Source organism: Meles meles, chromosome 18, assembly GCF_922984935.1.
Source record: "Meles meles chromosome 18, mMelMel3.1 paternal haplotype, whole genome shotgun sequence".
Classification (NCBI taxonomy): domain Eukaryota; kingdom Metazoa; phylum Chordata; class Mammalia; order Carnivora; family Mustelidae; genus Meles; species Meles meles.
In genome coordinates this window covers 45,572,032-45,704,317 of record NC_060083.1, presented here as the reverse complement: position 1 = coordinate 45,704,317, position 132,286 = coordinate 45,572,032, and the positions used below count along the sequence as shown (strand labels likewise).

The 132,286-nt window shown below is 52.5% G+C and overlaps 5 protein-coding genes across 15 annotated transcripts; 2 read left to right on the top strand and 3 right to left on the bottom strand.

Annotated features, from left to right (window-relative positions):
* Nucleotides 1–5,218: 5,218 nt before the first annotated feature.
* ASB16 (ankyrin repeat and SOCS box containing 16) lies at nucleotides 5,219–13,922 on the bottom strand. The gene is made up of 5 exons (XM_045986670.1): nucleotides 13,545–13,922; nucleotides 11,479–11,746; nucleotides 8,100–8,592; nucleotides 7,607–7,720; nucleotides 5,219–7,143 (listed from the first exon to the last, which is right to left on the bottom strand). Exons 1-5 carry the CDS (start codon nucleotides 13,843–13,845, stop codon nucleotides 6,958–6,960), a joined length of 1,362 nt encoding a protein of 453 aa, XP_045842626.1. The 5' UTR covers nucleotides 13,846–13,922; the 3' UTR covers nucleotides 5,219–6,957.
* A 4,205-nt stretch (nucleotides 13,923–18,127) lies between these two features.
* HROB (homologous recombination factor with OB-fold) lies at nucleotides 18,128–33,550 on the bottom strand. Of its 2 annotated transcripts, XM_045986669.1 has the most exons (10): nucleotides 33,303–33,550; nucleotides 32,089–32,139; nucleotides 27,026–28,162; nucleotides 25,795–25,878; nucleotides 24,585–24,725; nucleotides 23,677–23,785; nucleotides 23,404–23,489; nucleotides 22,987–23,112; nucleotides 20,936–21,053; nucleotides 18,528–18,755 (listed from the first exon to the last, which is right to left on the bottom strand). In XM_045986669.1, exons 1-10 carry the CDS (start codon nucleotides 33,303–33,305, stop codon nucleotides 18,664–18,666), a joined length of 1,947 nt encoding a protein of 648 aa, XP_045842625.1. In that variant the 5' UTR covers nucleotides 33,306–33,550; the 3' UTR covers nucleotides 18,528–18,663. The 2 variants fall into 2 exon arrangements, with proteins under 2 accessions (XP_045842624.1, XP_045842625.1); XM_045986668.1 differs by lacking the exon at nucleotides 20,936–21,053 and having other exon boundaries at nucleotides 18,128–18,755.
* Nucleotides 33,551–51,179: 17,629 nt separating this feature from the next.
* HDAC5 (histone deacetylase 5) lies at nucleotides 51,180–88,421 on the top strand. 9 transcript variants are annotated; one of them, XM_045984400.1, is made up of 28 exons: nucleotides 51,180–51,339; nucleotides 56,782–56,991; nucleotides 62,763–62,922; nucleotides 64,147–64,218; nucleotides 75,608–75,867; nucleotides 75,973–76,117; nucleotides 76,201–76,315; nucleotides 76,601–76,731; nucleotides 76,866–77,012; nucleotides 77,094–77,221; nucleotides 77,536–77,667; nucleotides 77,887–78,109; nucleotides 80,123–80,334; nucleotides 80,601–80,897; nucleotides 81,601–81,766; nucleotides 82,372–82,505; nucleotides 83,212–83,332; nucleotides 83,754–83,803; nucleotides 83,971–84,078; nucleotides 84,484–84,539; nucleotides 84,684–84,771; nucleotides 85,939–86,058; nucleotides 86,314–86,411; nucleotides 86,588–86,706; nucleotides 87,412–87,545; nucleotides 87,829–87,913; nucleotides 88,038–88,203; nucleotides 88,300–88,421. In XM_045984400.1, the coding sequence occupies exons 4-28, from the start codon at nucleotides 64,152–64,154 to the stop codon at nucleotides 88,337–88,339; spliced, it is 3,342 nt and encodes a 1,113-aa protein (XP_045840356.1). In that variant the 5' UTR covers nucleotides 51,180–51,339; nucleotides 56,782–56,991; nucleotides 62,763–62,922; nucleotides 64,147–64,151; the 3' UTR covers nucleotides 88,340–88,421. The 9 variants fall into 9 exon arrangements, with proteins under 9 accessions (XP_045840356.1, XP_045840353.1, XP_045840352.1 ...); XM_045984397.1 differs by lacking the exon at nucleotides 62,763–62,922; XM_045984396.1 differs by lacking the exon at nucleotides 62,763–62,922 and having other exon boundaries at nucleotides 64,144–64,218.
* Nucleotides 88,422–90,379: 1,958 nt separating this feature from the next.
* G6PC3 (glucose-6-phosphatase catalytic subunit 3) lies at nucleotides 90,380–94,818 on the bottom strand. Of its 2 annotated transcripts, XM_045984406.1 has the most exons (6): nucleotides 94,363–94,812; nucleotides 92,429–92,535; nucleotides 91,913–92,003; nucleotides 91,611–91,729; nucleotides 91,281–91,422; nucleotides 90,380–91,047 (listed from the first exon to the last, which is right to left on the bottom strand). In XM_045984406.1, the coding sequence occupies exons 1-6, from the start codon at nucleotides 94,578–94,580 to the stop codon at nucleotides 90,684–90,686; spliced, it is 1,041 nt and encodes a 346-aa protein (XP_045840362.1). In that variant the 5' UTR covers nucleotides 94,581–94,812; the 3' UTR covers nucleotides 90,380–90,683. The 2 variants fall into 2 exon arrangements, with proteins under 2 accessions (XP_045840362.1, XP_045840363.1); XM_045984407.1 differs by lacking the exon at nucleotides 91,611–91,729 and having other exon boundaries at nucleotides 90,885–91,047; nucleotides 94,363–94,818.
* A 2,462-nt stretch (nucleotides 94,819–97,280) lies between these two features.
* Nucleotides 97,281–118,932, top strand: LSM12 (LSM12 homolog). Its single transcript, XM_045986482.1, has 5 exons — nucleotides 97,281–97,474; nucleotides 99,289–99,422; nucleotides 115,681–115,790; nucleotides 117,181–117,307; nucleotides 118,103–118,932. The coding sequence occupies exons 1-5, from the start codon at nucleotides 97,351–97,353 to the stop codon at nucleotides 118,193–118,195; spliced, it is 588 nt and encodes a 195-aa protein (XP_045842438.1). The 5' UTR covers nucleotides 97,281–97,350; the 3' UTR covers nucleotides 118,196–118,932.
* The last annotated feature ends 13,354 nt before the right edge of the window (nucleotides 118,933–132,286 follow it).

Genomic DNA, 132,286 nt, shown 5'->3' with positions numbered 1-132,286 from the left:
TTGGCTCCAGGTATTGTGGGACCTTGGTTAAAAAAGGCCAGAAAGCCTTTCAAAGAAGGCACGAATTCAGCGCAGGCTTAAGGCACAAGAAAAGGAGCCCAGAAGAAAACAGGAGAAAAAGATTCAGCTCCTCAGAACTTAGATTTTTGCACTTAAAATTCTTTAGGGGGCCCTGGCTAGTAGCACAGACGGATTGTGAGTTCGAGCCCCAAGCTGGTCCTAGGGATTACTTAAAAATTTGGGGGGAACCTGTGTGGCTCAGTCTGTTAAGCGTCAGACTTTTTTTTTTTTTTTTTAAGATTTTATTTAGTTATTTGACAGACAGGGATCACAAGTAGGCAGAGAGAGAGAGAGAGAGGAGGATGCAGGCTCCTGGCTAAGCAGAGACCCTGATTCGGGGCTCCATCCCAGGACCCTGGGATCATGACCTGAGCCACCCAGGAGCCCCAAGCATCAGACTCTTGATTTCAGCTCAGGTCCTGATCTCAGGGTCATGAGATTGAGGTCCCCCTTCCCAGGGGCTCCATGCTTAGCAAGGAGTCCGCTTGGTACTCTCCCTCTCCTTCTGCCTCTACCCCCTTCACGCTCTCCCCTCCTCTCACTAAAATACGTCAACAAATCTTTTTTTTTTTTTTTAATATTTTATTTATTTGACAGAGAAATCACAACTAGGCAGAGAAGCAGGCAGAGAGAGAGGAGGAAGCAGGCTCCCTGCTAAGCAGAGAGCCCGATGCGGGGCTCGATCCCAGGACCCTGGGATCATGACCTGAGCCGAAGGCAGAGGCTTTAACCCACTGAGCCACCCAGGCGCCCCCGTCAACAAATCTTTAAAAACATTCAAAAGACATGTCAGGATTTTTGTCGTTTTCTGGTGAACTTTTGGTTGAAGTATAAAAATGGCAGAGGGGGCAAACAGACAAGTGAAGAGTTCAGTAGTTTTCACCAACTGCACTGATTGGAACTGCACTCAGTGGAACCAGCACTGAGATAAAGAAATAGAAAATGACCCCAAAGTCCCCCTTCATGTCCTCTTCCAGCCACTACCTTACAATGAGTAATAACTTTTGTTACCATGGATTAGTTTCCTCTGTTTTCATACCTTGTATAAATGGAAATCAAGCTGTCTGGATTCTTATTCTTTTTTCCAAGCCTTATTGTGAAATACACATAAATTTACTGTTTTAACCCTTTTTTTTTAAGGTTTTATTTATTTGACAGAGAGAGACACACAGTGAGAGAGCGAACACAATCAGGGGGAGTGGGAGAGGGACAGCAGGCTTCCCGCCAAGCAGGGAGCCAGATGCAGGGCTCAATCCCAGGACCCCCAGATCATGACCTGAGCCAAAGCATGTTTTTATTTTGAAGAATGCAAGAGGGGTAGGGCATCACAGTACAGTTAAACAGAATTCTGAAGAATGAATAAGGTTACCAAGCAAAGTTCCAGACAGAGTAGCAAGTTCAAGGGCTCTCAATAAATGCTTGAGGGAATGAATAAGCCAATGAGCTGAACCTCCATTAATGCTTTTGAGAGTTCATTATATGCCAGGTACTATGCTAAGTACTTCATATACCTTATCTTATGGAGCCCTGACAAGTAGCTCTTATTATACCCATTTTATAGGTTTGGAAACTGAGGCTCACATAATATCCAAATTATGCCATTAGTGCCATAGCTAAAGTCATCTAGTGCTCGAGCTCACTCCTTTTTTTTTATAAAGATTTTTATTTATTTATTTAACACAGGGGGGGATTACAAGTAGGCAGAGAGGCAGGCGGGGGGTGGGGGGCAAGCAGGCTCCCCGCCAAGCAGAGAGCCCGACGTGGGGCTTGATCCCAGGACTCTGAGATCATGACCTGAGCCGAAGGCAGAGGCTTAACCACTGAGCCACTCAGGCACCCTTCGAGCTCACTCTTTCATTCTCTCTCTATATATATACGATCTTATTGCCAATATTTAGCCCCCTCCTTTTTTCACTCAACTATATATCATAAAACTTTTCCTGGGTCATTGAATATTTTTATAGCATCATAGCATAGCTTTAAATAGCTGCTCAACAGCCCATTTTCCATATTGTTCCCTAACTTTTTAGCTAATTATCTCATTTGCTTTTTTTAAAATATTTTATTTATTTATTTGACACAGAGAGAGAGAGAGATCACAAGTAGAGCAGCAGACAGAGAGAGAGGGGGAAGCAGGTTCCCTGCGGAGCAGAGAGCCCGATGCGGGGCTCCATCCCAGGACCCTGAGACCATGACCTGAGCCGAAGGCAGCGGCTTAACCCACTGAGCCACCCAGGCGCCCCCCCCTTTTTTTTTCCCAAAGATTTTATTTATTTACTTGACAGAAAGAGATCACAAGTAGGTAGAGAGGCAGGCAGAGAGAGAGAGGGAAGCAGGCCCCCTGCTGAGCAGAGAGCCCGATGCGGGACACGATCCCAGGACCCTGAGATCATGACCTGAGCCAAAGGCAGAGGCTTAACCCACTGAGCCACCCAGGCGCCCCTAATTATCTCATTTGCATGGACATTTAGATGGTTCTCAGTACTTTGCTTTTAAACAATGTTTTCATAAACCTCTTTACGCATCTTTGATGACAGATTTTTGTCCACATCCATGATGTTTTTCCCTAGGATAAATTCCTGAAGATGGGATCGCTGGATCAAAGGGTGTTCACATTGTCCGGGTTTTGATACACCTGGTGCACCTATTTCCATTTCCACGGCAGTGTGAGTCATGCCTACTACTGTTTCTCTTCCCCCAAAACAGGATGGAAGTGAGAGAGAGCAGGGAATAAATGGGTGGAGGTTCTGAGAGACGCGACAACACTGAAGACGTTTATAAGACGTTATAAGGAGGAAAGAGTGGAGGAAAGGGAGGGAAGTGAAATCTGAGAAGGGAATCAATGACTGACCAGTGACCTCTGAAGCCCAGGAGGGCAGAGCCCATGGCCAGGCCTGCCCTGTTCAGGGGCCAGCACATCTGGCTTTTTCACGGCTCCAGGTACCAGGTATCCGTTTGGGGTTTGGTACCTATAGTCTGTGTTTCCCAAGCTGCATGGACTGACTTCTGCCAGAACACTTAGCAAACAGCGTTGTGGTGTTTGTTTTGCTTTGTTTTTAAAGATTTATTTATTTAAAGGGGCATGGGGAGGGGCAGAGGGGGAGAGACTCCAAAGCAGACTCCCCACTGAGTGCAGAGTCCGACGTGGAGCTTGATTTTATGATGGGAGAGCACGACCTGAGCCAAAACCCAGCCGGACCCCTGACTGAGCCACCCAGGTGCCCCATAACAGTGTATTTTAATGGATCTGAGCACCTTGGACATCTTTCATGATAGAGTTCTTGAGATGTTTGCTTTTCTTACACTATGGAATTTAGGCGTTTTTACACTTTTGTGTGCAGTTAAGATGGCTATTGAATGTGAATAGATCTGTGAGTCCTGGAATGCCGCCTTAGGCAAGCCAGTGTGTATAATAAATCTGTTTTACTAAAACTGCTCTTTCCCTAGCCACTCTCTGTCATTCATGCCATGTTTGCCAATCTCACAGACAAAAGCGTGTCTGTTCCTTTGATTTCATTCATTGGGTCACTAGTGAGGTTTTCAGTTTTTCATGTTTCATCAGCCACTTTGTAAATTAATTGTTGGGTCTTTTGTGTTTTCTTCCTTTAAAAAAATTTTACCCAGGCTGCTCCTAGGAGTACCTTCCTATTTAGACTCCTATTGTATCTGTCTGAGGGTGGTGATTAAACTTACTTCAGGGGGGCGCCTGGGTGGCTCAGTCATTGAGCGTCTGCCCTCCGGTCAGGTCATGATCCCAGGGTCCTGGGATCGAGCCCTGCATTGGGCTCCCTGTTCAGGAGGAAGCCACTTGTCCCTCTCCCACTCCCCCTGCTTGTGTTCCCTCTCTCACTGTGCTTTCTATCAAATAAATAAGTAAAATCTTAAAAAAATAAATAAATAAGCAGTGCCTGGGTGGCTCAGTGGGTTAAGCCTCTGCCTTCAGCTCAGGTCATGATCTCAGGGTGCTGGGATCAAGCCCCGCATCGGGCTCCAGGGAGCCTGCTTCTCCCTTTCCCACTGCCTGCCGCCCCCCTTGCTTGTGCTCTCTCTCTCTGTCAAATAAATAAAGAAAATCTTTTTAAAAAAATAGTGGGATTGAAATTTTTTAAAAAATTTCAAACCCAGACCATAAAATGCCCCACTAGCACCGTCTTCTTCCCTCCCCGGAGGAGCATTCTTGGGCACCTGCCTCTGGACCTTTTTCTCTTCCATCTACAATCACGGGGTTTGGCTTTGTTGGCTGTACATGTCGTTTCCCGACCTGTTTCCTCTCTTTAACAGCAGTCTTGGCGATCTCTTCAAGGCCATGCCTATGACAGTCACTTGGCATCCCTCCCTGGTTCCTTCCCGCAGCGGGGACTACCCTTTGTAAGGGCTGCATTGTATTCCAGAGGAAGGATTTGTGTACCACTCCCACATGTCGCGTTGTTGCTGGCAGTGCTGGGGGGAATGTTCCATGCATACCAGCCTTTTCAGTAATGGGGAGTGGTGTTTAAGCGCCAGGGTGCTGCTAGATTGCCTACCAAAAAAAGCAATTTCCTTTCCCACCAACAGGATGAGCAAGAATTTACATCTTTAGATCTTCATGGGCGCTCCCTGTTATTGACCTTCACCATTTCCCTCTATCTAGTGGGGGAGCAATATCTTCTGATTGCTTTAATTTGCATTTCCCTCCTGGCTGGTGAGGTCTATTCGTTGATTGGACAAAGAGCGGAGTGTCCAGTCTCTGCAAAGCCCTGCACAGCCACCAGCTCACCAGGGGCGAATAAAACAGATGCCGTTCCCGTCCTCCCAGGTGAAGGAAATGAAATCTTTTAGTTGCAGATTTCTTCCCCTAGTATTTTGTCTTTCACTTGTGTTCACGATTTGGTGCTTTTATAATCAAATTTAAATTGTTTCTGCATCCAGATCCTTTAATCTTTTCTTTTATGCTTTCACCCAGGAAAATCTCCTACCCCAAATAATACTCATAATCTCATGTTCAGGGTTTTTTTTTTTTTTAAGATTTTTATTTATTTTTTTGATGGACAGAGATCACAACTAGGCAGAGAGGCAGGCAGAGAGAGAGGAGGAAGCAGGCTCCCTGCTGCGCAGAGAGCCAGATGCGGGGCTGGATCCCAGGACCCTGAGATCATGACCTGAGCCAAAGGCAGCGGCTTTAACCCACGGAGCCACCCAGGCGCCCCTCTCAGTTTTTTTTCAAGTGGGTCTTTTGTCATAGTTGTAAATACAACAGAAAAGGCTGAGCTCGCTGGGGTCTGCCTCCTGGCAGGAGGCTCAGCATCTTCTTCCCCCCCACCATCCCCACAACCTTAGAGCCAGGCTGCCAGCCTAGGCCCAGGACCACAGAGCATTTCTTTCTCTTCCGTCCAGCCTTTTGGCTCCGCGAAATGAAAGCCAACATTTCTTCAAGAAAGGAGAGTTTGCTGCTCTACATAAGCAGGTACAAAATTGTCTTTGCGTTGGAGAAAGGGAAGGAATCTCCGCAGGAACAACTCTCCACAGAGGCGAGGAGGCTGGTGACAGCTGCGGGAGGCGGACCCCGGGACTCCTGTCCCGTCTCTACTGCGTGACTCCAAATGGTAATGGCAGTGGACAGCCCAGGATCCCTGAGCCAAAGGATCCTCCTGTGGTGGGTGCTACAGGCTTGGGGTCTGGCAAGGGCCTTCTGTTGTTTTTATACCCCTTTTCCTATCACGAGAGCAACAGTTGCTCCGTGGTGGGGCGATAAACATGGAGTGAGGGGCACCTCAGGCACGGGTGACCTAACACATCCACGCTTGGGTTCTGGGCACACATTGTTTATTTGCATTCACAAACACTAGCTTGGCTTCAAAGATTCCTCTTAAAGATGAAGGATGGTACTTTTGACTCTGGATATGAGAGAGTGAAGGGACAGCTAGTGGCTTGTCTGTCACAGGCCCTTAGAGACCACACGTGTAGTGATCATTGTTTAAGACATCGTGCATCCCTGGTGGGGAGGGTGGAAACTCGACCATAAAAGGGTCCCAGGGATCATGCATTTCTTCCTTCCTCAACAACCATTTGCTGAAATGCCTTTTCAAGGGATACAGTTCCAGTCCCAGCCAAGCTGAGGCAGGCACAGGCCCTGAATTAAGTAAGTGGCAGTCCAAGGAAGGCTCTGAGGAGAGGGTGCTATTGGGCTGAGTCAAATCAGCTTTGACCCAGACCAAAAAATGCAGGAAGGATGTGTACCAGGCAGAGGGAACAGCACATGCAGAATGCCTAGAGGCCAATCAGCGCAGGTCATAGCCAGCAATCCGTGAGGCTCCTGGTTGGGTGAGGCTGGATTACAGGAACCTCAGAGGGGGAAGGGCGATCCGAAGGCCAGAGAGCTTGGCGGTGGCAGGGGAGGAAGATGGGTCTCCCTTACTGAATTTAGATTTTAGCCTGACCGTGGTGAGGAGCCACCGAAGGGCACGATCAGAATTGTGATTCCCAAAAGAAACTCCCGCATCCTTGCGCCGCGTGGGTTTCAAGACCAAGCAGGGAGGGCCTCCCCTCAAGCAACAAAGGCAGTTTGGGCTGAGGCAGTGAGGGCACAGCAGAGGAGCTCACTCTTTAGGAGGCCAAACAGGTACACGGGTGGGGGGCAATAAGGATCACCCCCAACTGGCTTGGGCTGGAGGGGCCATCCGCTTAAGCAAAAGAGACAGAGGCGGATGAAGGCTGAGTCTGCAGACCGTCCCGTTGGAAGCTGAAGCTCAGGTCGGGCGGGAGGTCAGCAAGTAGCTCTAGAAGCCAGTGAATGGGGGAGCTGGCCGGGGAGGGCACGGGGCATGTAGACAAGAGAGCCAGGGGTTGGTCCTCCGGGGTTGTAGGGAGACGACGGATGGAGGGGGCAGTATGAGCTCCGGGAGCACCCTGGACTGGGGCTCACTGGATACGCCCCTCAATACGCAGCAGCAGGTAGTCCCTGAGGACAGGGGGCAGGGGGAGGCGGGCGGCGGCTTCTCGGCAGCGGCTGCCCAGCTGAGCACGCACAGCCAGCCGGGCCAGGTGCTGCAGCCGCCTCGGCTGGTTCACCATGCTCAGGGCTGAGGTGTAGAAGGCTTCATGCTCCTAAGCCAGGAGTGGAACATGATCAGATGGCCCAGCACCCTTGACCCTGCCCTTCCATCTGGGGATGACCTAGCACCCGGGGGGGGGGGGGGCTGGGGAATTTGCAATACCCACGGGGGGGGTTTGGTGCCTCTTGAAAGACTTGGGTTCAGAGCCCAGAAGCCCTGCAGGGATCATGGAAGATGGGACCACTCTGTAGGGTGGGGGCTCGGCCATGTCTGCACCCACCACTCCACAGATGCTGGCACAGTGCCCTCTGAGTCAGAGCTACCTGACTGATGCCCACGTTGGGTGAGAGAGGCTGGGGAGATGTGTGGGATTAGAGCTTGTTCTGAGCTGCTTGGTGGGGGGGTGCACAGGAGACCCTCGGAAGCCCATCCTGGAGGGATGAGGCCTAGGGCTCATCCTTCCTCTCTATCTCCCCAGTGCCCCGGAAGGAGCTGTGCCCATCGGGGGGACATACCTGCCACAGCTCTGGGAGGACTGCATCCATCCAGGTATCACAGGAGGGGACACAAGGGTAGGCATTGAGCAGGACTTCCAGGGCCCGAGGGAAGTTGGCACAGTGTTTCAGCATCTAGGAATCAAAAGAGGGTCTTAGGGTCACCATGGCTCTCCCAGCCTAGGGCAGAACCAAGGTGAGCCTAAGCCAAAGCCTCACTCACATGCAAATTTGGGAGGCTAAGGTCGGAGTCTCTCTTCAGGCTTTCCCCTGCCTCAGTTTACCCCACCTTCTGGGGGCTGCAACCTCTTGGCCCCCGCCAGTTTCCTTGGGAGCTGTTCTTCCACACGCTCCCCAGTAGTCCTCAGCGGTCCTTCTCAAGGTGAGGACAGACCTTTGCCTACAGGACCTGGCTCTCAGTCTCTTGCCACCCCCTTCCCTAGTGGTAGGGGAATTCCAGTCACAGGCTCCTCACTCAACTGGGGCCTCCTTTCACAGGCTCTCCCCCACGCACCTCCGGACGCACAGGCTGGGCCCCGTAGTCCAACAGCGCAGCGAAGAGGACCTCGGGCTCCCAGTTGGGGGCGTCCTGGACGGCCTGCAGGGCGCAGTCCATGGGCGTGTGGCCCGCTGCGTTGGGCACTCCAGCGCAGGCGCCGTTGCGCAGCAGCAGCTCGGCCAAGGCCCCGCAGCCATTGGCACAGGCGTTGTGCAGCGGCGTGTGGCGCTTGCGGCCAGCAGCGCGGGGATCAGCTCCGGCCGCTAGGAGCCGGTGCGCCGCCACATGGTGCTGCCGGCCGCTGCCCGGGCCCTCGGCCCCTGCGCACGCGGCGTTCAGGGCCGTCTCGCCCTGGCTGGTGCGCAGGTGCACGTTGGCTCCGTGCTCCAGGTAGAGAGCCACGTGCTCCTCCAGGCCACGAGCTGCTGCCACGTGCAGGGGGGTCACGTCGCTGTCCTGCGCTGCCACGTTCACCGTCGCTCCTGCCTCCAGCAGCAGCTTGGCGCACCTGGGGACAAGGCACAAGACCCAGAGACAAATCCTGAGGGACCAAGACCTGGTCTGCTGTCATCCCCTTCCCCCATCCTTCCCACCCTGCATGCCCACAAGGCGAGCCTTGGTGTCCACCTCAGACTCACGGAAGCCCCATGACCGACAGCAGAGCTGCGTGGTCCACAATGTCACCAGGAGCATCTTCTGTCTTCAAATGGAAAACTCAGCCGAGGAAGGCGGCGGTACAGCCAAGGACACACAGCAGGGTAGAGGCTGTGCCAGAATGCTACTCACTGCCTCAGATGGTCCCTCCCAGAATCTGTTTATTTCCTCGGTAAATTCCAATCATGGACTAATCTTTAGTTCCAAAACCTGACTCCTGGAGCGGATTGGGACCCCAAGACCTGGTTCTGAATCACGTGCCAGTGGTCTCCTAACATTTTGATAGCATAAAAAGTTTTGAAAACCCACTACGGTGTCCACTATGAATGTTACACATAGAAAATTAAAGGGATGGGGCGCTTCGGAGGCTCAGTGGGTTGAGCCTCTGCCTTCGGCTCAGGTCGTGATCCCGGGATTCTGGGATCGACCCTCACATCAGGCTCTCTGCTCAGCGGGGAGCCTGCTTCCCCCTCTCTTTCTCTGCCTGCTTCTCTGCTTACTTGTGATCTCTCTCTCTCTGTCAAATAAATAAATAATCGGGGGAAAAAAAGAAAAGAAAATTAAAGAAAAGAAAAAGGGTATGAGCTGGATAGAAAAAGGAATAGAAGTCCTAATATTTTCTTCCTGCCGCCAAACTTGAAGAGCGCCCTTCCAGACCAGTGACACCCACTCAAGCAAAGGAAGGCATTTGGGGATCGACCTGTTCCACTTTCCCTTTTCCCCACCAGATTTTAGGGAGCATATGTTTCATGGTTTCCCAGTTCCTGGAAAAACTATAGGCCAGAGCATGGGGTGCCTGGGTGGCTCAGTTGTTAAGCGTCTGCCTTTGGCTCAGGTCATGATCCCAGGGTCCTGGGGTCAAGCCCCACATCAGGCTCCCTGCTTAGCAGGAAGCCTGCTTCTCCCCCTCCCACTCTCCCTGCTTGTGTTCCCTATCTCGCTGTGTCTCTCTGTCAAATAATAAATAAAATCTTTTTAAAAAATGATGCCATTAGGGCGCCTGGATGGCTCAGTGGGTTAAAGCCTCTGCCTTCGGTTCAGGTCATGATCCCAGGGTCCTGGGATCGAGTCCCGCATTGCGCTCTCTGCTCAGCAGGGAGCCTGCTCTTCTCTCTCTCTCTCTGCCTGCCTCTCTGCCTGCTTGTGATCTCTGTCTGTCAAATAAATAAATAAAATCTTAAAAAAAAATGATGCCATTAAAATAACAGTAATTTATAATTAAAAAGCCAGAATGGCAGCCACTGGAAACCCAGGAGCAGACACAGCAACCCTAATGAAACCCTGATGAGCCAGGGTCCCTCCCCCTCAAATGGCCCGAATTCAGTAGGTACTTGGCTCAGGGGGCAAAAACGCAGGAGCCGCCAGCCATCTATAAAACTGCTGAATTTATTTCCTCAGTCAGTTCTAGTCATGGGCTAGGTTTTGTTTCTAAATACTACATGTAAATAACACTGAAAATCTCATTCAGTAGGGTTTCGGTAAGTTTCACTTAGAAGGATAAAGTCTGTTGGAAAGCACACTGTGCACTCATAAGAATTCAAGAAAGGGGGCGCCTGGGTGTCTCAGTTGGTTGAGCGACTGCCTTGGGCTCAGGTCATGATCCTGGAGTCCCGGGATCAGTCCCCCACCGCATCAGGCTCCCTGCTCAGCAGGGAGTCTGCTTCCCCCTTTGACCCTCCCCCTCTCATGCCTGTGCTCTCTTTCTCTCTTTCTCTCTCTCAAATAAATCTTTAAAAAAAGTTCTTCAGGGGCGCCTGAGTGGCTCAGTGGGTTAATCCTCTGCCTTTGGCTCAGGTCCTGATCCCAGGGTCCTGGGATCGAGCCCCACATCAGGCTCTCAGCTCAGCAGGGAGCTGAGAGAGCTCTGCTCTCTCTCTGCCTGCCTTCTTGTGATCTCTTTCTCTCTGTGTCAAATAAAGAAATAATCTTTATTTAAAAATAAAAGTTTTTCAAGAAAGGGCTGGAAAATTGAAATCACTTCTGGGTCCATCACTGATCTGGATCTGGCTAGGGAGAAGTCCCCAGCATGGGGGCTGTGGGTTGTCCACCATGGCCAGCCCTGGCTGTGGACCTCATTTGTGAAAGTACAAATACCATCATGTAGGAGGTCAAAAAGCCCGTTTTGGGGTTTTTTTTTAAGTATAGTTGACACTCAGTGTTACATTAGTTTCAAGTGTATAACTTAGTGACTTGACACGTTTATACATTATGCTCTGTTCCCAAGTGTAACTACCATCTGTCCTGTTACAGTGCTATTACAGTATCACTGACTTATGCTGAGCCTTTTATTCCAAACCCTTACTCATTCCATAATCGGAAACCTGTATCTCCCACTCCCTCTCACCCATTTTGCCCAACCTTCCACGCCCCCTCTCCAAAAAACCTGTTGATCTTAAAAATGTGGGAGGAGGGAATTTGGGGGGGAGGCCTTGCACTAAGGTTGGGAAACATCTTTCTTGATGTTCATCTTAAAATAGGTAGGAATTCGGCTACAGAGGACTCAAAGGGGATAGGGGACTATAGTTGGAACAGGGTTTTCCAAAAAGGCAACAAGGCTTCTGCCTCCTGGGCTTAGCACATGTGAACTTGGACAAGTCCCTAAACCTTTCTGAGCCTCAGTTTTCTCACTGAGATCTGTCTCCCAGACTGTTGTGAGGATGTGGGTATGTGCGTGCACACGCGCACACACACACACACACACACACACACACACACACACACCCCTCCCCCAGGTACCTACTGCAAGGACTCAGGCACTGTACAGAGGTGCAAGGGGGTCGTGCCCTCCTCGGACAACACATTGGCCTTGGCACCGAAGGTCAGCAGCAGCTGCACACAGTCAGACTGGGCCCGGGCGCAGGCCTCATGCAAGGCTGCCCGCCCCCCAACCCGGGCATCCAGCTCGGCTCCCTGCCGGATCAGGTGGCGGGCACAGTCAGTGTAGCCTCGGCTGGCAGCGATGGTGAGGGGCGCTGTCTGCTTTGTCTTGGGGGTCAGCACCCAGAACCCTGGGGAGAGCAGGCAGGGTTGGGGAGAGGTGCGTGAGACTCACAGGGCAGGCCCTGACCGTGGCCGTCCCTCTGTACCCTTGACCCAGCATGTATCCTGCCCCAGGCTGTAGCTATCGAGAGGGGCTCATTCAAGCCCTCAACTGGAAGTGTGTATTGGAACCGCCTTTCAGAATGGTTTGTCAATCTGTAACAAAACATAGTGCGAGTGTCATAGAAAAAAAAAGGTAATTGTTCTTTAAAATCACAAGGGCAACGGAAGAAGAGTTAATCCTGTTAAGGAAATCTCTGGATCTTTGAGCTCCTGATGGATTCCTTGGTTCCAGGTGGTTCACTAGGGTGTTCCGGCTGTGGGGTTGGGGGTGGGTCTGAGCTATACATAGAAGGGCCTGGAGCTGAGCTTGGGAGTGACCAAGGAGCCTAGTCTGGAGTTCTAGGGTATTCCTGGGGCAGATGGGGGAGAGAAGGGTGGAAGTGGGGGAGGAGTAGAGGGGCAGAATAAGAGATGGGGGCGGGGAAAGAAGAGTGGGCTGAGAGGCTCATCTTGGGACCCCAAATCTACCCAGTCTATTTGGGAGCTAGTTATATAAATCATGGGACCCTCATACAATATGAATTATGCAACTATTTAAAATATTATGTGGGGACAGGGGTCCCTGGGTGGCTCAGTCAGTTAGATTTCCTACTCTGGATTTTGTCGGGTCACGATCTTGGGGTCCTGAGATGAGTCCCACAGTGGGCCCCACACTCAGTGAGGAGTCTTCTGGAGAGTTTCTCTCTCCTCCCCTCTCACCCTCTCCACCACCTGGGCAATCTCTTTCAAATTAAAAAAAACTATATATTCTGTGGGGAGGCCTGGCTGGCTCTGTTGGTGGAGCATGTGCCCCTTGATCTCAGAAATTACTTAAAGATAAAATCTTACAGGGGCGCCTGGGTGGCTCAGTGGGTTAAAGCCTCTGCCTTTTGCTCAGGTCATGATTCTGGGGTCCTGGGATGGAGCCCCGCATCGGGCTCTCTGCTCAGCGGGGACCCTTCTTCTCTCTCTCTCTCTGCCTGCCTCTCTGCCTACTTGTGATCTCTGTCAAATAAATAAATAAATAAAATCTTTAAAAAATAAAATAAAAAATAAAAAAATTTTAAAAATCTTACTTATTTTTCAAAATTTTTTAAATTTTAAGTAGGAGAGCCTGGGTGGCTCAGTGGGTTGGACCTCTGCCTTCGGCTCAGGTCATGATATCAGGGTCCTGGGATCAAGCCCCGCATCAGGCTCTCTGCTCAGCAGGGAGCCTGCTTCCCCCTCTCTCTGTGTCTGCCTCTCTGCCTGCTTGTGATCTCTGTCAAATAAATAAAATCTTTAAAAAAATATTTCTTTAAGTAGGCTCCACACCCACTGAGGGCTTGAACTTTCCACCCTGAGATTAAGAGTCTCATGCTTTCCCAACTGTGCCAGCCAGGTGCCCCTTAAAAATAAAATCTTTAAATTATGTATATATGTAATTATATATATTTATATATATATATAAATGATAATATACATATATATACATCCACACATATTCAGAGAAAAGATTGCATTAGAATATAACTGTGTTCCTATGTAATTCACATGGCAATATAATTTTAATCCTGAAAAGACATACAAACCACTAACTCTGCCTCATCTCTGCTTAGGAGAGAGCTAAGTGAAAAGCAAAGGTCTAGTCTGTGTTCTGGAAGGAGGATGGGGCCAAGCCTTTCCCCGTCGCTGTCCCCTCCCTCTTCTCCTCCGTCCTCTTCGGCCCCGCTGGGTGCTCCCTACCCTGTTCAGCTGACCAGGCCAGCTGGTTGCTCACAGTCTCCACAATCATGTTGGCAGCGTCTTCCTCTTGGAACAGGGCTTGGACCTGTCGTAGGTCACCGGAGAACAGAGCGTTGTGCACGGCTGGGTCTCGGCAGCAGCGGCGCGGCCTGGTGAGTCGGGCCCGGACACTGGGCGGACACCTTTGGCTCCGGCACTGCTGGGCCGCAGCCCGCCGCCGGTCCTCCCACTCCAGCCACTCCCGCTGCAGGCGGAGAGCCCGCAGCGTGGACGAGGTGAAGGGGAAGGTCTCCTCGGCCATTGGGGAGGGGCCTGGGGGGTCTGGGCGGTGGCAGCTGGGCACAGCCGGGTTCCCCTCAGCCCGACTACCACCCTCGTTCAGAGGAGCCGCCCTGCCCCTCACTCGTGACCGGGCCAGAGGAGCAGCTGAGGCTATAAATAGGTCCTTCCCTGGGCTGGTAAACACCACTTGCCCAGAGTCATGATCCTGGTGAGAGAAGGTACTGGGCCAACCCCCAGCCCAGGGCCAGGGCCAAGCCCTGCCCCTGTTGATACCCTCTGGCGGGGGCAGCAGGAGCCCCAGGATCAGCATCATCCCAAATTTCTGGAGTGAGCGTCTTGGGTTGGCAAGGTCCCAGGGGAGTGAAACAGCCCATCTGGGAGATGGTCAGGACAGGGAGGGGGAGCCCGAGGCCCCAGCCTCTCAGATGTGGGCTGGAGGGCAGACCCCAGCCTGGGAAGTAAGGGCCGGTGGAGATGAGTCCAAACAGCCTTCCAGGGCCTGCAGTGGTCCCGGTAACTGCGCGCATGTGCACGGGGTTTACGATAATGACATCACGTTCACATCCATCTTTACTCCGGGGGCCACAATTCCTGGCTCACGGAGGTAAAAAAAACTTGGTTTTGGGGCGCCTGGGTGGCTCAGTGGATTAAGCCGCTGCCTTCGGCTCAGGTCATGATCTCAGGGTTCTGGGATCGAGTCCCGCATCGGGCTCTCTGCTCTGCGGGGAGCCTGCTTCCTCCTCTCTCTCTGCCTGCCTCTCTGCCTACTTGTGATCTCTCTCTGTCAAATAAATAAATAAAATCTTAAAAAAAAAAAAAAAAACAAAAAAAAAAAACAAACTTGGTTTTGACAATGAATTATGCAATCGGGCTAAGGATCACAGTGGAACACCTCTGAAATGGGTGCTTTATGTCAATTTTATCCATGAGGAACTGAAGGCTTAACAGGGTAAAATTTCTCGCTCAGGGTCACAGTTGGTGAGCGGTGGAGGACTAGGACTAGGGCTAGGACCCCACCTGGCCAGACGGCATAGATGGGGCACTTCGGCTCCTGCTGCTGTGGCCACCTGAGGATGGACAGTGATGGGAGCCTCTCCCCACACTCCGAGCACAACAGCACGATCTCTAGAAACCACCCGCCACATATCTTGTGTCCCTCCAGTCCCCAGCTCCTAAAACAGCTCACCTGCCTGCCTGAGGAAGGCCAAGGGGTTAACCCAGGCAACTCTGGGGACTCTGACCAAAGAAACCTTCAAGCCACAAATCCATTCACCCTCAGGAGAAAGCAGCTTTGCTTCCAGAAGCCTCTAGGGGGAGGAATGAGGCCATGAAATAGCGCTCGCTGATGCTCTATCAAGAGTCTGGGAAGGGAAGGAGAGGGGAGGGCGGAAAGGGTGCTAGCCCCAATCTCCCCTCGGAAGCTCTCCTAACCCACCCCCACTTCACCCAGTGTGCTGGCGGGGAGCCCCTCAGCCCCGCGGGGTCGCCCTGATCCGGGGCGCCCTGGCCTGTCTCCCCAGAGGACTCTCCCGGCTCCCCTGCCCACCGCACTTCCTCCCCTCCCTGGCTCTGTAGCCACCCCTGCTCAGAGACCTCGAACTTCTTCCTCTCCCAGTCCCGCACGCAAAACAACCTCCAGCTCCCATTCTCATGCGGTCAGTCACCCTCTCACTGCCCCTCACCGGGACCAGCCCAGCCTCCTGGTGTTCCTCTTTGGCCACAGCCTCTCTGCTCTGCCGCCCAGGGAGAAGGATCTGTCTAAAATGGTTCATTTCCTAGTTTGAAAACTTCTGCGGGCTTGCAACCTCAGCCCTCTCCAGGCAAGCCCAGTGTCTGGGCTCAGAGCCTCATGGGGGCCCCTCGGCCTTCCAGGCCATTCCCTGATCCCTGCTCCAGGAGGACCGTACGCGGACTTCGTCAAGGGCCTGTGCCAACCTGCTGTGGACGGAAGTCTGCCATGCTGGATGGGGGTTCCAGAGCAGGACCTGAATTTATTCAGCTGGGTCTCTGCAACCCAGCCCAGGTCTGGCGCACAGTAGGTCTCAATGCAGGGTTCGGGAGAGCTTGGCTCGTTGCAGACTGGTTGGCCCCTTATGTGCAGGGCATTGACTGAGGCCCCTTGTTCCCGGCCAGAGCACTCATCTGCCTGCCCTAGTGGATTTCGGCACTGCCCTTACCCTGCTCTTCACCCACTCCAGGCCCAGCTTCTTGGCGGTGTTCCAGGGTGGGGGGTTCCCAGATCCCAGAGGGAGGAATGAGATCATGCCCCGCGAGGTCTTGGAGATCCTCAGAGAAAGGCGCCTCTATAAAGGCTGCTGTGATTAACCCTGCTGGAACCCATTCGCTGTTTTAATTGCCCCGCCAACGGCCTGGCTGAGCACCCACAGCTGGGTTCCCAGGGCTGGGAGCTGACAGGGCCGGGTGGGGCCAAGAGGGGCCAAGGTGGGGTAGGCGTCCCCTTCCTTCTGAGGCATACAGTAGCCATGACGTGCGGGGTGCAAGGCTGTGTTGACCTCCTCGGCCTCTCCGCAGCCTTCTTGTCTGTGTCATACAAGCCTGAGGCTACTCTGACTGTAGCCCAGTCCAGAGATGTCCTGTGTTCTCTTGTCCTTAGCTTCCTGAGGGCAGAAAAAGGTGGCTTTGACTCCAACCCACACACGAAACCACAGGGAGCCCAGTTCAGTGCTAGGGAATTGGATCCCCACCCAGCCTTCTGGGAGCTGAGCCTGTAGGGTGATGAAGCACCCAGAAGCCAGAACCCTGGTCGGGACCGTGAGCCCTAGAGATCAGGGCTCAAGGCAGTTGAGTGGGGCACGGTAGTGTGGGCCAGGGGTATGGAGTGATTTAGGTGCGGGAAGGCTATACAGTACAGGTGGCCTCTGGCCCAGGTCTGAGTGGCATCGGGAGAGCTGGGGGATTAGCACTGGGCAGGAGAGCTAGAAGTGCACGATCTGTTCAGGTAGGAAGGCTGCTGATGAATTAGCCCCTTCTTGCTCCTGGGCTTGGAACACAAAAGCCTTCTAGAACAGGGCCCCATTGCAACCAGCAGCCAGCTGAACATGGAATTCTTCCAGCACTCGCTCACTTCAGCTTTGAGACTGGGATCCGGGGGATCAGCCTTTCTTTGGCAGAGTAGTACGAAGTAGTACGGAGCCCACAGGAGGCCTCAGACTTGCAGCCCCTTAGGGAAGGCAGGGGCTGAGGCAGGGGAGGCCGGCGGTCAGACTAGGGTCTTTAACCCACACTCCCTCCACCACGGGCTGGGGGATGAGTGCTTTCTTCCGTTCATCCCAGAAAGGAAAACAAGGTTGGCGACTTGGTGTAATTAGGCCTTTTACACTGCACAGGTGCCCCTCGTCCAGCTCCGGTCTGAAAGGTGGCAGAGCAAAGCTACGGTGACAAGGAGTTGCTGGGCCACACAGGAAAGCAGCATTGGATTATAACCCGGCGCATAAAACAATACCATGGGTCCAGACGGATAGGAATGTAGGACTAAGAAATGCGGGAGAATTCCAAATAATCTGTACAGATTATTAGTTAATAATAGAATTTATCTATAATCTGTCCTTAGAGAGGGTGGGACATAACTCCTTGTTCCTTAAGTGTGGGCTGCACCCAGTGACTTCCTTCCAAAGAGGACAGTATGAAGAGGGAGAAGCAGCAAGTGCACGGTGGAGAAATCTGGCAAACGATACTTCAGCCAGGTCATCAAGGTCAATATCCATCCTTGATGTGTGATGAGAATATGCCTTCCTCTGTGGCCTTCCTCGGCAAAACACATAATCCCAGTGTCATCTTTCTTCAAGGAGACCAATTCCAACAGAGGGCATCCGAGACTGTGCCTGACCGTCGTCCCCGTACTCTCCGCAGCTGTCAGAGCCAGGAGAAACCGGGAAAGCCTGAGGAGCTGCCAGAGCCAGGAGGAGCCTAAAGAGGCCTGGAGAGTAAATGGAACGTGGGATCCTGGAGCAGAAAAAGGACAACGGGGGAGCCGCGTACATCTGAATGAGGCATGAAGGTCGGTTCAGAGTAGTGTCCCAACAGCGGCTGGTGGGTTGTAAGCCGTGTGCATCCTAGTGTAAGAGGCTAATGATAGAGGACACTGCGTGTGGGGTATATAGGAACTCCCCAGCTTATTTTTGCAATAATTCTGTCAATCTAAAACTGTCTTAAAGGAAAGTTTATGAAAAGAGAGTGAGAGAGGGAAGGAAAACGAGCAGCTTGGCTCTGTCCCGGCCAGGCACCGCCTTAGGCCGGGTGCGACAGGGAGCAGCGGGGGTGGAAAGGAGGGGGGAGGCGAGTGAAGCAGGCAGCCGCTTTATTTCCGAACAAGACGCCACAGCCCTGTCCCACCCCCGCACCTGGGAACCCTGAGCACAGGTGAGCAGGGCAGCTGCAGGCCTGGAGAGACAAAGTGGAGGGAGCTCTGAGTGTGTTCCTCCTCTAACCAGAGGGATGGGTCGCCACGACTGTGGTGTGACTCCTCAGCTGTCCAGGGAATAGGGAGTAAAGGGATCAGGGTCCTCGAAAGTCAAGGTGAAGCAGGAGGGGGACACACCTTCCCTGCTGGCAGGAGAAGGAACGGTGGCATCCAAGGGCTTGGAAGACAGTAGAGCAGAAGCGCCATCCTGGGGCTGGGTTCTAGAATGCTAAAGGAAGACCCAAAGTGACAGCAGTGCAGAGTCTGGGGGACGAGGGTGTTCCTGGGAAGGCGTCCAGGATGGGGGCAACCACAGTCCTGAGCTTTGTTGGCTGTCCCATCATGCTGGGCTTGCTCTCTCCCGGGACCCAGTCAGACACAAGCAGAGGCTCGCCTGGGCGCCAAGAGGCTGCCTGCTCATGGCGGGGATGCTGCCTTGGGGCAGTCCCCACTGCTGGTCCCACAGAAAAAGTCCTCAGGGAGCTCACTGAGGAGTCCATCCAGGTCATCTGCAGGGGGACACGGAGAGGGTAGACGGACTTAGTGACGACGTTAGGGTTCCACGGGACTCGGGTCCCAAGCTCCTGCCTGCCTCTCAGGGGGGCCTGGACCCGGCTGCACAGTTGGGGAGGTCCCTCCCCCTGGGCAGTGGTGACTGGGCCTGAGGCTGGCCTGACTCCTGGCTTCCCTCTGCTTCCCACACACGCACACATCACAAGAGACAAGGACAAAACGCCTGGGCCTTTCTGTCAAGAAAGACGCTCCCCTTGGCCTTGGGGATGGCCCTCTTTCCATCCAGAAGCACAGTTTTTGACCAGAGAGGCTTCAGAGGTCTGCCAGTGCAACCCGCTCATCAGATGGAGGAAGGCAAAAGGCCAGAAAAAGCCATGAGATGCATTCAGAATCATGGCATTCAGGAATCCCGTTTCTCACCTGAAGAGCGTGAGACATGGGCCCCTTCCCCTGTGGGCCTTCCTGGGCGTGCGGAATGAAAGCAACTGTCCCTGACTGCAGTTCGCAGCTGTGAGCTTGGGTCTGAGAACTCGGAAGCCGCCGATCTCAGTCATCCCTGCAGGAACTATCCCGGTTAACAGCAGCTACTGCTCACTGAGCCAACGCTCCTGTACTCATCCCTTTCCGAACTCACAATGCCCTTCGGAGGGCGTGGTTCCTCTTTACCATCCCCGCTTTGTCTGAGAGAATGGAGTTTAAAGAGGTCAGGGCAACTGGTGGTGAGTGTCCTCAAGCTCCGTCTGAGGCCAGAGGCACACGGCTTCCAACCAGGCAGCTCCGGTGTGATGGACGGGCCCAGGCAGCCCACGGGGTCAGAACTGGACACCACCCCTGCAGAGGCTAGCTTCCGGCCTGGCACGGAGCTCCTGACAACCACGCTGGAAGAAGTCCACTTGCCGGCATTCAAAATTTAATTAAGGTGCCTGGCACTATACTTGGGGAAGTGAGACGGGAACTTGATTTGTAACAACAAAAGGTGATGGGACAACTTGATTGTGACAACAAAAGGTGATGGGACGCCTGGGGGGGCTGGGTCGGTTGGGCGGCCGACTCTTGATCCTCACTCCGGTCATGATCTTGGGGTCCTGGGGTTGAGCCACGCATTTGGCCCCACGCTCAGTGGGGACTCTGCTTGCGATTCTCTCTCTTCCACTCCCTTTGCTCCTCCCCCACCTCAAATGAATAAATACATCTTAAAAAATAAGAATAAAAAAAGGTGTCCCTTACTCATTACACTATGACTGTTCAGGGAAACTCGATGTTAAATGAAGGGCAATGAGCAGACTCTGGGCCTGGGAAACTGGGAATCAGGGTAAGAACTAGGGTTGGTGTCTCCCAGCCCAGTCCAGCCACGGCTTGCCAAGCAGGCAGTGGCAAGTCTGTCCCTACAATGGCGATGTGATACCAGCCACAATATTCTAAGATGACTCTCCTCACTTATTCCATGAGCTCCAGTAATCTCCTGATGATGGTTTGGCTTGTCAGCCAGCTTACTTATAAGGAACGAGTGCAACATCTCAAGGAAGATTCTAGCATAAGGGGTAGATAACCTTTTCGTAGACTATAAGTAAATTGGCTTATGTGGTTTATCCATTGGTCCAATGTGAATTTGATTAATGTGAGAGGCTTACCCATAATCCCATGAATTTTGGGGCTGGACAGGGTTGAATTTATGGAATCAAAAAGCTAAGGCTCAGACTTGGACCATGCACGCTCTGCCTGGGTGATGCTCCCTCCCAAGGAACAAGCTGGTCTTACCCTGACAGATCTGTGTTTGGGCTTCTCAGGTCTGTATCTTGGTGCCACCCTAACCCCATCCTGCCTGCAGGATCTCTGAACTTAGTCAGAATGGGGAAATCAGCCCCCAGAAGACTGGAGGTGTCACACAGGGGTGGTGCCCGTCTATCCCCTCCTTGTGGGTAACCACATGGCCTGGAAAAGGGGAGACCCGTGGATCCCACTGTATTTGCTTTATGTAGCCCCAATCACACTGCTATAGTTAGTTTGTGGCCTACAGCCTTGCCAAAAGATACCACATCTGATTTCTGGAAGATTCTGTAAGACCCAAAGATTCACAGAAGGAGGGAAAAGATGCAGCCGGATTCTCCTGGCTGTGCTATCCAAGAGGAAACAGAAGGAGAACTGCTTTTGCTCCTGGGTGGGCTGACTGCCTTACCTGCTTCTGGGAGCTCTTCCTCGGGGGATGCCCCTGCCCCTGTGTTCGGTGCTGTTCTGAAGCCTTTTCCAGACTTTGCAGTCTCATGATGGGGGCTGCCAGGGAAGCTTCCTGGGTTCTGGGGACAGAGGGCCTGGTTACTAATGTCCGTGCCCCCGACATCCCTCTGGACAGTTCCAGGCCACCCAGACAACCTCAAAAGAATAGGTAGGGATTCAGGAAAGACACAACAGAGGAGTATGGAAGGGGCCAGTCACCCAGGGGAGGGAGCTGAAATACCAAACACCCCAAAGAGCAGGTAATTAAAGACACAAAAAACTTTTTTGGGTGATTTTCTTTCCCAATTCTGTAGGTATCTGGTGTTTTAGGAAATCTGTACATATAGGAAACAGAGTGAAGAGGCCGTTCAGAAATATGTTGAGGATTTAGCCTGGGGTTAAAAACGAGCTTTTAGGGCGTGCCTGGGTGGCTCAGTCATTTAAGTGTCTGCCTTTGGCTTGGGTCATGGTCCCAGGGTCCTGGGATGGAGCCCCGCATTGGGCTTCTTGCTCAGCAGGGAGCCTGCTTTCCCTTTCCCATTCGCCCTGCTGTGTTCCTGCCCTCACTGTCCCTCTGTCAAATAAACAAGTAAAATCTTAAAAAAAAAAAAAAAAAGACGAGCTTTTAGGGATTGGGAGATTGAGCCCCATGTCACGCTCATGCACTGGGTGTGGAACCTGCTTAAGAGTCTCTCTTTCTCTCTTTCCCTCACTAAACTAAAACAACAACAACAACAAACAGCAAAAAAACCTTTTAAGAATCTGCACACTAGCTAATATACAGGCAAGTAACGGAAATTAGTAATTAAGCTGTTTTTTTAAAGAATATAAGCTTTTTATTATTTTTAAAATTTAATTAATTAATTAATTTTTATTTGACAGAGAGAGATCACAAGTAGGCAGAGAAGTAGGCAGAGAGAGAGGGGAAAGCAGGCTCCCCGCTGAGCAGAGAGCCTGATGCAGGGATGCGGGGGCTCACGCTAAGATCATGACCTGAGCGGAAGGCAGAGGCTTAACCCACTGTGAACCACCCAGGCGCCCCAGTAATTAAGCTATTGACCATCATTCGCTGTAGGGAATGAGAAAGGAGAAGAGTAAATTTTGTTTTGCTTTATTCTGTACCATTTCAATTTTTGTCAATGTGTATGGATAACTTAACATTTAAAAGAAAAAGAAGGATGAGGTTTGGGAGTGCGGTGATTTTGAGAAAATGTGGAAGGTTAAGGGGAAAGATGAGGGAAATGGGAAGTAGCCCCACCCAGTGAAAGGTGTAACTTGAGTAGAAGTCATCAAGTCTAAAGCATTCGCTTTTTAGATGAAGCAACAGCAGGGGTGGGGACAGGACCTGTGCAAGGTCAAGTTACAAATTACCAACAGAGTGGAGACAGGAGGTCTCCCCACCCCCAGGCCAGGCCCAACAACCCAGGACCCCAGGAAGGGGGGAGGTGGCCGCAGAGAGGACACCACGCCAGCTCTGCACTCTTAACCTGGAGTGGAGCTGCCTGGAACCCCAGTCTCCCTTAGTTCCCAAAGGGGGGTGTCCCCTCCTGAGTTCTGTGCAGGTGCCCCCCCCCCCCCCCAGTGGAGGTGGAGGCCAGGAGGGCAGATGCAGAGCAAGGGCTGGCTCACATGACAGGCCATACGCAGCTCCCTGTTCTCTGCCTGGCTGCCGGAAGCAGATCTGACCCTGAGTTGCTTACTGAGGGCCACACCACCCCCCACCAGGGAAACCCACAGCCTCCTTAGTTCTCAGGTGACTCCATCCTCCCCGGTGCTCAAGCCTGCCATCAGATCACCAAGTAGCCAGCTGCTCTAGGTCCTGTTACTGCGCCGTCTGGCAGGCGGGGGCACTGGGAACAGGAGGATGTGGCCCCGTCTCCAGAGGCATCTCTTCACCTCCGGGCAACTGCCCCCTTCACGTCTCTGCTCCCCAGGGTGAAGGAGCGCAAGGTACCAGAAGATCCAGTCAGAGAGAGGCCCCTGTCAGTCCCCATTCCATCCTGCTCCTCTTACCTTGGGGAAGGGCTGAGACGGCTTGAGGAAGTTCCCATCCCCGGAATCTGGGCTGTAAACATGGACCAGGTTGTTGGGCGTCACATTGAGGTAGTGATTCCGGAGCGAAGGAGAGAACACTCCAACCTGGAGCCGGGGACGGGGGAAGGTCAGTGTCCTCATGGAGCCCTAGACACTGTCAGATGCCACCCGGTCCCCGCCTGCATCTCTCTCGCTGGCCTCGGCACCGGGGTCACACAGATGGCTTCGCCCCAGCCCTGGGACCAGAGCAGAACCATGTACCACACCCTCTGCCCCTCACAGCACCACCCCTCATCCCCACCCACCTCCGAAGGATGGGAGCCAGGCCAACCCCTCAGGGACCTTCTCCAAGGCGGGAGGGTTGGAGAGCAGGTCCCCGTTTGGGGCGCCCCTCACCTGCTTTAGCAGCAGCACCGAGCCAGGTTTCAGCTCACTCTGGCGGGTCTCGAGGAGCAGCCTGTGCACTGTGCCCCGCATCTCTCCTGCAAATACCACGTGGCCCATCAGGCTGGCTCAAGGGCAGCAGAGGGACTGCTTTGGGCCCTGGCTGGGAAGTGGGCCGCTCACTGCCTCAATTTTCCCGTCTGCGGATGGAGAGGATGACTCTTCCTCATCTCCTGAACTCAGCGAAGGCCACTCATCAGACCCACTCAGGGCCTGATTGCTCACCCGTGGGGTCCTTGAAAACCACGCTGGCGTCCATCACGCTCCGCCTCAGGGACTTGATCATCACGGCCATGTGGGGGACCTTGTTCCTGGGAAGCTGCTTCAGGGCTGCCTGGTTACGAGGAGAGGCATTTGCTGAGCAAACGGCATCCCACCTGTGAGGTTCCCAAGTGGGCCAGGGCAACAGGGGGGCTGGGTGGGGGGCTGAGGACAGACATGGTGAAGATCTTCCTTCTGTGGAGGGCAAAAGGGCGGTCTGAAGGCCTCATCCTGTCTCTTTCTAGCAGACCTGAGGCTGGCAGGGCCTTCATTTATCACCACCCCCCGCTTCCTTTCTCCTGCATATGTGTATTTATACAGAGCTCCATCCCCGCGGGCGGTGGGCATGTGTCCTCACATGAGCCAGGACCTCTCGGGAGCTTGAAGGGTAGCTGTGTGCCCACCCCATCTCAGCCAGGGCCTGGACACGCAGAGACATACCCATACCCCACTTTCGCCTTCCACCTGTGCCCAGCAGCAGTGAAATGCTGGGTGAGGAGAAGATGCAACCAAGGCGACTCCATGCAGCTGCTTGGAGATAGGCCTGGGGTGAGAGGGAGCAAAAGGACAGCCCCCTTTCCTAAGGTGGAAGAGGACAGCAGGTTGGCAGAAAGGGTAGAAATGGTCTTTCTTGGGGCGCCTGGGTGGCTCATTCGTTAAGCATCTGCCTTGGGCTCAGGTCATGATCCCAGGGTCCTGGGATTAGGTCCTGAATTGGGCTCCCTGCTCGCCAGGAAGCCTGCTTTCCCTCTCCTGCTCCCCCTGCTCTTGCTGTCTCTCTTTCACTGTCAAATACATACATAAAATCTTAAAGAAAAAAGGAAGGAAAAGAAATGATCTTTCTTGCACAGCTCAGCACCCGGTGCCCTTACCTTCCGCAGCACCATGACAATGCTGCAGGCGCGGAGGAAGCAGGTGGGGTCTCCCTCGTCTAGGCCCAGAGCAGACTTCATGGCCAGCCACGGCCCTCGCCCAAAGTCCTCCTCGGCCGATGCCTGGGAACTGGTAACAATCTGGTACCACAGAGCAGAGGGGGCCTGTGTGAGTGGATCCACTCACTTCTGACCTTGACTGAGACAGGAGGGGGGGCTGGGAGGGAAGGGCGAATTCCCTGTAGCATGGTAACCTGTCTCTTCCTCTCCCACGTCACAAAATGGCAGGAGGGATTTTGCTGCATAGCATGCCTTTCACTGAGCAGCAAAGCCAACGGTTTATTTATTTTACCCCGGGTCGTAAATCAGTTGCACTGAAGCAAAAGTCTAAGTCACTTGTGCAACAGACGCGAGAAGTACTGGGGCCGGGGAGCCCCTGCCCCCACACGGACAGGTTTCCAGGCTGCCTTAGCCATTTTGAAACCAGTCACATTTTACCTGGGATGCTTAACTATTAACCTTCTTGCATTAAAAAATGCTTTGGGGCACCTGGGTGGCTCCGTCGGTTGAGCGTCTGACTCTTGGTTTCTGCTCGGGTCGTGGGACTGAGCCCAGCGCTGGGCTCCGCAGTCAGTGAAGAGTCTGCTAGTCCCTCTGCCTCTGCCCTCCCTCAAATGAATAAATAAAAAATCTTTAAAAAAGAAAACGCTTTGTGACCAGATGGATCTGTGGTTGGGCAGCACAGAGAATTAAAAGGAAAAGTGGGTCTGAGGGTAGAGCAGGTCGACCAGAACCCTGGTGAGGAGGGAAGATGGGTCTCACCGACCCAAAGGGAACCCACTGGAGGCCAGACGAGGGCAGATCCTTCCCAGCTCAATTCCCAGAAACCTGCGAGGGGTTCCTGAGACACAATTTCCTAATACTTGTGACACTGCCCTCCCCTGAGGGAAGATGGGAGTTAGCTGGGCCTTTCTTTCTTAGGTGAGAAAGAAGACTGGACGTGTGACATCGGTGGGCGTCAGGACAGGCTTCATCCTCCGCCAGTAAAACCACCACATCCCCAAACGGCCTTCCCCATGTGCCTCTGGTGCGGGAGCCCCGGAAAAGGCCTAGTACCCCAGACTCCGCTTCTCAACTCCTGAAACCCACAGGGGTGTCCCTCACCCTTAAACGACACCCAGAAAGTCAGCATATGTGTGGAACTAGTTACCTCTGTCCGGAATTTAGCCAGAGCACCATGAGTCGGAGTCTGGGGTGTGGAAACCATGATCTCCTCGAGATGCTTCCCGCTGAACTACAAGGGGAGAGAGAAGGGGAAGGCGAGAGCACGCGGGGCAGCTGTTACTTACAAGTACAGCGTCTTGTCTGGGTTACATAATGAGTTCAGGAAACTATCGGGGACAATTAACACATATCACAGCTCTCCTAACGAAGTCTCAGGAGCCTTGCTGGCAGCTCAAAAAAGATGCTTTGGGGATTGTTTGGGGAATGTGAGGAAGCTGGAGCTGGCCCAGGAGCAAAACCCAGGGCTTCCTGAAGGAGCCAATGACCCGGATAGGGAGGCCTGGGATAGGCACAGAGGCAGCTTTCCCCAAGTCCCTTCTCAGGGACCTAACCCTTTCCCGCAGGGATCCACCCCAGGAGGAATGTGGATGGCCTCCTTGGATTTCCCTTAGAGTGCCAGCAAAGGGCAACAAACAGGCAGAGATGATTTGAACCGGCCTTAAAATGAGAAGAAAGGAGTGCACCAATCACAACCAGACCAGACACTCAGGGTCCCGTTATCTGGGATCTGACCCAAGATAGTTTGACGGAAACTGTCCCTCTACCACCGCTGACTCCAAACGGTCGGCATAGCACAGCTTCTCCCTGCTGACCCCATGCGCCCGCCACAGCGGCCCGTTCCGTGTACCTCTGACAGCATCCTGCCCTTCTGCCTCTGGGCCCTTGCACATGCTCTTCCCTGTCTTCCCACTGCTGAGATGTCTCCCAGAGCACAGCTTTCCTACATGCACCTGTCCATCCACCTCCTACCTGCCCCTCCAAAGCCCACTCAGTCACCCCAAGAAGCCCAGAGTCTCCGCAGCACCCAGGGACACTCTGTATTTTACGTATCACCGCTAGTTTGCATCTGCTGCTTCTGCTGTGCTGTGGACAACGTGGACGGCCATGCCCATCTTAACCTCTGCATTCTCAGCTCCAGATTAGCAAATGTAAGTGAATGGCTCTTCTTGCCCCAGTACTAGCAAACAGTAGGTGCTCAACAAAGGAAAGGCGTGAGGTTCTCAGAGCTCGGAGCGCCTCTCTCACCTGCGGTGTTCAGTTCTTCCTTCCCACTTCTTTGAACTTCTTCTGAAGCTTTGGAAACCCTCTCTCTGCACTTCCTTCCCCCCCCCATCCCCCACCCCCTACCCCGCATGTCTGGGACAACTGTCCTTCACCTGGTGAGGCAGGACCCCGGCCGGGCCAGGGAAGCGCCGTGTTTTGGGGCTGGCGGGCTGCTGGGGTGTCCGGTGGGCGGCAGTGACCAGCCGCACCAGGTGGTTGGTGACGATGGGCGTCTGCAGAGCTGCCTGGGGAACAGGGGAGGAATGGGAGTTCTTTGGGGTGCTGAGAGGACACCTGACAGAAGACACGGGTGCTCTGGGTCGTAAGGGGCTCTGAGGAAACGATCCGGAGATGGTCCTTGAGGGAGCAGAGCACATGGAGCTGGGAGTCCGTGCTCCGGGAAAATGAGATTTGCCAGGTACGGAGACGTCTGGACACTGGAATGAGTGACCAGGAAAACGGTTTTGAGGGCAGCTCTGAACAGGCCTGCCAGCCGCTTGGGGAGGCTGTGGTGCCTGAAGAAGGGGGCCCCTCCGACAGGCTTCCCAGCGGGGCTGCTGAACAGGAATGGGAAGGTCACCAGTGGCAGCCGATCTCGCATGGGGCTCTGAAGTCCTGCAGTGGACAACATGCTCTGGAGGCTGTCCATAGGCTGATGGGACACTAGTCATGTCGGGGGAAGGCACGGGCCCTTTCAGGCAAGACCCGCTCAGCTCAGTGATCCGGGCCTTTTTAGCCACCGCTGAGTCCTCCTGATGGCAGGTGGCCAAGATTCCTGGGGCCTCACGGCTGCCTCCAAGGTCCAGGTCCATGCTTGCCAGGACCTTATCAAATTCATCTTGTTCAGGTCCCTCGAAGCCCCCAGTCACCGGCTGCGGGCTCTCCAACCCAAGCAGGGGGCGGGAGGCGGAGGTCTGGCGTCTGGGTGGCACTTGGAGCACTTCCGCCAGTGCCACTCGTCTTTGATGGCCAGTCCAGCTGCTAGAAGTCGGGATAGGCCTTAGGGAGGCTGTTCCTACAGAAGGTGGACCCCTGATGGCCGCGGGCATGCTGGAGGTAGAAAGGCGGAGTCCCAGGGCTGATGGGCCCAAAGCCTCTGAAGGAGCAGCGCGGCCGGACGGCAGCTGCCCGGAAGACTGTGCCTGCCCGGAGTCCCGTGGGCTGGAAGAGGCGGGTCTCAGGCACGCAGCCTTCACAGCTCGCGAGCCAGCAAGCCGATTCTCTGCATCCTCCACGGCAGACAAGAAGTCCTACAAAGAAGTAAAGACGGTGGGTCTTGGCATCCAGACATCAAGAAACACTCTGCTTTTACTGGTCCAGGTATGCAGTAGGTACATGGAAGCAGATACATGGAAGCAGGAAACCAAGGCATGAAAGGCCGTGGTGGGGTCTTTCACCACCTTTGACCTTGCCCATGAGCCCACTTCCAGACTTTTTTTAAAGATTTTATTTATTTATTTAACACACAGAGATCACAATTAGGCAGAGAGGCAGGCAGAGAGAGAGAGAGAGAGAGAGGAGGAAGGAAGCAGGCTCCCTGCTAAGCAGAGAGCCTGATGTGGGGCTCGATCCCAGGACCCTGGGATCATGACCTGAGCCGAAGGTAGAGGCTTTAACCCACTGAGCCACCCAGGAGCCCCACTTCCAGACTTTTTAAAAAGATTTTACTATTATTTTTTAAGATAGTATCTACATGCATTGTGGGACTCAAACTTATGATCCCAAGATCGAGAGTCGCATGCTCCACGGAATGAGCCAGCCAGGCGCCCCACCACCCCCAGACTTCTACCAGAACCATCCAGGGGCGCCTGGCTGGCTCAGTGGATGAAGCATGCGACTCCTGATCTCGGGGTCATGAGTTCAAGTCCCACGTTGCATGTAGAGATTACTTAAAAATAAAATCTTTAGCACTGTACGTTAACTAACTGGAATTTATTTTATTTATTTTTTAAAGATTCCATTCATTTATTTGAGAGACAGAGAGCACGAGCTGGGGCAAGGGTGGGTAGAGGGAGATGCAGACTCCCTGCTGAGCCAGGAGACCAATGTGAGGCTGGATCCCAGGACTCCAGAATCATAACCCGAGCTGAGGGCAGATGCCTAACCAACTGAGCCACCCAGGCGCCCCACTAACTAGAACTTAAATAAAAATATGAAGAGGGGCGCCTGGGTGGCTCAGTCAGTTAAGCGTCTGACTCTTGATTTTGGCTCAGGTCATGATCTCAGGGTTGTGAGATCGAGCCTTGCATCAGGCTCCACGCTCAGCACGGAGTCTGCTTGAGATTCCTTCTCTCTCTCTCTGCCCCTCCCCTCTCTAAAAATAAATAAACTAATTAATAAATTAAATTTTTGAAGAAAAAAGTCTTAAAAAAAAAAGAAACATTCTAAGGCTAAGTCTATAGGTAGCTTCTCTCGGGGGGTGGGGGAGCAGTGGCAGTCAGGGGATCAGGCAGAAGCAAACATACCAGGGCACCAAGGAATCGAATCACCCAAGATTACACACCCATCTCAAGGAAATAAGTTTTCTGGTGTCCAGCCTGTGCAACAGGGATCTCTCCAGCTGGTCACGCTGCCTGTCCTCAGCCCACTCCTCTCCCCCTGCCCCACCACACACACACAACCTTCAGTAAGCCAGAGAGGCCTTGGATCCAGCAAAATAGGCAGAAGTTAAATATAGTTTTTCAGGCAGGTTAAATTAAGTATGGATTCCAGTTGGGAAGCAAGGTGAGATTGACACCTTTGAGAGCAAGAGACCTGTTCTGAGGGTGTTTTTGAGTCAGAACTGCTGATTTAACTGACAGGAAGGTCCCCTCCACCCCCATCCTTTGGTGCTGCATTGGATTGTCTGGGCCAGAGAAGGGTTTTTCCCTGCTTTGTGTATTGTCAGGAGAATGGCATATCCCAGTGGGACTACCATGGGGTTTAGCAATAACAATATTAGAATTACAGCAGCAATGAAATCCTGACAATCCTTTTCTCCTAAAGAGCTCACTCTTAGACATGATGTCATCTGCCTGGGGAAGGAGGAAAGGGGCTAGTCTTAGAAGAGAAACTTGAATTGTCATGGGGCACCTGGGTGGTTCAGTGGGTTAAGCCTCTGCCTTGGGCTCGGGTCATGATCCCAGGGTCCTGGGATCGAGCCCCGAACTGGGCTCTCTGCTCAGCAGGGAGCTTGCTTCCCCCCTCTCTCTGCCTGCCTCTCTGCCTACTTGTGATCTCTCGCTCTCTCTCCATCAAATAAATAAATAAATAAATAATCTTTAAAAAAAAAATCTTAAAAAAAAAAAAAGAAACTTGAACTGTCAGAGTTCTTCACTCCTTTTTTTCCTTTTTTTTATTTTCCAAGTAATCTCTATGCCTAACATGGGGCTCGAACTCCAGACCCCGGGATCAAGAGCGACATGCTCCACTGAGCCAGCCAGGTACCCCAGAGACCTTCACTCTTAATCCCATTGCCGGCCCCGCAGTCCTCCCATCACCTGGTAAGACCCAAAAGGGACACTTAGCAGTCACTTTTTCAGCCTGTAATTACACATCTCCAAAGCTGAAAGACAAAGACAGGGACACATCTCCTCAACAAAGCTAGCAATTTTGAATTTTTTGTAAAAACAAAATTCAAGTCCCCAAAGTGATCACAAAAACATCTTACAATTTGAAATGGCACTGGGTGCCAGGGACCACATACACATTTTACTGCGATTCTCTCAATAAATTTTCACGGTGGTCCTAATAGGTGTTATTATGATTCCCGTTTTATGGATGCAGAAATGGAGACTCAGAAGTTAAATAACTTTACAGAACCAGGACTAGAACCCATATGTGCCCTGTCACTACGTCTTAGGGCCTCAATGAATGAGACAAGCCAGAGACCGGTTTTTAAGAGGTCTGAGGAAGGTCTGTCTTCGCTTTCCAACCTTAGGTTCCAACGGCCTCAAAGGAAGGGGAGTGTGGGGCCTGGGCTGCCAGAAGGGTCCCCGGTGCAGCATTCATCACCGGACTAGGTACAAATGGGGCATCTTGACAAATTCTAAATTCGATTTTTAAAGCACAGTGCTGAGAGACAAAAAGTAAGTTTGAAAGGCTTGTCATTGATAAAAGAAAGCAATTGTACTCTATAAATATAGTTTAGTATCTATGTATGTTAGCCTGGAATCAGGAGGCCAAGACCTCACCGTGGTTGTTGGTGTTGTGTTTTTTTGTTTTTTTTAAAGATTTTTTATTTATTTGACAGATAGAGATCACAAGTAGGGAGAGAGGCAGACAGAGAGAGAGAGAGGAGGAAGCAGGCTCCCTGCCAAGCAGAGAGCCCGATGCGGGGCTCGATCCCAGGACCCTGGGATCATGACCTGAGCGAAAGGCAGAGGCTTTAACCCACTGAGCCACCCAGGCGCCCCTGGTGTTGTGTTCTTAAACAGGTTAATTTACCTCTTTTGCATTTTGCCTGCTTAAATCCTGCCTCTTTCTGAAAGGGGTTTCAGGTAGCGATTTTGGGCCTCCCAGACCAAACTATATCCTTTGGATCTGAGCGGGAAGAGAGCTGCAGGGAGTGTTAGCTAGTTCAGTGATCTCTGACTATAACCCTAGATTAGAAACAGCCCTGCCTGGACCCATCCCCAAAAATTCCGATTTAATTGGTGTGTGGAAAGGCCTCAACAGTGGTGATTCTGACGTGTCGGCTTCTGATATAGTCTAATCCCTCATCTTCTGAGCAAGAGGGAAGTGTATTTGAGGCAGAAGAACATCCCTCCTATTATAGAAGAGAAAACAGAAGGCCAGAGGATGAAGTAATCTGCCCTGGCTCACGTAGTGACTTGGTGACCCCAAGCCTCCTGCCATCCACTAACTGTGTTGTCCGTGGCTCTCCATAAACTTTCTTCCCCCCTCAAGCGTGTCATCATAAAGGTGAACTGAATCATCCACATGACACAGCTTCCAGGCAAGGGCCCTAGTAATTTAAAGGTATGTCCATTAGGCAGCTCACATCTCTGTTTTTCTGTCTCTAAAACAGTTAAGTAGGTTGTTTACATGTCTCATCTTCTCTCAGCCTCTCACAGACAAAAAAGCTATACATGTCATGTAAAAGGAGGCTGGGGAAGACTGCTTCAAAATGTTCTGGGTCTGGGTGTTGACAACTCAAGACGTCCTCTGCTATCTCTGATCACCAACACTTCCTTACCTCATCTTCAAACTCCTCTTCCACAGTAAACAGCTTCTGCAAACTGCATGCCTGAAAGGAAAACAAAGCAATTGAGGTTGGAGGAGAGATACCGCTTGCAAGTACATTCTGTCCTCACTACGCTTCTTTCCAATTCTAACAAGACCATTGGGTGTACTGTTTTTTGTTTTTGTTTTTGTTTTTTCCCCCTAGTGTTGAGGGAGGAATAAGGGATGAGGAGGGAAGAGATGGGATTTACTTAAAGATTTAGAGAATTCAAAAACAAACAAACAAAATAAAGATTTTGGGGGGGGGGGTGTCTCAGTGGGTTAAGCCTCTGCCTTTCAGCTCAGGTCTTGATCTCAGGGTCCTGGGATGGAGCCCTGCGTTGAGCTCTCTGCTCAGCAGGGAGCCTGCTTCCCCCTTCTCTCTGCCTGCCTCTCTGCCTACTTGTGATCTCTGTCAAATAAATAAAATCTAAAAAAAAAAAAAAAAAAAAAAAAGATTTAGAGGATTCAGAATCCTTTCTTGCAAAATAATCCACTCGGGTCCATCTGTGTTAACCTTGAAAGAGGGAGGAAGAGGCAATGGGAAGGGTTAAAAGGGCGCATGGGTCATTCTTTAGCCTCAGCACTGGGCACAAGGGCTGAAGGATTTTGCAACATCCCAAAGAGTTGGCCTGGGGAACCTATGTGAAACGTCAGAGAGGTTACCATAAATCCAAGCATGCCCAGTACAGTGGCCTCGTTTCTGAAGCAAGTGGTTTCCTTCTATCTAATCCCATGCGCCAAAGCCAGCGTCCCGGGTGGGTTGGATGCCCCGGCCCAGAGTTCCATCTTTCTAGGCAGCAGGGCCGCTGTGGGCAGTTCTTTGACATGTGTCAAGCCCAGCGCGGTGGGCTGTGCCTACCCCCGCCCCCATTGCCGGAGCAGCAAGAGCTATAGTGAGACACACCCGCGCAACCCAGTGCCCAAGGATCAGGGGGTACGGGGCGGGAGGGATGGGGTCGGCTCTGGAGGCGTGACGTTCGGGCACACCGAGAACCACGAGCAGTTCTCCAAGAGAGGTAAGAGCAGCAGGAGGGAAGCAGGCCCAGAGGGAGGTGCGTGGAGAGAACCTTCCCAAGGTCTCCGGGCAAGCCCTGACTACAGCCCAGGTGTCCCGAGGCCACCAAGCTCTGACCCAAACCCTAACCCGGTTGTGCGGCAGTTCCACAGCCTGGGGCGCGGCATTACCATGGCGACGGCCGACGGCGGGCGGCCTCTGGCCCCGGGTGGGGGAGGGTGTTTAGCCGGGCAGGCCCCCCCCTCGAGGGGTCGCCGGGGCCTCGGACTTGTCCCGGGCGGGACAGTCGGAGTCCGGACTTGCGGGGTCTCTGGTGCGAGGTCGGAAAGGCACGACTCTGCGACTCGGGCGGGGGCCGAGAGGGGGTCGCCGGAAAGCCGGGGGCCGAAGCCCGTGGCTGCTTTCGAAGTGGCCGCCACTCCGGCGTCTCCGCCCTCTTAAAGGGGCGGGCCTATTTCTATCCCGCCGACGCAAAGACTCTTCCTCCTCTGTCTTCCGCCTCGGCCTTAAAGGGAAACGAGTGGGCTCTCGGTCGCCCCCCAGCGGCCGCTGGGGCCAGATTGATTGGTTCAACAGGAGTTCTGGGACCGCAGGTTGGGAATCTTGGGTCCCCAAGTTAAGCACACTGGGGACTGGGTCCTGGAGCATAACTCTCATTCACATTAGAATCCGCCCCACTGGCTGTTTGTTCATCTATCCATCCATACTTGCAACACGTATATTAAGCAAAGATGTTCTTGGTCTTGTTCTTTTTAACCCTTGATATTTCAACTTAGATCCCTTCCCCCATCCAACACTCTGTTCCCTTCTCAGCGCTTTCCATAATTTATAACTGTCATGGTTTACATCTTTATTGTGTGTCCTCCTCCCTAAAATATGAGCTCCTGGGGTTCAGCACAAAACAAACAAACAAAAATGAGCTCCATGAGGGCAGGGACTTTGTCTGGCTTGTTCAACTTTGTGTCCCCAGCACTTAGGACAATGCTCAATAGAATTATTGGAGGAATTGTACAATGACTGCCGTGTATCTGGCATAGTACACAACACTGAGGATCGAGAAATGTAATACTCCTTGTGCCCTCAGGTTCACAACTTAGGGAGACAGGTCAAAAGGTAGTCTAGGCTAGTTGTGCAGAGAGATGGGCAGGGATGCTGTGAGCCAGCCCTCAGTCCTCCCTCTGTTTTTCTTCTTGCTTGTCACTATAAGACTAGTTGGAGAGAGCCTAGGGCTGCATAGCTTTGAGGACTCAAAAGACAGGAGGAAGGTAGCTGACTCAAGTTCTTAATGATCTGATCTGAGCCAGCCTTGGATTTTCCCCAGGGTGACCTGGCCTGGCCTCTCCTCTGGAAAAGCATCATAGCTTCTTGTGGACAAGTTTACCTGTCCCACGTCAGAATGGAAGCCAGAATGGTGATGGGAGATGGAAGCTGGATCCCTGCTAACTCTGACCCAAGTTAGAAATTCCCTCACAGCCTCTGTGCTTCTTCTGAGCTGGGGTTCAAAATCCCAAGTCTCCCACTTACAGACCTCCTCTTCCTAAGTGGAGCTCATTCTGCTCAGCTATGGATAGTCCTGGAGACCCAGGGCATCTGGGCTCTGCCAGCTCCAGCTGAAGGGAGATCACAGAGCCCCAAAGACCAAGAGGGCTAAGAGCAACTCCTACCCACCCTGAAGTTTGCAGCTTCCAATTTTAACCACTAGCTGATTTTGTCTTCACAAAGATCCCATGAAGAATGGCGGGGGGGGCTGGTATTATTTTACAGATTAGGAAACTGAGGCCCAGGAGGTAAGAGAGCCCATCAGGGTCAAACAGTCCCTCGTGGTGGATCTTCTGATGGGAAATCCTGTTTTCTCCTCCATCACTTTTCTAAGTTCAATGAATTTGACATCTATGGCCCCCACCTCCTGTTAGAACTTGGATAGGGGGTGGGGGAGGTGGTCAGAGCTAATGGAAAATGTGGATCTGAGACATTTTAGAGAGGAGCTGGCAGGACATAGCGAGGAGTGGTCTGTGATTTTAGAGCTGGGAAGGACCCCCATGCTGAAGGGTCCCCCTTCCCCCAAATCAAACGTCTTCTCCCCAGCGCAGGCATCTTATGGTCAGGGCAAGAACTGGGTCTCCATGATGATGGTGCCTATGTCCTCTTCTCCCTCCTCTTTTTTTTTTTTTTTTTTTTAAGATTTTATTCATTTGGGGCGCCTGGGTGGCTCAGTGGGTTAAGCCACTGCCTTCGGCTCAGATCATGATCCCGGGGTCCTGGGATCGAGTCCAGCATCGGGCTCTCTGCTCCGCAGGGAGCCTGCTTCTCCCCCTCCCCTCTCTGCCTGCCTCTCTGCCTACTTCTGATCTGTCTGTCAAATAAATAAATAAAATCTTAAAAAAAAAAAGATTTTATTCATTTATTAGGGAGAGAGAGAGAAAGAGAGAGAGCGCGCGCACACAAGCAGAGGGGAGGGGCAGAGGGAGAAGGAGAAGCAGACTCCCTGCTAAGCAGGGAGCCTGCCAAGGGTTTTGATCCCAGGACCCTGAGAACATGACCTGAGCCTGATCATGACCTGAGCCCACACTTAACTAACTGAACCACGCAGGCTCCCATCCTCCTCTTAGAAGAGAGGTTAATGTTAAACTCTAAGAACCAGGCTTGAGGATAATGGAGACTCAAGCCAGAAAGGAAGGGGTGCGTTCTGGAAAAGGGCAAAATGGGTGCCAGGACTCAGGCTGGAGGGCCACACTAGACGACACCAGATCCCCAGCTATGAAGTGGGGTAAAAGGAGAATAAGTGTAGCGAGGGGGCCTTTTTTTTTTTTTTTTTTTTAAGATTTCATTTATTTTTTTGAGACAGAGAGAGAGCATGCACAAGTGGGAGGGAGGGGTAGAGGGAGAGGTAGAAGCAGACTCCCCACTGAGCAGGGAGCCCAACACCCAACACGGGCCTCAGTCCCAGGACCCCAAGATCACGACCTGAGCCAAAGTCAGATACTTAATGCAATGCAGCCACCCAGGTGCCCCATGCGGGGGTGGGGGGGGGAGGTCTCAAAGCACTCTGATTTAACTTGTAATAATAGCAGCCAGTACTTCCTGAGCACTTTCTGTTCCAGACAAGGTTCTGGAACTTTCCATGTATTGGCTCACTTAATCATTGTAACAAGCCTCCATATAGGTGTTAGGATCACTTCTGCTTCACTGAAGAGGAAAGAGTCAAGGCCCTCTCCCAGTTCATACAGGTAATAGGTGGTGGTGCTGAGATGATGAAGCCGGCTGTCTGATTCTAGCCTCCACAGGCTTAACCACCATGTTGTTTGGCCTGTTAGAATTCCAAGGAACTGGGTTCTTAACCTGGGGCTTCAGGGACTGTAAGTCCCCTATAATTATGTGCAAAAGATAGTTTGCCTATGCATAAATGCCTTGTTCTGAGAGAGAATCCAGGCTTTCATTACATTTTCATTGCCTTGCTCTTTCTCAGGACCAGGATAGACCCCAACTCCCCCATCCCTGTCTATCCCTCACCTTGTCCAGAGGCCTTCCATTATACGCCAGGCCTTACCAACTCCCGCCTGAGCTATGGTGGTAGCTTCCTGAGTGTTCTCCCTAGTCCAAGCTGTCCTTCCTTCTGTCCATTCTTTCTAACACGCAAATGGGATACTATTTCCCACCGCAAAAATTTTTTAATTCCCCCAGTTACTGGGGGATGACATATAAAATCCCCAGGGCATGCATTGCCCTGGCATTCTCCTCCCTGCCCTAGCTAATCTCTCAATCTCTCAATCAATACCAATCCATCTCCGTCACACTTCTTCTTCACCCCCTCCCCCTTAAGGATACCTCCTCAAAGAAGCCTTCCTTACTACCCCAGGAGGCCGAAATTAACCTTCTCTTTGGTTCCCTCCATTTGGGGCCTACTTTCACTATAGCTTGGGTCTCTTGTGTGCCCTGTATTGTCTATAGGTTTCCCTCACACCTCCCACTGGACTTTGAACTCCTTCAGGGCCACAGCTGTGGCATTTCCTTTGTGAGCAGTATTTAGCATAGGACTTGACCCATGGAAGACGCTCAGCCAAGGGTTTGTTGAATGACTTAATGCCATTTCACAGGAGGGAATGTTGATGAATCTGGGCAACTCCATGCTTATTTCCCCAAATCCCTGCTGTTGCTGGACAAGACTCATCTTCTTAGGTACAAAGGAGGGCACACCTTGAGTGCGTGAGTACGCGTGCACATGCACACCTATGCGCGTGTGTTTGCAGACAGCGTGCTGCATTGGCTATGAAGTCAGACAAATCTTGGTTTATATTTGACCCTGTCACTTGACGACGTTCCTTTGCCTCTCTGAAACTTCGCTGTCTCATCTTTGCAAGGCTGCCGTGAGATTAAATGAATTACTGCATCGACATGGCTAACTCCATGCCTGGCACGTTGGCAGGGGCTCAGCAATGTGGGTTCCCTCCCCACCCCCCGATTTGAGTTTGCGAACATGAGCTGAGATTTGTTATGAGAACCACATGGTTTGAGTTTGTATCTATTTCAGCATATTTGCAAGTGCACTTTGCCCTAATTTGTGTTTTTATTGTATGAGCCCTTGTATGTGAATCAGTGATGATGATGTTTGTTTATGTGTTTGTATTTACCTTTGCCTTGGTACGGACAGTGGCGTACACCACAGATGTGTATACACATTGAGACTCTTGCCGGGCTGTGTTGGTGGGTGGGTGTTGGGTGAGTGAGTGGAGTTAAATGTCTGTTGTGTGCTGCATAGAAGGTGGGGGTGCTGAGTGTCTGGGACTGGGGGAGGGCTGGTCTGTTTGTTCAGCTTTGTGTATGCAAAGGTTGTGTAGACCAGCGCTACCCATAGACCATTCTGTGTTGATGGAGGTGTTCTCTTTTCCTTTTTTTTTTTTTTAAATAAGATTTTATTTATTTGAGAGAGAGAGAGAGAGCAGAAGCAGGGGGAGTGCCAGAGGAAGAGGGAGAAGCAGATTCCTCCTTGAGCAGGGAGCCCAAAGTGGGGCTCCATCCCAGGACTCTGGCTGGGATCATGACCTGAGCCCAAGACAGACCCTTAAAAGACAGATGCTTAGAAAACAGAAGCTTAATGGACTGAGCCACCCAGCCACCCCGATGGAGGTATTTTCTACCCACTCTGCCCCCCAGAGCACTCATTAGCCACATGTGCCTACTGAGCCCTTGAAATGTGGCTAATCAGACTAAGGAACTGAAGTTTTAATTGTATTTAATTTTAATTAATTTAAATGTAAATAGCCATGTGTAGACTAGATAGAAACCTCAAACTTGTTCTCCACAGACCAAGTGGTGTACATCCCCCTCCTTCTCACCCCGGAAACCCTTTTATGGGGTCCTGACCCCAGCAGGTGAGTGGACCCGCCGGAGCCCCGCCCGCACGCGTGTGTGCGCGGTGCGGGCGTGTGCGCGTGTGCGACAGTATGAGTCGTACTGAGGGGGCTGCTGCAGCCTACCCTCCCCTCCCCCCAGTCCCCAGGAGAGCAGTGAATCAGCCTGACAATGAGGTGAGTCATTCATGAACTGCTTGGCCCGACCCAGCAGGCGGGAAGCAAACGTCAGCCAGCCTCCCAGCCCTACCCCCTACAACCCCCCAGTGGGATCGCTCAACCCCACGCACTGCAGATGTTGAAGAAACTGACGCGGGGGAATCAAGGCACCAAAGCTCATCTCCTCAGCCCCTCCTTCTGGTTTGCAATCCATTCATCCCCCAGCCCCTTTCTCCCCTCGGGTGGCTGGCGTTTGAGTCATCTCAAGATCTATGCCCCCAATCCAGCCCCCACCTGCTCCGACCTCTCGCAATTGGTCTTCCTCCAAGGCTGGGGTGGTGATGGGGGAGGGGATCGGCAGGGAGGCTGGACCCTTGGTGAGGTGCCAGGGTCTGCCTTTGGAAGCCAGGCTGACCCACTCAAGGCTGTGGGGGTGGGGCGGGCTCAGGGCAGGCTGTAGCTGGCTGGACCTCAGGGAGGTGACATCCAGCCTTCTTGCAGGAGCACAAAGAAGACCAGGGGGTGGCGGGGAAGGAGTTCCTGAAGGGTGCTGCCAGGAGCGCTGTGGCTGCTGGTGAAGAGGGGACCTGGAGGGGATAGGAGTATTCTTCTGATTTCCAGAGAAGTCCCCCATAGTGGTCTCCCCAGTTTCACTCCTCCCGTCAGTCAGCTTTCTTCTCTTGGACTGAACCGTTTCTGAGTCTTCTGACTTGGACAGCTGGTCCCACGGTGGCACCCCTTACTGAGTTAGAAAATATCATCGAAAGCCTTGAAAATGTGTGGACACTTTGACAAAACAACTCCACTTCTAAGAATTTATCTTAAGTAATAATTGATGTGTACAAAGATTTAGCTATAAAAACATGCACCGCAGCATTATTTAAAATGGGGAAGGGGCGCCTGGGTGGCTCAGTGGGTTAAAGCCTCTGCCTTCAGCTCCGGTCGTGGTCCCGGGGTCCTGGGATCGAGCCCTGCATGGGGCTCTCTGCTTGGCGGGGAGCCTGCTTCCTCCTCTCTCTCTCTATGCCTGCCTCTCTCCCTACTTGTGATCTGTGTCTGTCAAATAAATAAATAAAATCTTTAAAAAAAAAAATGGGGAAAAGAGGGGCGCCTGGGTGGCTCAGTGGGTTAAAGCCTTTGCCTTTGGCTCAGGTCATGATCTCAGGGTCCTGGGATGGAGCCCCGCATCGGGCTCTCTGCTCAGTAGGGAGCCTACTTCCTCCTCTCTCTCTCTCTCTCTGCCTGCCTCTCTACCTACTAGCGATCTCCGTCAAATAAATAAATAAAATCTTTAAAAAAAAATGTTGAAAAGATGGGACACAAACTAGATGTCCATCAAAAGGGGATCGGGGCACCTGGGTGGCTCAGTGGGCTAAAGCCTCTGCCTTTGGCTCTGGTCATGATCTCAGAGTCCTGGGATTGAGTCCCGCATCGGGCTCTCTGCTCAACAGGGAGCCCGCTTCCCTCTCTCTCTCTCTCTCTCTCTCTGCCTGCCTCTCCACCTACTTGTGATCTCTGTCTGTCAAATAAACAAATAAATAAAATCTTAAAAAAAAAACCCAAAAACAAAATAAAAGGGGATCAAATAAAGAGAGTGGTAAACTCATAACAGAATACTGTGGAACCACTGAAAATGATATTGTGGAAGAAGATTTGATTGCATGGGAGTATTTTCATGACATATTACCTAAAAAATTAGATTGTAAGATATTATATACAGTGTGATATCATTTTTCTTTTTTTTAAAAAAGATTTTATTTATTTATTTATTTGTCAGATAGAGAGAGAGAGAGAGCACAAGCACACAGAGTGGCAGGCAGAGGCAGAGAGAGAAGCAGGCTCCCTGCTGAGCAAGGAACCCCATGTGGGACTGGATCCCAGGACCCTGGTATCATGACCTGAGCCAAAGGCAGTGGCTTAACTAACTGAGCCACCCAAATGCTCCTGATATCATTTTTCTTAAAAAAATATGAACATGGAAAAAAAAATTAGAAACAATTATTAACAATTGTCCTCATGAGACCAGAGGCTTAGAAGTAATTTTACTTTCTTTTCTGTCTTTCTCTGATTTATTTCCCCCAGAATTTCTTCCATAAGAGTTTGTGACTTTTTATAGCAGAAGTAACAATTAATTTATGAAATGTTTAAAAAAAAAACAATTTGTAGGAGGCAGTAATGGGAATTAACTGTAAGTGGATATCTATTGGGGTGATGAAAATGTTTTAAAACTGGATTTTGTGGGGTGCCTGGGTAGCTCAGTGGGTTAAAGCCTCTGCCTTCGGCTCAGGTCATGATCCCGGGGTCCGGTGATCGAGCCCCACATCGGGCTCTCTGCTCAACAGGGAGCCTGCTTCCCCCCTCTCTCTGCCTGCCTCTCTGCCTACTTGTGATCTCTGTCTGTCAAATGAATGAATAAAATCTTTAAAACAAACAAACAAACAAACAAACAAAACCCCTGGATTTTGTGATGGTTGTACAATTTGGTAAATCTAAAAAACATTGACTTGTATACTTAAAATGGGTACATTTTATATTATGTAAAAAGATACTTAAAATTGTTTAAAAACTCTTAATAAAAGCCATTTGCAGGGCTATCTGCCATGAAGGTTAGTTTTCCAAGGAGTCGGGGTATGGATGCCAGATAAAATACAGGACACCCGCTTAAATTTGAATTTCAGATAAGGAATAATCTTTTAATGTAAGTATAAAAATAAACAAGTTTTAAAAAGTCATGAACTCTTAATAAGTATACAAAACTAATCCTCGTGTATCTGAAATTCAGATTTAACTGTGCATCCTTTATGTATTTTTTTTAAAGATTTATTTATTTATTTGACAGAGATCTCAAGTAGGCAGAGAGGCAGGCAGAGAGAGAGAGGAGGAAGCAGGCTCCCCGCTGAGTAGAGAGCCCCATGTGGGGCTTGATCCCAGGACCCTGGGATCATGACCTGAGCTGAAGGCAGAGGCTTTAGCCCACTGAGTCATCCAGACGCCCCCTTTTATGTATTTTTTTTTTAAGATTTTATTTATTTATTAGAGAGGGAGAGAAAGCATGAGAGGAGAGAGGTCAGCGGGAAAAGCAGACTCCCTGCCATGCAGGGAGCCCGATGCAGGACTCGATTCTGGGACACCAGGATCATGACCTGAGCTGAAGGCAGTCGCTTAACCAACTGAGCCACCCAGGCGTCCCTCCTGTATGTATTTTTATTTGCTAATTCTCGCTGCCCCCAGCCTGGAGTCCTTGCTCCTGCAGGATTCCTGGAGCAGGGAAACAGACTTGGGGGTGGCTGTATTAGCTTGTATCCCCACCATCCCTAGGGCAATTCTACAAAGCCAGGGAGAGTGGGATGGTGAGCTCAGATGGAAACAGCAAGGTGAGAGCAGGCGGGGGCAGGAGTCATTTCAGGTGTGGAAGGTGAGCACCTCGCACAAGGAGTGGGTGTGGCCAGTAAGTAGCCTGTCAACCACCACAGAACCCTGGGGGTGTAACACAGAGGCTGGGGAGGGGAGCGGGTGGGGTTTACTCTGTGGCTGACCACCCCTGCCCCTTGGGCTTTCACACAAGTGCTCCTGCCAGTCCTAGCTAGCTACCCACGGAAGAGGATGTTTTAAAGGTGAGGAAATCGATTTGAAGAGTTTAAGTAAAACTTAAAAAAACTTAAAAAAAAAAAACTTCTTCTTTTTTTAAAGATTTTATTTACTTATTTGAGTTTAAGTAAAACTTAAAAAAACTTAAAAAAAAAACTTCTTCTTTTTTTAAAGATTTTATTTACTTATTTGAGAGAGAGAGAGCACGCATGGGAGCTGGGTGGGTCAGAGGGAGAAGCGGACTCCCTACTTCGCAAGGAGCCCAACGCTGGTTCCATCCAGGAATTCCAGGATCATGACCTGAGCCAAAGGCAGTCACTTAACCAGCTGAGCCACCCAAGTGCCCCTTAAGTAAAATGTCAAGTTCACGGCTAGGAAATGGCAGAGCTTTAGTCCTAATTGGGTTTTTACCGTCTCATGGAGGGTGGAATCCAGTGGTTAAACCAAGCGGGCTCTGTGCCCTGCTCACCTGGGCTATAGCTGCATCCAGAAGAGTCTTTGTTTTTATTTATTTAAGATTGTATCTATTTGATACGCAGAGAGACAGAGTACAAGCAGGGGGAGCTGCTGAGAAAGGGAGAAGCAGGCTCTTGCTGAGAGAGCCCAAAGTGGGGCTTGATTCCAGGACCCTGGGATCATGACCTGAGCCAACGGCAGATGCTTTGCCAACTTGAGCCACCCAGGCACCCCCAGTCTTTATTTTTAAACAAATTCATAGCTTATTGTAGGAGCCATGACGTCGGCTTCCCCTAGGCCCGGCCCTTGCTGAATATAGAGACAGGGGCCTGCTCCTGATGTCTGGGTCAGGAAGGCATCCTCGCTTACAGGGTTTGTGGCTTTGGGCACAAAGTCTCCTGAACCTCGTCTTAAAAGTGAGATAATAATAATGCCCACCTTGTGGGCTGGAGGATGAAATGAAACGGTACAGGTCAAGTTTGTCATCTGAGCTGTCTACTGGCCAGGATGGATATGCCAAAGACCCTGCTGCTCAAGGATGATGGAATGTGCCTTCCAGACACATGAATCAAGGCCTTCCCATGGAGGGGCGCCTGGGTGGCTCAGTGGGTTAAGCCTCTGCCTTCGGCTCAGGTCATGATCTCAGGGTCCTGGGATCGAGCCCCTTATCAGGCTCTCTGCTCGGCAGAGAGGCTGCTTCCCCCCTACTCTCTCTCTGCCTGCCTCTCTGCCTACTTGTGATCTCTCTCTGTCAAATAAATAAATAAAATCTTTACCAAAAAAAAAAAGGACTTCCCATGGAGGTCCTGGGTCCTCAAGGAGTTCTGTGGAGAAAGAGGAAATAGCTGTCTCTGCCTGTTGGGGGAAGAGCCAGGGAGACCTCCCCTGGTGCTGTACCCAGAGAGCCTGGGTTGTGGCCTGGCCCAGCCACTTACTTAACTTCCCTGGGCTCACTCTTCTTATCCAAAAGGGGGAAGGCATCATATCTACCTTATAGAGTTGTGAGAATGATAATATAGGAGACAAGGCCTTTTGAAAGGAAGTTGCTCAATAAATGTGTACAAAAAGGGGACAGGGGCACCTGGGTGGCATCTGCCTTCGGCTTGGGTCATGATCCCAGGGTCCTGGGATCAAGCCCTGCATGGGGCTCTCTGGTTGGCAGGGAGTCTGCTTCTGTCTCTCTCTGCCTGCCTGCTTGTGAGCTCTCTCTCTATCAAATAAATAAATAAAATCTTTTAAAAAACCCCCACAAAACAAGAAAGAGGACAAAGCGTAAGTCACCTGAAGTCTGCTTGCTGGAGGGAAGGCAATTAGGCCGGTTTTTCAGTGGCTGTGGTCCATGCCCCTCCATGTAGCGTGTAGGTCCGCTGTGTCTTGTTCTCTATTGTTTCACAACCTTAGGGCCAAGAGGGCCTTCCAGAGTTCGAGAACCCAACCCTCCAGTCACAGAGGGGAAACTGAGGCTCAGAGAGGGCAGATGATTTGCCTGAGCTACTCTAGGCCTGTGTGTCCCAGACTCCCTCCATACCCACTGTCCCATCTTGCTTTTGGGGGTTCCGTGGTTTCCAAAGGATCATAAATTCTGAGAGGGCAGGCATACTTGCATCTTCTGTTCCCTCCCCAACATGCATGCTCTGCCCCGAGAGGACACTCTGGAGGAACCTGCAGACACATGGGATGGGACTGGCCATGGCTGTTCCTTGTGCTCTTGTGTCCACATGGCCTTGACTCTTGAGCAGGCAGGGAGGAACCCTGTGCCCTCCTGGAAATTGTGGGCCTCACTTCCAGGTCCTAGCATCCTGCCAGGATGTGGGGGAGAGGATAAGCTTCCTTATCACTCATTCGCCTGGACCTCCTGCTCTCTCTTTATTGCTGAAGGGGTAAGAGGGTCCTATGTGAACCACTCCAGGCTCCTGCGGGGTTCTGGGCTAAGAAGTATTGAAGTCCATCCTAGACCTTCTGGTCACCTGCTGTCCTTTAGCAAGTACCTTGCTGCTATGGGAGGCTGCATGAGGAACCTGGGACCTACAGACCACAGGACTGGCAGCTTTTCTCTGCTCTTTCTCTGTAAGTGTGTGTGTGTGTGTGTGTGTGTGTGTGTGTGTGTGTGTTTAATGCACTGTGACAAATGATGGTAGCTGCACCCAGGACAGTCTATTTTTATTTTATTTTATTTTATTTTTTAAGATTTTATTTATTCATTTGAGACAGAGAGAACACAGGCAGGGGAAGAGGCAGAGGGAGAGGGAGTGCAGGCTCCTGCTGAGCAGGGAGCCAGAGGGCCTGGGACTTGATCCCAGGACCTGGAGATGAGGACCTGGAGAGCAGGACCTGAGCCAAAGGCAGACAACTAATGGTCTGAGCCACCCAGGTGCCCCGAACAGTCCATTTTAAAACAAATTCATAGCTTAGTCTATGAGCCATGATTCTGGCTTTCTCCAGGCTTGGTGATTGCTGAGTGTAGAGACAGGGACCTGCTTCCAATCTCTAGTCCAGGAAGGCAGGAGCTGGGAAGCTTAGGAAGGGACAGAGGTGTTGAGGGCCAGGTAACACTTTCAAGTGAATGACTGAAGCCCTTGCCTCCAGCTAGGGCTTCTTGGTTTTGGTTTTGGTTTTTTGAGCTGTAACTCTAGAATTGTTGGCTTGCAGGGCTAGGGAGAAAACCTCAGAAGCTATCCATCCAGGGGCACTTGGATGGCTCATTCGGTTGGGTGTCTGATTCTTGGTTTCAGCTCAGGTCATGATCTGGGGATCGTGGGACTGAGCCTGGTGTTGGGCTCTGCACTCAGCTAGGAGTCCGTTTGGGATTCTTTCTCCTTCTCTCTCTGCTCCTCCGGCTCATGTGGTCTCTCTCTCTCTAAAATAAATAAATAAATAAAAATCTAAAAATAATAATAATAAAGCTTAAAAAAAAAAGAAGAAGTTATCCATCCAAACATACGATTTTATGGATGAGGAAACCAGCAGAGGAATGGCAGCTTGCCAGGTACCTATCTGTCCCTCGTCCCCAACCATCTCAGTCAAGATGACTCTTGTTGGATGCTGGCCTGAAACCAGTTCCTTTCAGCACTAAGTTCAGAGAAGAAGACCCTGGAGGGAAGGGAGAAAGGAAGGGAAGGAGGAACTCCTTTTCCATCCTTCCTTCTCAACTTTACCTTGTTGGACCATCCAGAAAAGTCTCTAGCTGGAAGGGAGGAAATCCAGTCCAACCCTCTCATCCTACAGGTAAAGAAACAGAGGCCCAGAGAGAAGGGCCTTTGTTCAGGTCACACAGGGAGACCTGAGCCTAACTCAGGCATCCTGGAGGGAGGTGGGGGGGGGGAGGACATTGCATTATACTCTGCATGATTCAGTCCTCAGTGACTGCCTTTGCTTTGTGCCTCGGGGCATATGAATTGTCTGTCCTGAAATAAATTCTCTTCTGGCTCCTTGAACATATTGTAAACAGCCCAAGGGCAGGACAGGACCTTAAAGCATGGCAAGGAATGAAGGTCCAGCCCAAACTTTGAACTCTGGAGCTATGCTGGATGTGGTCACATCTGCCATCACATCTAATTTGGAATTCACAGAATGTCAGAACTGAAAGAGACCTCAGAGAACAGAAGTCCAAGTCCTGTTTCCCAGATAAGGACACCAAGGTCCAGAGGGAAAATGACTCATCCAAAAACACACCGGGATAGAGCTGATCGGAGGACCCAGATTGTCTCACTTCCTGTCCTGTTTTCTTATTTATTTATATTATTTATTATTTTTTAAATTTTAATTTTAATTTAATTTAATTTTTTTTTTTTTTTTTTTTTTTTGCAGTCCCCACAGTACCTTGCACAGTGCTGGTCTCATAACTTTTCAACATGCTCAGTAATTTCTTGCTGGATGAACTAGAAACAAGATGCCTATGTACAAATCAGCCTTATTAACTGATAGATTTAAAGAATGCGTATTTCCTTTGATAAATGCCTATTGCTTGGGCTTATTAACTCAGTTTTCCCTTGTTCCATATTATTTTCTGCTTAAGGCTATATCTAGGCACAACTAGACTATTTCCACCCCAGGCACTCTTTGGAGGCCAGCAGGACCACATAAGTATTGCCCTACCCAAGGCTGGAACGGTGGGCTAGACCACTCTGGCCAGACCCTTTGGAAAGCTGTGCATGGATCTGAGGATTTCCACTGCATACAAAATTCTAGGTCAGAGTGTGGAAGTGGGGCCACATTTGAACTGGGTGCCCTGTCTGTGCCGCAGACAATGCTAACTTTATCTTTCTCGTTTTTAATTTTTTAAAAGACTTTATATTTTTTTAAAGATTTATTTATTTATTTATTCATTTGACAGACAGAGATCACAAGTAGGCAGAGAGGCAGGTGAGCGGGAGGGGAGCCTGCTCCCCACTGAGCAAATATCCTGATGCGGGGGCTTGATTCCAGGACCCTGAGGAGCAGAGATCCCGATGCAGGTCTTGATTCCAGGACCCTGAGATCATGACTGAGCCAAAGGCAGAGGCTTAACCCACTGAGCCACCCAGGCGCCCCAAAAGCCTTTATTTTTAAGTAATCCCTACACCCAACGTGGGGCTCGAACTCACAACCTCAAGATCAGGAGTCACATGCTTTACCCACTGAGCCAGCCAGGCTCCCCCAGGCAAGGCTAACTTTAGAGGGCCTAGGTCTGGGTGAGCAAGAGGGGTTGTGCTGGCAATGAGTGTTATCAGTTCAACAGCATCTGCTGAGCACCGAGGAAGCTCATTCTCTCTCTTGCTCGAGGTACTGGCTGGGACATTTCTCATGATTTCAGATAGGGCTTGCTACTCCCAAGGCCCCTAGCAGTGTTGTTCAGCATCCCCAGTCTTCTCCCCTGATGCATTCTTCTTAAAGTCTATTAGTGCTAACAACCTGTCCGGCTTTGGGTTAAAGGCTCAGCTTTCCTCCAAAACTTTGATTTCTTTTCTTTCTACCGAGAGGCCAAATTCACTATTGGATCCCTGGGGTGGAAGTTCCCTACCTGGCTACTGGATTCTATCTGCAGTCTCACTCTACATTGGGAAACTGAGGCAGTGTTTAATGAGACAGCCTCATGACCCTCGTTTCCATGGTGAATGGTCCTAGCAAAGACTCATAAGTCATAGCAAAATGCAGTTTTATTCTCTGTGAGGAACTCTAAGTTCCTTAAAGGCAGGTTCATTTCTAGATCTCCAACACTTACCACAGGTACTCAAAAACACAGGGAGTACAGGATTATTTAACTCCCACTTACCTGAGAGGGGGAAATCTGAAGACTCATCAGTGTCCCATATGGTAAATTCTTATAACTTCTGGGGCATTTGGCTCTTGGAGAACTGAGGTGATCATCTCAGGGACCTCCAGAAGAGAGGACTAGAGCACTGGAAACCAGCTCCCTCAAGTCCTATCCTTTGTGTTTGGGAGACAGAGACACCTGTTGTTTTTATTTTATTTTATTGTTTTAAGACTTTATTTGTTGGGGCACCTGGGTGGCTCAGTGGGTTAAGCCTCTGCCTTTGGCTCAGATCAGGATCCCTGGGTCTGCTTAGCAGGGAACCTGCTTCCCCCTCCCTCTCTGCTTGCCTCTGTGCCTACTTGTGATCTCTGTCAAATAACTAAATAAAATCTTAAAAAAAAAAAAGACTGTATTTATTTGACACACACAGAGAGAGAGAGAGAGAGCACAAGTAAGGGGAGCAGCAGGCAGAAGGAGAAGCAGGCTCCTAGGATCCGGGGATCATGACCAGAGTGGAAGGCAGAGGCCTAACTGACTGAGCCACCCAGGCGCCCCAAGACCTGAGTCTGAATCCCAGTACTTGCTTGCATGAACTCTGTGACTTTGGGCAAGTTATTTGGCTTCTCTGAGCCTCAGTCCCCTCCTCTATAGAGTAGGAAGTGCTTAGCCAGGGTGCTCCGTGACGGTTATGGACCTCTATCATCCCACGGGGGATGTTCCCCATGTTCTGAGGTCTTGAGAGAAGAAATTCCAGCTCTTCAGGATCCTGAGGCCTTGACTTAGTACCTGCTACTTAGAAGGTGATGTGCTAGGTGCTGGAAAGGCAAAAAGAAATATGATCTTACCTTTTTTCTCAAGTGGCCCATACTCTGGGGAGGCGAAACGTAAGCCTTGAGAAAGCCAAATCCCAGCCCAATCCAACTGCCCTAGAGACAATATAAGGTTGATCAAGAGTGACAGCAAGGGGGGGGTGGAGGCAAGAGGATCTCTGTCTTGGGGTGACTGTGGAGGTGGTCTTTCTGCTCAGAGTCCATTGTCTAATCACAAAGTGCTTGCTCTGATCTAATCTTTTAATACTCATTCATTTCACCCAACAAATACTCATTAAGTCTTTTCGTTGTTGTTCCAGGTACTCTGCTGGGAGGAGATGTGCGGTTTCTGCACTCAAGAAGCTTGCAGTTTAGAGGAAGAAATGGACACTGACCCTATAATGCCACAAATAGGTGCATATTTCCAAGTCGTTATCAGGGTCAGTTAAAACGTATATAACAAGGGGAATCAATTTAGCTAAAGAACCAAGGAAGGGCATTTTCAGAAAGTGATATTTAATTGAGTTCTATGGATGAGTAAGAGCTAGCTAGACAAAGAGAAGGAGGGAGGGGAGCATTCCAGAAAAAAAAAACAAAACAAAACAAAAAAACAAACCAAAACAAAGCCCAGCCTGTGCAAAGGCCCTGAGGAGCAAAGGGCACACAGTTCAAGGCCATAAGGGAAAGGCAGCTAGAAGAAGAGAGGTGAGGTGGTCAGGGACCAGATTATGTACATAGAAGCTTCTAGGTTGTTTATTTGCTTTTTTCCCAAGTATGAAGGAAGGACCGGCTGCAGCAAATCCCCTGGGGTACTTATTAAAAATGAATATTTGTGGGCCCCATCCCCACTGAAAAAGGTATTTGTAAGTATCCTAAAGTTGGGAAGCCACTTTTCCGGGTCAGATACAGATTTCAGTGACTAACTGGAAAAGTTTGAAGCCCTCCTCCTATTAGATTTGTGTTCCAAAAGGGTCACTCTGGCTTTGGAAGGGCCCTGGGATGGAGGCAGGAATGGACCTGTCACAGAAGCAGCTAGTGTCTCAGGCCAGGGATGATTTGGTTTCGACCAAGTTGGGTTGAGGAGTGGTGGGGGGAGTGGAGTGGACTGATTCATGAGATATTTCGTAGGAACAACCTTTAAAATTCATTACAGAAGGGCGCCTGGGTGGCTCAGTGGGTTGGGCCGCTGCCTTTGGCTCAGGTCATGATCTCGGGGTCCTGAGATCAAGTCCCGCATCGTGCTCTCTGCTCGGCAGCGAGCCTGCTTCCCCCTCTCTCTCTCTCTGCCTGCCTCTCTGTTTACTTGTGATCTCTCTCTGTCAAATAAATAAATAAAATCTTTAAAAAAAATTCATTACAGAAATATTTATTTCATTTGCTTTTTCTGATCATTGCAAAATTTCAGATATACACAAAGATGAAGAAAGTAAAAGGTAAATATTTTGGTATATATTCTTTTAGGCTTTTAAATATACGTATGTATTCAGACATTTGAATCTAATTTGTTGTTTACAATAATGGAACAATTCTGTAATACCCGATTTTCAAGAAAACAATGGATCATGAACATCTTTCAGGTCCATACAGACGTATATATGGTCTGGATGGTATCCTGCTGAGTGGGCGTACACTAGTTTATTTGCCAATCTCCTCCTGATGACTATTCACGTTGTTTCCAACTTTTCCAACATCGTTATAAACAACCTCTTTCCGTCTACACTTATCTTTGAACACAATGCTTATTTCCTTAGGATCAATTTTTGTTAGTGAAATGACTGGGTCATTGACAAACTGTCTAGGTTTAATCCCATATATATGTTCATACTGGCTCTAAGGGGAGTTGTAGAGGAGGATGGCATCAGTCAGGAACCGGAAGTCTTCCTTTGGAAGGCCCTGAGCTGTTACAGCCATACTCCGGCCTTTCCAGTCTTTTCTTTCCCTGGCATGGATGCAGTGTGTGCGGTGGCATCTGGTGGCTTCAGGACCAGCCCCAGCCATCCGACCCCAGTCCGGCCCCCTAGGTGGGGCCTTCCGCGGCCCTCCCAGTCCCTAGGAATCCATCCCTAGTTGCCCTCCCCCATCGCGAGAGGACGTGTTAGGGAGAAGCTTAGGCAGGCAACGATTGCACCATCCACGGTTTGAAAGGAAGTCGAGGAAACGCAGGGAGGAAAGTCGAGCGTCCCAAAGGCCAGGGCCCAGCAGCCGGACCAGGTCCCCCGAAGCGCTCCTTCCACCACTCCTCGCGCGGCTCGGACCTCTGGCCTTTCACCCCCTCCCCAGCCCGGCCCTTCGACGAGTGCCGGCCCTTTAAGAAGCTGTCACGGCGGCGCTGCTGGCCCCGCCCGGCGGGGAGGGCCGAGAGGGAGGGGAGGAGTTGGTGGTGGCTGAAGCTAGGGCGGGCGGGGAAGGGGGGGGGGGGTCTGGTTCTATTTTTAGCTCCGGGTCGGGTCACGTGACGGGAATGACGTCTCCGAATGTTGTTGTTGGTGGCGGCGGCGAGCGGAGCCGGAGGAGCCGCCGCAAAGATGGAGGAGCCGTCGAGGAGGCGCTGCCGCTGCTGCCGCCGCCGCTGCTGCCGCCGCCGCCCGCGAAGCCGGAGCTCGAGCCGCAGGGGGTGAGCGCGCCGCACCAGCCCAGATCCCATCTTCCCCCGGTCCCCGCGACGCGAGGCGGCGCCGCCTCCTCCTGCCGTCGCTGCCCGCGGGCTCCCCGCGCGCGCGCTCCCGCGCCCCCCTTGCTTCCTCCGGGAGCTCGGTACCAGCCGGCGCCCCCCGAGAGCATCGCCAGCCCGGGAGCCGGGCCTCGGGGTATTGCGCGCGCCCCTCCACGCCCCTCCGGTGCAGGGGCGCGTTCCCTGCAGGTGAGGGAGGGGCCCGCCTTCCCCTGACCCGCACCCACAAACGGCCAGGAGCCCGGCGGGGGCTGCCTGATTTGCCCCTTCCCGGGCCGCGCGTGTTGCGTTGCAGCGCGATCTGAGCCCTGCACCCGGATTCTGTACAGACCCCTCTTCGCTGGACACTCCTTTCTTGGTACTCTGAGGTGAGGGGCGCTGCCCACCCCACAGCGCTTCCACCCGGACCTAAGAACGCATCCTCGATTTTGTGTCCTTGACTTATGTGCGTGAGGAGGGGGCCTGCGGGCCCACCTTACTTCTTTTTCCCATTATTCTTACCCCTTCCCCGGTGAGGCGTTACTGCGTTTGCTCCCGCCCTCTTCTCCGTCTGACACCCTGGAGCCAGGGAGAGGTGAAAGCTCCCCTCCTTCCTATCTGGGGTGGATGCCCCCCATTTTTAATCCTGGGTCCCTGTCTCATAAAGGCAGGGACACTGCTTGTGCCTTTCAACTTGAGGGAGGCTGTTTCCCTACCTCGCCCTTCTCTGTGGGGGGTGGGGGGGAGAAGGGGGTGATGAACGCAGGCTGGGCGATAAGTAATTAATTTGGGAGTCTGGTTGTTGAGGGGAGAGGGAGAAGTGGGGAAGGTGGGTGTGCCCCATTTGGGGGAAGAGGTGACCACCTGATGCCCCCACTGTTGGCCTTCTGAAACGACCTGTGTCCCCAAGAGGAAGGGTAGCAGCTGCAGTTACTTTTGAGGGGGTGCTCAAGAGACCCACCACTCCTGACGGTGACCACTGTGCTTCTGGGACCTGGAATTCGTTTTGGTGTTTGGGGGTGATGATGGTGATGATTGGGGTCACCTGGGAGGGGAGGAACGTGCCAGATGGGAGGAACAAAAGGAGGCAGAGGTTGGGAGATCCAGGAGTCTTGGCCAGAGGTGCTCCTGACTGGACTGCCCTGCAGGAGTGGAGCCCCGGGGGGGGGGGGGGGGGGGGCTGGGGTGGTGGGTCCTGGCCTGGGCTGATTTGGGTTCAGAGGACAGAGGTAGAGAGGGTCCTTGATCCGAGTTCCAGGCACCAGGGTCCCTGAGATGAGGGGGGTAAGTTGAGAGGCTGGGCTGGGCTGGGCTGGTGGGTGAGCCATGTTGGGGGCTTCTCCCTTCTTCATTCCAGTCTTCTTTCCTTCCTCTCCCTCCTAAACACAAAGCTTGGACAATCGTAGTTTGCCCCTGCCTCTTTTGAATCTTCTCTTTGCTGTGTCTCCCCTTGGAGTTAAATCTGACCTGTTTTGACAGGGCAGGTAGGGGTCTCTCTGAGTTAGAGGGGTGGGCCCCCAGTATCCCCACTCTGTCCGGTATGCGTGTCCGGGATCAGAGAGACACGTACCAGGTGCAAGTTACTTGGGGGCAAGGCTGGAGGACATGTTTTCCCTGTGCCAGCCTTCCCTTCCTCCCCAGTATATCCTCCGGAGTAGCTGGGCCGCGGAGTAATGGGGGTGGGGGGGGGTATCACATGCCCCACCCACTCCAAGTAGCTGCAGAAACAAAGGTTTGCTTTTCCTTCCCTAGGGGTGGCATCCTAGCCCAGTGTTTGGAAATGTGGCCTGGGGATGGGGGTGGGGGGTGTAGTTTGTGTCTCTCCATAAGGGGGAGGGGGATCAGCTTTCGGAGCTTGGGGGGAGTGCAGTCGGTGCCGAAGTACCAGCTGCTCTTTAATAATTAATTCTTCCTACTCACATCCCTTTGAGGAGGGATGTCTGGAAGACAGCATCAGGCTCAGCCAGCCTGCTAGAGGACGCACTCCTGGAGGGGGGGGGGGGGAGACTGCGAGGGGGGGCGGTTCTTGGCATTTTTGGAGCACTGTCGCTTGCTCATGAATGAAAACCTGATGCAGCCCATGAGGGGGCCTATTGTAGTCGACTTTGGCTAATTAAACTTTCTCTGCCTTTCTTCTCCCCTACCCCACCTCACCCCAGCCCCCGCCCCAGCCCTTTTTTGAATGGGGACCCTGTCTGGTAGTACTGGAGAGGGGGTATGGGTCTGCCTGAGGTTTTAGGGCAAACAGACCCGGTCTTTGCCCTCTGCCTCCACCTCCTCCCTCCCTCCCCTTTCACTCCCCCCCCCCCTTTTTTTTCTAGAAATAGCAGCCTCCTCCATCTGGCTTGTGCAGATGCCTGGAGCTGCGTCTGAGCAGACAAACAGAAATGGGCCGATTGCAAAAATGAATTTGTCAGCCTGGTGCCTTTTTTCCTTTCCTGTTCTCTCCCTGTTCCCTTAGTTTGGGGCCTGGACATCCAAGTCAGCACCCCCTCCTGGCTCTGATAGTCCTAGGCTACTGGTGGCCCCGCCTGGGAGGGGTACCAGGTAGTGGAAGCTCTTGGGCTGGGAAAGTGATCTGCTCTGATCCCAGGCAGGAGGGGTTGAGATGAGAGGTCTTTTGTGCCTTGGGATGGGATATGTGGGTTTGCAGCTCTCTAATGAGGTCTTTGTAACAGATCTCCGATTCTGGGCAATCTCAGTTCCCAGGGTTTGGTTCAGATGGCTCCCCAGGCCATCTGTGACCTGGGGAGGGGACCCCAGGCTGCAGTGCTCAGGGCTGGGGAGAAAGCTGCCTGGTGGTGCTGGAGTCCAGGTTCCAGAGAGGACCTCGGAGGGACACCTGACTCCCCAGGAATGCTGAGGGAGTTTTTCAGGGACAGATACCTGCGGGGCAGCACTGTGAACTTGTGGCCTTTGGGTCCTTACGCTGCTGCATGTCTCCCTTACTTGTCTGCCCTTCTCCTCCCACTGTCTGCCAGAGTTTTTATTACTCACAAATGGGGTGGGGGGGGTTTGCCCTGCCCCCACCCCGTGTCTAGCCGTGAGCTTGTAGGGGGAGATGTACCCAGTTTCCTACATTCCATGCCATCGTGGCTGGAGGTCTGACCACGAGAGCCAATGGGATGGGGACTGGGCTCTGGGGGGTCTGCCTGCTTAGGAGTCATGGAAGCCAGGCTGCTCACTGGTTTGGCATCTACGTTGCTCTCATCCAGCAGTGACATGGCCCTTGGCCCCTGAATGCCCACGGAGACCCTCCTATAACTGTAGGCAACAGCGGAGTTTTTGCAGCAGAGTAGGCACCAGATAACCAGGTTTAACCCTGTCCTTTTCCCCCCTTCATGCCCCACCCCAGACAAGAATCTGTGCCTGTCCTGATCAGGCAGCGAACTCTGCTTTGTCTCCCAGAGAGGCCCCTGTTCATTCAGGAGGCCTGATAGAGGTGTTGGCAGACACCCTGTGCTGTGGGGCAAATGGGGGGCCCAGGGGTCCTGCTGTGTCCTACAGAGCGAGGAGGAGCAGTGGCCTAATTGAATCCCAAGCCAAATAGAGTTCTAGGAGCCCCTCCCTTCCTCTTCTCTGTGGGGGGTGGTGAAGATGATGGAGGGGGCGTCAGAGTTGATCTTAACTTCCATTTTTGTACCATTGAGGCTCTGCCCCTTCTCAGTGCCCTGCTGTGGAGGCGCCTTTCACTAAGATGGGCTGGGCCACTCAGGCTGCTGGGAATCGTGGGAATTTCTGAACCTGTGTTCCCCAGCCCACGGGAAAGGGTGTGAGCAGGACTGGGCGCCAGCCCTGGGGTGGGCACGGGCTGAGCCGCCTGCCCACGCAGGCCCTGCCAGGGCACCGACAGCCCCACCTGCCACATTCCTGAGCTTGGCCTGCGCAGCCTCTTTTGTCCTTGCCCCATACCTGTGCCTGCCAGGAGCAATTCAGCCCCTTCTCTCTGCCTCCTCCTAACTCCCCATCTGAGTGCACCTTTCTCTGCCACAGAGGCCCAACCTTGTGGGTGAAAGCAGGGGGCAGCAGGCCTAGGAAGGCTTGAGGTCTTCCGTGCATGCACACGTGTGTGTGTGTGTGTGTGTGTGTGTTCGTGTTCCTGTGTCCCAGCCATGCCTGACTCCCTAGGTACTGGCTCCAAATGGACAGCACTCCTGGGAATCCTTGATGAGAATGCAAGGCATAACAATAGTGAATCCTGCCAGGAAGTGGGGCTTTTGGGGGTTGGGGAGAGAGCTGATTGCCCCTCCCCAGCTGGGGGGGCAGAGGGCTTACACATCTCACTCCTTTTGGCCTCACCTGATCACTCCTGCTACCTCACTTTATCACTGGGTTTTGGAGGGCCTGCCTTCATCTAGAAGAGAATGAATGAGGTCATGTCTGGGGTGGATCACGGGCTGTTTAGGGATGGGCCCAGGTGGGTTCAGGCGTAGCGTCTGAGGCTGGAAGGCTAACCATGGGGCCAGAGGGAGGCGAGGAGCTGGAGGAGTGGGACAGGTTGGCAAACTCACGGTCCTGTAATACTGGGATATCCCCCACTACTGTACTGGTCTGGGCAGACACACCGTTGACACCTTTGTACAAACTGGGAAAAGGTGTCCTTTATTCTGGGTGGTCTCAGCCTGGATGACCCATGGCTTGGCAGGCAAAGCCAAGGCTGGTGTTCAGACCTCCTTGCACAGGGCACTATCTGTCCGACACCCGCAAAGCCATGGGCTTGGGCCCTGGACCCCAGTCCGGGGAGTGCTGGATGTGGGGTGCATGTCTCTGCCTTTCCAAATTCCTGGAAACAGCATGGGTTGTGGATAGAAGAGAGGCGGTTACCTTCTTCCCTGGACTCGATGTTGAATGGGGGAAACCAAGACAGAAGCCTATCACAGTTCCCAGCAGGACTTAGGGAGGAGGGAGAAAGTGGCACTCCGCCTGAGGGTCCCCACCCAGGCAGCTGGGGCTGGGAGAGCAGTGTCTCCCTTACCTTCTGCCCCGGACTCCAGCCCCGCATCTTCCCGGGACTCCAGCCCCGCATCTTCCACAGCCCCAGACAAGAGTTCAAATCTCCCTGTGCTTTTCTCCTTTCGTGGACACCCACGTCCCATGTCAGGCACCCAAGCCGGTCTGGAAGGCCTTCCCACCTGGCAGTGGACACTGTCACCTGAAAGGGAGTTTGGGTGTGGCTCCTGTAGCTGTTTCCCTTTCCTTGAGTGCCGGTAGCCTCACAGTTAGAGAAGAAGCCAGGGTCTGGCTAGTGCTGCTGCTTTCTGCTGCCCCCCACGCCCCCCCTCCCCCAGCCTGGGACAGGTGTCCCTCTTCTCTTCCCCAAGTGTAACCCAAAAAGCCCCGAGGTTTCCTTCTACTCTCTCAGATTCCCGAGCTGGGGGCCTCTAACCCTGCTCCATCTCTCCCTAGGGATGCCGTTCTGAGTGCCTGACTGCCTCACCCTGAAGGATGGCCTCTGATGGGCAGTAGAGGCCAGCAGCCCCGGGCTCCTGTCCCGTCCGTCTGTCTGTTACCGTCTGTCTCTCTTGACATCACCGCAGCTCCACCCCTTCCCATCCCAGCCCCCAACGCCAGCTTCCTGTGGGCCCAGAGCCGGCATGAACTCTCCCACCGAGTCGGGTAAGAGCTGGGAGGCCAGAGAAGGGCACCCTGGGGTGGTTTTGGCTTCAGGGGGCTGGGTGAGTTTCTAGCCCAGGCCAGCTGATCATCGGGGTCTGAGCTGTACGGGAACGAGGGGGTCAGGACTGGAGAAGCATTTCCAGAAAAGGAACGAGGCAAACCTGAAGTGACTGACCTGAGGGGTAGAGCTGGAAACGTGGTCTGACAGTCCAGCCTGGCCCTAGGAGGACACGGGTCCGACTTGGTCCCCATGCCTGCTGTCTTGTCTTGGCGGCCTGCTGTCCTGGTGCTGCCCTGCCCCGTTTGCCACTACAGGCAGGCCTGAGAGGGGATATGTGTCCCTGAATGTCTCTGGGCCAGCCGGGGATGATGTTGGAAGGTTTCCTACAATAGCTGAATGCAGCTTCCTTTTTGTGGTGCTTCTCATCCCGGTGGAGTTTGTCTCCGTTCCATGCTTTTTTCTTAGGGGAGGGTTTGCAGGGCCTTTGGCCTCGGCCTTTGCTGGGGTGTGTGGTACTGGGATGGAGGGTGCGATGTCACGTTGATGGAGGAGTCTTGGCTCTCTCCTTTGAATCTGGGTGGACTGCTCCTTCTCTCCTTGGGCACTGGACTGGGGTCCCCAGGCTTGGATCTGGGGACTTTGACTCTGTGATGTCCTGTTCCCCTCTGTTCCTAGGAGGCTGCCTCGTGCTGCCAGAAATAGTCCATGGGTGGGACTCCAGGCGGCTTTATGTATGGGTGGGTCTGGGTGTATGCCCGTGAGGATGTGTCCAAGTGGCCTGAGCCGGACCCTCAGGAGTTTCCCAGGAGGGTCATGGGTCAGTGTGGTCAGAGTAATAACTGCCTTCTCTCCCTGGCTGTCTTCTTGTGCACAGTCTTAGAGGGCCAGAGTCTATCTTGTTCCGCTTAAACCCCCCACGGCCCAGCCTAAGCCCCCACGTCTCTTTCTGGAGGGGTAGAGGGATATTTCCCCTTCTTTTAGGGATAAGAGAACTAGGACCTGGAGATGAAAACCCATTTGCAGGATGGAAGTGGCATCGGCGGGGGTGGGGGGTGTGAAGCCAGGCTGCCTCCCATCTCATTGCTTCTCAGCAGTTTCCTGCACCTGATGCTCTCCCTTGGGGGGACCCGGTGTGGCAGAGGTCCTGACAAGGCTCCTGGAAGTTCCAGTAGACTCAGGGAAGCTGGGAGTTGGTGGGATTGTTTGTTTGGTCAAGGTTATGCCCCCTCCCCTTTGTCTCTCCCGCAGGACATCCTCAGGGCACGGCTGCAGGCAGCGTAGGGTGTCAGCTGGTGAGGGCTGGGCCCTCAACACTCCCCAGGTCAGCTTTGCCCAGGGAACCCCCTCCTGCAGTGTGTACATCCCCCCTCCCCCGCCTCTGTCCTTGTCTTCATTCAACCTGGAGGGGCTGTGGCTAGGAGTTAGACAAGGAGAGGTGCTGGGGGACTCCAGGGCTTGGGGGGACGGGCGGTCAAGCTCTGACCTCCTCCTTCCTCCTCTGAGGCTGGGCTGGCCAAGGGAAGGAAGAGGCCTGGTGGGTTCTCCCCAGTCCCTCGCCCCCGCCCCTCCTGGACACTGGCCGTCATGCCAATGGCTTGTTTCCTCTGAGCTACTGTGCTGATCTATCTAGGGCCACCTACAGTCACACTGAGCCTGGGTCAGACTGTGGGCCAAGGGAACAAAAACTGCCCAGAGGCATCTAATGATGACTTGGGAAGGACATTTCCCAGCTTTGGGATTTTAATCCCTGAATAGTGAAAGGCTACAACAATCCACCTTGGCTAGATGAGGCCACTAGGTTGCCTTTCCAGATGCTGGTGCTCCAAGTTCCTCTTGCAGCCACTTCGGCCAGGGCTGGTGAGAGTATGGTGGTAGATGGAAGCGGCGGGGGGTTGGGGGGGCGGTCCACCCGCGGCTGGGGAGCCAGGCCAGGAGGGCGCCCCCCCCGTCCCCCCCCCCCCCGTCCCCCCCCCCGTCCCCCCCCATCCCCCCCCATCCCCCCCCCCCCCGGGAGTGAGGCTTGTAGACAGAGCTGGTCTCATCTCCTGCCTGGCTTTCCAGCTCCCCCCAGCAGGGGGAGATGCTGTCTTCTCGTGTTTGGGAAGGAGGGCGAGGAGGAGGGGGCCAGATACTGGGAACTGCATTTTAGGCCTGCAGAGAGGCCTGGGGGCTGGGATCCTTGCTTGGGGGCAAACCCCAGAGGCTCTTCCCACCCAGTTTTCCTGGGGCTCTGGGGCTTCCTCTCCTCGTGGAGGATGAGCTGCTCTGGGCCAGGGAGAAGGCCGGCTTCCACACAGCTCTCCTTTTTGAGGGGCCCAACACCTGCTGTTCCCAGAGCTCAGAGTGGCATCTGGGCTGGGGCTGCCGGTGCCCGGCGCCTGGCACCAGCCCGCGGTCCACGTGCCTTTGGACACCACAGAAGGAAGATGAAACCGTAGCCGGGCAGATGGGTTTTGACTTCGCTATGGATACCCTGACGGGAGCCCTGGGAAGAGCGTGGGGCCCTGGGGCTGGGGTTGGGGGGGCTGGGAGTGATGAGAGTGGGTCATCCCCAGGACCTGGCCGCCCTTGGCCCGGAGCACGTCGCACCCTCTCCTGCATCCCTGAGACTGGCTCCCCTGTCCTCAGGCCACGGAACAGCGCCCTTCCCTGGCTCCCTCCAGCTCTCTCAGTGTGGGAGCTTTCCGGCTGGCAAGTGCCTGAGTATCTCCAACACGCCCAGCCCGGAGCTCAGCCTGTGGGGAAACAGAAGAAAAATAGAAGATGGTCCATCCCTGCCCGCCTAGCAAACGCGTCAGTGAGAGAGCAGGTCTCGGGTGAGGGGCGGCAGGCGGGGAGAGAAGTGTACTTCTGGGGCTCCCCCCTCCTCCCCAGGGAGTGGGAGCTGACTGACTGACCTCTGGGCTGGGCTGCACACCAGCATTTGACCTGATTTGCCTCTTTTGCAGTCTTGGGAGTACAGGCGGAGGCCACTGATGGGGCTGCCTCTGCTTCCCTGAGGAGGCTGCTGCCCGCTGTCTGGCTTCTCCTCATGCCAAAGGGGGCTCAAGGAGGGAGCTTTCTTTCTTTTTCTGGAACTGGTCATTTCTGCTCCCCTCCATGGGATTGAAGGACAGACAGAACCTGCCCCCTGTCGGGGCTCGGACTGGCCAGGCTGGAGGAGCTGGCGTGGGCCCCGGGCCCTGGGAGCTAGGCCTGCTCTGATCTCTGCCCTGTCCTCTGTGCCATTGCCCAGGAGGGAGGGCAAGAGCAAGGGCCAGTTCGGCCGGCGACAAAGCCCCAGGAGGCGGCGGCCAGGTTCCTTAGCCCCAGCGTGGGAGGGAAGACAAGCTTCATGACAACACCGGCCTGCCCAGCACCTCCCAGCACGCTCCATACTTTCTCTCCTTCCCTTTCCCAGGAAGGAGGGAGAGAAAGCGGCTGCCCCCTTTGGGTGACCAGAGAAACTGGGGCATGGGTGTGGGGTGGAGCCAGGAACCTCGGCGTCCTGCCTCCCAGCCTCGGGCTCAGGCTCTGCCTCCGAGCCCCCGGGGACGGCAGGCAGCCAGCCCTGAGGAGGAGAAAGTGGGTCAGTGCGGGCGTGGGCCGGGGGGTCTGGGAAGTGGACTCCTGGCATCCCGTCTCCGCTTAGGTGCCCCCTGGTGCACCTGTGCTCCCTGGAGACTGGGATCTGCTCCGCCCTCCTCTTCCCGCTTCATCAGTCGAAAGTCCCATTGAAGGCTCAGATGGGATAGTCAGAGGCAGGGTCAGCCCTGAGGGGATGTGAAAGAGGCCAAAGTAGGTGTTCACGTTTTTCCAGGACTGGGTTTCAGATGACAGGGTTCAGCCAACACCTGGCACAGAACCTGGCACCTGGCGGCTCCCGGGCGGTGCCAACGGGCTCCAGCATGATGGGCCTCCAAAGGCAGGAGAAAACTGGAGGGCAGGCAGGCCTGATGGCTCGGGGGCCCTGGGACAGCCGGCACCCCCTGCTCTATCCAGGGTGCTCCTGAGCCAGCCCTTGGATTTGTAATGGGCACGAAGAAGACTTGCTTTCTTCTATTAGGTCAGGGCCTTCCCCCAACCTTTTGTACCCAGGAAATGGGAGCCTAGAAGAGCTCAAGAAGCCAGCTTTGGGCTCTTCGCCTCCTCTATCTTTAGAGGGTTAAGAGGCCCGAGGCCAGCCTCTAGGAAGGGAATGAGGTCATTGTGGCTTGGAGGGGGTGGTGCTCGCTCCCAGTGGAGCCCACGCACCCTGTGCTTCGTGGGTGCTCTGGAAGATTTGTGGGATGACCCTTGGGAGAGCTGGATGGATTGGGACGGAGAAGACAAATGAACCGCAGAGAGAGTCTATAAAGCAGGGAGGATTGAGGTTAGACATTAAGAGGACCTTGTATCACTTGAATCTCAAAGGAAAAGAAGACATTTGTCCCCACCCCAGGTCTTGTCTCTAATTCCCCTGGAGGATTCTGGGAAGTGCATAGAGGATTATCTGGCTGTCTGGCACTTTGCTTCCCACCTCGTGCTATTACCGGAAGTCCTGACAGTGCTGGGACCTGCCCTGAGCCCCAGGCTCTGACCACCTCTGGGTGCTCAATTCCCTGGGTGCTCCTGTCTTCCCTTAGCAGGGAGTTCTTTTTCCTTGGGTTTTTGGCTGCTCCGGGTTTGGGGGGCCCTGCTTTGGAGTTACTGTAGCTGATGACTTCTCCTCCAGAACAGGGCTCCCCTACCATACTCTTATGTGCCTGGGGCAGGCAGAGAGAGCCGGGACAGGGCTAGCCAGCCCTTCTGGTTGCTCCCAGCGTGGGTGGGTGGAGTCCTGAGCTGGGAGGGGCTGCTGCCTCCGGCTTTCTGGGGCCGTCTTGAGTCTGCTGCCCATCACCCCGCTGGGGGGACCTTGGTCTTCCCTTCTCTTCCTCTTCAGAGAGTCTGGTCGGCCAGGATGAGGATGGAGCGGGAGGTCGTGAATGAGGTCCCAGGCCTACCCCTGGGATGTCTCTCAACTCCAAACCCCACAGGGAGCACTGCTCCATCACCATTTTTCTAGAGTCTACTGTGGCAGAGAAGCTGAGGCTTTGGATCTTTGTTCAGATTCTGTTTCCCATCCCCCACCTCAATGTACATCTTATCATAGAATATCGGCTAGTCCAGGGCCTGGGAAAGGCCACTTCCGTCACCTCCCCTGTCCCCGTGCTCCCATCACCTGCCCCTTTGCTGTCCTCTCTGCCTGGCTGGAGCCGGCTGGGAAGATGGGCCGCGGGCGCCATGGCTACTGTGTCCTTGGTTGGCCAGCTCCTCCAGGGCTCCCGACAGGAGGGTGAGGTCATCCAGTCCAGGGAGAGGACAGGTGTCCCTGGCTCCATGCCTAGAGTCGGGGGCAAGGAGGGGCCAGGAGGGGGCTCTAAAATAGCAACCGTGACATCAGGAAGGGGGGAGGGGGACCCAGACCCAGGAATAACCAGGCTATTAAAAGGCTCCAGTGAGGTCAGGGGGCCAAGTGGGATCTCTGTACCAGTGGGAGGCACAACCTGAGGAGGAGGGACGAGCCAGCAGTGGGCAGGGTAGGCGGGCATCACCGGTCCTCGTGGGGCCCTAGCCCAAGGTCCCATCAGGGCCCTAGGAGCATGGGCTGCTGTGCCAGGCCTGGAGCTGGGAGGGAAGGGCTGGCTCTTATCAGCTTCCTGAGTTCTTAGAGGGGCTCCAGCCTCATGCCTGTGTCTCCTGGGGTGCTGGGGGTCATCGTACCTGTTCATGGAAACCCTGGGGCAGCTTCATGTGTTCCTTTGTGTAGGAGGCAGTGGGCTATGGTGGTTAGCACTCAGACTGGAGCCTCAGACATCTCAGCCATACCATTTAAGCAGCTGTATGACCTAGAGTGAGTGACTGCATCTCTCTGCCTCAGTTTCCCCACCTGCACCTATCTCCTGAGGTCATCGTGCAGAGTAAATGAGGTGATGTATGTGCTGTTGCTAGCGTCGCCCCTGGTACGTTGCCAGGGAGGAGCTGTGTGTGCTCCCACAGTGGGCAGGTGCTCCCCGGTCCCCTTCCATAGTGAGGGCCAAGGCCTATCCGGGAAGACTGCCTCTGCTCCCTGGATGGCAGCTGAGCAGCCCCTGGAAGTGACACCCTTCCAGGGGGTAGGGGTAGAGGGAGCTGCCATTCAGCTGCTGCCCAGGGGTCTCCCTTCTGGCTGAGGGGGTGGGTAGGCACCCTCCAGCTCTGAGGGAAGACGGAAGTCAAATCAACTCCCATCCTGCTGGTAGGAGGGCTCCAGGGAAGATGTGAGGGTAGGGCAAGTGGCCCCGTCTGCCACGCTCTCCCAGACCCTTCTGGTTTCTTTACCTGCTCTGATGGCGAGAGGGAATGTGGAAATCGAATCTGGCGTTTGGGTCTCCGGCCCCTCACCTGCCAAGAATAGTGCCCGAGCCGGTCCCAGACACATGGGTACTCTGGCCTGTGCCCTTCCCCGGCCCAGCCTCCGGCCACCCGGCTCTGTGGCCTTGGCCCTGAGTGCGGGCCCTCCCCTGGCCCCCATCCCCCTGCCTGGCGCTTCCTCCTGGGGTGGAACGCGCCTCCCCCCCACTGGGGCCTCCGCCAGCCCGGGCTCCTGGGCTCCTGGCAGCCGGCCGGCGGCTCCCTGAGCATGCTCCACCTATTTATAGACAGGGCCCTCCCCCAACTGCTATTTCAGTCTCCTGCCAGCTGCCGGCGGCTCATTCGGGAAGGAGGAGCAGGGAGCCAGGCCCAGAGCTGTCACCCAGGGCTGGGAGGGAACACAGAGAGCCCGCCTGCCTGCTGAGCTCCCCTTCCTGTCCCCTGAGTGCTCAGCCATATAGCCTGGCTCCTGGGAGCTGGGCAAGGCCCATGGTCTGATGCCCCTCTAGCGGAGAGCCGGGCCTGTAGCTCTGGGACCTCTTGGCTCCTCCTGCTGCCCAGAGTGCCCAGGCCGGATGAGGCGCCTCCCCATTGCCCGGGTCCCAGCGGCAGTGGCCTGGGGGAGCCCCTGAGCAGCGAGGGCCCCGCCCGACCACCTTTCCTTTTGGCCAACTCGCGCCTCCAGCGGCCCCCTCCCGCCTCCGGCGGCCCCTTCCCTGGCATGCTGCTGGTGCCCAAGGCTCAGGGGCTCGTGGAGATGCTGCAGACCATCTATGAGACAGAATCCTGTTTCTCAGCAGATGGGATGTCAGGCCGGGAACCAGCCTTGGAAATCCTGCCTCGGACCCCTCTACACGGCATCCCTGTGGCAGGTGAGTGCCTCGGTGTCCCCGCCTGCCCTCTGCCGTCATGCATCCTTGTCCCGGGGGCCAAGCGTCTGGCTCTAAGCATCGCCCAGCTGGGGTCCTGCCTGGATCTTTGTGGAGGGTTTTGCGGAGAAGATGGGCGGTCGGGGGAGTTGGACTTCCTGAGGTGGGCTCCGCGGCTCTCCCCGGCCCGACCCTACCTTCCCGCCGTGCCCTCCAGCCGCACTGTGCTGCATTCGCGAGTCTCTCTGGTCTCCGGCAGGGTCGGCATAAGCTGCTGGGGGCCGTGGATCACTGGAGGATCCTGGCCTAGTTGGCACTGTGGTCGGAGGGGAGGAAGTGGGTCAGTGACCTGCCTCCCAGGGGCCCGCTCCCCAGGTCCGGGCAAGGGAATAAGCCGTAACTGAGGGTCCACAAGACTAAAGTGACCCCAGCTTCTCTGGCTGGGTTCTTGGGGGAGCATGTGGCTTCTGCAAGTCCCCCAGTCAGGAGTTCCTGGGGAATCAGATGTGATGCAGGGTGTTAGGTAGGGTTCGGTAGGGTTAGGTAGAGGCTATGTGGTGGGGTTAGGTAGAGGCTGGCAGCTGGCATGTTGGGGGTCCTGGCTCCCTTAGCTTCCTTATCGCTCTGTCCCTCAGGGCTTGGTTTCATCCCATCTCGTGACGGCAAAGGAGTGTTACTCTGGTTCATTTGGGCTTGAGGACCCCTTGGTCCTGCCACCTTCTCAACAGGGACTCTTGGCTCTTGGCTGGGGGTGGGGTCCCCAGAGCTGGGCCACTCCCTCCCTCCCTCCCAGGAACCTGTTGGTAGCATCAGGCCGTTCTGGCACAGCCTTCCTACCGGGCCGGCACCGCGAGATGCTTCTTTTAGGGAGGGGCCTGCTGGACCCTTGCCCGCTTGGCCCCTCCTGGCAGTGGCTTGGCACTTGGGTGTGGGTGTCTGTGTGCCTGTGTACTGTGCGCCTGTCTTGGCCTCCGGATACGTGGGTGTGGGTCCCAAGCTTTGAATTGGGAGGTGGGAACCGTGTGTCTCTGCAGGTGCCTATGATTGGCTCTAAGCTGTCCAGGGATAATGTTGCAGCTGGACTAAGATACGTCAGAGGACAGATGTTTTGGGAAGTTTTGGAAAATCCTTGGAATAAGGCCTGCCCTCTGCCTGGGCAGTGATGACCATAGAGTCTCCTAGGGTAGGGGCCTAACCTTAGGAGCCAGCCCTGCAGGGTGCCCACACAGGCCCCTGGGATGGGGGCCTAACCTTGGGGGCCGGCCATGCGGGGGACCGACACCGTCCCCTGGGAGGAAATGTAAACCCAGAGCTCTAGCCCTGGTCTGGTGGAGTCAGCAGCTCTCAGTGCCTGTGGACCCCTGCCTGGAAGCCTCTGAGAGCTGGTCCCCCGGAGGGCAGAGGACTTGACGGGCAGCTCTCCCCCATCATGCACATTTCGGTCCACACCTCCTGCCCTTTTCCCCTGCTGTCCCTTGCCTCCCAGCAGCGGCTGGCAGTTGGTCTGAAGTTGCCTCCTCAGCATGTTCTCTTACCTTCTTTCAAATTAGACCCCCAAACCCTCACAGGCTGGAGCCCTGCTGTTCTTGTCCCTTCCCTAAGGCTGCCTGTCCTTGCATAGACCTCCTCTGGGCCAGCCCTCTCTCCAGATCCCGTGTCCTCCCGCCACACACACGCACACGCACGCACTGCATAGCTTTCTGATCGGTGGTGTGGTCCATGCCGGCAGGAGGGAGGTGTGAGTCACCTCAGCGGCTCGGGGAGAGGGCTAAGAATGTTTCCCCTGCGCAGCTCTGATGCTGTGTTTGTGACGCGGCTGGGGACAGATATAGGCCTGGAGCTCGGTTGCCCTGTGTGTTTTTTTTTTTTTTTTTTTTTTTTTTGGACTCTGGAATGTAAATAGATGTTTCAAATAGAAACGCTTTAACCTTTGGGTTAAAAAAAAAAATCCACCCCGGATAAACACGGCCATGAGGGCCCAGGCAGCCCGGTGTTCCCCCCCCCCCGCCCCCCTGCTCCCGCCCGCCTCCTCTCCTCATCTCTTGATCAGTCTCCAAACAGGAGGCCGAAGCCTATGGCTAGAAAAGCAGGTGTACAGGAAGGCTTCTTGGGCAGTATGTGTCGCCCGGCCTCCCTGGCCGGAGAGGCTGGGGAATGGGGCTTTCCAGAGTGGCTGTCTGCTCCACCAGCACGTCTTTGGAACTCTGTTTTGGGGCCATCCTTTGCTCCCTGAGCTGTCTGTTGCTGTCTGTGCAACGGCCGTCGTGTAGCAGTGCCTGGTGCATGGAGAAATGAAGGTTGCTTTGAAGGGGCTGGTGTCCAGGGCTGAGGTCAGGATTCCTGGGTTCTACTCTGGGGCTTGGCCATCTGGGTGAGCAGACAGATATGCTGAGTTGCCCCAGTGGGTGAGCCAGAGCCTTGGCAGGGGGGTAGCCCACGGGGGCTACAGGGCGCTCTGTGCCATCCCTGCTTGATGAGGGGAACCAGGTGCCGCTTTCTTCTAGCCCCATAGGGATCTTCCTTGACGGATGGGATCTCTGCCGGGCTTTTCTGCAACAGCCCACCATGCAGCAGGCACCCCCATCATTCAGGCCTCGTTGTGGCTTGGGGAGCCTCGGGACTCGAGCTCCTGTGTGGGATTCCCCAGGACACAGTGGTGGGGGAGCCCGTGTTTCCTGTGGGCCCTGGACTCCCCTGTGGACCGGATTGGGCAGCGCTGATTCAGGCATCGTGCAAGAATTTAGGAACAGACATGGAAGAGGAGTCTCCTTGCCCCAGTGAGGGAGGGTGTGAGTCCTGCTTGTGCCAGGAAAGGAGGCTGTGAATGCTGGGAAGTGCCATGGCTTTTGGGTTCGGTATTGGGTTTTCCCTTGGATACTCTTGCTCATGTTCTTGGGGCCATTCCAAGCTTGGCTGGGTGTGTGGGCGTGTAGGTGGAGGGGTGTGGGGAAAGTAGGAAGGGTGAGACTCAGGTGGGAAGGGAACTAATAATGTCCTAAGCCACGAGCGTATCAGGGGCTTTCCTTACCTTGTCTCTTTTAGGAAGGTTTTATTAGCCATGTTGTACAACTGAGAAGGATCAGAGAGGTTAAGGAACTTGCCCAAGGTCACAGGGTAAGTGACAGCTGGGATTCGGATTCAGGTCCACACAATTGTTCCTTTGTGTATGTTTTTGAGAGGTGGCCCTTCTTCTGGGGAGGGGATACATCTTCATGCTGGAGCACGTGGCTTTGCCCTTGGGGCATGGGCTCGATTTCAGTCCTGACTGGCCCCTTGGGTTGGGTGCCCTTTGTAGTACACAGTCTGCATGACCTGTCTTTGTGCCGCCTGAGTGTGAGCATCTCTGGAATAGAGACCAGTGTGGCTCTGTGTGAGGGGGTGGGGGCCTCCTGAGCTCTCAGAGAGGAGACTTTGTTTTCTGTGAACAAGGGGGACCCCTTGGTCAGCGCTGTCCCTCCTTGCAGGGATTTCAGGGGAGAAGGGGCCTCGGACGCGAAGTTGAACACTCCATCCTGATCAGACCAGCTCCCCTGCCCCCATCCCCTTTTCTTATGTTTGAGACCCTCAGCTGTCCCTTCCCTGCTGTACAGCTGCCAGACAGGAAATCAGATTAACTGTGTCCACACACACAGCTGTAACAGCTGTCAGGTTGGCAGCAGAAGTGAGTGCAGCCTGCCCGCCTGGGGACACCATGAGAAAGAAAGTTCTCAAACTTTCAGTTGCATCAGAATTACTGATTTTACATATACTGAATTTATATATTAAAGTGCAGAGCTCCAAGCCTGGCCCCCCCATCTCTTGAAGGGTTCGGATTCCGTAGGGCAGCCCAGGAACCAGCATTTTGGACATATGTTCAGTGACTCTGCTGTGAGTAGACTCAGACCATGCTAGGGGTAAGGGCTGTGTGGACAGAAGTCGGGCGGACACGGTCTTGGGACCTCAGAACCTGCCAGTGCATGTCACCAGCAGCCCTGGAAGGCCTGGGCAGGCTCTGTGGCTCCTTGGAGCGGGGTGGACTGCAGAGGGAGGAAGGCTGTTGCCCCAGTCAGAGGCACACCCAGCCACCAGCAGCCTGGCGGCCTGCAGAGGGAGGGTGTCTTGAGACGCTGGGCAGTAGGTGTCTAAACCCCAGCTGGGGGGCGGATTATGGCAAGTGGCCAGGTGACCAGGTGGGCAGGGTGCCCTGCTGGAGGCTCAGGGCTGAGTTGCACTTGGGGAGTGGAAGCAGAACCCCTGGCCTAGGGCCCCTACTGTCCACTCAGGTGTGGAGTGAACAGTCCCACCAACATCTGCCGCCTTTGAATGGGTAGTGTGCCTTTTAGCTGCCTCTAGCCGGGCACCCCAGTGTTCGCCGGAAATGTCTGGGCTGGGAGAAGTGAGTCCATTTCTCCTCCAGATAGCAGCCGAGGTCAGTGAGTAACTCTCTCTTCCTCAGCAAGACACTTCGTGCCTTCCAGCAGGCCTCCGCACCCACCGGCTTGAGGTCCTTCAGACACATCATCTGCCTCAAGGTTTCCGGGGGTTCGAACCACCCAGCCCCCTTTTCCCCTGTGCTCCTGGGCCCCGTGTGCTGGGGGCCTAATGGATGCCCTCTCTAGATCCCTGCATCCTTAATGCAGGGTTTGGCTCCTCTCTTCAGCTCTCATTAAATGTGGGAGCAGCCATCATGGTTTCTCCTGGTGGTTTTTTTGTTTTTTGTTTTTTGTTTGTTTGTTTTATTTTTTTTATTTGAAGGCTGTTAGAGAGAAGACCCTGTGGAAGCCCTGGGTCCTCTGCCTCCTTTCCAGATGATGTGGGACAAACCTCTTCTTTCTTTCTTTCTTTTTTTTTAAGATTTTATTTATTTATTTGACAGAGAGAGAGAGATCAAAAGTAGGCAGAGAGGTAGGCAGAGAGAGAAGGGGAAGCAGGCTCCCTGCTGATCCCAGGACCCTGAGATCATGACCTGAATGGAAGGCAGAGGCTTTAACCCACTGAACCACCCAGGCGCCGCAGGGACAAACCTCTTTCATTGTGGCCCCCCTGGCCTCTGTTGGTTTGGGAAGCCGAGTTGCTGATCAGCAGGCCCTTCCCGCACAGACGTTCTAAGAGACTCTGAAGTTAATTGCACTTCGCTTCTGCCTTTCAGGAAGAGGGGCCCAGGAAGATGTGGGATGGTGCTGGAGAGAGAGCTGGCACAGGGAGGCTGAAGACCAGAGAAGACTTTCTGACCGCTTGGGGTTGGGGCTCAAGGGAGCCACACTTGTGCGCATCTGTGCTAAATAATGCTTCTGAGGGACCGGAGGGAGGCCTTGGCCTGTGGGCTGTGCCGCAGAGGACGGGGCAGCCCTTCTGGGAGGTAGCGAGGCAGGACAGACAGCCTGGATGTGCTGTGGTCAGGGGCAGGCTGTTCCCAGAGATCCCTGCTCGAGCGCAGGGATCTAGCTGTGGGCCACCCCAGGGTGTGTTGTGTGGGGCGCGCGGGCCGGGCTTTCATCAGGACCACAGAGCGACCTTGGAGCGATCTGAAACCAGAGAGCTAAGGCCTCCCTCTGGCTTGGAGTAGTTCTAAGTATTTTTTTTTTTAAGATTTTATTTATTTCGGGGGGGCATACAAGTGGGAGGAGGGGCAGAGGGAGTGGGAAAGGGTCAAGCAAACTCGCTGCTGAGCAGGGAGCCCGATGTGGGGGCTCTATCCCAGGAGCCGGAGGTCACGACCCGAGCCGAAGGTGCCCCCAGGTGCCCTGAGTTCTAAGTATTTTCTCTCCCGAACTTGAGAAACATTCTGAGAAGTGGTCCAGACTGCCAGCAGGGTCTGGGACACACACAGATAGCAGGAACCATTAGTAATCGCCCTGACCAGCTACCCCTGAGATCTTCCTGGGCCTGGGGCCAGGCTCCCCTGGGAGTCCTTTCCTGAGCCTAAGAGCTCTGGGAGGAAGGTGCTGGTCTCACTCCCGTTTCACAGATGCCCGCCCAGAGCGCAGAGAGGGGCTCAGGGCCTTGCGCTAGGAAGTGGCGCAGCCTGACCTGTACCTGGGCGTTCTCTTACTCCAGGGCCATGGCTCTTAACCATCACGTGGTGTGTGTGAGCTTGCGTTACGTGAGGAACTGCGAAAATTGCTAGGTGAGAGTCCTCCCCAGCTCGCGCATGGGGAAATACTGTCTGAATTGTGGTAGAACCTGTTGAGCCTAAATTGGGCTCCCTAGTCACGTAAGAGCCCAGAAATAGATCATGGGAAACCGTCCTTGGTGGGGAGGGGTCATCAGCGTCACGGGGAGGAGTGAGAGATGCTGTTCCCTGCCTCCTTCCAAGATCCTCAAGGCCAAGGAAGGGACAAGTTCCTTTTCCCATTCTCCAGAGGGACAGAACGAGGGCGTTGGACATTGAAGGAAGCTGGGGACCGCCCAGCCTGCCGAGGGAGCTCCTCGGGGCTCAGGTGCCAGGGGAAGGCACTGCCTTCCGGGTGGGCTGGCAGCGTGCTGCTCTCTAGAGGGCCTGGTTCCATGGGCTGTCTGGTGCAGAGGGCCTGGGTTGCCCTGCGGTGGAGTCAGGCTGCTTAGCTAAGTGTTAAGAGGGCGTGAGTCCCCACTGCATAGCCGGGATCTTCTGCACAGTGGCCCAAGAGGTTTGGTTTCTTCGTCTGTGCACAGAGGGTCCCAAGGCAGGTGATCGCAAAGGCCTTTTTCATCCTCTCCCCTCTTCAGCAGGGTAGTTCCTTTGACCGAGGTCTTATCTGCAGAGGCCTCGTTTTTGTTTTTTGTTTTTTTTTTTCCCCTTTGTAGACTTTCCAAATAGCTCAGTGTACCCCTGGCTCTTACTCTGCGTACCCTGGGTCCCTTCCTTCTGCCCTGGCCCTCTGTGGCTGGTGGCTCCAGGGAGCAGGGTCTTTTAAGAGCCAAGCGTTAAGCTGTTTTGGCCTGTGGGGCAGGTCTACACACTGGCTGGCCCTTTCATCTCGGGCTTCTCCAGGAGTGGGTCAGAAGGCACCAGTCTCCCTGTTGCCAGGGTTTGGGTCACAGGGATTCTGGAACTGGGGATTTCTGCACTCGAGGGCTCAGAGCTGGGGCATGGCTTACGGGTGTGTTCCGAGCAGGGGCAAGGCTTGGCCTTGTCCTCCGGCAGCCAGATGTGTTTTTTATTTTGAACTCTTATTCCTAAAGCTGTTGCTAAAACCTGCTGCTCACATTCCAGAGCTCCTGCCTGCTTGGAGGCTGCGTCCCTTTGTCTGGACAGTCTTTTTAGTCTAAGGCTGTGCTGGTGGGCATCCCAGAGGTTGTCTCGCCAGCACCTGCCTTCTCTCCACCTAGGAGCCAGCCTATCTATCCCTGGGTGTGCTGCCCCAAAGACTCTGCGGCGGGAGCCCCCCTGGGCTGGTGGGGCTCATGGAGAGGTTGGGGGGGGGCAAGCATCCTCACTAAGGTTTTGGCACCTCCCAGGTGGGCCCACGAGGCTGGGTAGGGCAGCCCCTCACGGGCAGAGCCTGGTATGCGTGAGGCCACTCCAGAAATACACCGCCCTGCCCACTCACCTACCTCGGCTAGGGCTTCTCGGTGGAGGCAGCGTGAGTCAGTCTTGCAGAAGGCCGGAGGATGGGATGATATTGGCACGTTCTCCTAAGGCTGCTGCTCCCAGGAGGAAGGGTCAGAGTCCTGCGGGAGCAGAGTCTGGAGGAGGGTAGACTTGGACCCTTGTTGCATCTTCCCCTCTCTGGGAGGTGACTGTGTTGGCCATCTGACTTCCTCTGTATTCTCTACAGCTCTCTGTCGGAGGGAGGCATGGGGGCCCTGGGGCCTTGCCCTCTTACCGACCCCTCTCCTGGCCTTTCAGGGATCTCTTTGCTAGCGGGAGTTCCTGGTTTTTCCTCTTAGGGAGCAGTGCCCCTCAGTCTGCTTTCTTCGTTGTCAGAAGTCCTTTCACTGTCTTGGTCCACCAGGAGGCGGTCGAGAGCCTCCTCCTGTCTTGACACACCCATTTCACCTTCCAGGTGATTGGTTCTAATGGTAACCACGGCCACCTGCTCGGCTCACGCCCAGCTGGCAGAAGGCACAGATCCTCCGGGGGTGCGAGGCCAGCCAGGCTGCAGGTTTTGTGTCCAGCAGCCTTCATTCAGGAGGCTCTGTGCCTCACCCACACCCTTTCCTGGACTCCAGCCGCTCAGCCGTCATCCCTTCCGTCTCAGAGCTGGGCTGTGAGCCGGTGGGCCTTGGGCTGCTGTGTTCTGTCTGGGCCCGCACAGTGCCTGTGGACTCGTATTCCCTCGTCGGCTGTGCTTCCTACTTGCATGGGAACGAGGCTGGTGTGGTAGAGCCCATGGCCTGTCCTGCCATCTGCAGAGCCATGGGGCTGTGGCTCCCACTACAGCTGGGGCCTAGCCTCCCTGCCACCCCTGGGGGAGGGTCCCCGAGCCCGGGCCCATGCCCTCTCTGCGGGGCTCCTGCAAGGGAAGCCAGCCCTGCTGGCGGCAGTTGCATCCCCAGCCGGGTTATCTGCTGGGAGCCAGGAGCGCTTGGACCCCTGCCCTTCCCCAGGCGGGCAGGCTGGCGGGCATCCAGCTCCTGCAGCCCCAGCCCTGCTGGGAGCAGCAGGTTGAAGCCTGTCCTTCTCTTGGCTGAGCGGTCCGAGTGCCACGGGCCAAGCCATGCCGAGGAATAGATAACTATCCAGCCAGCTTGGGGCTTTGCTGAGCATTTCCAGGGCTGGGGAGACCTGAGGCTGGCTGCTGGGTCCTTGCTGTCACCCTGCTTTGCACCCTGGATGGGGTCGGCCACCTCCAGAAAAGCCCCGTTGCAGGGCCTTTCCAAGCGCCCTTCCTCCTGGTGCCGGGGGAGGACGTGGGCTGGGAGGGAAAGTGAGTGAGTGAGTGTGTGTCTTTGTATGTAGCCCTGCCCTCCTGGCCACATCTGGCCACTCCTGCAGATGTGGCTCTGGCCTCGTGGCCACAGAGTCGTCAGTGTGGCTGGCGGGCAAACCACAGAGGAACGTGCCTAGCAGTGCTGGGCGGAGACCGAGCTATTCTGCTCAGGCTTTACCTTCCCCCAGTGGGTCCCAGAGGCCGTGTTCAGGCATGAGGGTCGTAGCAGGGCCCCAACGTTCAGCAGGCCTGGCCCCTGCCTGGATGATACTCATTCAGTGTCACTGGAGAGATCCAGACCCACGGACTGTGCAGGGTGTGGAAGCCTCTCTTAGCTCAGCCCTTTGTCCCCTCCCAGCTCCCTCTCCACTCCCAGTGAAGGTCAGGGATGGGAGCCTGGGCAGAGAGGTCTGCTCACGAAGGCAGGAGACACACTGGTAGCCACCAGCATGTTGGGGTCCTTCCTTCTCCAGGCCCAGGCTGGAGTGGGCTGCCTTGCCACAGGAAGGTCTTCCCAGCTCCCTGTGGCCTCTCTGGGCTGGAGTGAGAAAAGTGAGGGCTTTCTTTGGAGAAAGAAATGGAAGAGAAACAAGGTGGGTTGGCCCTGCCTCTCTCAACTTCCTCCTTCCCAGGCAGTGGGTAGCCTGTCTTCCCCTTCCTGTGGAGTTGGGGCTGGGCTGAGGGCTCCTTGCTGGTGTGGTGTTTGCCCAGTTGCCCTGGCAACCGCAGGGCAGTGGTGGGGAGTGACATTCAGTGACCAGAGGACAGTGTACGAGGTTCAAGAAGTTGAGACCCATGCTTCCCATGAGCCCCTTGGAACATTTGCCTCTCCCTGGGGCCCCTGAGCCCATTGTCCACATGGGGGCCTGGACCTAAGGTCTTGGGACCCAACTGGCCCCTCTACCCCTTTCCCTTCCCAGCTGGTTCTCCCTGAGACTGGAGTTCTGAGATCTCTGCCTGAGCTCCAGCCTCTGTCCCCCACCCAACCCCACCCCATGCTGTTACCCTTCTTCCTGTCTGATTCCCTTTCCTTTCCTGTCTCCTCCTCCCACCTCCTCCCTGCACTGCCCGCCCATTCTCTCATTCCCCCTCCCCCCAGGCACAGCTGCTGTTTGGCTCACTCTATATATAGCGGCATTTTCAGGGTAATTACAATAAAACTGTTGAAAGGAGATAATCCAGCAAAGGAAGCAGAGTCTGACTCCCAGCCCCCTCCTGTCCCCGGTTTGGTGCAGCCCTGCACCCCCTTTCCCTGAGGCCTTCAGCTCCCACCCCCCACACCCAGTCTCACAGCCTTTCCTTTGGGCCCCATCTGCCCCAGCTGGGTGTGGGACAGAGAGAAGGGGAGACGCAAGGGTAGGGTTGTCCAGAGGGTCCCCACAGGTCTATCCTGGGTTTACTACGGGCCCTGGCTACCAGCTCCCTGATTCTAGAACCATCCTCTGCTTCAGTTTCTCTTCCAGTATATAGGCTTCTCGGCAGGGAATGTGTGACGTTGAAAGGTGGGGAGGAGGCCTGGGAAGGACAGCGGGTGCAAGCATAGGGTTTGGATTCACATTCAGTTCATCGGTCACCTGGCCCTATGTCTTTGGTCATGTACTTCAACCTTCCTAAAGCTCAGTTTCCTCCTCCGTAAAGGAATTCCTGTAAAATGCCCTGTGGCGTTAACCATCAATGACAGTATCGCACTCAGTCTTCCAGAGACTGTGCTTCATGCTTAAGCATATTTTCTGTTTTTTTTTTCTTTTTGTTTCAAAGATTGAATGGTTTATTTTATTTTTTTAAGGATTACATTTATTTATTTATTTGACAGACAGATCACAAGTAGGCAGAGAAGCAGGCAAAGAGAGAGGAAGGGAAGCAGGCTCCCCACTGAGCAGAGAGCCTGACTTGGGGCTCGATCCTAGGACCCTGAGATCATGCCTGAGCTGAAGGCAGAGGCTTTAACCCAGTGAGCCACCCAGGTGCCCCTGAATGGTTTATTTTAGAGAGAAAGTGAACTTGAAGTGGGAGAGGGAGAGAGGGAGAAGCAGACTCCCCCCACCCCCACCCCGAGTGCAGAGCCCGTTGTGGGGCTCAATTTCAGGATCCTGAGATCCTGACTTGAGCCAAAACCAAGAGGTGGATGCCTAACCGACTGAGCCACCCTGGTGTCCCGGCTTATGCATGTTTTCTTTTCTTTTCTTAAGATTTTATTTATTTATTTGACAGATAGAGATCACAAGTAGGCAGAGAGGCAGGCAGAGAGAGAGGGAAGCAGGCTCTCTGCTGAGAGCCCAGGACCCTGAGATCATGACCTGAGCCGACTGCAGAGGCTTAACCCACTGAGCCACCCAAGCGCCCCTTGTGCATGTTTTCTTTTTGAAGTTCATGTCTTTGACTTCAGTTAAGACAGAACGTGGTTCTGCGGAGCAGAGGGATTTTACTGTCCCCCTCCCAGAGCTTACCCTCCTGGGTCTGGCAGTCCTGGCTGGTGGCTTTCTGGGGCCCCATCATGGCTGCCCGGGTGTCGCGGTGTTGCCATTGGGCTCCCTGACGCCCATCTCTTGTCCCCACAGTGGAGGTGAAGCCGGTGCTGCCCGGAGCCATGCCCAGCTCCATGGGGGGTGGGGGAGGAGGCAGCCCCAGCCCCGCGGAGCTGCGGGGGGCTCTGGCAGGCCCTGTGGACCCCGCACTGAGGGAGCAGCAGCTGCAGCAGGAGCTCCTGGCGCTCAAGCAGCAGCAGCAGCTGCAGAAGCAGCTCCTGTTCGCCGAGTTCCAGAAGCAGCATGACCACCTGACACGGCAGCATGAGGTCCAGCTGCAGAAGCACCTCAAGGTGAGCGAGGGGGGCGCGGGGGGGCTGCCCAGACCTCCGACCCCCGCCCGGACCTGGCTCACCCTGGGTCCTTCCCTCCCCCCTCCCCCCACTGCACCCCTGCAGCAGCAGCAGGAGATGCTGGCGGCCAAGAGGCAGCAGGAGCTGGAGCAGCAGCGGCAGCGGGAGCAGCAGCGGCAGGAAGAGCTGGAGAAGCAGCGGCTGGAGCAGCAGCTGCTCATCCTGCGAAACAAGGAGAAGAGCAAAGAGAGTAAGGCCTGGGCCCTCCTGCACGGTCCCCAGCCCACGGGTCTGGGTGCCGAGCACCCGGGTCAGCCGTGCCCTGTCTTGCAGGTGCCATTGCCAGCACTGAGGTGAAGCTGAGGCTCCAGGAATTCCTCCTGTCGAAGTCAAAGGAACCCACGCCGGGCGGCCTCAACCATTCCCTCCCACAGCATCCCAAATGCTGGTAATGGCCCTTGGCAGGCATGGGACACAGAGCTGCCCTGCTTGAGGGCTTGCCTGGCTGCAGGATGGCAGGGGGTCTCCTGGCCAGAACCCACAGTCGGGCGCTGCAGTCTCTTCTTAGGGGATAAAACTCCCACCCCTGGCTTTTTTCCTTTCTTCCCTCCCCAGGATCCATTTCTTATCCCTTGATGCACTGGGCATTTCCTAACGGTGCTTGCTAGGTGGGAGGCCCCAATGGCTGGATAGTAACCTAGGTCTGCTTCCATCCCCACCCCACATCCCCCAGGGGAGCCCACCATGCTTCTTTGGACCAGAGTTCCCCTCCCCAGAGTGGCCCCCCTGGGACGCCTCCCTCCTACAAACTGCCTTTGCTTGGGCCCTATGACAGCCGCGATGACTTCCCCCTCCGCAAAACAGGTGTGTAGTGGCCAACCTGGCTTTCTAGAATATGGCTCCTTGGAGGTGGGTGGGGAACGTGGTGGGGCCGGGCTACAGGTGGGTGTGTGCCTATTCGTGTGGGTGCATCTGAGCCCTGGCTCCCTTCTCCCCAGCCTCTGAACCCAACTTGAAAGTGCGTTCGAGGCTAAAGCAGAAGGTGGCTGAGCGGAGAAGTAGTCCCCTCTTGCGACGCAAGGACGGAACAGTCATTAGTACCTTTAAGAAGAGAGCTGTTGAGATCACCGGCGCTGGGCCTGGGGGTAAGGGCTTCTGTCTCGTTCCTGTTCTGAGGTCCTGGAAGTGGGGGGCGAAGGGTGACTCTGAGCATGTCCCGGTGACAGCCAGTTCTCCCGTAGTGTCGTCCGTGTGTAACAGCGCGCCAGGCTCCGGCCCCAGCTCTCCCAACAGCTCCCACAGCACCATTGCTGAGAATGGTTTTACTGGCTCAGTCCCCAACATCCCCACCGAGGTACAGGCCTGCTGAGGGCTGGGCGGGTGGGCCAGCCTGCTCCATTTCCCTTGGAAGAAGGAAGGCAGCTCCTTCCTGTCTGTCTCGCTGAGAGTATCCAGCAGGGACCTCCCTGCCCATGTGGACAGGCTCGAGGGACCTGTTGCTTTTAAGTGGGCTTGTCCCATGGGCCTCTGGAGGACTGTGATTTCTCAGTACCCCCAGGTGGGGCTTGGTGTGGGGAGCAGGGAGAGTGAGGCACCATTCAGAGCCTCTGGCCCCGGAAAGCCCTCCTTTGCTGGCTCTCATGCCTGTCTCTCCCAACTGTTCCCTAGATGCTCCCCCAGCACCGGGCCCTCCCTCTGGACAGCTCCCCCAACCAGTTCAGCCTCTACACGTCTCCCTCTCTGCCCAACATCTCCCTAGGGCTGCAGGCCACAGTCACTGTCACCAACTCACACCTCACCGTAAGTATGGGGCGCATGCCTCCTCCTCCCTCTGGTGTTGAGGTCTGCTGTCCTGGATGCCTCCAGCTGGGGCTTTGGTCCACACAAGGCCCCGAGTAAGAGCAGATGGCCTTCCTCTGAGCTGGGGGGTTGGCAGAGGGTGGGTGAGGGATGCTGATCCCGGTTGGCCCGGGATCATATAAGCCCCTCCCTCATCTCCACTTCCCTTCCCCACCGCAGGCCTCCCCGAAGCTGTCAACGCAGCAGGAGGCCGAGAGGCAGGCCCTCCAGTCCCTGCGGCAGGGTGGCACACTGACGGGCAAGTTCATGAGCACATCCTCCATCCCTGGCTGCCTGCTGGGCGTGGCGCTGGAGGGCGACAGCAGCCCGCACGGTCACGCCTCCCTACTGCAGCACGTGCTGCTGCTGGAGCAGGCTCGGCAGCAGAGCACCCTCATCGCTGGTGAGCGGGCGGGGGGTGGGTGGCTGTGTGGGGGGTAGGGGGGCAGCCGGGTGTCAGGCTGCTGCAGAGGCCCCGCAGGGCCGCCCTAAGGGAGTAGCCAGGGTCGCTCTCCAGCTCTGTCCCAGCTCCCCTCCAGGGCATCGGTGACTTCTCCCGTGTCCTCCAGACATGACTGAATATGTACAGCCCATCAGGCGCTGTTCTCGAGGTCATCCACGGCTGCCACGGGCTCACGTCCCCGAGCCGCGCTGTCCAATAGACCTATAGCACGAGCCACGCTTGTAACTTCAAGTGGTTTTTTTTTTTTTTAAAGGTTTTATTTATTTATTTGACAGACACAGATCACAAGTAGGCAGAGAGGCTGGCAGAGAGAGAGGAAGGAAGCAGGCTCCCTGCCGAGCAGAGAGCCCGATGTGGAGCTCGATCCCAGCACCCCGGGATCATGACCTGAGCCGAAGGCAGAGGCTTTAACCCACTGAGCCACCCAGGCGCCCCAACTTCAAATTTTCTAGAGCCACGTGGTAATATGTAAAATGGGGCACCTGGCTGGCTCGGCTGGGAGAGCACATGACTCTTGATCTCGGTCACGGTTGTGAATTCGAGTCCCATGTTGGGTGTAGCAGTTACTTAAAAATAAAATCTTCAGGAAAAAAAAGTGAAAAGAAACTAGTAAAATTAACTTTAATAATATACTTAACTCAGTAAGTCTGAAATACTGTCATTTTTAAAAGATTTTATTTATTTGTGAGAGGACAAGCATGAGATGGGTGGAGGGTCACAGGGAGAAGCAGACTTCCCACCAAGCAGGGGGCCTGATGCGGGACTCGATCCTGGGACCCCAGGATCCTGACCTGAGCCAAAGGCAGATGCTTAACCGACTGAGCCACCAGGTGCCCCTTATTTATGTATTTATTTTTAGATTGTATTTTGTTTATTTATTTTTAAAGATTTTATTTATTTGTCAGAGAGAGCATGTGCACAAGCAGGGGGAATGGCTCAGCCCCTGCTGAGCAAGGACCCTGATGGGGGACTCGATCCCAGGACCCTGGGATCGTGACCTGAGCCCAAGGCATATGCTCAACTGACTGAGCCCGCCAGGGTTCCTTATTTATTCATTTCAGAGAGGGAGAGAGAATGTATGCAGGAGAGGGAGAGGGACAGACACACTATGTGCTGAGCAGGGAGCCCAGTGTGGGGCTTGATCTCACGACCCCGAGATCCTGACTTGAACCAAAATCAGACGTTCAACCGACTGAACCTCTCAGACGTCCCCATCTCAATTTAGAGGGGCTGCATTTCAAGTGCTCAGTAGTTACAAGTGGCTGCCATCCCAGAACTGGACAACATAGCTTTGGGCAGTCAGACCTTAAGCAGCTAGTGGCATCAGAAGAGGTTCTGCTTAAAAGACATACGATCCTGGGGTGCCTGGGTGGCTCAGTGGGTTAAAGCCTCTGCCTTCGACTCAGGTCATGATCCCAGGGTCCTGGGATTGAGCCCCGCATCGGGCTCTCTGCTCAGCGGGGAGCCTGCTTCCTCCTCTCTCTGCCTACCTTTCTGCCTACTTGTGATCTCTGTCTGTCAAAAAAATAAATAAAAATCTTTAAAAAAAAAAAAAGAGAGAGAAAGACATACGATCCTGACCCCAGGCTTCTCCACCCGATGGCATCCATATCTACGATCAGAGCAGTCTTGTTGCAGTTGGAGGAAACTAATTATTATTTACCTACACTGAGGGTAGAAGACTACATGTGCAATCATAAGGGAATCAAAGGGAGAGAGTGGTGAATCCAGGAGGGCTTGCTGGAGGCAGTGACTCTGAGCTTACAGGACTGTTCCAATGTGGGGAGGAGGAAGAATGGGGCTCAGGTTGGGGAGCCAGGTGCCCCCAGGCCCCTCCAGGGTTTTTCCTGATTACGTAGGTGGTGGTGGTCTAGGAGGGGGAGAGAGCTGGGGTAGGATGGGAGTGCCCGGCACCCTGGCAGTGATGGTTTGTCCCCTTCTCCCACTGCACAGTGCCACTCCACGGGCAGTCCCCGCTGGTGACAGGTGAACGTATGGCCACCAGCATGCGGACAGTGGGCAAGCTTCCGCGGCACCGGCCCTTGAGCCGCACGCAGTCGTCCCCGCTGCCCCAGAGCCCCCAGGCCCTGCAGCAGCTCGTCATGCAGCAGCAGCACCAGCAGTTCCTGGAGAAGCAGAAGCAACAGCAGCTGCAGCTGGGCAAGGTGAGCTGGGGGCGGCCAAGGGCCAGGGCGGTGCTGGGGGCCGGGCAGAGCAGGGCACCGGTCTGGCGGCGAAGGAGCGGGGGGGCTAATGCCCTGGGCCATCCCCCAGGCTCCATCTGCTCCGACATATCACCTGGCCTCTTGGAGAGGCTCCGTACGGCTGGCCAGCTGCCAGGGGAGGCCAGGGAGGGACAGACCAACCTGGGCCACAGCTGCATGGCTGCGCCCCCTCCCAGCGGATGTCCCCCCTCGCTCTGCTCCTACAGATCCTCACCAAGACTGGGGAGCTGTCACGGCAGCCCACCACCCACCCCGAGGAGACGGAGGAGGAGCTGACCGAGCAGCAGGAGGCCTTGCTTGGGGAGGGAGCCCTGACCATCCCCCGGGAAGGCTCCACGGAGAGCGAGAGCACGCAGGAAGACCTGGAGGAGGAGGAGGAGGAAGAGGAGGAAGAGGAGGAGGAAGAGGGGGAGGAGGACTGCATCCAGGTCAAGGATGAGGAGGGCGAGAGTGGCCCTGAGGAGGGGCCCGACTTGGATGAGTCCAGTGCTGGTTACAAAAAGGTGACCCCTCCACCCCGGCCCTTGATCACCGCCGCTCTGTCCCCCGCATCCCGGTCCATCTTTGCCTTTCCCTCTCCCCGCTCTGCATGGCCCAGGCTGTGCTGGGGTAGCTTTGTGTAGAGAGCAGACGGGAGGAGGAGGGGGCAGGGAGTGGTGGAAGGGGGCGCTGCTTATGCTGGTCTCAGGAGAGCCTCCTCGGCCCAGTCCGCCAGCCCTTCCTGGCTGCCACTGTGACTGCCCCACACTGAGCTGCGTGTGTGTGTGCGCACGCACGTGTGTGTACTTGAGAGCACCTGTGTTTCCGCCTGCTTTGGGCCAGTCGTGCGTCGGTCTGTATGTGCACACGTGTGTGTGTACACACACGCCCCCGCTGTTACTCCCGCCTGCCCCGCGCCTAGCAGCACTCCATTCATTGCGGACAGCGCTGAGCCCTCCCGGGCCTGAGTCATCCTGCCCCCTCCCACGCCCCCGTCCCTCCCGCCTCTTACCTCAGTGCTACTCTGGCTGACTCATCACGTCCCCCCGTCCCCCCCCATCTCCTGGGAGGGGGCGGTGGTGAAGGCTGCAGTGCCTCCTGTCCCTGGTGGGAGGAGATGGGGAAAGGAGCGGGTTTGGAGGAGAGGGGCTGGAACAGGGGACCCCCCGGGAGGCCCCAGGACACTTGTCCTCACTTTCATCTCCTGCCCGCTCTCCTCCTGTGCAGGTATTCCCCGACGCCCAGCAGCTGCAACCACTTCAGGTGTTCCAGGCGCCCCTCAGCCTGGCCACTGTGCCCCACCAGGCCCTGGGCCGCACCCAGTCCTCACCTGCTGCCCCCGGCGGCCTGAAAAGCCCCCCAGACCAGCCCGCCAAGCACCTCTTCACCACAGGTGAGCCCTGCCACGGCCAGTGGTCCTCCCCGCATGTGCCAGGAGCCTGTGCATGCTACCTGGCCTTGTGTGACCGGCTGAGGGACCACGGGATTTTTGTGCCATCGTCACATAAGCCCTGGGTCCCTGGGTGCAGAGAACCTACTGTCTCAGTTAGGCCCCGGCCTTCTCTGGGCCCTGTCCTCTCTGTGAGGTCAAAAGTGAGGCCTCAGTCCATCCCCAAATGGACTGGACTCTGGCGGGGGGCACAGATGCCCGGGGATGGTCTGACCCCACCAGTGGGGTGTCGGGAGTTAGGGACATGGCACACAGGGGCTGTGACAGAAGTGGGAAAGGGAGGCCATGCCCCAGAGTGGGTGCAGTGCTGAGAGCATGGTGGGCAGAAATCAAAACCAGTGGGGGTTTTGGCTGCGGCTTGAGGAGCGGGGAGGCTTTTGACTGGCAGTAACAGGCGAAGGGGACCACAGGCGGAGATAAGAGGGGCAGGGGGGCTGGGGGGCAGGGTGTGAGGAGGTCCCTGGGACAGGGCGGGCTGGGGGGAGCCCAGGGAGCCCTGCCGAGGGTGGCCGTGGCTGGCTGGGCTGACAGGTGCGTGTGCGGCCCAGGTGTGGTCTACGACACGTTCATGCTGAAGCACCAGTGCATGTGTGGGAACACACACGTGCACCCCGAGCACGCCGGCCGGATCCAGAGCATCTGGTCACGGCTGCAGGAGACGGGCCTGCTTAGCAAGTGTGAGGTAAGGGAGCCCTTCCTTCTTCCATCCCCCAGCCCAGACCCAGCCAAAGCCCTTGTGTCTCCCCGTCCACGAAGCTGCTCTCTGTGTCATCTTCATTCTTCGTTCAACCCCTGACCTCAGGGTCAGTCCTCTCAGCCACGTCTCTGTTCCTTCCCTTGCAGCCCGCTTTGCTGACTTGGGGCGGTCCTGGACCGGGGCTCCTGGGGGTCAGGGCGCACATCCACAAAAACTACTGGATTCTCGGGGCGCCTGGGTGGCTCAATGGGTTAAAGCCTCTGCCTTCGGCTGAGGTCATGGTCTCAGGGTCTTGGGATCGAGCCCCGCATTGGGCTCTCTGTTCAAGCGGGGAGCCTGCTTCCTCCTCTCCCTCCCTTCCTGCCTCTCTGCCTATTTGTGATCCCTGTCTGTCAAATAAATAAATAAAAATCTTAAAAATAAAAAAATAAAATAAATAAAATAAAAATAAATAAAATAAAATAAAATAAAATAAAAATAAAAAATAAAAATAAAAAAATAAAATAAAATAAAAAAAAAAATAAATAAAAATCTTAAAAAAAACAAACAAACAAAAACTATTGGATTCTCTGAAGGCCAGAAAGTGGCTCCATGCATCCCAGGCTGTGGGGCTGAGAGAGGGTGTGGGCCTCAGGGAGAGCTGGGCCTTCGGTGCGTCCCCTCAACGGCCTCCTCTGCTCTCCCCGCGCAGCGGATCCGGGGTCGCAAAGCCACACTGGACGAGATCCAAACGGTGCACTCCGAGTACCACACCCTGCTCTATGGGACCAGCCCCCTCAACCGACAGAAGCTGGACAGCAAGAAGCTGCTCGGTGAGCCGGCAGGCGGGGTCCGGGCTATGTCCACCGCCCTGCGGGGCTAGGGAACTATCAGGGTAGGGAGGTGGGTCCCCTAGGGCACAGGCCGTCTCCTTGCTGCACTGTCCATCTCCAGGGTGCGCGTCTCTAGTCCACATAGACTATCGCACGGGTGGGGTGCACTGCGGCTTGTAGAAGGGGCAGGTCAGTGATGGGGAGGGCTCTGCTCTTCTCGCTGATCGTCCCCTTTTTCTTCTTGCCATCTGCCCCAGAAGTAAGGTGTCCCCTCTCCAGAATAGGGCACAGACCTCTTCCAGCCGGTGCGGGCCACAGAGGCCTATCCTTTGCTTGGGTCTGGCCGCCTTTTTCAGGCATGGAGCTCGCCACCCTCTGCGGGCCCCAGCTTCCCAAGTAGCTCTGTCCCTCTTCTTTGCAGGCCCCATCAGCCAGAAGATGTACGCTGTGCTGCCTTGCGGGGGCATTGGGGTGAGTAGGGTACCTGCTAATAGGGTGGGTGGGTGGGTGGCTCTCCCAGCTCTTGCCCCGCCTTTCCTGCCCACCATGGCTGCTGGGCCCACTGTCCAGGTGCCCACCCCCATTCTTGCCCTCCCCCTGCAGGGGGCACGCTGAAGCCTGCTCTCCTGCCCCCGCAGGTGGACAGTGACACTGTGTGGAATGAAATGCACTCCTCCAGTGCTGTGCGCATGGCAGTGGGCTGCCTGGTGGAGCTGGCTTTCAAGGTGGCCTCAGGAGAGCTCAAGGTGAGTGTGTGCCCAAGGCCGCAGCCCCCCTTGGCTTGGTCCTGCGTCCTCAGGGGTGGAGGACAGGGACAACCTTGCCTTTCCCTAGAGCAAGGCACTGTCCCTGGGCGCCTTAACTCCCTTAGCAGGGAGTCGGGTGGTGGGGGGAGGTGCTAGCTCCTGGACCAGCTAGGGAGGCGAGGGGTCAAGAGGGGTCTGGGAAGGAGGCACGGGCATCTGATGCTCTCAGGGGTATCTCGAGGTCAGAGATGGTGCCTGCTGGTGCACGTGGCCTGCGGCCGTGTTCCTAGCATGAGGGTTCTCTTCCCTGCCTGGTTTATTTCTCCTCCTGTATCCACCCTCTTTGTGGCCACCTTGCCTGCCTGTCTGTTTGGTGTCTCTGACCCTCCGTCTGCACCTCTTCAGAATGGATTTGCCATCATCCGGCCCCCGGGACACCACGCGGAGGAGTCGACAGCCATGTGAGTGCCCCCGCTCCAGACCCACTGCCCTCCCCGCCTTCCCTTTTCCCTCCTAGCTGAGCTGATGTGTCTGTTTTGCTCCGGGAGCAAACATCTGCTACAGCTGACCTCCCCAACCGTTTTCTCTCCCCACCCGGCCACCAGGGGTTTCTGCTTCTTCAACTCTGTAGCCATCACAACCAAACTCCTGCAGCAGAAGCTGAACGTGGGCAAGGTTCTCATCGTGGACTGGGTAGGCAGTGGGCTGCTGGGGTCGGGGTCCGCCTTCAGGAGGGCCTCACCCCGACACTGCCCCTTCTTCCTCAGGAGCCCGCACCACTGCTGGGCCTGAGGCCTTACCACAGCTCTTCCTGCTGGAGCATTCGCCCAGCCCTCCCATTCCCGTGGGGCTCCCTCCTCACGAAGAGATTCGAAAGTGGTTTTAGCCCTGGTCCATCTTGGCCCCGACCTTGTAGCCTCAAGCAACCGAGATTTTCTACCTCGAATAGTATAGACCGTTACCAGCATTGCTAGAACCACTCTTTTTTTTTTTTTAAGATTTATTTATTTGTTTTACAGAGAGTGAGCGTGCATGCCTGGTGGGAAGGGCGGGTGGAGGGAGAGGGAGAGAGAAACCCAAGTGGACTCTGTGCTGAGCACGAAGCTCCATGTGGGGCTTTATCTCACGACCCTGAGATCATGACCTGAGCTGAAACTAAGAGTTTGGACACTTAACGGGCTGCGCCACCCAGGCATCCCTGGAACCCCTCTTGATGCAGCGGGTTGTGGGGGGCGGTGGACTCTGCCAGGACACACAGTACTGCTCCTGGCCACATCGAGTAGTACAAACAAGTTCAGATGTGCATTTCTGTAAATGGAGACCCCGAGCTGTTGGGTGACGCAGCCACAAAGTCACATAGTTTGGGGTGTTGGGCCTGACACTTGCGTTCCTGCTGCTGGGCACCGCTTCTCAAACCCCACCTCTTAGGGCAGCGGGAAAGGCACCCACCACTCCCGGTGACTGGAAAGTACCAGGAGCAGGCAGCAGCAAAGATGACATCTCTCTGAAGCCCAGCTCTGGCTTAGAAGTTCATTTAAATGTTGGGTTCATCCGAATGTATCTGCTTTCAGTTCCTTACTAGCTCTGACGTTTCCTCCCAATTGTTGAGTGGGATGGGCTTGTGGGGAGGTCCACCATATGTATCCCGTGGCTTTGTGTCTCTGCACAGTGACCCATGGACCCCGGGTAGAGAAGCACGGGATGATACTGTGGTGAACGGAACACGATGCCCTGTAGCCAGTGATGGGCTACACCCCCCAAGTTCACCATAGAGTGGAGGTGGGGGGGCAAGTGGAATTTTGACCTTTGGGGCCAGAGCCTGGGATTTTTTTTTCTGAATCTCCCACCCCTCCCCACTAGGACATTCACCACGGCAATGGCACCCAGCAAGCGTTTTACAATGACCCCTCTGTGCTCTACATCTCCCTGCATCGCTATGACAACGGGAACTTCTTTCCAGGCTCGGGGGCCCCTGAAGAGGTATGGTTCCTGGGCTCAAATGTGGGGCCCCTTGGGGAGGTGGCAGAACAGGACCCAGCAGGGAGCCCCGGAGGCCTGTGGTGGTGCTGGGTCCCTGGGGAGTCTGGGCACCTAGTGGGAGGACCACACAGGCCAGTTGCCCCTCCATGCAGAGCAGCGGTGAGTGGAGCAAGGGCTGGAATCAGGGCTGAGGGTGGGGGCGATGTCTGGGATCCCCAGGCAGTGAGAATAACCCCTCCCCCACCGCGCTGCCAGGTTGGCGGAGGGCCGGGCGTGGGGTACAATGTGAACGTGGCATGGACGGGAGGTGTGGATCCCCCCATCGGAGACGTGGAGTACCTAACGGCCTTCAGGTGGGGACTGAGAAGGGCCAAGGGCGGGGTGGGAGCCCCCTGGGCCCTGCCATGGGAGGGGCAGAAGGCACTCAGTTTGGTGCGGGTGGAGGGGGTTGTCTCTGGGTGGGGAACAGAGCAAGGTGAGGCCTGGCCTAGCCACCCGCCCGGGTCAACTTGGGCCTCTCCTTTTGCAGGACAGTGGTGATGCCCATTGCCCACGAGTTCTCACCTGATGTGGTCCTGGTCTCTGCCGGGTTCGATGCTGTTGAGGGACACCTGTCTCCACTGGGTGGCTACTCTGTCACCGCCAGATGTGAGTGCTGGGGGATGGAGGGAGGCTGCGGAGCAGTGAGTACGGGGTTGAGTGGGGACACAGAGCAGAGACTGGTATTGCAGAGGCTGGAGGATGGAAGCAGGGTGGTGGGGCAGGTCTAAGACTTGGAATCATCTTGGCAGGAGCCTCCCCTCCTGCTCTCCCTCTGCTTACCTTGGACTTGGGGGCAAGCAGAGGGTACATCTCCTCCCAGAGTCATAGGGATAGAGCTTGTTTTTGTTTTTTAAAGATTTTATTTATTTGACAGACAGAGATCACAAGTAGGCAGAGAGGCAGGCAGAGAGAGAGAGAGAGAGAGGAGGAAGCAGGCTCCCTGCCGAGCAGAGAGCCCGATGTGGGGCTCGATCCCAGGACCCTGGAATCATGACCTGAGCCGAAGGCAGAGGCTCTAACCCACTGAGCCACCCAGGCGCCCCGTAGGGATAGAGCTTGTTGATCCCTTGTGTTTCAGTGGTGCTACTTGGGACATATAATTGAAATTTTTAAAAATCTCATCTGTTGTTTTATCTTTAATGGAGCATTTAGTCCATTGACATTCAATTTTACTATATTATGGAGATGTATTGGGGCTTAAATCTACCATCTTGTGCTATTTGTTCCACCTCTTGTGTTTATTTTTCTCTTCTTCCTTACCTCCTCCTTTTTTTTTTTCTTTCTTCTTCCTCCCTTCACCCATCTCTAAAGGCTTTGGCCACTTGACCAGGCAGCTGATGACTCTGGCAGGGGGCCGGGTGGTGCTGGCCCTGGAGGGAGGCCACGACTTGACCGCCATCTGTGATGCCTCTGAGGCCTGTGTCTCAGCTCTGCTCAGTGTAGAGGTAAGGGGTACAGGGAGACAGAGGGGGTGAGGGGCCAGGGAGAGGCTAGTAAGGGAGGGCCCCTTTCTTGATCAAGCAACACTGGTCAAGAAGGTGGGAAGGTTTTCCTGGGTCCTAAAGACAGCTGCTGGCCAGGGAGGGCTTTCTGGCCCAGGGTTCCTCCAGAAAGCTAGGTTCGCCCCTGTCATGGGAGATGTCTGGGGCCGAATATGGGGTGTTTATGGGACCAGGACCCACCCTGGCTCACTCCCCACCATGAGCCTTCTGTTCTTTCCCCTTCCAGCTGCAGCCCTTGGACGAGGCAGTCTTGCAACAAAAGCCCAACATCAACGCAGTGGCCACGCTAGAGAAAGTCATCGAGATCCAGAGTGCGTGAGGAGAGGCTCAGACCTCAGCCGGCCAAGGGGGCAGAAGCTTACGGGCCTGCCAGGGCTGGGGATGTAGTATGGGGCTTTCTGTCCTCCCTGACCCCTGCCTGCCCCTTGTCCACAGGCAAACACTGGAGCTGCGTCCAGAGGTTCGCCGCTGGTCTAGGCCGTTCCCTGCGGGAGGCCCAGGCAGGTGAGACGGAGGAGGCGGAGACTGTGAGCGCCATGGCCTTGCTGTCGGTGGGGGCTGAGCAGGCCCAGGCTGCTGCAGCCCGGGAGCACAGCCCCAGGTAAGCTTCCTTTCTGACTTCTGGCCTTGCCCAAGCTGGTGTCCCTACCTCTGTGCCCACCCCCCGCCCCCAATCACCCTGTGCTTGTTCCTCCAGGCCGCCAGAGGAGCCCATGGAGCAGGAGCCTGCCCTGTGACACCCTGGCCCCCATTCCTCTGGGCTTCATCATTGTGATTTTGTTTATTTTTTCTATTAAAAACAAAAAGTCACACATTCAACAACGTGTGCCGTGTGGGTCTCTCAGCCTTGCCCCCCTGCTCCTCCAAGCTCTCTTGGGCCTCACCCCCAACTTCCCACAGCATGGCCCACGTCTCCATTCTAGAAGTTTGCTTCCCCTGTAAGGCGTTGCGGGGGGGGGGTGCCCTTTTCAGCCCCTCATCCATGTTGTGTCCCATGCCCACTTCCCTGCAGTCTGTCCTTTTCCCCCTTGGAGCCTGGGCCAGTTTAAGGTGGGCATGGGGGCCCAGAGAGTACCGTCTGGTTTTGGGGTCTCCCTGACTGAATAGGCAACAGTAAGTTTGGTGCCTTGGCTTCAGCTGACTTGGAGGGAAATGCCTTAATTTCACCCTCCTTCCCTCTCCAACATCAGGGGAAGATCGGGAAGGTTGCTTTACAGTGTAAGATACAGAGTGGAGGGGACGTGGTCTCCCATCCTGCTGTTCCCCACCGTTTTCCCTCTTCGTCGTCCTCACCATCTCTGCATAGACCCCCTTTCCCTCCTTTCTCCTGGCCTTAGCACTGAGGGGAGGGCTTCTGCCCCAGGAGGTGGGCCTGTGGTCTGTGGGCCAGGCAATCTTGCTTCACACTTCTCCTGGCCTGTGTTCTGTTCCCAGGGGCTGGAGAGGGTCAGAGTGTGTGGGGAGGGACGGGGTTGGACTCCTAGGTTCTGAGGGACCGGGGAGCTGCAGAACCAGGCCTGCTCTCTGCCTTACTCTTTTGGCTTCCCTGGCCCTCTGCTGGCACAGCCTGGGGAGGAGGAGGTGATCCCTGCAGGGGGACTCCAGGCTGGTGAGAGCCCCACTGCTTTTCAGGACCACATTACCCCAGCCATCCAGCAGGTCATGAGAAGGGTCAGTGGCCCACCTCCCTCCTGGGGCTTTTGACCCTGAAGCCCAGGGATGGTGAGGGTAGGGTTCTAGAAGGGGCAGGGCCAGAACCCAGGAACCCAGGAGTCTGCCCTCAGCTATAGCTTCCCTTCCTCCTGGGCTTCCTCTGCTGGTCACTAGCCCAAGGGAGCTAAGACCAGGAGGGACTGAACAGCACCCTTTCTCTTTCCCAGGAGCCCAGGCTATTCCTGTTTCTGGGGTTCGGGAGCTCATAAGTCTTCTAGGGAATTCGGTCTAGCCTGTAGAAAACCAAAGATGGGAAGCGGTTCCCAGGGGGCTGAGTCTTCCTCCCTCTTCCTCCTAACACCACACATACTTCTTTCCACCCCATCCTGTGGGCCTCACCTGTCTGTTTACATATTTATTATCCTAATGGGGGCCTGAGTAGGATTGAGGGAGCTAGGAGAGGGCCAGGAGTCCCACCACCATGGGTTGATGGTGTGCTGCGTCTTGTGTATTGTTAGTGTGTTCTAGATCCTCCTGGGGGATGCGGATGGGGCTAGGCCCAGTGTAGCAAGCCTCCCCTCGCTGAGCCCCAGCTCCGGGCCCTTAACCCTCCCTCTCCCCATGGCTGGTCTGGTTCTCATGTAAACCCACTCCTTGCTTTGTCTCCTTGGATATGGATTTCAGTTAAGTATTTTGTAATCTGTTACACTGTGTGTCCTTATGTAAATAAACTTGTTTCTGGCAGTGCCTTCTGGGGCTGTTGTCTCTCTTCTCTGGGCTTCCAAATGGAATAGAGGTTCTCATTGCCCATCCTGGCCCAAAAAACTGCTCTGTTTTTCTCCAGTCCCTGGAGTAGCCAATTTAGGAAACAAGAGGCTGGGGTGGGGAGGGAACGGTGTCTCTGTCCTCAGAGGTTAGAGACAAGGTTTCACCAAACCTAGCCATAGCATCTCATGGGACCTCTCTTGTGGCCTCGGTGGTGATGCTGGGTAGAGGGCCCAGGCGGAAGGTCTCCGTGGAAACGGGTGTGGGGGGTGCGGAACAGGTGGCCTGGCAAGGGTCTCGCTTGGACACACACAGGCAAGTTCAGTGGAAATGTGCGCATAGGCAAGAAAAGAATCCGGAAGTGTTCAAGGGCTTTATTGGGGCTGTTCTGAGCCCCTCACAGTGTTACAGGAGCCCACGGTCTTGATGTTGCCTTAGCTCCCTGGGAGCTCAGCGGGGAAGGCAGGACGACCAGCCTTTCTGGGAAGAGAGAAGGCCCTTCTCTGGGGCTAAGACCAGATGACAGAGCAGTGGGAGACTGAGGATGAGCAGGGCCTGCTGGGAGCTGGAAGGGGAAGGGGGGGCTGCCTTCCGGAGAATGGAGATCACGGAGTGTTGGCTTTTTGGGGTGGGGGATGCAAATGGGAACAGGAGCACTTGAAGTCAGGAAGAGCGGACAGGTGGTGTTTCGTGGGCACTGAACGTGTACACCACCCAGGGCACGAGGGCCAGGACCAGGCATGGCCACAGGGTGTACTTGAGGAAATTGAAGATGTAGAAAAGGCTGATCTGAGGGGGGTGGCCCAGCCAGTCCAGGGGGCCCAGCAGCCCCATGGCCAGCACAAGGCAGGCTATCTTCTGGCCGTGTCCCAAGTATGCCCGCCGTACCTGGGCATAGCAGGGAGAGTGCAGGGCGATGCCCAGACCCAGGGCGGCCCCCGAGTCACGGCTCAGGGAGGCAAAGGGCCGGCTATCCACGTGCACCCACTCAGGCCGCTCACACCACTTGGAGGCCAGGCTGATGGACCTATGGGGAGGAGGGTCTTTGCCAGGAAAGACATTCCCCTCGAAGCAAGAGGGCCAATGGCTTTTAGTTCCTTTGGGGTCTACCCCCATGTTCTGCTGTGACCCCCGGAGAGTCTGTGTTTGTGAAAACTAACATGTCCCTTTTTAGCTACAGCAAACCAGGGACCCACCAAGGCTAGGTACAGGCGAAGCAAGACAGGCCCCAGCCTGCCCAAGCTTTAAAGCAGGACTTACCAAGAAAGATCCAGGCCCAGTGTAAAGAGGGTCCAATAGATGAGGCTGGCACCCAGCAAGAGGGCCAGTGAGGTCAATCCGTAGAAGCTTAGCTCCCGCTCCATGGGCACGCGGGGGGTCATGAGCCAGCCCAGGACAGCACCTAGAAAAGTGGGGTAACAGCAGCTTCAACTGGTTTGGGGATATGAGCCTCCTGAGCTGTAGGGCAGCTTGGCAAAATAGTCTGAGCTGTAAGGGCACCTTGGGGTCCACTGTACGAAGGGAAGATCCTATACCGGCCTCCCACTGCCAGGGGACCCCCAGGCCCACCCTGGGGCCCCAGCTGCTCACCAGTTATTAGGCCACCCAACACCTGGTGAGGGAAATGTGCTAAGAGGAAGATCCGGGACAGGCCGACCGCCAGTAGGAAGGTGCAGTAAGCCAGGCTGGGTATCATCCTTACCCAGTGGCTACAAAGAAAAACAAACAGTTCAGGGGGTGTCCATATACAGCTCGGCTTCCCCCAGCACTCAAGCACGTCATGGTTTGACCAAATGCCCCAGGGCCCCCAGAGCTCCAGCTCCCAGGCTGCCCTGCTGTTGGGTCTTTTGGATCCAGGGGTTGGGGGGATGGTAGGCAATGCCGAGGCATACCTGTGGGTCCGAGTGGCCAGCTGGGAAGAGATGGCCGTCATGATGGGCCAGAGGGCGGCTCCTGTGATCATGCAGTGTCCAGAAGGGCTGCCTGCCAGGGGATCCAGAAGCTTGAGGTGAGAGCATGAGCGTGGAACTCAGGAGCCCCTGGTGATAGCTGAATGCAGTTGCCATTGCACACCTCCCCATCACCCCCACCGCTGCCCCCGCCCCTGCCCCACCCTTGTCCAGGCTCCCTCTGCCCTGCAGCCTACTTCACCCCCGCCTGAGCCCACTGCTCTCAGGCTTCTGCTTTGCCCTGTGTCTCTTGGCTCTACTCAAAACAAGGTGGTTAGCTGCACTCTGGCCTGGGCGCTCTCCTCCCAGAATTCAATTCAGTCTTCCCGGGCTCTCTTTGTTCTCTGGGTCAGTAACGGAGGGGCTGGGTGTCTGGTTAGGCCACCCCGGCTGAAAAGCACTCTGAAACACTCACCAAACCCTAACCACACCAGGACAGGGAGGTTTGGGGCTTCCCACCTGGACCAGTTTCACAAGAAGAGGGGAACTGGTGAACCTGGGCTGGGGCCTGGCTGTAGTACCCAGACTCATGGACCCACCAAAAGGGCCTGTCTCCAAACAGAAACCTGGAATAGAACAGATGCAAGATGACACGACACGCACATGCAGGCAGGGGAACAGGCGGGGAGCAGAAGGATGTTTCTGGAGGGCCTGCATGGTGGAGTCTGCAGGGGAGTCCAATTCTGTGGATTACATCGCAGAGATTTTTTTTTTTTTTTAACTTTGGAAGAGAATGCACGCTATTTTTAAAGAAGTGATGAGGAGACAAGAGACCATGTGTGTGCACATGTGTGCAAGTGCACACTCAGAAATGTGCATTAGTCCCACTCTTATCCCACTGCAGGGCCAGCCCTACTCTTCTCACTCCTAGTGAGCCCGGGACCTGCCTCTTTGGCTCCCAGACCCCTACTCATGCTTTGCTTCTCCCTCTTCCTATTCCCCGAATTCCAGCCTCAATTACCTACATGTGAACTCCTTAGGTGGGTCTCCGGTGTTTGAAACCGGGAAGGGGAAATGGACAGCGGAAACTGAGAAAGAACAAGGAGGACCAAAAGTTCAAGGTCCCCTGGCCTGGCAGGTGCTTCGCTGGACCCTGGGAAACGGCACACAGAAGAGGCTAGGCTGCTGGGGCCAGAACGAGAAAAGGTGGGAGAGCAGAAAAGATGCTGCTGGGGAGGGACACAAAAGGGAGCCGCCTCTCCTTGCCACCAGGTTCACACACCAGGTGCTCCAAACACACTTAGGAAATGAACAAGGGCTTTGTCACGTGGGGGAGGGGCACTGAGAGCGTCTACCCAACACAGCTCACACAGACTCTGGGCAGAGAGAGAGCACAAAGCAAAGGGCAATTAGGCAAAAAGGAAATGGTGAGACCGTTGCTTTTCCCTTTTCAGGAGGGATGAAACTCTTGCAGAGAAGAGTGGAGGGGAGGGTAACTCCTATTTTGTTTTTCAGCAAGTCATTCCAGCCTGTTCAAATGTCTCCTCTGAACTCCCTTCCCTCCCCCAGGCAAGGCATCAGGCAACAGGGGATGAGGTGAATGGGGAGGAGCAGCTCACGCCCAGCGGGAGGCATAGCTCCCTTCTTCACCCCAGAGAGAACAGGTGGCACCAAGAGATAAGCCCTGGGGGCCCCACACACTTGCCTGGAATTCCCGGCTTCTAAGTCTGTGTGAGGAGCCCACTAGTAAACGGAGGAGAAAATGTTCCCTGGGAGGCAGTGCTTTTCAAGCCTTACTAGGCACTCCAGTCATCTGAAGTCTTTGATAAAATGCAGATTCTGATTCAGTAGCTCTGGCCTGGGGCTTGAGATCTTGCATTTCTAGCAAGTTTGAAGGGCTTCCTAAGCTGCTGGTCCGGGTCCAGGAAATGCACCTTAAATTTTCCAGCACCTTAGCAGCTATTGCGAAGCCTGGCACAAAGCATGATTCTTAGCAACTATGTCAAATAAATGAATGACTAGATGAATGAAAGCGTGAGCTGAGAAGCAGGACTTTTTGCTACTTAAGCCGCCCTAGCCTCTTCTTAAAATACAGCTTCCCAACCCTTTCCCTGAAATTTCTAAATCTGTATGTCTGAGGTGGGATGAGGTACTGCATTCTAAAGGCGCCCCTTAGGTGATTTCTCTGATCAGGCCTGTTTGAGAAATACGGGTTTAATGAGTAACATGAGGACTCTGAGGTCCGAGACCAAGATGCACAGTGATGCTCAAAGGTAAAAAGTCAGGGGATACGGGGTAGGGGAGAGGAGGTCTTAAGGCTATGGGTTCAGTGGGGCGGGCTGGCGGGGGAGGTCCGAGCCTTTAAGGCACCTGCTTAGAGAGATCAGGGCTTGCTCAGGACTCAGGGCCCTTGGGGGTGGGGGACCCCGGCGCCGAGGGCTTCGCTGTCTCACCACTTGAAGACGAGGTTGAGCCACTCGGTGATGAGGCTGATCCAGAGCACTGCGATGCCCACGCGGCGGGAAGCGTAGTAGGCCGCGGGGAAGTAGAACAGAAAAAGGCTCTTGGGATCGCCCAGAAAGGTGACCCAGAGCCACACGTTCTCCAACCAAGGCAGTTGGTTTTGCAGTGCCTCGGCCATCGCGATGCCCGCGCCCAGCGTGGACTCCATGACGACCCAGGGGCCGGCCGGGCGGGTTTATGCTCTAAGGCGGAAGCCGAGGAGTCTCGGAGACAAGGAAGCGGCTCCCCACTGCGGTCCAAAGCCCACCTCTCTGAGCCCCCGGCTCCGCCCCCTGCCCGCGGCAGGCGCAGAGCCCCGCCTCCTGCCCCGCCCCTCGGCTGTCCCAGACTCGCGCGAGCGGGGCCTTTAGCCGGTACCGTTTCCTCCAGTGCTCTTCCCGGGCCTTCCTTTCTACTGGGCAGCGCAGGGGACAAATCTTTGCGAAGGCGTTTCCTCAGAGCCCCACGTGGCCGCTGTTGCCGGCACGTGGGCACTGGGCGCAGAGGCGGCTCCCGCTGCTGTTCCGGGTCAAAGGAAGGACTGACTTACGGGTCGGCGACGCGCCCGGGGTTCTTGCTTTGCCGCTGCGAGATGGATGTGTTATCGCCGACATTAGGATTCCTTCCATACCAGACCTCTTTTCTCCTGTACTCCTCCAGAGATGTTCTGAGATTTCATGAAGAGAAGGCTACGGGCACTGCTTCATTGGAGGAGCCAGGCATCGCCGGTCAGCGATGAAGCGGGACCTTAAATTTACGTGCACCTCTAATCAGACCATGCTCTTCTCCCCCAGCCCAAGAATCTTCCGCCCAAATTCATTCGTTATTGATTTGGAAGCTGACAGATGAGCCTCTTAATTTTGAGGTGTCTTCCCTAAACACTTGCGAGTTCTTACACGTAGCAGCCTAAGTCACACTTCCTCCCACTTCTAAGCTTGCTTTACCTCCCTCCTTCCATTTCTTTGCCTTCCAAAACCCCGATGGGCAGGTAAAACCGTGAGGTAGTAGCTGGGTTGGTATGGGAAGAGGAGGGGCACACACCCACGACAAAAGTTGGTTCCTTCTTGAGGAACACACACACACAAAATAGAAACCTCAGCTATTCTAGGCGAGTTTCTGCCTAGAGGCAGAGCTGGGGTGGGAGGAGACTGTTGAGTGGCTCCCCAGTTCCTTCCTACCTCAAGCAACTTTTTTCTTGGAGAGTTTTCTGATGGGTGGATGAAATTGAGAATGTAAATATGGTTCTTGGAAAGAGATTAATTTCACTAATTAAAAAGGTGTGGGGAAGGGAAGCTGGATACAAATGTCATTTAACTTCCTTGCTAAATGTTTTTCAATTGCCCCAAGGAGAAAGCTTACATTTTCTAGGTCTTTAAAAGTTTGCTCAGGCTCTACCAAGACAACCTTAACCAGCCTACCCCCACAACTCCATTTCATCATATCTCTGAACTACTTTATGTTCCTTGAAATCACCAGGCTCTCTCTCCTTTTAGAGATCATGCTTGTCTTTTAGGTCTCAGATTTTTTCACTTCTTCCAGGAAGCTTTTCCTAACAGTACCTGACAGTCATATGTATGAAAACCTATAATCACGATGCCATATAAAAAGTGGAACAGCAGTTACATGTGACTTGTGAGGGTCAGGCTTGAAAGTTCTCTGAAAAAACACAACTAAGAGGGAGCAGTATATTTATTCCTATTACAATGATTGTACTAATATACTCCCAATATTGGGAAGTTGATGTCTCTTGCAGGGCAAGGAAACACTTTTGAACTGTGTTCAGGTTAAGTAGGACCAGGGCTGGCCCTTTGCCTCTGTCTGGACTAGAGAAAGTTCAGCCTATTGTTAGTCAGATATGAGGCTCCAGAGTTTCCATGGAGGGAGGGGCAGGTAGGTGGATTAGGGATAGAAATTGGTGATGACAGGGCTTGAAAATTGCATCTTGCATGTTTCAACTTTCATATATCAGATGGAGACTAATGGGGGAGGGCCAAAACTCCTGCCCCAAGGCCACCTTTGTCACTACTGCTTCTCATTCCTGCCCTTTGCCTGGGTTTCTAGAGAGGGCAAGATGGGAGATGGGGAAACATTTCAAGTTCCAAGGATGATGGGTGATCATGGAGGAATTACAATTTATTAAAGACCTACTACATACCACTCATTTGTACACATCATCTCACTAAAAAATACTCTAGACGGTATTATTTAATACAGCAGAGCGGTAAGTAGCACCGTCTGTGTAAATAGCATTTGTCAGGTAGAACAAATCCTTTCTGACTGTGTGACCCCAGCAAGTTCAGTCTAAGACTTTGGTTTCTTCCTCTGTAAAATGAAGGTGTTGATTCTTAGCCCAAAAGATTGTTGGGTTTTCAGTAAGTAATAATAGGGAAGAAATAAAGATTCAGGATCAGGTTTAGTAATTTGCTCAAGTTCATAGAACTTAGCAAGTGGCAGACCTGGGATCCCGATCCCAGTTTAGCTAATCCTATAAGCAATGTTCTTCCCACTACCACTTTATAACTGGGTATAATCATTTGGGGCAAGTTTCCTTAAGTCCTCTGGGCCTCACATTCCTCATATATAAAATACAGAGTTCATTCATTAAACTCTTGTGTCAAGGTGCGCAAATACGTAGACAGCAGCTCCCTCCTCCTTCCCTTTTTCACTCCATGTAGGTCATTTATCTTTAACTTCCGAAACGGACTCTGCAAGGACTTTACCAAGTGGGCCCAGTTGCACAAACACACTTATTCAGACTCCCCTTTATTTCCTCTTCTTCCCTTTTCCACCTAAGCTCCCGCCCCACCCAGCGCCAGGCCACGCCCTAGCGTGTGACGTCAGTGCGCCTCGTGCGTCGCGTCGCGTCGCGGCGCTCACTGGGGGCCCGGCTTTCGCCCGCTGCTGCCGCCGCCGCCGCCGGCCGCGGCTGCTCTCCCAAGATGGCGGCTCCTCCGGGCGAGTACTTCAGCGTTGGGAGCCAGGTGTCGTGCCGGACGTGCCAGGAGCAGCGGCTGCAGGGCGAGGTGGTAGCCTTCGACTACCAGTCCAAAATGCTGGCTTTAAGTATCCTTCGCTGCGCGGAGCCCGAGGCCGGGCCGGCGTGTATGTGCGGTGGTGGGGGGGTGGGGGACGGCGGCGGCGGCTGGGGCCCTCTCCGGGCCTAGGGGCGACCGGCTACCGCGGCGCCCGGAGCGCATGCGCACGGGCCTGAGCTCCCCTCCCCCTCTTCGCGTGTCCCTCGGTCCGCTTTGGGGACCCTGTCTCCCACCCCTTGTGGGAGCTGGGCCCCGAGCGAGGGTCAGTGGGTGGAGGGGGGCTTGACACGAGGATGCCTTTTCAGGGGAACGCTATGAGAGGGAACACGGTGATCCGGAGAGAGGGTGGTCGTGGGAGGGGGCTGGTGGATTGGAGCCCGGATGGAAGGGGGGGCGGGTAGAATCATGTGGGGAGGGGGTGTGCAGATTAAGGAACTGCTAGTAGCTCAAGAGTATGGAGTTTAAGAGGGGGTGTCTTCTGGTGGGATTCGGTCCAAGGAAGGGCGGTGGGGTGGTGACCAAATGGGCTTTGCTTGCTTTGGGGGAGAGTAACTGCGGGACAGAGTTTGTATCTGAAATGGGGATAGGGGCTTGTTTTGCTGGTGAGTGTGCATGGTGCTTTTGGGGGCGGGGAGTATTGAATTAGCTTTCTCAGTCATTTGAAAATTGCTCTTTTGAGAATGTTTGCATAGGAAGCCTGGTCCAGACAGAAGACCACGTTTTTTAGGGGCTCCTGTAGGGTTGTGTGGGATACAGGTGTAAGAGTAAGTTATCTTCTCCTGCTCAGCCCAGCACATGGAGTCCTGACTTTTCCATAGTAGTTGCCTCCCCTTTTGGAAGTGGCGGTGTTAAACAGAATGGAAAAGGCCTATATCTTTGGGGTGGAAATGATTTTTGAATTACTCCAGGAAACTCAATCTTGGAATTATAATACTTCCTGATTGTACTAAATATGCCACCCCTTCCCCTTTCTGAGCCACAGGTGGGTTTATTTGGATTTTTTTTTTTTTTTTTTTTTTGGAGGAGTAATCCTTTATGGTATCTTTCAAAAGGAAGTTTCCTACCGAGTGCTGCGTTTGAGTGGCAAGTATTTTAAATTATTTAACCACTTAGTTGTAGATTTCTAGCTTAGGAAGACATCCTCTGAAACTACAGCAAGAGCCATGCCTTTTTTTTTTAAATATAAAAACTCAGATCTGGACCAAACAGACCTTTTATGATAGTGGTTTAGTTGGAAGGGTTTTGGCATGAGGAATTCCTTTACTTTTAATTGGCGTATAATATGCTCTTGATAAATAGTTGGGAGGACGGGTGAATGAATGAATGAATGAATGAATGAATATATAAATGAATGGTTTGTCTAGCTGAGTTCACCTTGAGTGAGCCTCCTTTCCAGTGCTGTAGTTTTTTCCTCTGCAGAACGGGAAATCTGAAATCTAAAAAAGTGAAAAGAGCAGTATATAGATGAAAGGAGTATTATACCAAGAACAGAAAGTACTGCCTCTCTTGTGTGGTTCCTTAGGTCCTAGACAAACTATATATACGGCATTAACACAGCATTATGCCTCCCTACAACCAGAGAGGTGATAGAAGCCTTATCTGAGGTTTCCAATTTTGGATGGTATTTGGCTTTGAAAAGCTTGAGGTCTTTGGGTTCTGGGTTTTGAGTGGTGGCGGGCAGAGATTCCCTGAGGAGAGCTGTGATTCTTGTGAGGCTCTCCCCCTCTTGCTCGCGGCACACCTGTTACACCAGCCTTGTGTGAATTGTGTTTTCCATGCCCCTTTTGGGATGTGTCAGTGCTCTGTTTGCCCCTGTTTTCCTTAACTTTATTTTCTCACCAGAATGTCCCTCTTCCAGTGGAAAGCCCAACCATGCAGACATCTTGCTCATAAACTTACAGTATGTTTCAGAAGTGGAAATAATTAATGACCGAACAGAAACCCCTCCTCCCCTAGCTTCACTCAATGTTAGTAAGGTAAGGACTTGAGGGCAGTTCTGGCTCTCCAGAATGGTGGGGAGATTTGAGATTCATTGACTTTTGGTCATACATACATTGTCCATTGTTTTTCATTTTTTCATTGACTTAAAATTGTTCTGATACCTTTTTGAAAAACCTGTCAGTTTAGGTGTTCTCTTTATTCCTGGGTATCTTCAGAAGACTTAAGAAACCTTTTAATGCCCAAATAGAGAAAGTTGAGAGTTTGCTTTTGTCCTTTGTGAAAAAGGACTTTTTTTTTTTTTTTTTAAACCTGGAGTCCATGTGTGAACTTCTGGTGTTGGTGGGGTGGGGTAGGGATGTGGCCTGTGAACCTCCTGAAATTGTCTGTGTGCACACATGAATATATGTGATTTCGGTGAACATATGGAGTATTTTGCAGATCTCTGATTCATGACCTACAAAAATTTGAAAACTACTGCCTTAGAGCTTCCTTTTTGTCTTTATTTGTATTTTGAGGTCTGACAGAATTAGAGGCTTAGGATATTTTAATCTTGGATGGATATGTTGATAATGTGGGAACTCCCAAATCACTTTGACTCTCCAGTTCTATGAGCGAAAGTTCATGTATAATAATATTAGTAATAATACAACCCCATGCCCCGTAGTCTTTGCTGTCCTGTACTTGGAACACTCTTTCTTCGGGAATTTGGAGCCGCATCCTTCAGCGCCTCTTCCAAGAAGTCTCTGATCACGCAGGCTAAAGTAACTTGCCCCCATTGTTCTCTCTTATGGTACGTTATCGTTTAGAGTTAAGGGGGCAGCATTTATAGTCCAACTTGGGACATTTTTGAGAGTAAAGCGTTAGTGCTTTTGTTTTATGCTGGTACACTGGGGCAAGTATAGACCAGTGTGTCCTGGGCAAATTGGAATTTAAGATTACCCTATTTGTAGCCTTTTTATAAGTATAATTGTGTATTGTTTCTTTGCTTTTCTATCTCACCAAACTTTGTTCGGAGGTTGGGAACCATCCCTGTTTTGTTTATGGCTGAATATACAGAGCCTTGCATAGAATAAGTGCTTAATATTTTTGAATGAATATTAGATCTTTGATTTTAGTAGCAGCTGCCTTTCTTTAAGTCTCTTGAGTTAGTGTGGTGGAAGTTTTTCCCTCTGGAGGAGTCTTGTAATAACGTATATTCTCTTGCTTCTCTCTCGGGAATGTGGTGTGTTGGCTACAATTCAGCAAAGCAAGGAAACACTCAGGCAGCTGAAACAATAGAGGGTAACTGAGGCTGGCGGAATATAGTTACCTGCGATCTGGAGTTCCCTTTTTTTCAGATTCCAGGGAAATGCCACTTGTTTTTTAGTTATGGCTGAAGACAGATTCGGAAGGGTTTTGGGTTTCATGTTAAAGGCTGTTGCATACAGAATGTCCCATTCTTAGAAATCTATAGATTTTTTAAAACCCTGCCTTAGGTACCTCCTACTAGAATGTAGGAGCTCCTTAAGTGGTTGTCTTTTTTTTGACTGAAGATCAGATTTTTAAAGATTCAAGTGAAGTTGTTTATTCCTAGTATATTGAAGAGAAAGTAGTTACTTTTGGTGTTTATAGGGTATGAGAAGTTTGTTACTAAATAACTGGATGTTTAGTGAATAGTAGAGGAAAGATTATCTGAAAGGGGAATGATTTTCTCAAATGTAGAGGACTCAGTTTCTGTTCTTGGGACCAGTATGTGCCCCCATTTAGCTGAGAGGACTTGGAGTATTATGGGGGAGACTGTTAAGTGGGAGCTGTTAAGAGGTAATTTTCTTATGCTTGACCTCAAATATGAATAGTTCTTGGGTTATCGAATTTGTCTTTAGGGTTTTGCTTTCTGCTGGTCAGTGTTAGATTATTAGTATTGTTGTAAACTAGTTGTTTACCCACTCTTTCCAGAAGGTGGCAGGAATCAATAGGTTAGGGAAGACCAGAAGTTCTTAATTTTCTTTTGTGGCCTGCTTGCCAGGTCTTGAAAAAGGTTTGCTGGAAAGAGGAGTCAGAAACTAAAAACTAAAATTAGGTTGGAGGGCTATCTTCGGACTTCATTTATTCACTCTTCCCTTCGCAGACGTGTTGAGGAGTCAGCTATATTGGCTTTCCCTTGAAACTATCGTTTGAGGAGGCTTGTGATTCCCTGGATTCGATTAGACTTAGAAGAGCCTGCTGTACTGTTACTGAAAACTTAAATCTGGGCAGCTGTTTACGTATTGCTTAAATGACCTGAGAAGTTCATCCCATTGAAGAACATGGACTTGGGGTTTTTTTAAGATGGAGAGTTGTTTAAGCATGTTAGGAGGGAACTAAAGTGTTCAGAGAACCCTGGAAGAAAGCTGTTGCTCTCACAGTCTTAGGGAGCACCACTTATGTGCTCCGCTTCCAGTAGGAAGATACCATCACATGTTGGCTCGTGTTGCTGATCTAGTAAGTTCTCTGTTTAATCAATCCCGTTGATATAAATTGGATATTTGTTTACTCTGACCCAGCAGGAAATGGAAGAGAAGGACTTTTAAAGAAAATACTTAATTCCAGCCCAACTAGAGAAGGTACGAACTAGCAGTTTTTAGAGATGAGTCTGTTTTGCTTTCCATTGACAGTTCACTGCTGGCTAAGAAGTCCTGTGTCTGTCCACAGATGTGGGATGTGAGAGACAGTGGGGTTGCTGAAGGTGGAAGTTACAGGTATCATTTGATCTTCTCCATAGTACCATGGTACCCTGTTAAAGTGTTCTGAATTTCCTGACTCTAAGACAGAGGCATTTCAATAAAAGTACGAAAGCACATCAAAGCCAGTCATAAGTGAGGTTCAGATTACTCATCCTGTGGCTTATTAGTTTATTCTGTCATGGGGAAGGTTTAAATGTTGCTTTAGGACAAGAAGAACTGTAGTGTCCACGTGGCAGGATGAAGTATGGTGTTTCTAAACAAGTTCCTTTGAACTGACTCTGCTTCTGGCTCTCTGGGGATGGAGATTACCCGTGGGTTAGTAGTGTTCTCAGGAGACCATTTGGGACATGTCAGCATTAACAAGGTTGCTCTTGTGTAGCATTATAAAACGTTTCCTGAAATCTGTTTTGTGTAAGGCATTGTGGTAAGCTCTGCTGGGGACCACATTTTACATTTGTCTCATGCTTTACAATTTACAAAGAACTTGGACACCTCTCATTCCATTCTCGCAGTCAGATCGTGTGATCTTTAGAGTGTATTCTTTTCATTTAACAGATGAGAAGACAGGCTTATTAGTTTAAGTGACTTGTTCTAGGTTACGTGGCTGGTAGCATAGAAACTAATGTTTTTATATGCCACTCTAAGCTAGCAACTGTAGACTGTACTAGAGTCTGTAGTAGACTGTAGTAGACATCTCATTTAATTCTAACAGTTCTTATGGTGTGGGTACCATCAGCATCTCATAAGAGAGTAAACTGAGGCTCAGAGAGAATGAGTCACTAGCTCAAGATCACCCAGCTACTAAGTAACAGAGCTGGAATTTGAACTCAGTTCTGATGTTTTGCCTGCCAAGTCCCATGTTAGTAATGTTTCTACATAGAGAAACCTGTGTGTGTGGTCAGGAGCATTGTGGTCTAGTAGAAAAAGCAGGAACCAAGCAGGTAAGTCTTTAAAGTTACTTCTCTGCCTCTTAACCTTACTAAGCAAGAGTTTCCTCACTGTAAAAATGGGATAATGTTAGTACCTATCTCACATAGTTGCTGCGGGGATTAGATCAATTGACTAGAATTGGCAGACGTTAGTTCTGTTCTTCTGCTTAGCTATTTGTAGCCAACTGATGTTCCTTGAATAGGCATAGGGGCAAGATGGGAGGATGGGGGCATTGTGACTGAGGGAAGGCAGCCAAGAACATGAATGCTATTACTCTGTCAGTCTTTCCTGGCTTTGGATCGACATTTGTTCAGTTATCCGAACTTGCCAACCCAAGATTGGGCAAAATCAAAATTGTATTAAATGCCATTAATATGTAATAGGGTTAAATATTTTGAAGAGATCTCTTCTTGGTGACCAGAATTAACTTGAACTTCGAGAGCAGTGTTACCAGGTGGTGTAGTTAAGTTAACACTTGGCTGGGTACTGGAGTTTAGAGTAAGTAGTCACAGAACCTAGGAGGCTGTGCTTTCAACCTCTGAGACCCTTAGGAAAGAACTCATGGACATAGCCAAGGCAAGTGTATGTATTTATTAAGATAAATGCATCCAGTGCATTGAATGAGATGTAAGTCGTCTTCTCACTTTGCTGAGTCGGAGAAGACTTTCTTGAAGAGATACTTGTGAGTTTTGGGGGGAGGCAGGAAAACTGAGAAAGCATAGAAATTGAAATCCGCAGATAAGGCATCCACCTCCCTTACCAAACCACTGACTAATTTGTCAGTCTCTTTTATCCATTTATTACCCATTTAGATCTTGCTAAGAAGCAGTGAGTTACCAGGTGCACCCAGGAAGAAGAGATTCAAAAAGCTTGTCATTAGCCCCTGGTAATGAAGAAGGAATTGTGTGCCTTTGGATAAAAAAGGGTATTTGGAGATTGGGTGCGGTGGTGGAGGGTAGTTCTGGAACGGCTGAGAAAACAAAAGAGTCACAGAGTTCACTTAAAAAAAAAAAATTGTTTGCCTTTAGGTAGGTTGTCACATTCAGGGAAGAGCTGACTTTTTGTTTTGAGTTCTCCCAATTTCAAAGCTAAGGTTTAGGTTAGGGGCACCTGGGTGGCTCAGTCGTTAAGCATCTGCCTTGAGTTCAGGTCATGATCCCAGGTCAAGCCCTGCATTGGGCTCCCTGCTTGTCAGGAAGCTTGCTTCTCCCTCTCCCACTCCCCCTTCTTGTGTTCCTTCTCTTGCTCTGTCTCTCTCTGTCAAATAAATACATAAAATTAAAAAAAAAAAGCTAAGGTTTAGCATAGCCATAGACTTTCCAGTGGTTTGAGGGTTAATTCTCAAGTACAAGTACAATCCTGGAGTGGTTAATAGCTGCTGCCTTACGGCCTTTGTTCATGGATCTGTCTTGTCAGGTAGGCCCTTGACCATAACATGACCCTAATGTGTGGAGATACGGAGTTAGCACCAAGAAGAATCAGATGGCCTGGCCACACTGTGTTTAGGTTATGTGTATGTTGGTAGGAGTTCATATTATGTGTAAATGCGGGAAGGGAAACAATTATATGTTTCTAGAGAAAGCAAGTCTTTTTTCTCAGATAAAAATTTTCTAGCTTTTAGAAGCTGTATATAACCTCTTGGCTCACTTGATTAGAGTGTAATGTCAGGGCCCCAGTACCAGGTGAGAGTCCACCAGTGTTTTGCACGTGGCTGTGAGCAGACACAGCTGTTTCCTTACGAAAGTGTCATGGTTTAGGTTGGGGTTGAAAAGGAAGAGCCCATTATTGCTGTGTGACGGGACATGTTAAGTAGTGAGTGATATCAGATGAAGTTAGCAAGGTAGAATGACTGTCGTTTTATTTTATTTTATTTTAGATTTATTTTAGAAAGAGGGAGAGCACATGGTGGGGGGAGCAGAAGGAGAGGGAGAGAGAATCTCAAGCAGACTCCCCCTGAGTGGGAAGCCTGACAAAGGGCTCGATCCCAGGACCCCGGGTTCATGACCTGAGCCAAAGGCAGATGCTTGAGCAACTGAGCCACCCAGGTGCCCCTTGGCTTAGGTCTTGATCTCAGTGTCTTGAGTTCAAACCCTGCAGTGGGGTCCGCAGTCAGCGGGGAGCCTGCCTAAACAATCACTAGCCTTCTGGAGCATGTCACATTCAGTGGCATTCAAACTTTCACGTCCAACTGACAGAGCCATAGTGGGGGGTGCAGTGCTCCGGGCTGGGGCTCGTGGCTCAGTTAGCTGTAGTGCATGGCAGCCAGCCGATCCTGTGAGCCTTCATTAGGTTAAGGGTTTAGTTCCAAAGGGGGCTTTCTTGACATCGTGGGGTGTGGAGACAGTTGCTGTGCCCGAGTTACTGGCAGAGGTGCGCCATCTGTGTGTTACTGAAGCCACCTCTGCACTCTGACGTGTAGGTGGTTTACACTGAGGGCTTTGCTGCTGGGTCAGTGGGGGTATCGCTTCTGCTGTTAAGGGGCATCCTAACTGTCTGGTCCTACAGCTGCAGAACAGGCTTGTGGGGAAAAGGGTGATGCAGTCAAGTTCTAGCCCTGGAATTTTGAGACTAACTTAGGTAAATATCAGAAACTACCCTGGAGAGTCCAGCAAATTGTACCTGAAGTGGAAAATGAAAGGATCTGTACACTGTGTCAAAAGCCAACTGTGTGTGTGGTAGAATGTGGGGAGTTTGAAGAGCTGGGTTCTTCTAACGGCTGGGCTTTTACTGAATTGTGTGACCGTGTGTTAGTCACTTACTGAAACTGGGAACTGTTCTGTGAAATTCTGATAGTTGAGGTTTCTTTTCCTTTTATCCTCCTTTCCTCTCACTCCCCTTCCCTTCCAGGCACTGGGAATGTTAAGATGATTAAGACCACCTTTGCCCTCAAGAATCCCATGTTTGTAGGTGGTGGCAAGGGAGAGCAGCATTTAGCTGGTGCTGACAGTATGGCAGGGTCCGTGTTACGAGAGGTGTGAGCAAGGTGTTGTGGGCGCAGAGCAGGGGCCAGCGAACTTTCTCTGTGAAGGGCCAGGTAGTAAATATTTTAGGTTTGTGGGATATCCATTCTCTGTCACAACTACTCAACTTTGTTTGTAGCAAAAGCAGCCATAGATGATACAGAAACAGATGGGTGTGGTCTTTCCAATATGGCATAACTAAAACAGGTGGTTGGCTGAATTTGGCCCACAGGCTCTGGTTTGCCAACCCTTGGCGTAGAGTGGTAAACATTTTAGGGAAGGCTTTTCTGTTGTAATAGTGGAGTAGGGTCTTGAAGAATAAATAATAAAAGGAAGGAACTTAAATGGAATCAAGCTAATTTGGAAGGTGCTCAGTGTTCCATCTACAGTTTAGAAGCTTTTGCCCTTTTGTCGGGAAGCTAACCTGGAGGTTATTAGTTCTCAGAGGGAGGGAATGGACTCGTTATGTGCTGGGATTGGTGTTAGGTGCTGTGTGCTGTACATGCTCGCTGAATTCCAACAATAACCCTTTAGGGTGGGCCCCAGGTGAATGGACTGAGGCTCTGGAGAGGTTGTGCATCGTGCTCAGGTTCCCACAGCTAGTGTGTGGTAGGCAAGAGTTTAAGCCAGAATCTCTCTTTGAGGTAGTAAGGGGGTGTGGCTCTTCTATTTTATTTTGTTTTCTCTCTTTTCAGAGCCCAGGAAACAACAGGGCATGGCTAATTTCACTACCACTGAATAAAATCAGCTGTTTTTTTTTGTTGTTGTTTTTTTTTTAATAGAAACAGAGCAGCGCACTTGCTCCCTAGCAGGGGAGGGAAAGTAAGAGTGGGGGAGGGACAGAGGGAGGGAGAGAGAATCTTAAGCAGGCTTCATTGCCATGGAGGAGCCTGACACAGGCTCACTCTCCACCCTGAGATCCTGACCTGAGCCAAAATCAAGAGTTGGACGCTCAATCGCCTGAGCCACCCACGTACCCCAAAATCAACTCTTTATTTATTTTTATTTTTAAAGATTTTATTTATTTGATAGATACACAGGGGGAGAGGGAACACAAGCAGGGGGAGTGGGAGAGAGAAGCAGGTTTCCTGCTGAGCAGGGAGCTCGAGGTGGGGCTCTATCCCAGGATCCTGGGATCATGACCTGAGCTGAAGGTAGACGCTTAATGATTGAGGCGCCCCAGCTCTTTATTCCATAGGTAGTGCCCCCATTTGGGCACATAAAGTTAAAGACATTTCCAACTTACTATTCTAGTTATATTTTGGAAGATGTTCTGTTTAGGACTTATAACTTGTCTAGCAGCTCTTACAGAAACCAGAAAGGAGAGAGCACTGAGCTCATTGGCTAAAAGAAGGTTGGGTTGTATGGATTTTTCTGAAATGACCCACAAGCCACCTCTGTGCTAACAATAATGATATTATAATAACAGTGTTAACAGCTAATATTTATACAGTGCTTTACAGCTCCCTTACGGCTTTCACCTGGGCTGTCTCCCTTAATCCTCACAGCCACGTGTGAGCTGGCTAATTTGAGTGGATACTCTGATTGTTGAGGTCAGATTTTAGCTTCTTTCTCAGCCAGTTTTCTCTCTAGAAGGGCCACGTGGAGGTTCCACAGCAGTACTGCTTTCAGGGTCTCTGGAGTAGGAAATTATTAATTTAGTGTCCTGGAAATTTAGTTTTCTGTTAGAGTTATGAATTGTATTTGGTGACATAATTACAAATAGCTAACAAACCACTGACTTAAAACAGTTTTCGTTTTAAGCCAGATGAGAGAGAAACCTTAGCGTTTGTGGACCAGCTGTGACTTGAGGCTGGTCGATACTGTACAATAGCAGTATGGTGGTTTAACAAGTGTCGTGTCCCTATGGCCTTCTGGATTTGCAGGGTGTTTTTCATCTTAGCTCAAAGCACTCAATGTAACTTTATTTTTAAAGATTTTATTTATTTATTTGACATAGAGATCACAAGTAGGCAGAGAGGCAGACAGAAGGGGTGAAGCTGGCTCCCTGTTGAGCAGAGAGCCCAATGCGGGGCTTGATCCCAGGACTCTGAGATCATGACCCGAGCCGAAGGCAGAGGCTCAACCCCCTGAGCTACCCAGGCGTCCCACTTTCTTTCTTTCTTTCTTTTTTTTTAAAGATTTTATTTATTTATTTGACAGAGAGAGAGATCACAAGTAGGCAGAGAGGCAGGCAGAGAGAGAGGAGGAAGCAGGCTCCCTGCGGAGAGAGAGCCCGATGCGGGGCTCGATCCCAGGACCCTGAGATCATGACCTGAGCCGAAGGCAGCGGCTTAATCCACTGAGCCACCCAGGCGCCCCTCTTTTTTTTTTTTTTTTTTTTTTTAAGATTTATTTCAAAGTGGTAGCATGAGCCAGGGGAGGGGCAGACGGAGAGAATACTCAACCCCACTCCCCCCACCCAGGTGCCCCTAGATAAATATTAAAAAAAAAAAAAAGAAAATGAGGGTCCAGGGAGTACTTAGAATTATTGGCCTGAAATTCTTTCTCACACAAGATGTGTTTTCTGAAAAACAGTCCTGTGATTTACCTTTAACAAAAGAAATAAAGGGGCGCCTACATGTCTCAGTAGGTTAAAGTCTCTGCCTTCGGCTCAGGTCATGATCCCAGGGTCCTGGGATCAAGCCACACATCGCATAGGGCTGGCCCTCTGCTCGGCGGGGAGCCTGCTTCCCTCCCCGCCACCCCGCCACGCCGCCACTCCGCCTGGCTCTCTGCCTACTAGTGATCTCTGTCAAATAAATAAGCAAAATCTTTAAAACAAAACAAAACAAAACCAAAAAAAAAAAAATAAGTTCTTGACGTTCAGGGTGAGACTGGGGCCCTTTTCAGATAAGAGCAGTCCTTCTCTAGAAGGCAGGCAGCTGTGTTCTGAACTGGGGACATTGGTGGAAATGCCAGAATGCGTTGACAAAAAGAGAAGGTGGCAGCTGAGTTTTAAAATGTTTTTCCTGGGGCGCCTGGGTGGCTCAGTGGGTTAAAGCCTCTGCCTTCGGCTCAGGTTGTGATCCCAGGGTCCTGGGATGGAGCCCCACATCGGGCTCTCTGCTCTGCAGGGAGCCTGCTTCCTCCTCTCTCTCTGCCTGCCTCTCTGCCTACTTGTGATTTCTCTCTGTCAAATAAATAAAATATTTTTAAAAAATAATAAAATGTTTTTCCTTTCTGGAATTGAAATTTATATTTTCAACAATAATTTAGACTTACTTAGGTGAAGCTGTTTGTAGCACAGGATTAAGAATGTAAGCTCTGGAGTCAGACTGGGTTGAAATTCAGATTCCCACTTGTGGCTTGGTAAATGTGGGCAAGTCACTAAGTTTCTCCATTAAGTAGGAGGAATTTTAGTCCCTATTCTATAGGCTTGTACAGATTTTTTTTTTTTTTAAGATTTTATTTGTTTGAGGGAGAGGGAGCACAAGGGGGAAAGGGAAGGGGCAGGGGGAGAGGGACAAGCAGACTCCCCACAGGGAGCCCAACATGGGGCTCAACCCCAGGACCCCAAGATCATGACCTGAGCCGAAGGTAGATGCTTAACTGACTGAGCCACTCAGCACCCCGTTGTACAGATTAAACGTTTTAATACACATGAGGTGTGTAGATTGGTGCCTAGGATGGAGTAGGCTTTCACTCAGCAGGTTGGCTCTTAGAATTTTAATGTTAACTTTCATGCCTCTTCGGCTCTACGGTTCCTGTTTGATTCAGTGTTTTGATACATTATTATATATTCTAAGATACAAAGAGAAGTGGGGTACTCTATTTTTGGAGTTCCCAACTATCCAAAGTTATAAAGCACAGTATTTTACTGAAACTGTCAGACAGGAGCTTTCAGCTAGGAACAGGAAGACTTGGGGATACTGATTGGAGGCTGGAACAAATATTTTTGAGAGCCTGCTTGTTGCTAGCTAGGAAGGAGTGCTTTCTGAGGGCGCACCCCAGGAAGGAGACAGCAGAGGCAAGCACGGGCCCTAGGATGCTGGTGGTTCTTGGCCGCTGCAGTTCTCAGCCGCCGTGGTCTGTCATCCGTCCGCCTCCCACAGGCGTCATGGCCAGTGCCGGCAGGTCCCGGGCGGCAGCTGCAGTGCTTCCTCGCCTCCGTGTGAGGGCAGCTGGCTGGATGGCCTGCGTGCACACATGAGACAAACTCAGAGTGGCTCATTGAAGTCAGTAGGTCACATCCAGTGTGTTCCTCTTTGGACTCTGCTTCCCTTGTTGTCTCAGCTGTCGCAGCCTGTTAAATATTTGCGGTAGGAACCCGTCTGGGTTCCCCACAGCGCCTGTGCTTCCCCGGTCTGGGTGTGTGGGGCTAAGCTGGCCCAGCTGGTGACTCAGTAGCAAGATGAAGTGCGTATCGCTTGGATTTTGTCGTTGTGGCTCCTTCCTTTTCTCCATGTCACTGAGTGTAGGAGGAGAGGTGTGTGCATTAATTCACTCATTCAAGGGTTACCCCACAGCACGCATAACTAGATGCCTTTCAATATTGATGTGCTTTGGTATCAAGTTCACGTACTTTTTCTCCGTTGCCCACATCAAGTTGCTGTATCCAGAATGGCCACGGGAGGAAGCACTGGTTAGTAGACCAGGAATAGCTGTTTTCACTGGGTTTCATACAAAATAAAAGGAGAGGCAGGTAAGCACGTTGTCTTGTGCAGTCATTTCAGTTAAGCCACATGCACATTAGTAACAAGTACTGGTAGGTTTGTGCTTCTCACTTTGCCTGAACTCAGTTTGTAAAGTGCTGCCTCTAATAGTCTTGGAGATTCTCAACATTTAGTACTTCAGTTTTGATTGGAAGAGAGGCCAGCAGCTAGCATGTTTCACTGAAAATAGATGCAGTATGGTGGTAGTCATTGAATTTTTAAAAATTGCAATTCTGGTTATCTTTCCAAGTTTATTTATTTATTAAGATTTTATTTATTTATTTGACAGAGATCACAAGTAGGCAGACAGACAGGCGGGGGCGGGGGTGGGGGGAAACAGGCTCCCTGATAAGCAGAGAGCCCGATGCGAGGCTCGATCCCAGGACACTGAGATCATGACCTGAGCCAAAGGCAGAGGCTTAACCCACTGAGCCACCCAGGCGCCCCAATCTTCCCAAGTTTAAAAGGTATACCCTACACCTCTACTGAGGGCAGCTTTTATTGGTTCCCTGTAGTGGTTTGACAGTAACTGTAAACTTACTATCTTGAAGTAACTGGACCATTTATACATATGCATGAGTGATGTGGGGGGTTTCAAGCCTAAGTAACTGCTAACTTGAGGGTAGAGTGATAGTCATTTGCTTTACAAAAGAAGGCTTATCTACGGTTTTCATGAGTTTTCAGGAACATGCCTAAAAAGAGCAAGGTAATCTCATCCCCAGTTTTGAGAGAAGACTTCTGGATTCCTTTTGTGAGGATGACCATCCTTGTTCCTGTTTGTTAGGCTCCTCTGAGGGAGCCTAAGTTCGGGTGAAAGCAGATCTGTGTAGCTGAATCAGATAAAAACATTTTTCAGATTGCCATGAAAATACAATTCATAAACAGACAGCTGGAGGTTTCAGAGTTTGCATTGCATCCAGATCCCCCAGAGCACAATTGCAGGTACAAGCAGAGTAATTGAGGATATTGGGGCAAATTGAAATACAGTCAGTTTACTCTGATTTCTGTTGACTTTTCTTTCTTTTTTTAAAAGATTTATTTATTTATTAGAGAGAGAGAGGCAGAGAGGCAGGCAGAGAGAGGGGGAAGCAGGCTTCCTGCTGAGCAGAGAGCCCAACTCAGGGCTCGATCCCAGGACACTGAGACCATGACCTGAGCCGAAGGCAGAGGCTTAACTCACTGAGCCACCCAGGTGCCCCTCTGTTGACTTTTCCAAGGCTATTTTTTTTTTTTTTTTTTGTAAAGATTTTATTTATTGGAGAGCAAGAGAGGGCGATGAGGGGCAGGGAGAGGGACAACCTGACTTCGCACTGAGTGCGGAGCCTGCTGCAGGGATCGATCTCACGATCCTGAGATCACAATCTAAGCTGAAACAAGAGTCGGACACTTAACCAGCTGAGCCACACAGGTGCCCCTCTAGGGGCACTTTATCATTTAGCATTTGGGACCTGTTTGCACTATGAGTTGAAATAGAGAATCATCTAGTCTATTCTCCTTTGCTTTCAGAGCCTTTAGAGGAGATTATACACCTGGTATTTTGGGGGGCTAGAAGCGTATTTTGAAATCCTTGTTTTCTAACTGTTGCTATTACTCAGACGGTCCAAAGGAATCACTTCTGGCTGAGATTTATATACATTTTTTTTTTAAAAGATTTTATTTATTTATTTGATAGAGATCACAAGTAGACAGAGAGGCAGGCAGAGAGAGAGAGAGGGAAGCAGGCTCCCTGCCAAGCAGAGAGCCCGATGCGGGACTCGATCCCAGGACCCTGAGATCATGACCCGAGCCGAAGGCAGCGGCTTAACCCACTGAGCCACCCAGGCGCCCCAAGATTTATATACATTTTATTCTGCCTCTGGCAAGAATTCAAAAGTGACTCCTTTCCCAGCCTTTTTCCTCCTCCTTCTTGCTTAAGTTTGTCAGTTCTGTTCTTAAACATTCAGCATAGGTGCCTGGTTTCCCTGAGCCATTTCCTCTCTTACTGAATGGGTGAGGTTAGTTTTTAATCTGCTATGTCGGTGACAAGGATATTTTGCTGGGGGTATCCTCTCTTATCTAGTCAACAAAAGCTTTATAGAAGCAGCTTTGTCTGATCCAACACAAGGAGATGATTTTGGTTTTCAGGGATAAACTTTATTTTTTTTAAAGATTTTATTTATCTGAGAGAGAGAGTGAGCATGAGAGGGGGGAAGGGTCAGAGGGAGAAGCAGACTCCCCGCTAAGCAGGGAGCGCGAGACTCAGATCCTGGGACTCCAGGATCATGACCTGAGCCAAAGGCAGTTGCTTAACCAACTGAGCCACCCAGGCACCCACGTTTTTAAAAAAGATTTTATTTATTTATTTGGCAGAGAGAGAGATCACAAGTAGGCAGAGAGGCCTACTTCGGGGGGTGGGGGGAAGCAGGCTCCCTGCTGAACAAAGAGCCTGATGTGAGGCTCGATCCCAAGACCCTGAGATCATGACCTTAGCTGAAGGCAGCCGCTTAACCACTGAGCCACCCAGGCATCCAGGGATAAACATTTTTAAATATTTTATTTATTTATTTTGACAGAGTGAGGGAGAGAGTGAACACGAATGGGGGGAGCAACAGAGGGAGAGGGAGAAGCAGACTCTCTGCAGAACAGGGAGCCTGATGTGGGACTTGATCCAAGAATCCTGAGATCCTGACTTGAGCTGAAGGCAGATGCTTAACCGACTGAGCCACCCAGGTGCCCCAGGGATAAACATTTTTTAAAAGACCTGGAGGGGGGAAGGTAAATAGCTGCCGGATCATTTGCGCTCCACAGGAGCCCTGCAAGAGCAGTGGTTAATCCAGGGGAGCTCTGTTGTCCCCTGGTTTTCCCTTCTTTCCTTGGAGACTTCAGATTTTCTACAGGGTGGTTTGGCAAGTGAGACTCAAAGAAACTCCTTGTTATCAAGGTTTTCTGGGTGACTAAGTTTTGCTTTTTGCTGCTTAAAATACACCATCAGTGGTTCTTTTTCCATAGAGACTGAGAGCTTTCTTGCTGCAGTTGGGATTGCTGAGGCTCTGGGGAATACTGTCAGCCCTGTGCATTTCTTTCTCTGTGGAGTTCTAGCCCGGTAGGGCCAGAATGGCAGGACCAGACTTGAAAGATTATTTAGTGCTGCTGTACTTGTCTCTCTCCACGTGCTGGGGACTATGTGAAAAGGGAGCTCAGGCTTCAGATCACTGCAGAGTTCTGGCCTTTCTTTCCTCTTTTTCCTGGGGACACTGAGATGACAGCATGCATGACATCTCTCTTCTGTGTTCACACCCCTCACCCCTCAGATGATTTTTGAAACTCAGAGGTAGGGCTCCCCGTAACCCAAAGTTCTCCTTTTCTCTTCATAGTCAAACCCACAACTTAATAAAGTGCTTCATTTTGCTAACAATTAGACACTTTGCCTCTAAAACGATATTTGGTCTATGGTTTGAGGGGTCACTGTTAAAATGGAATAGAAATGTTTAGGAATTCCAAATATCCAGGTACTTTGGGGATGTGTATGAGGTATGACTCTCTATTTTAAGGAGCTGGTATTCGGGGACAAACTGTGTGTTCTCATGTGTGTGTCTGTGCGTATGTCTAGTGTACTAGCTGCAGCATCGGTATACTAAGGTGCTCATGTTCATGGGCCGGAAAAATCTCCAAATCATTTGTCTGACTTCCAGGTGCATTTTCTGCCTTTCATTTTAACCATCTTGTCCAGCACATTTGTTTTGCTTTACACTAGAATGAATTTGTAATTCTGGAGTCTCTAGCAACCAGTACAGTAGGGTGGGGACTAGAAGTGTATTAGAGGGACAGTAGGGGTTGACAGGGCAACCAACCCCTGTTGGGAGGGATTTACTAGATTTTAGTAGACTACAGTAGTCTCCCCTTATCTGCAGGGTTTGTAGTCCAAGACCCTGGAGGATGCCTGAAATCATGAATAGTACTGAGCCCTATATGTATTAGTTGTTTTTTTCCCTTCCTGTACACACATAACTATGATAAAGTTTAACTTATAATTAGTCACAGTAAAGACTAACAACAATAACGATTAATAACAGAAAAAAGTATAACAATATGCTGTAATAACAGTTACGTGAATATGGTCTCTCTCTATCTCAAAATAACCTCATTGTATTGTTTTTACTACCTTTCTTGTCCTGATGGGAGGTGATAAGATGCCTCGGTGATGTGATGAAATGAGGTGAATGATGTAGGCACTGTGATGTAGCATTAAGTTACTGTTGACCTGACCTGATGATATGCCCAGGAGGAGCGTCAGCTGTTTCCAGACCAAGGTTGACCCTGGATAAGGGGGGGGAGGGGCGGAGAACTACTGTACTAGAGTTTGTTAGAATTTCTTTTGATCAGTTTGTGAGCGTTCCACTAGAGGGCAGATAAGGAACAAACATAAGGTAGAATGCACACCATTCCATATTCTAAAGAGTAGGATATCTGTAGCTTAAGTTGAAGGTCAGCGGTATCCATGGGTTAGGTTTACTTGAGTTTTGGCTCCTCATGTGAGCACAGATAGTGGTACCAGAAAGGTCGTCTTTAGAACCTAAAATTCTGGTCTCTGCAGGTGTCGTAGACATTAATTTCTGAACCTGAGACTCTAGCAGTGGCTGATAAAAATTCTTAATTTTCCCCTTTCATAGATATGTATGCGTTACCTTTTTTTCCGACTGTCATGTCCCAGTCCACCTGTGTAACATTGCTGTGCTTTATTTTCTGCCTAACTCCTTTTAGCACCATCTGAAGTTACTCTGTTTTTGTTCATGGTCTCTGTCCAGTCCCCGCCTCCGTGCTGTATCTCTAGCCTAGCGCGGTGCATGGGTACCTGGTGGGCGCTCAGTAAGTGGATGGAAGGAATGTTTGCCACCATAGCGGTAACTACTCAGGCATCTTGGGGTGTGTTTGTTTCACTTCTGGACTCTGAGAAAACTGAAGCTACCAAACCAGTCTTTCCTAGCCTCCTTTCCTCAACAGGTCCTGACTGTTGGGAAGAATGAAGGTGAATGCTTTTCTGAGTCTCTTTCCTCTCCCCCACCCTAGCTTGCCAGCAAAGCACGGACAGAGAAGGAGGAGAAGCTGAGCCAGGCCTATGCAATCAGCGCTGGTGTTTCCCTAGAGGGCCAGCAGCTCTTCCAGACCATACACAAGACGTGAGTCGGGGGAGCATAGGGGTCCCTTGTCCCCGGGGGCGATGCTGCCTGGCCGCGCTGTGTGGTAGTTGTGTTCCTGGAGGTCAGCAGAGGTGCTGGGTAGTGTGTTGGCAGCACCTTGGTGTCCAGGGATGTGGGTTTTCCCGTACAGCAGAATGGTGGAATCGCGGGCAGGTTGTCTTCCCTGGCCTTCAGTGCCTTCATGGGCAAAACTTGGTTTGGGATTAGATTTTCCTGAAGATCCTCTTCAGAACTAGTATTCAATAATTTAGAACTCGTGGCTTCTTTCTCTTTATTATTTTGATCTTGTAACTTTCTCCAGAAGCTGATGCAGTTTTACTAAGGGAGAGTTACGTGTCTGTCTCTTTCTAATTAATTGTACATCGGGGTGTATATAGGGAGTTAGGAAAAGCAGAAGGCCACCTTATTACCACCTCCTAAAAGACATTTTGTCACAGCAGAAGTCATTTGACTCTCCACTAGCTTCCCTAGCTGCTGAAAAACTGAAACATTTGACACTCCCCCTCCCCCCTGCTGCCTTCTGTTACCCTATTTAACCACCTGGGTCTGGTGCACAGATGGCAGCTGGCATCAGAGCTGTCTGAGGCCGTGGTATGAGTGTCTGAACATTTACAGGTATGTGAGGGAACTCTGAGGAATATCAGCTGCCCTGCGTTTCCCCAAGTGTGAACTGGAATGGGTTTTCCCAGTCTGGCAAGTGCCCAGCTGTCTGATAATTGAGAGGGGCTGGTTTGAGGAGCGGTTTCCATTTCGGGAGGTAGGGGACAGCGTGCAGATCATAGCAAGTTGGGGGAATTTCTTTTCCTGTCTTTCTAAAGGTGCTATTTTCCCCTAGGTCAAAGGTTGGCAAACTCCAGGCAGATCAACTCATTTCTTTATGTATCATCTGTGGCTGCTTTTGTAGTAGGCACAGCAGCAGAATTCAGTGGTTGGGACAGAAATTGGATGGCGCTCACAGCCTCAAATACTTACTGTCTGACTCTATGGAAAAAGGTTGCCAGCCCCTGCCCTAGGCTGCTGCTTTAGTTGAATCTAGGGGCCTGAGCCTCGCTGTTCATTTGAATTCAATTTGGATTAGACTTCTGAGGCTGCCACCAAGGTTTCTCTGCTTTTCTAGGTCCCCAGTGCTTCCGAGTAATTCTTCTGGGCTCTCCTTGGGATGAATGTGCATCATGTCATTGCTTTTCCTAGCCAGTGATGCCAGGGGCTGTTTCTTGGCTACTGCACCCTATGGGCTGCTGGCATCTGGTTACTGTCTGAGCTGTGAGCTGAGAAGTTGGGGTCAGTTTTCTCGAGTTACTTATTCATCAGGCAGGAGGTGTGGGATGCCTCCAAGAGGCAACTTTCACCTGCTTTCTTCTCCTTCCAGCATTAAAGACTGTAAATGGCAAGAAAAAAACATCGTAGTCATGGAAGAAGTTGTTATTACACCCCCATATCAAGTGGAAAACTGTAAAGGCAAAGAGGGGAGTGCACTGAGCCATGTACGCAAAATAGTAAGTAAAGGAGCCGTGAACCTTTAGAGAGAGGATGATTCCTTGGCCTTCACCCCTCCAGCCTCAGGGCAGGCCCTTGTGCTGCAGTCTGTGCCTGCTCCGACATGCCAGCCTGAGAGCAGCCCTGCCTAGTCCCCTGCCCTCTGCGCTGCAGTGCTCCGCTGCTCTGGCTGGGCCACTTGTGTGGGGATGGAACCCACTGGGCAGTGCGATAAAGTGAGCGCTCAGCCCCATGTCCTCGGCAGTGTGGCTTTTCAGAATTAGCCAGACCATTCCATGGGACTGCGCCTGAGCAGTTCCTCTCATCCCAGGCTGGATTCTTCTCAGGATGGGCTGGTTGGTATCAATCAGTTGCTTTTGGCGTCTGTGACCCTGCATATGTCATGTGACTGTCTTGATTGAGTTGCAGCATTTGTAAAAACACTCTGAGCATCGAGAGACCAACGCTGTGGGTGTAAAAAGTCTAATACTGTTAATTCCCCGTCAGCTTTTCTGCACTTACATGAAGAGGGGAGAGGGAGTTGGGGTCAAAATAATCTCTTCTCGTACTGCGTTTGAGCTTATCGGTTCACTTTCCTTTAGACAGTCTGAGCTGAAGGTGCAGCACAGGCGGCTGAAACAAAGAGGCTGCCGCCTCTCCCTGGCCGCGAAGGCCCGCGGATAGCGAGGGCGGAGGGGCCTGAATGGTCCCTGAGCTGGACAGCCAGGACAGGCTGTGGAGGCCTGGCATGAACTGTTTGGGAGGCCATGGTGCCCATCTCCTGTTCTGACCTAGGCTGAACTGGTCTCTTTCAGGTTGAAAAACATTTTAGAGACGTGGAAAGCCAAAAGATACTGCAGCGTTCACAAGCCCAGCAACCACAGAAGGAGGCTGCCCTGTCATCCTGAGTCCGCACACACGGAGGACTCTTCCAGCATCCAGCCGACGAGGCGATGGTGGTGGCTTCGGCGGAGGCAGGCCGGGGGAGGGAAGGGATCCTTTATTTCCTGTTGGCTCTTGTTAACAAAGGGTCGGCATTTCCAAATCTTAGACTTGAACAAACACAACACCCAACAAAAAAGAACAAGAGAATAATTTAAAAGTTGAATCATTACTTGACTAACAGACTTCGGTCCACCATGTCCTTTTCAAAGCCCCCTTCTGGAACAGTCACCTTGTTAATTTTATTTTTGAAAATTCCTTTCCTGCTCTGCCCTTTCACCTCTGACTTTCCTAGTCTGTCCCTGCCATTCTGTTTTTTATAAGTGGCTACACTTGCCTTCTGAGTGATCGAAAGAAACTTTTACATCTTCTCTTCTTCCAAAATAAAAGTAACAAGCTGACTGTGATACTTAAGTTGAGACTAGAGCAGCAGACAGAGGTCTCACTTTAAATTTGTCTTTTTTTTTTCTTTCTTTTTTTTTTTCCCTTTTTTTGCACAGGGCATGGCTTGAATTAGTTTTATTTTTCTTAACTTTAAATATATATATGAAAATATATATTAAAATGTTCTCTAAATATTTTCTGCTTCTTGCAGGTCTCTTTTTACTAGATCATGGCCGCTCTTCCCACCTCATCCCTTCGAAAATAAAAACGTATTACCCTCCCCACCACTATAGCCAGGCAACTAACTTGACTTGGTTCACAGCAAGAATCTTCTGCAGCACTTTCTAGAGCCAGTGTTTGCAGGTGGGATTCAGCTGTGAGGGTTCCTGATGGCTTTTTAGTCTTTAACCGTGTGTGTGTACCAGTCTCACATTGGGCCAGAACCTCAGGATTCTCCCTCTGCCTTTTGTCTTACTTCATGGTACTAGAAGAACTTCCTCACCACTCTCCCGTCTCCTAGATGGGAGAGTCCGCTGCCCTGTCTCCTGTGCCCTCTGCAGGAAGAAAACTTTTGCATGGCACGTCTCAGCTCCTCCTCGAAGGATGATTTTCTTCCATAAGAAACCTGGAGCCCACCTCTCCCGGTCTCTCGAAGTCTGTATCCAGAGCCACTAGCCCAGGAGAAAGCTTGGGTGACCTGTAGTTTCTCTTCTCCCACCAACCTCCTGCTTTTATACCCTTCCCCACCCCCCTTAAATTTTACAAGCTATGATAGTTTGTATGTGCTCAGCCGATGGGCAGAAAACCTGGAGAGAACTTCTGGACTTTAGCCCACCAGTTTGTCTGGTTTGACTAACCTGCTGAGCGTGAAAACTGGCACGCAGTGCCCCTGTGCCTTCAGGGCAGTCCAGTGGGGCCGAGTGTGCCACCAGCTGAATATCAGGCACCTAGTGGGAAGTGGGTGATGCTCATGTGACTGGCTAGAGCTTTGGGGGTGGGGTGGGGGTTAACTACTATCTTTTTGGCCATGATCTCTTTCCCCTTCCTTTTTTTTTTTTAATTAAATAAATGGATCAAAATTAAATAATTCAAGCCCTGCCTTCAAAATGAAATTTTTTTTTTAGTATTGTTTAGCAAAAACAATAAAACCCAAATTTTTTTAACCATCACTCATGTCTCAGGTTTGTACGTGCTTTAGAGACCCCAGAGGGTGGGGGTATGGGGGGGCGGTGTTTGGTCATCTTTCCCTTTAGATTCTCTGCTTCCTACTCTCTACCCTGTCTCCTTCCACCCACTGGAGCTCACCCAGAGATACAGTAAAGTGTATAATTTGAGTAGGGGATCCAGGGTTGGGAGGTGTGTGTGAGTGGACACATACATGAGGCCATTTGTTATGGGCTGTTTGGAAGAAAAACAAGAAGACTGAGAAGGGTCCTTTCATCTGCCATTGGCCAGAGTTAGATTTAAAGTACCAGACCTTCAATTTAGTATGCATGGAAGTGTAAGCTTCTGGAAAAGGTGAAAGAGGGAGGCAGAAGGGAAGCCTTGTAAGCTCTAGAAACTGTAAGAGATGCCATTAAAGGAGGGAATGTGAGTAATGGAAAATAGAAGCCTGGGAGGAAGGTCTGTGTCATGTATCCACACCGTAACTTCTTCCCCATTAGTCTTCAGGTGTGAATGAAAGACTGTAGGTACCAACTATTTCTGGTAGGGAGTACTTTTTTGACTCTTCAGTTTTAGTTTATGCAATGATGGGGAACCTGAAGCACTTCAAGAGGTGGAGTTAGGACAGTGTGAAAGGCAGTGAGATAAAGAAGAAAGAACAAGGACTTTGGAGGCATAACTAGTTGGGCTGGAATCCCCACTCTCCCTTTCCTCACTTTGAGATTGTGGATAAATCATTTCACCAGTCTGAGCCTTTGCTTCCCCACTGTCAACATGGAACTCATACCTGTCCCCTACTGTCAGTGTGGAAGACTAAAGATCTTTAAAATGCTTGCTACTGGAAGGTGCTCCGTAAATGTTAGCTGGGTCCTGGGACGGTTGAGTTGGAGGATGAGATTGGATTAAATGATCGTCAGAGGCTTTATATGGCATTTTATTTTATTTTATTTTTTATTTTTATTTTTTAAAGATTTATTTATTTATTTGACAGAGAGAGAGAGAGATCACAAGTAGGCAGAGAGGCAGGCAGAGAGAGAGGAGGAAGCAGGCTCCCTGCGGAGCAGAGAGCCCGACGCGGGGCTCCATCCCAGGACCCCGAGATCATTTTAAGATTTTATTTATTTGACAGAGACACAGCAAGAGAGGGAACATAGGCAGGGGGAGTGGGAGAGGGAGAAGCAGGCTTCCTGCTGAGCAGGGAGCCCAATGTGGGGGTCAATCCCAGAACCCTGGAATCATGACCTAATCTGAAGGCAGATGCTTAACGACTGAGCCACCCAGGCGCCCCTTTATGTGACATTTTATTTATTTTAAAAGATTTTATTTCACAGAGAGCACAAGCAGGGGGATTAACAGGCAGAGGGAGAGGGAGAAGCGGGTTCCTTGCAGAGCAGGGGAAGCCCGATGTAGGACTTGATACCAGGACTCCAGGATCATGACCTGAGCTGAAGGCAGTGGCTTAACCAACTGAGCCTCCCAGGCGCCCCTGTGTGGCATTTTAAATGAGGTTGATAAAGTAAAGCAGTTGGGCAAGGGTGGGGGTTGTCTCAGTCCTGCCTTCTGTCTAACCGATCTCACCTCTACCTCTGCCCTGCAGTCCAGGGGAATTCCTTTGATTATAATATGAAAAGCACTCCTTTTACAGAAGGAGAGTGGGTTCCACGGGGCTGAGTGACTTGTCCTGAGAACCACTGCTACCTGTGCTGACAGAGCCGGAACAAAACCTCAGGCTTACATCCACATGTGGGCTCCTGCTGCTACTCTGTGACTTTCCAAACTGATGGCATGTCCCCTGCTCACTTGTTTGCCAGGTGTAGGATGGGACACAGATGGGGCAGAGTGGCAGAAATGGCCCGCTAGATTGGAAGAGCACTGAACTGTTGAGGAGTACGATGCGGAGGGCTCATGTCTCTGATGACCCGTGTGCAGGTAGCTCCGCAGGACAAACAGTCCTCTCTACCCCAGTGCCCGATGACTTCCTTCCCTGTGGCCGCATGTCTTTGGGTTTACTGCTGTGCCAAAGCTGCAGTCTGGAGGGGATAGGTAGCATGCGCACAGGGAGCTGATGCGGAGTCTGTGCTGTGAAGAGCCCGAGCAGTTTCTTGCTGCTTTGAAAACTGCTCAGGCACTGTGGTTTTAGGTCAGGGGCTCCAGCCTGGAGCTCGTGATGAAGGATAAAGGCTCCTTGACATTTTTGAAGTTAAGAATGTGTGTGTGTTGCAATCTGTTCTTCCACAAGACCTACTAGTGAGTAAAGGAAGATACAGAGATCTTTTAGTCCTACACAGGGATAGAATCACCTGTCTTCTTGACAGGAGGGACACGGTGGTGAGAACGTATGAGGCTAGGACCTGCAGCGTGCAGGGTGAGCAGCGGTGGGGAGAGAGGCAGGGGCAGGTCTGGTCTGGGAATTGGGATTGGAGGATGGTCATTGTTTACATGGTGGGTTTACTTTCTCATCACTGCTGGAGGAGGCTGCTCATGCCAGAGATTTCTCCTTTAAGAATCATCAGCATGGGGGTGCTTGGGTGGCTCAGTGGGTTAAAGCCTCTGCTTTTGGCTCAGGTCATGATCCAGGGTCCTGGGATTGAGCCCCGCGTCGGGCTCTCTGCTCAGCAAGGAGCCTGCTTCCTCCTCTCTCTCTGCCTGCCTCTCTGCTTACTTGTGATTTCCGTCTGTCAAATAAATAAAATCTTAAAAAAAAATCTGCAGCATGTATAGCCTAAACTTAAGGGGTTCGACATAAGAGCGCGGGGACCTTACAGGGGAGGAAAGGATGCTGTTTGGCTGCTATCCACTGCTCATAGACTACTGCTGATAAAGTTTCAAAACAAGCTTGTTCTGTTTTATTCTAAAAGCCTTACATGGCTCATTAGAGAAAGCTAGAAAATAAGGCAAACGTTTTCCTGCTCCCACCCTTGATTGCTAACGTCTTGCATAACTTCTAGATTCTAAAACATTTCTTTATCCCTATCCCTTGCACTTCTGACAATGCAGTGTACTTCATGTCGGATGAAACTTGCCGGCTGTGCTTGCCTCATCCCCAGCTGATGAAGGGCTTGCTAATCTTAGCATCTTAGACTTGTTACGATAGAAGAGAGACAGGGATAGATGATCTCTCCGATGACTCCCAGCCTGTCTTATTTTATCTGTCTTATCCTACCGTGCCTTGCTTCAGAGCCACCTGTGAAGCCATCCTCGACGATTAAAGCGGAAAGCGATTCCTAGAATTTTTTGTATCACTCACGTCATGTGGCATATATGATTTGCATTATAAGTTACTTGTTTAGGTTTTCCTTGCGTGGTCTGATGGGGAATTTTGAGGCTCCGGGGCAAGGATAATGACATACTCATTTTTGTATTATTCCCTAGCACCCAGCTGTTGAGTATAATTGAAGGTAGAAGTTCAAAAGTTACCAGTTTAATAACTAGATGAGTTGTCTGAGTCGAGATGTAAAGCCATCCAGGATGGAGTGGGATTTGAGGAAAGCTTGAGGTCAAGCTTGAAAAGAGGACAAGGGATCAGTAAAGGACATGGGAGATGAAGGGCAAGCTCGGAGCAGCGGGGCTCTCCCTCAGGTTTCTTGAGCGCATACTTCGGTGGCGGGGACCAACCCTGGGCGGGCTGTGACCTCCCCATCCCATTTTCCTGTCATTTTCAATTTTGTTGAAAAGTCTAACGGGGAACTAACTCAATTCCTGACTGGTTAAGTGAGGTGAGGGTGAGGCATATTTCCAGTGACTTCTCAAATAACCTGTCCGATCAATCCTTCTGATGCTGACTCTGAAGTTAGTTTTAGTGGAGGGACTCCTCAGTGGTGGCTTCTTTTCGGATCCAGCCCCGTTTGCTCTGGGCTCTGTCCTAGTTTCAGGTAGCTGCTCGTGGTCACTGTGGGGAGATAAAGGTACTGCTCTGAGGACAACATTCTGGGATGTTGAGATGTCATGTAAGCCAAAATCTGAACGAGGTGCCAGCCAAGAGTGCTTGGATAGGGGCAGCAGCAGGTGCTAAGTGAGGGTGCTAGGAACTTGGGGTGTTTAGGAACTACTAGAAGACAGGTGGCTGAAGCCCCATGAACAAGAGCCGGATCCCGCAGGGCCTCGTTGCCATCGTAGGGACTGGAATCTGTTCTTGGCACAGTGGGGAGCTGTTCGAGGGTTGGAAGCTGTCGAGGGCTTTAGTCCTGTCAAGGGGCAAAGGTGGAATCACATCACTGCATTCCGGTCGTCCAGGCACGACATGGTGGTGACAGAGGAACAGGGCTTGCTGAGGAAGAAGGTCTGAGGCTGAGGTGGCGGGCGGAGAGGAACTGAGAGCCGCTACCGGGTGGATGGTAAACAAGGAGAGAGGAAGAGGTTTGTGGCAAAATCAAGAGTCTTGTTCTGCCGTATTTGTCTTACCCGTGAAACCCTGAAGAGCAGATGGCAGCCGGGCAGGTGGGTGACAAGCCTGGCATTCAGCAGGGAGGACTGGGCTGCAGTTGGGGTGTTTCAGAGTCGTTACCTCATCGTGAACTCCAGGAGGTCGTAGACGAGACCCACAGCCACAGACGTTTTGGCCACTGATGGGAGGGGGCCCTTCTTCCACTATAAAGAGGAAGGAAGGAGAAGACCGTACAGTTGCTGGTGTTTGTAAATTTGACGGGGAGGTGAGGGGGAAGGAGGGCATGTCCACTGGTTCAGAAACACGGGAGAAATGGCATGGTTGCTGGGGTCCGAACTCATGCATTTAGGGTGTAATCGGATGCCCATTGTGTGACCTTGAAGTAGTCCCGTCAAGTGGCTGAGGTGCAGACACAGAAGGTGGAGAGCTGGGCACACCCAGGGGTGTTCATCAGGTGGGCGCTGTGGGGGGAGGGGCAGTTTGGCTGCGGATATCTGCAAGGGGGCAATCCAGTAATGGACCCTTCACCCCTGCAGATGGAGGCTGACCTCAGATACACTTTGGCTTTTGTTCAGATTACTCTTTCTGAAAGTGTCCTGCTGTCATCCTTGTGTCCTGGCTATGGGAAGGAGAAGCCAGAAGTCAGTATGTGAACAGTGTGCAGACAGGAGGCTTCTGCGGCCAGGGATGGCCCAGGTGGTATAAGAAGCTCAGCACAGATATCCTGACTTAGAGATGCCGGGGGTTTTGCAGCTCATAGGGAATAGTCCAGCCTTCCAGTTTATAATTTTTTTAAAAAAGATTTTATTTATTTATTTGAAAGAGAGGGAAAGACAGCGAGAGAGGGAACAGAAGCAGGGAGAGTGGGAGAGGGAGAAGCAGGCTTCCCGCTGAGTAGAGAGCCCGATGGGGGGCTCCATCCCAGGACCCTGGGATCATGACCTGAGCTGAAGGTAGACACTTAATGACTGAGCCACCCAGGCTCATTCATATATATATATATAGTATATATGTACACATATACATATATATATATATACACATATATATATATTTTTTAAGATTTTAAGATTTATCTGTTTGAGGGGCACCTGGGTTGCTCAGTTGGTTGAGCATCTGCCTTCGGCTCAGGTCATGATCCCAGGGTCCTGGGATCAAGTCCCACATCAGGCTCTCTGCTCAGTGGGGAGCCTGTTTCTCCCTCCCTCTTGCCTGCCGCTCCCTCTGCTTGTGCTCTCTCTTGCTCTCTCTCTGTCAAATAAATGAAAAATTTTTAAAAAAGATTTTATTTGTTTATTTGACAGACAGAAATCACAAGTAGGTAGAGAGGCAGGCAGAGAGAGAGGGGTGGAAGCAGGCTCCCTGCAGAGCAGGGAGCCCGATGTGGGGCTCGGTCCCAGGACCCTGGGATCATGACCTGAGCTGAAGGCAGAGACTTTAACCCACTGAGCCACCCAGGCACCCCAAATAAATAAAATCTTAAAAAAAAAAAAAAAAAGATTTTATCTATTTGAGAGAGAGAGTGAGTGAGACAGAGAGAGCATGGGAGGAGGAGGGGCAGAGGGGGAAGCAGACTCCCTGTTGAGCAGGGGGCCCAATACAGGGCTCCAATCCCAGGACCCCGGAATCATCACCTGAGCTGAAGGCAGATGCTTAACCGACTGAGCCACCCAGGCGCCCCGTCTTCCAGTTAAAATATCCTCTCTCCCGCATCCTCAATAGACTGTCTCTACTTGACCTCTTTCATTGATGGGGAGCTCACTGCTTTGTGAAACAGGTGGTACTGTGCCCTTTGTCCTGTGGCTAGAGCACAGGTGTCCAGCAAGCTAGGCCTTGCTCTTCAGGATGTTTCATTTTCTCGCAGCACCCGGTGAGGGGCACACAGATGTGACTGGGAGCCGTCTTGTCTTCTCCAGTGAAATGGCTTTTTTCAGCCAACTATTCCAGCCTGTTAAGAGCTTTTAAAAAATCTTGATTCTATAATATAGCAGTTATCCATCCCAATGTTGTATTAATTCCAATTTGTATAAACTGTCTTCTGTGTTTTCATTATCGCAAGGAATGTGATGAGAGACTTTAATAAGATCCAGATGTTTGTCTGTGATAGTCATCTAGTTAGCCTATCAAAAAAAGAATTGAAGTTGTTTGAGTATAACTTACTTTTGGTGCCCTCATGCGGGCACCTGGTGGTCACTGTGTCCTAGGTAACTGCTCACACAGCATGCTCAATGAAGCTTTCTGAATTTTGTTAACTGTTGTTACACTTGTCTGACTTAATGAAAGTTGGAACTTTTGATGAGTGAGCTCAAGTCTCTGGTAACCTTCAGTTTGTAATATTTTCTCAGATATTATAATTTTTAATTTTGAAAAGATTTTTAAAAGATCTTATTTATTTATTATTTGAGAGAGAGCTAGCTCATGAGCAGGGGGCAGTGGGAGAGGGAGAAGCAGACTCTCTGCTGAGCAAGGAGCCCGATGTGGGGCTTGATCCCAGAATCCTGGGATCATGACCTGAGCTGAAGGCAGATGCTTAACCCACTGAGCCACCCAAGCATCCATTAAAGATTTTTATAATTTTTAAAAGAGATTCTATTTTTTACATAATCTCAACACCCAAGGTGGGGCTTGAACTCAGCAACTCCACAATCATGAGTCACACATTTTAGCAACAGCTTGCCAGGTCCCCCTTAAAGATTATTCACAGTGATTTTTCAAAAATTTCACTATAATTTCCTTGAACCAGATCCCTTGAACTAATTCAAAGGGGCTCAAATCTGATCAACCAAAGGCTCAGATTTATATTCTAGGTTGATGGTGGTTCAGCTGCTTTTCCCATTCTGGTGATAATCTGTGTTATTCACTCATAGACCTTAACTTTTTGAGGGGTGTTTGCCGAGTGAGACAGTGGCCCAGTCTTGATCACTGTGGTTTGGTGGTTAGGCGCATGGCCGGATTCAGACAGGTCTAGGTTATGTCAGATCTCACCGCAGCCGCTGATCAGCAGTGTGACTTGGCAGCCTGTGTATCTTTGCCGAGTGTTAGTTTCCTCTGTAAAATGAGTGTCTCACTTGAGGATTAAATCAAGCCTTTAATGAGATGCCTGGCCCTTGGTAACCATGTCTTCCATACGGCCATTAGGATTCTCTTAAGACCTGCTGCGTGGGGCTGGTGAGCACACGAGGGAACCCAGAAAGAAACTTGTTTGGTTGGCCTCCTAGGGCAAGGCAGAAGTTCTGGGTACAGACACCCTGTCCCCAGACCAGTCTGTTTCTGAAAGCAATGCTGGACACTCTTCAAAGGCCAGAACAGAGTATTTTGACCTTTGGCCGAGTGAGAAGAAGAGTGAGTATTTCTTTCCTTTGTGTCCAGAGAAGATGGATTATAGATGGGCAAATATATATAGATAGATAGATAGATAGATAGATACCTATATATATATGAATTACAGATGACAGCAGATTTCTTAGGCAGGCAGTATAGAATGAAAGAGAAGATGCCTGACCCCTTTTTGACTTGTGGATGTGAGATGTGGTGAGTTGAGACCTCCTAGGGGCCTCAGGCTGCCATCCTGACAAGTGATAGACCAGGGTGTGGGGCTCAAAAGGAGAGGGCCATGGTGTGGGGAGTGAGGGGTGGTGTTCTTAGACAGGGCAGGATCCTACTCCCCTGGTTATAAGGCCACAAGGCCTTGGAGATGTCCTCAACCTGCCCCCCGCCCCATCCCCACCCTCAACGCTGTGGCTTCCCTAAGATAGGATCTCTGCTGCTTGGTGCTGGGGTTCTGGCGGGAGGCCAGGAGGGCAGGTAACTAGAGCTGAGATTCTTTTCACTGCTATTCCTGGGCTGGGGCTGCACTTGGCAGGTGGTGCCAGGAATACAGGGAGTGCGTTGAACTTCTGACCTCAGTGGCCAGATTAAGCCAGGATCTGGTCAAGGCTGTGTCCTCTTGCAGAACAGGGACTCTGCAAGTGTTTGCTGGTTGAGTGACGCAGGGAGTGTTTAGGGCCAGGAAAAGGCAGAGTTGCTCCTGGGCTGGGGGAAATAAGTGGGGGTGGATATGGAGTGAGAGGAAAGAAGAGGTGCCGGGGTTTAAAAAGGCCATCTTCCCTGATTGCTTTTCATCCTAGTAGGCATAAGGGAATGAGAGGTGGCGGGGGTAGGGGATCAGAATGCTGGAGTCTCAGGCTGCAATGGCGCTTGCCAGAACCTTGGTGTCAGGTTAAATTATGGGAGATGGGGGAGGTGTCCATAAGACCATGTTGGGGGACATGGCAAATGGTGAGACCCCTGAAAAGTATCTGTTTTTCCTCTCCCTAGCACGCCCACACTCCCCAGAGTCCTGGGTGGGGGAGTGAGGCACCAAGGTCTGTGTATCCATGAGCCTGATGCAGGCCTGAGGCCATCATCCTCCCAGCCCCTCATGGGACAAGGATGGGGGAGGTGTGGCTACTCCTTCCACACAGTGGCCATGGCCTTACTCAGGAATCTGGCAGCAGTGAGCCCAGCACCGTGCACCTGTCCAGCCACAGGAAGTGCGGGGTGTGGGGGGTTCTCCCCTGACTCAGCCTCCTTCTCAGGCTCTCTGGCAGAGCGGCTCTTGGAGCTGAGCCACGATAACCTGAGTGGGGACTTTGGGTGTTGCTGTGGAATCTGGCTGTGGAGCCCTGGGGGGCCTGGGCCTCCCGGAGTGGTTGCACCTCAGCCACAACCAGCTGGCCCACCTGCCCCTGGACGTCTTCACCACCCCAGGCTCTCTGCTCCTCCTGGCTCTCTCTCACAACCTGTTTATCATCCTGGACCCCTGCAGCCCGTGAGGCCTGGGGAACCTGGAGCAGTTCGAGCTGAGTCTCAGCTGGCTGACTGAGCTGGGCAGAGCCAGGCTTGGGGGCCTCTTCTGTCTACAGAAGCTGGCTGGAAACTGCTATGTGTGGTCTGGCCACCATGCCAGGCCTGGAGGTCCCCTGTAGCTATGAGTGACATCAGTGTGCTGGAGGCTGAGGTCTCGGCAGCCTCGTTGGGGGGGCAGCCTCTCTCTAGTAGACAACTGATTGCCACACTTAAGTTTCAAGGTGATTGCAGACACCTAGATGGCGGGCATGTGGCTGCTGCTGGCTAGTAACCCCTGGGTGCAAGACTGACCTGCAGTGGGTCTTTGGGAAACCTGGACCACCTGTGGCACTTGTGGGTGGTCAACCTGGGCAACCTGACTTGTCCCGGCCCTCACCAGTTGGGGGTGGTGCTGAGCAGTGCGGAGGCCCGGCTCTGCCTGTCTGAGACAGCTATTGTGCTGGATATCCTGGGCACCATGCTGGTCACTGTGGCTCTGGGCGTGGCAGTGCACAAGGCCAGGCGGCGCTCCATAGGAGCTGGGGAGTGGGAGAGCCCTCTGGAGAGGGAGGGGCTGCTGCAGAGGGAATTGGAGGCAACAGGAGGAGGGAGAGTAGATAGAGAGGTGGACGGCAGGTAGAGATGTAGATGACAAAAAAGCCTGTTCTTCAGAAGTCTTTCCAACTGAATTGTCATCCTGGACAGGAGTGGGAAGAATGGTGGTGGTGGTGGGGCCAGCGGCGGTGGGGGGGGGGGGGGGGGGACAAATGGCTGTGTTCCTCTCGCAGGGCATCTGACCCTCCCACTCACCTAGTCTCTGCCTTAGTACAATGCCAGCATCTTTCCCAACCCTAGAAAGGGATTTGGCCCTTAGTACTTCTCAACAACCTTCTAGGGAGTAGGGCAGTAGAAGGCAGAGACTGGAAACCGGAGGGAATTAAGGTGGGAGGGGTACCCAGGGAAGCTTCATGAATCCCAGTCTCCTGCCCCTCCCCACACATGTCCCTGGCCACTGCTGTTGCTAAAGTCTTGAGAGTGGTGGGATGGGGTAGGGGTATTGTTCCTGTGGGGACAACCCAGTCAGGCTCCTACAACTATTTTATGGGCGTACACTGTCCCAGTTCTGGTCTTCCTCAACACCTTAGCTTCCTCCTGAAGGCTCTGCATTCTTGTTACATTTGAATTGGGGGGGCGCCTGGGTGGCTCAGCGGGTTAAAGCCTCTGCCTTCAGCTCAGGTCATGATCCCGGGGTGCTGGGATCGAGCCCCGCATCGGGCTCTTTGCTTAGCTGGGAGCCTGCTTCCTCCTCTCTCTCTGCCTGCCTCTCTGCCTACTTGTAATTTCTATCTGTCAAATAAATAAATCTTGAATTGGGAATGGGTGAAGAGACGGAAAAATAAAACCAAGGGAAAATTTGATTCTGTACTATGTACTTGTGGAAAATTTACCTCACGTGGTTGTCACTGGCGCGTGGAGGGAGGTAAACAAAATGGCCTTTAATCCATGTTTTTTCTCATTTCCTTCATCTGGACATTCCTCTTTCCCACCCCCACCCCAGCGTATAGGTACACAGTAATCCCATTTCCTAGATGTTACTTGGATATATCTGTCTTTCCCTCATGTTTCTGTTATGCCCAGACTTCATTCATTTCAGTGACTAAAAAATAAGATGTGAGAGGTGTTGTATGTCGCTTTACTAGCTGAGTGGGAATTTTTAATTTGCACGAGGCTCCTCTCCCCACCTCAGGGAACTGGAAGCAAACAGACCCGAATTAAACAGCCTGGTGGGAGTGCTTGTAGAGTCTTAACTTCCATACTGGAAGATGAATTTGGGTGGTAGGGGGTGCAGGAAGATGGGTGGGGGTGGCTTTGTGGTGGCAATCCTGGAGTGCCCAGAACTTTCGCCCACTTACTGAACGAATTACTTACTACCTACCATGAATGAGATCTAGTGGCCACATCTTTCGTTCATTTATCTATTTAACATGTATTTCCTGAATGCATCTCATCTACTAGGCTGCGAGGACATAGTAAACAGGAATCTGAGACTGTCTTTGCCCCCATGAAGCTCACAATCTAGGGTTAATCTGGTCATTAACAAAGAATCTAAAATATATAATTGCCATTGCGCTGAGGGATTCAAAGGAAGGGTAACTGATGTTAGGAAAATATAAAAACAGGGGGCTAAGAATTAACAAGGAGGTCAAAGGAGAAGCTGGGGAGGCCAGTTGGAAGCCTGCTGCCGTTAAACCAATAAAAGATGGTAGTCAGCGGGAGCATTGGAGCTGGAGAGAATAGACTGATTTGAGATGTCCCGTGTCCACATCGGATCTTGCTTTTTTCTCAGGGGATAGAGGGAAGACAGACAGAGGCCAAACTTCTCTACGAGTGACTTAGCCAAGGGAACACCTTACTCTTTTTTTTTAAAGATTTTATTTATTTATTTGACAGAGAGAGAGATCACAAGTAGACAGAGAGCAGGCAGAGAGAGAGGAGGAAGCAGGCTCCCTGCGGAGCAGAGAGCCCGATGCGGGGCTCGATCCCAGGACCCTGAGATCATGACCTGAGCCGAAGGCAGCGGCTTAATCCACTGAGCCACCCAGGTGCCCCGGGAACACCTTACTCTTAAATTAAATAGAAGAAGAGGGATTTTGTGTGTTTACACCATCTACCTACCCCCTACTATGAGCTAGTACCAACACTGCCACACTGAAAGCGCTTAACAACACTGTGAGGTGGATGTCCTCCCCATTTTACAGATGGGTCTTAGAAAGTGCAGGCAAGGGGCGCCTAGGTGGCTCAGTGGTTTAAGCCGCTGCCTTCCGCTCAGGTCATGATCTCAGGGTCCTGCGATCGAGTCCCACATCCGGCTCTCTGCTCTGCAGGGAGCCTGCTTCCTCCTCTCTCTTTGCCCGCCTCTCTGCCTATTTATGATCTCTCTCTGTCAAATAAATAAAATCTTTTTAAAATTATTTTAAAAAGATTTTTATTTATTTATTTGACAGAGAGAGATCACAAGTAGAGAGGCAGGCAGAGAGAGAGAGAGGGAAGCAGGCTCCCTGCTGAGCAGAGAGCCCGATGCGGGACTTGATCGCAGGACCCCGAGATCATGACCTGAGCCGAAGGCAGCGGCTCAACCCACTGAGCCACCCAGGCGCCCCAATAAATAAAATCTTGAAAAAAAAAAAAAAAGTGCAGGCGATATGCCCCAAGTCCGTTAGGGTTGGAGTTAGGATTGGAGCCCAGGTTTAGCAGCAAAGACCAGTTAGCCCACGGCGCTGATATCCTGAACCCACTG

Coding starts and splice junctions, on each gene's coding strand:
- ASB16 (XM_045986670.1), bottom strand. CDS start 13,845: ATGGCCGAGGAGACCTTCCCCTTCACCTCGTCCACGCTGCGGGCTCTC. Junction 8,593..11,478: donor ACAGTGCCTGAGTCCTTGCA/GTAGGTACCTGG, acceptor CCTTGTCCCCAG/GTGCGCCAAGCTGCTGCTGG. Junction 7,721..8,099: donor CCCAGCCTGTGCGTCCGGAG/GTGCGTGGGGGA, acceptor TTTGATTCCTAG/ATGCTGAAACACTGTGCCAA.
- HROB (XM_045986668.1), bottom strand. Junction 28,163..32,088: donor AAGAGGAGTTTGAAGATGAG/GTAAGGAAGTGT, acceptor ACTTCTTTGTAG/GACTTCTTGTCTGCCGTGGA. Junction 23,113..23,403: donor CGGTGCTGCTGCTAAAGCAG/GTGAGGGGCGCC, acceptor CCCCGGCTCCAG/GTTGGAGTGTTCTCTCCTTC.
- HDAC5 (XM_045984396.1), top strand. CDS start 56,970: ATGAACTCTCCCACCGAGTCGG. Junction 76,316..76,600: donor CCACAGCATCCCAAATGCTG/GTAATGGCCCTT, acceptor CACATCCCCCAG/GGGAGCCCACCATGCTTCTT. Junction 81,767..82,371: donor CAAGCACCTCTTCACCACAG/GTGAGCCCTGCC, acceptor TGTGCGGCCCAG/GTGTGGTCTACGACACGTTC.
- G6PC3 (XM_045984406.1), bottom strand. CDS start 94,580: ATGGAGTCCACGCTGGGCGCGGGCATCGCGATGGCCGAGGCACTGCAA. Junction 92,004..92,428: donor TTCTTGTGAAACTGGTCCAG/GTGGGAAGCCCC, acceptor ATCCCCTGGCAG/GCAGCCCTTCTGGACACTGC. Junction 91,048..91,280: donor CTGGGCCTGGATCTTTCTTG/GTAAGTCCTGCT, acceptor TCCTCCCCATAG/GTCCATCAGCCTGGCCTCCA.
- LSM12 (XM_045986482.1), top strand. CDS start 97,351: ATGGCGGCTCCTCCGGGCGAGTACTTCAGCGTTGGGAGCCAGGTGTCG. Junction 97,475..99,288: donor GTCCAAAATGCTGGCTTTAA/GTATCCTTCGCT, acceptor TTTTCTCACCAG/AATGTCCCTCTTCCAGTGGA. Junction 115,791..117,180: donor TTCCAGACCATACACAAGAC/GTGAGTCGGGGG, acceptor TTCTCCTTCCAG/CATTAAAGACTGTAAATGGC.